Genomic DNA, 144,179 nt, shown 5'->3' with positions numbered 1-144,179 from the left:
GGGGCGTGCATGCATTAGGAGCAACATAGCAGAGGCGAGTGTGAACACCATCTTAGTTATTGGCAGCCATTTTGGAACATAGGCCCAAGCATAGCGAAAGCACCAAACGTGTTAGTATTAGGCCTGCATTATTAGCACAGGCATAACCCACACCATGAGTCAGCTTCCGGGAGTTACATGCCTTTCATTGTTTCAAAGGCTGCAGACGTTCCCGCCCCAGGAAGAATGTGCTCTGCAAGGGCACGAGAAGGGGGCAGGGCACCTCTTGTCAGTTACCATCCCACGATACAGATAGTATGGCTCTTGGCCCCAACACAGCCTCTGCATCAGAACTACAGCCCTCCTATGCTTTCATCCTAAAACCGCCACATAGTGTGGTGCCAGCCAGGCCCAGACCACTGACCATAAAGCTATAAGACCCCCCAATCGATCAAAAAGATCACAAAGCAAGGCTATCTTGCCTTAACATTTGGGCCACGTGATTTATGCTGCGAGGTGCCAGGGAGGGATGAAATTATAGCTTAAAACAAGGGCGGAGGACCTTGGAGGGTGCTGGCGCATTTGAGAGTTAGTGAAGTATGCTTGTTGGTATGACCTTGGCTCTGCCCCTGGGCCCATTGTGTCTGCCAGGTGCACCATTACAGTGATAGATTAGCATTGTTTTTAAAGTAACTGATTGCTTTTTAGTCCCTGTTTTTCTGTGGATGACGACCTCAGCAGCACCCACGTGGACGAGACGGCTGGGAACAATGGCCTAGCATCCCCTATGGAGTAGGCCGCCCATATATAGGGTCACCCCAACCAGCCTTGTGGGTTTTCACTGTATGTAATGATGAATCTGATGACGCCAGATGTCCTTTTAACTTGCTGCACATCACCAATTTGCCAGAAGTTCAGCGGCAGCAGAGTTCTTTGCTGATACATTTCTTTTGTGTATGAATGAAAACTTGTTATCTTTGCAAGCAGTGACTTGGGCCTTTTTCCCTAGTGGGTTATATTTTTTCTGGTGTGAGCGTGCCGGGAAGTGCCTTCAGTGTACACTTACTTTTTATTTTTTTTTATACAAAAGACAATGTAATTCTTCAGGTGAAAGCTATCTTTTCAGCCTAAGATTATCAGTAACTTTCACAAACCCCAGTCAATACATCTCCTGGCTATCGTTCCACTGCCTCATCGTTCCAATCCAGACGACAGGCTGCATAGGCTAGACTTTGAAAGGACTCTCAACCACTGCACAGACTGGTCGGATGAATAGTGAATGGGCAGGAAATTGTTTGTGGCACTTAGCAGGCTTCCGGGTGGAAGCTGTGTCTGTTAAGAGCATATACAGATGGATTTTTGCATGCATCAAGACCTACTATGAGAACTCCCCTCTAGGGGCTTGTGGCACATTCCAATAGGCGCTCTTTCCTGAGAGGGGTTGCCAATTTAGATCTGTGTCTTGGTAAAATCTGCATGCATTTAGAAGACATTACTGTCTTCAGGGCTGTCAAGAAACACATTTTTGTTGTGGGACTATGGGCCTCATTGTGTCGGTCAGTGGAATTAGCCCCAGTGGAATTACCACCAACATCTGGTTGAATTAGCGCTGATGCCAATTCCACTCGCGTAATTACCGCTGAGATCCAAAATGGTATTTCAAAAGGATTGTCTCCTCTCACGTATTCCTTATCTTTGATATTTCCTAATATCCAGCTTGCTGCTTTGGAATTCTTTTCCCCAGTAGAGGGCGCTGTGTGTAGATGCCTGTTGAGTCATTGTCCCTCGGAGGCCTCCACCCCGATGTCATCACAGGTATAAGCGCACGCAGTGTCCGTTGCTCAGTTCCGTTTTTCCGCACTTCACAGCTTCGGTAACGTAACGCCCTGTTCCATGTATTCATCAGTGGTGGTGGAAAAACAAGTGACGGGTGCACCCAATACAAAAGGACTACGCCTGACCATAACGCACTTACCAACACCATGCTGCCACTAGCCATTGTGAACTGTGACATTCATCTACTCCTGCTCCACATTGATCTGCAGCGGCAGGAACAGCAAAGGGTGCAGAGAGGAGGAGGAGGAGGAGGAGGAGGAGATGCCATACAAAGTGAGGGCACATTCCCTGGGTCAGGCCCTCACCCATGACATCAACTGACACCCAGCTGACTGTTCTGTACCGGCTGAACAGGGATGCCATTGTTGAGCTACTCGCCCTGATCCATGATGACATACAGAGAAAGAACAATATTGGAACTGCTTTGCCCCTGTTGCTGAAACTTGTGTCAGTCCTACACTTCTGTGCTACCAGCACTTTCTCGCACAATGGGCATGCTGCATGGCATGTTCCAGCCTACATTTTCACCTGTGCTTGCAACACTCCTGCACCAAGCCTCTCGGCACATCTTCCTGCCCACCACCGATAAATGGTACAAAGATACGTTGTTACACATCAGCGCATTTGCCCAACATAATGGCCGCTCTGGGTGGCACCCATGTAGCATTGGTGGCCCCCCAGGCATCCAAAGAGGTACACTGCAACAGGAAGCAGTATCACTCTGAATGTCCAAGTCCCCTGCAACACTTACCTCGTGATTACACACACTGCTGTGCCCGCTTCCCTGGTTCCACCCATGATGCCATTTCATTTTTCATTTTATTAAATTTATAACTTGCTTTTTTGCCAAAAACTCTGAACTAAAATTATCAAAAATTGTACAATCACATGATAATGCAACATGAGTAAAAACAGAAGAGGGGAAAGGCTAACAGAATTAAGATGAAGGTAGAAGATTAGCTTTCAGATTTAATTGAAAAATACGAAGAGATGTAGCAGAATGAAGAAAAAGAGGAAGAGTTCCAGTGTTTAGGAGCTAGAAGAGCAAAGGACCGGAAACGGGAAGAGGCAGAGGGGAGGATTTAGGAACAGCAAGAAGAAATACATTCTGTGATGTGAGAGAACGAGGCGGAACATAGAACGAGACTAACGAGGAAAGATAAGAAGGAGCCACACTATGGGTACATTTAAAGACAATTGAACGAAAATTATAAAGGAGATGTGATTCGAAAGGAAGCAACGAAATGGAGGGTAAGGAAGATGTAATAGAAGAACGAGAAGGTAAAGGAAAAAGATGAATCGAAGAGTTATAAACAGAACAAAGGGGGAGAAGATGTGAGGAGGGAGACCAAGCGGGAGAGATGAACAGTAATCAATGTGAGAAAAGTCCAGAGAGATGAGAAGAAGTTTAGTAGCATGAAAAGAATGGTAGGGTGACCACAACGGATGTTGAATAGTGTATAACGGCTGACCAATAGCAGATATGTGGAGTTAAGAAGTTTAGTAGCATGAAAAGAATGGTAGGGACGACCACAACGGATGTTGAATAGTGTATAACAGCCGACCAATAGCAGATATGTGGAGGGAGAGCATGGAGTGAAAAAGAGAGCAAAGGATCAAAAATAATGGCCAAGTTACGCGCAGATGAGGAAAAACGTAGGATGAATAGTTGATGCAGGACAAAACAGAACCTCACTCTTGGAAGGGTTAAGGTGAAGAAAGTGGGAAGACATCTAGTTTTAAACACCAGAAAGACAATTAGATACATATACAGTGGTGTGCAAAGCAGAATCAAGAGAGGAAAAGGAGAAAAAGAACAGAATCTAATCTGCATACAGATGAAAGGAAAGATTGAATGGAGAAATAAGAGGAGAGGGGCAGTATAAAGAGAAAAGAGGAGATGACGAAGTACAGAGCATTTAGGGTCAACATATAGAAGAGGAAATGAGGAAAAGGAGTGTCTGCCCCAATTTACAGAGTTGGACCTTTGAGAAAGATAGGAGCGGAGCCATTCCAGAACAGACCCCGAAATACCCAAGGTAGAAAGAGAAGATTTAAGAAGAGTGATCAACAGTATTGAATGCTGCAGAAAGATCAGGAAGAATGCGAATAGAAGAAAGCTTAGAGTGACGAGCAGGGACATGTGAGAGAGCACTCTCTGTGGAGTAAGAGGGACGAAAGCCAGATTGAAGAGGTGGGAAAAGAGATTGAAGATTTAGATAACGAGTTACCTGAACATATGCGGCCCCCTTAAGAATTTTTAGAAAAGAATGGCAGAAGCGCAATAGGCCGAAAATTGGCAGAAAAATATAGGTCAAGAGTAGATTTTTTTTCAAAATCGGAAGAGCAAGTCCATGCTTAAAAGCAGCAAGAAAACAGAGTTTGCAAAGGAAGAATTAATAAGAGAAGTAAGATAAGGAAGAAGATAAGGATAGACCTGAGGGATAAAAGAAGAAAGGGGATCCGAAGGAGAAGCAGTAGGATGCACAACAAGGAAAAAGAGTGTAAAGTTAGACTAGGAGAAAGAGGAGAAAGAGAATTAACAGACAGAGTGGAGGCTGAGCGAAGATTTGCCGCTTTAGATTTAAAATAGTAGGCAAAGTCAGAGGAAGAAAGAGACAAGAAAGCAGATGGATCAGGAGATTTGGAGGACATGATATTGTGAATAAGTTGATAAAGACATTAATGGTGATGAGAGAGGGAAAGTACGTTCCGAGAAGTATGTTTTCTTTTCGGCAAGTAAGGCAGAACCAAATGAAGAATGTAAAGCTGAAAGCACAGTACGATCAGAAGTAGATCAAGAATTTTTCCACTGCCATTCGGCTTTACGCAGGCGGCAGCAGAGGGAAATAGGGCAGGAGAAAGCCAGGGCTGAGGAGCTTTACGAGTAGGAGAAAAGGGGCATAGAGAAGAGGCAATTACAGATAGCAAAGGGGAGAGCAGTGCTGCTAACCATATCAGCAGAAAAGGAAGAGACCATAGAGATTGATGGAAGGGAAGAATGCAAAGAAGAACGAAAATATACAGAGTCAAAGGAAGAAAGATAACGAGTAAAGATAGTCGGGGAATAGGAAGAAATAAGCAGAGCCGGAGGAGAAACAGAAAAAGAAAGTAGAAAAGTATCATAAGCATAAAAGGGACAGGAAGACACAGGAAAAGAAGAAGGAAGTGAAGAGACGATCAGATCAAGGCAGGAGCCAGACTGATGGGAAGGGGGAGAAGGAAGGAAATGCAAATGGTAGGAATCAGTGAGTGAAAGGAAGAAGGGGTAAGATGAATTAGAGGAGGGGACATTAAAGTCCCAAAGAAGGAAAAGACGTGAAGAAGAAAAGAGATCAAGATGTGTAAGAAAATCAGTAGCTATACCAGGAGGATGATAAACAACAAGAAGCGAGACAAAGAAGAGATTAGAAAAGGAGGACAAATGGTATTCAAAAGAGGGAAAGGTTGGGAGACCAGAGAGAGTAGGTAAGTGTCCAGGAAGAGTTATAGGGAGCCCCAGTGCCCCCACCACACCTAGATGGGTGAGGACTGTAGGAAAAGGAAATAGAAGTAGTATGAAAGGAGCCTGGAGTTAAAGAATGATCGGGAGTAATCCAGGTTCTGGTTAAACAAATAAAGTGAGAGGTACAACGATAAAATAAATCAAGGATTCAGTGGGATTTGTTACAGACTGAGCGAGCTTTAAGAAGGCCAAAATTAAAGAGGGCAAAGGGTCAGAAGTGACTAGAGAACAGAAAAGATTGGAGTGATTGCAGGTGCGAGCAGAAGATAACTGAGGAAAGGTATGGTGGGTTATCCTAGATGGGATAGTACAAGGCATGGAAACATCAGAGAATATAAAAGGTAGATAGAAGAACAAATGGACAGCAGATCAGCGCATGATCAGGCATGAACAGGGGCAAGCCGGAGTAGTCAAAGCCCTCAGAATGCCGCCCTTTGAATGGGACGCCTAAGGTTTTAGGACGCCCCGGACTGGTGGAGATATAGAGTCCTGGGGACCCGGACGTCAGCTGGGCCAATCATGGTGATGGCAGCTGGGCCAATGGCAGGGCCAGGGAGGTCAGACAGAGTGGGAGGGAGCAGACAAAAGGACCCGGTGGGCAGTTCAAGACTGCAATGGTGGGTGGGACAATGTCTGCCCCTTCCCCAGCAACTGTGCAGTCACTGAGAGGGGAGATGGCAGGCATTGGCACAGAGTCAGCTGGCACAGAACCAGAGGATGTAGGAAAGGTTCTGGGGTCACGTGATCCTTCACATGACCCGGATGACATGGTCCTCCCTGAATAGCACATTGCCTGCATACATGGAGAGCCACAGAGGCCAACGGACATGGATACTGGGTGAGTACAAGTGTCATCACATAGTCTAATCACGCAGCACTATTAAAATGCTGTGTGAAAGGGGGCAGGGGGACATTACCACAACTGATCAGCGCATGCCCTGACAAAACCCTACACATGCAGGATGCACCCACTCAGGCTGCATGTGACAGCCACCAACCCATGGGACTAGTTAATGCAGGACAATATAGTAGTATGCCAGTGATGCATATTGCCCCAACAAGTAAGTGACTCACACACAGGACTGCATGAACCACAATTAATAGGGAACACACACATACACATTCAATGTCAACACCGCACAAGACAATTCAACATTGGCAGACAGTGATTGCATGTAATCTGGTAATCATGTATGTGAAGGGAAGCAGAAACCGCAAACATGCGCAAGAACAACTAATCACCCACCAGGGCACATGCATGATAGCAACACATAGGACCAAAACAGGCACATGCACCCTGCAATGCCAATCACGGGCCATGAAAGTGACGCCTGCAGGGCTCAAGCGGAGGATACACGCGGGTGGATGGAGTCCACCCACTCCCCCCCCCCCAGCTAAAATGAGAAACATTGATTGTCCTCTTTGAATTTATGAAATAAAGCCGACCGCAGTTGTGAGGTTTGCAGGCTAGTCACTTCACCACTGCAGTATATAACCTGATGAAAAATAACAAACAACTAAAGATAAAATGTCTCATTTCGGTACTGCAATTTCCAGCTAAAACATTTGAATTGGTTCTTGGAGTTTAAAACACGCAGACCATCTGCAAATAGGTAAAGGAAGCATGTCCCTCTCAAAGGGTCAGATAGAGGCTGACCACACTAATGAAATACTTTCTGCGTAGTGGAGCCGTCGGAGATGATCTGAGGGTGTCAGAATGGGATGAGTCCTTTCTGGAAACAAATCACAATATTGGTGACCCTCATACCATGCAGGCTGCACAACCCGTATTTATAGGGCAGTAATGTACTGTCAGTGCCCAAATCCATGCCCATGATCATACTTAAGATCTCTAACACCGTGGAAGGAGGGTAATGGGTTCTATAAACCCTGAACGACCACTGGAATGTGGATTGGAGTACACTTCAGCAATGTATAACATTAAAAAGAAAATCAAAGATTGTTTCATGAAAAGAAGGCATCAGAGTCTGAGAGATCTAGACCCAAGAGCAGTGAACAGTGGGGCAATAAAAGAATTATGCAGTGGATTCGAAACTGGTCATCCATGCGCTGGTGATCACTATATAGAATTCCAAAAATTAAATGTAAATAGGTGCAAGCAGCTATTACACTAGTCACACCAACCAATCCACCTTGGTTGGTACTAATGAAGTATACTGATGAGAAATGGGAAGGTGATGCGCTTTACACCATTACATTAGACATCACACAAGTATCAGAAGATTTTAATGAAGTCATGAACAGCTGACACATGTTTCGACACACAGGTCGTCCTCAAGGCTGAATAATCAAAACAAATCATACATTTCAGACATCAAGTCATAAAACATCAATTGTATGATATACAATACAGTAAGACCAATCAATTGTTTACATAAAAAGAAAATAAAAGTAAAAAGTAATTAGTAAATAAACATTGCATACCACGTTTCAGGTTGGGAGGGAGGGACAATGGGTGCGCAGGCGGTGGAGAAATTCAAGAAAAACAGAAATTACAAAAATTACAAAAGGAAAACAATTAACTAATTATTAACAACAATGGTTAAGGGCTAATAATTAGTTAATTGTTTGGGGCAATCCCTTCCCAAAATCTTGACATAGAATCAGACATGGATCCTAGTCATGGGGTAAGTTTACCACAAGAAGAGAATGTGTCGCCATTAACAACAAATGGACCACACAGACTCTCTTCGAGAAACTCAATTATTTAGCTACTTCCACCAATCATGACGAGACGGGGACAAGAAACCAAGAATATAGGAGAAGATCACAATTGAGGAGTTGTTTTGAAGGATTCACAAACGAGCAATGTCACTTTGTCAGTATTGAACTTTGTATTAAAGTCACTAGTGAAGGTATTTCAATTATTGAAAGGTGAAGTTCAAACCCACCCAGGAATTTTACCGGAGCTCACTAAAGAAGTGGGTCAAAGCGAATCCTCAATAGTGAGCCTAAGAAACGTAATAAATACATCAGTGACACCAAAGCCGGAAAAGCTGCTTGTGGAGATTACAAAGCAGAGTCTTAACACAAACTCGATACTTGGAGCTCTACAGGAAGCAAAGAACGAGAAAAAAGAGCTTCAGGGAATGGACATTGAATTAGTGAACCGTACCACTGGAAAGTGTGAATCGGTAAATGAAGCAGAGAGCACGCCTCTGGAAGATATGCTGGGTCTCACATTTGATGACTCTCCCCTTTCAGAATCGACCTTGGAGGAATTTTGAGCTAAACCAACAGAAATACATCTAGCCAATACAGTTGAAAACTGTTCCAGTGAAAGTAACTACTGAAAGAGACTGGATAGATGGTGCACATCAAAATCATCGCAGGAGAAGAAAAATAAAAAGAAAGGAGCCTAAAAATAGGATACTGGAGTCTACACCGCTGGTGGAAAAGAAGGAAATAAAATCAAAGAACCAAAAATTGAAAAAGTAGAAGAATGCAGGCATAGCAAGTTTCGTTAAGGCTCTAACAGACCCAGGCCTTGTAGACGCAAATAGATCTGGAAGATTGCAGTCGTCGATTGCTCAGTTAGAATTGAAAGTCGAAGAGAAAGATCTCTCGAAGACAGAGGAGCAACATCTGATTAGTCAAGAGAAACAACTAACAAAAAGACACAAGGCCGAGATGACTCGGAGTAGAGGTGATTTAGACCAAGCATAGGCATACAAATAGAAACAATGAATGATGATACAAAGATTTCTTCTATTAGCTGTCTCTGGAGTGAAAATGGTATGATCAAAGGATCCAAAAATCAACAATCTCCTGTTAATGATGAAATTGCACAGAATAACACAGTGAAAAAGTAAATGAAATGGGCACCCATTTTTCTTCAGGGAGAAAAAACAGATACCGAAGGAATTGGGTAGCCAAAAAGCTTCATCCATAACACCTAAACGCAGAGAGCTAAAATTGGCCCCAAACTTTCTGCATGGAAAGATTCAACATCATCAGGTGGCCCAGAAGGGCAGCTTAATGTCATCCCTCGGAGGCTCATCGTCAGGAACTAAGGAAAACAGAAGGACAATGGCAGAAGACAGAACTTCTCATAAGATATCAGTCATTTCAGAAAGAGAGAAAGAGACTGGTGAAAGAGAGGCGAGAGGAGGAGGTGATGGATACAAATCAGGAGACAATTCCTCAAGTTGAAGACACAGCTCCTTTCGCCATCCCAAGACTTTCGTTTAGAAGTACAACAAAGGCAATGAAATACAAATCTCTGAATTGTGGCGCCATTTTGGCCTTCCTTAAGAAAATCCCAGATGTATACCTATTCTTCACTAAGAACATTGTGTTTGTCCGATTTCCACTGGAACATAATATAGGGTAGGGAGGTAGGGCTAAAATCTAGGGTGGGTGCAAGGGCCGTCTTGGCAGTTGCCAAGGACCTCCAGAAACATGGCATAGAGGTATATATGGCCTTGTCCAACAGAGAAGCAGAGACAAATGAAGGGGGACAAACACCAGGTGTGGTCCACAAATCGACTATGAGCAATAAGAACTTAGGAATAATCAACATAGAAACTCTTAATGGAAACTCTGATCAGACGGGTAATCCGCAGACAAACATCTGGTCTATGCTCCCTTAACCCAGGTATTTCAGAAACTAGGTGTAGGAATGGAACCTCTTTAGTCGTAAGGAATGGCAATTTGTAAGTTGGAATACGCGGAGTTCCAATTCATTTAAAACTAGAACCATGAAGTAGAATATTTTGGGATTTGGGAAATAACGATTTATTTCAAGGAAACATGGCTGTTAAATTCATTCCAATTAGAGGGTTTTACAGCTTTACATCACCCAGCATTAATCCAAGGGAGGGTGAGACCATCAGGTGGCCTTACTATTGCCTCCCGAAACACAATAATAGCTGAATCAGAAGTTATACCCACTAATTCCACAGGAATTCTAGCAGCACAATTGGGATTAAAAATTAAGGGACGTTCACAAAAGCTGATTGCCATAAATGTGTACGTTTACAAAAGCCGATTGCCCCGTCTGTATCAACCTCACAGCCTTCCTAGAATCCTTGCCAGATCTTCTGACCAGAATGAATTTAGAGCATGCTGGGATACAAGTCCTACTAGCAGGGGATTTTAATACACAATGTATCACAACTCTGGCCAGAGAGGGTAGATCTACTGCCAAAAGAGTCACCGCCATGGGTAGGAGATGGGTAGCATTCCTTTTGGAGTGGAACTTGGAAATGATCAATGGTACAATAGAGTGAGATATTCCCCCGGCAGCAACATGGAGATGGGGTAGCTCGGCTTCTACCATTGATTATTTGTTCCTCTCCCCTCAGCTAGTCAAAATTTGCAAGAGCTTTCTGATCAAAGAAGGAGGTACAAGTGACCATGATCGTCTCGAAGCGACAATGTCCTGGGAGTTCTCGAAGAATGTAGAATACCAATATCAGCCATTATCCGTCAATAATGGTAAAAACAGGTTGGTAAGGTATAGAAGGGAGGGAATATATCTAAATGACAAACTGCAAAAGGCTTGCCAGTGGTTGCCTGATTTCACTTTGTCGCTCATATTCAGTCCGCTGTCTTTCCAGGACTTTTTACGGTCTACTGTCTCACTAATACAAACAATCATAGGCATAGATTATATCAACATCTGTTCGATGAGGAGACCTGGTTAAAAAAGAGAGACCTGCGTAAGGAGTTGAGGAATTTGGTTTATGAAATCCTTGAGCCATAAGTGTACAAGAAAAGAAGAAAACTATTTAAGGAGAGTGTACAAAAATTGGTCCCGGGATCGTCAGATACTCCAACTCCAAAAAGACAGACAGTTGATGCTCGGAACATTACGTAACAACAATTACCATAATTTCTGGGCACTAGTGAACCATCAAGAGGTCCCGCAAAATAGCACCTGAAGCAATATAGTAGCAGAAATAGAGTGGATTAAGTATTTGAATTTTCAGCACAGGAAGCCACCTCTGAAATACTGCTTTAAGATCCCTAACGTATCTTGAAAGCTGGCTCACTCAGAGAATGATATTTCAGAATTGATACTCAAAACATCTTCCTCTAGGGCAGCCGGACCAAATGGTTTAATTTACCAGGTCCTCAAGGGTGATGTAGCCCTATGGTGTCATGATTCCTTCCCCTCATGTCCCCAGCCCTCCAAGATGTCAGGCTGGAGCCAGGCCACGATCACCTACATGGCCCTCAAGGGCCTCTCCATCCCTCCAAAGACCCACTTGGAGTCAGACTTGGCGCTTGTGGCACCAGACTCACTCACTCCCATAGGATAACATTGGGGATTGGACTTGTAGTGCACTGATGGGGACAAGATGGATGCCCCCACATATTTTGGTTCCGAGAACTGCATGTGCAGTCTAGTCTTTTGGGTGTGATTCAGCACAGAGACACCTGGGATACCCAAAGACTATTTAAGCATCGCGCTCTCACTCACCTTCAGCGCTACTCATCTCAGCAGCAAGTCGCCATCCCCGGACGCCGGCCATCATTGAAGGAAGGAAAGGAACGAAGTTAGAGAACTGATCAAAAGATTCATTATACTCACCTGTCGGACTCTTGCCAGTGAAGTAACTAGGAAGCAACGAGCCGCATCAATCAACGCGCCCCTGCGCTGAAAGCAGGACGGAGAGCACACTTTCCAAGAAAACAAGGTGAGCTGTGGATCAAAGGGAAGGGCTTGACCCCTGGGAAGAAGGGGTTCAAGCACACAGAGACAATAGGGAGTTAAACTCTACAAATCCTGTGTTTCAGGCCCAGTCTCCAGTCGAGTAGACTCCAGGGAAGGGTTTGAGGTCATAAGAGGTCAGAACAGGCTGAGTGACGTCCCCGTGGATACCAGGTGAGCGTTACAGAACGCAAAGCCTCACATCAAAATCCACCTGAGCGTCATGGAAATGTCAGAAACCGACCAGTTAGCCCACCTGTTGGGGCAGCTACGTTCTGAAGTACATGCAGCCAGGCAGGAGACCAACACCCTGAGGAGAGAGCTGATATTAACCAAAGAACGCACTGATGATTTAAGCCGGCAACTTCTCCAATCACAAGCAGGGCATGCACCATTGCCGGGAAGCGTGCCCTCGATGCCAGCACCATCAGCCAATCCCGTTCAGAGAACCCTTCCTGGGGTAGTTCCCTTGGCCCCGCCCGAGCGATTTACGCGGGATCCCAAGAGGTTTGCAACGTTCATGAACCAGTGCCACCTGCACTTCCACTGTAGACCAGGGGCCTTTCCGAATGACCAATCACGGGTCGCTTTTGTGCTATCCTACCTGAGTGGTAGCGCCGCAGACTGGTCTGTACCCTTTGAAGCCCAAGATGATCCTTTCCTGCATGACTTCAGGGGCTTTCAGCAGGAGATGGAAAAGCTGTTCGCCCGTCGTACTCATGGGCAGGCATTAGACAATGAACTTCTGTCCCTACGCCAAGGGAATCAAGACCTATTAACATACATAGCTACGTTCAATAGACTCGTAGTTGAAGCAGAATGGCCAGTGGAGAAGAGAACCACGTTATTTCATCAGGGGTCGCGGGGGGAGCTCAAGGATGTTCTCGCACAAGTAGTGAACCCCCCGAAAGACTGCTCAGAATTCATTAACCTTGTTGTTCAACTGGATCGTACGTTGCAGGACCGAAGAGCAGATCGAACCAGACCGGACCCTCACCCTATGTATGTGCGTTCAAAGGACAATATTGCCCGCACAACGGGAGGTTCTGGAGAACCAATGCAAATCGGGGGTGTCAGATCCCGCTTGAGTAAAGCGGAAATGGATAAAAGGAGACAGCAGCAGTTATGTCTGTACTGTGGAAGGTCAGGTCATTTCCTTAAAGAGTGCCCTGTGAAGCCACCGAGGAGGACGGTAGGGGCCACGGACAAGGAAGATACCATCAAGGAATCAGAAAACTCCCCAGCCTGGCAAGTGTAGGGGTACACTTGTTGAGCGAAGAAAGTGAACTACAGACCTCCCATTTTGCACTATCTGTGGTCTTGATCAATCACCAACAACCATCTCGGATGCACACAGTAAGAGCGTACATTGACAGTGGAGCCGTTGGGAATTACATCGACCAGGATCTTGCGGCAAAGATGGGGCTTCCGTTACGCCCTAAATCAACCACCGACACTGTTACCACTGTCGACAGCACGGAAATAGCTTCTGGTCCAGTATCCCAATGCACTGCAGCTTTAACCCTTCTGTGCCAGGATGGACACCAAGAATCTATCGTTTTCGACCGCATTAAGGCACCACAGTTCCGGTTGATTTTGGGAATGCCATGGTTGGTAGCTCATAATCCTTGAATCGATTGGCGAGCAAAAGAATTGGCCTTTCCAGAGACTTGCGCCCACACATGTTATCGCCAAGAGAAACAACCAATAGACACCAGAACCTGAAAGGGGCCCTTAGGAGTCCCTCGCGATATGGAAACAAGGTAATAACCATACACGAAAGGATGCGCCAGACACGAGGTTCAAATTCCCAATGCTAGGGTTTATTGCAAGCAAAATAGTACCAATTGGCCAACTGTGGTCTCACGCCCCGCGACGTATATTCTCTAGACCTCGAGGGACGCAAGAGAGCGAATTACGTATATCAGTTACATATATACAAAATTCATATCATACAATCAGCTATGACATGTTTAACACCCCCCTTTTATTGAGTTCCTTTGAACTCGGGATGATGATGGACAGTTCCGACGAGTATGACAATTATGACACTTTCGATGTCTATTCTAGTAACAATGTGCAATTTAGAAAGTGTGGAGGCATCTTCTAGTTGTTGGAAGCAAGCTGCACACGGGGGAAGAGTCACATTCCAAGCTTTGCTATCTATGAGGTGCTATTCGTGTCCTGGGAGCCGACACGCTCTAAAGGGTTTTGTGACGGGGGGCCGTAAGAAGAGCATAATTCAAGCCTTTAGCTGCTTTATTCTAACATATTCTACCACAGTATGAGACTGGCTGGCAGCTGTGAAATGATTAAATGCCCTGCAGCTCTCCCTCAAGGCTACAGAGAGGGAGCGTGGGCATTCCTTTCTGGGCTGCTCATGAGGAGTTTCAACAAACTCCTCAGTCCCGCGGCCTTGCCCTTTCATATTCAGACAACAATGTTAACAGTTGAGCAGAGTAAGCAGAATTCGCAAGAATTGCAAGCTGCAAAGCAGTTTAGACAGAAAGCAATGAGCAATGGTTAACAAGCAAAATGGCGATTCTGGCTACGTTTAAAATGGCCGCTTGTTGGTCAAGCATAGCAGACTGTATTTCTATAATTTTGTGCATAAGACGGTTGGCCTTCGGCCATCAAGATACGTCTATCATCCAAATGAAGGGTATTCACTTTTCCAGATTGACAAACCCTCCTTTTGGTCGTATGCCAAACGTCTTATTCATTCATTGTATCCTCCTCTGATGAGGATAAGTCTGGGGTATGTATGTCTGAACCTTTCATGCTATCATAAGCATCATCTTCATCATTAATGTCTATAGCCATGAATTGTTTTACTGTTTTTGTTTCATCAGCGTCTTTGTTATTTCAGCCATGTGTTTGTTTTCCTCTCGACACCATGTGCATACATCCCTTAGTACATCCCTCATTTATCTCAGTGCAAACTATTGGTAGGCCTTGTATGCAACAGCAACATGTTATGAATATACCAAGTACCACCACTAGTATCGAAATTAGCTTCCATCCCCAGGACCGCAATAGTCCCCAAAACCAGGATCCTATCCCCCAACCCCCTTCTTCAGTAGAGAGTGTGGAACTTAGGACATGTCATTTCCAGATTGCTTTAAATATCGTAGGGGAATAATCATCTATAAACACACAGCATGTCGTTTTTACGAGTTTGCAAACTCCCCCACGATCAACTAATAGTATATCAAGAGCCATTCTGTTTTGTAGTGCCATTAGCCTAATTCCTTTATCTTCCAACGTCATGTTGTATAAGATATCCGTTGTTGTATCTATTGTATTTTTTAGTATTCTGGACAGTTTCCTTATGTTATAGGAGTTTTCTATTTGGGCCAAGAATGGTATAAACGATTTGGCTACATCCATTGCTATCATTCCATCTTCACTACTCCTTCGGGTTCTACCTTTTAATCGCCTCACTACTTCTGCAGTTTCTAAGAGGAACACTCCTGGGAATAGTAGACCTAGGTAGCATGTACCTCCCCAGTTCCTAGGTAACCATGGATATGCTTTTTCCCCACATATAAAGTAAACAGGGTCCCCTACGTACACGGGTTCTATTTCGTGCTTTAAAACCACTGTGTTCAGGCAGCTGCTAAACGTTCCTACTTTATAGGAACCTTTTTCTTTAACCATAGGGGAACAGTTTTGGGGCTGTAATCCACTGTATAGGCAGTGGGCACAGCATCTTTATTCCATTCATCCCTCATTCGAAATGTCATTACTGATGTTTCTTCTGCTGGCGGGGTCGGTCTATTCTGCCTATGTAATCTATCTAGTCTTGTTGTCTTTCGTGTGTTTTTCCCCATGGGATTTGGTGAAAACACGCGAGCTTCGTGGAATATGGAACAACCCACAGGTCTCATGATCACTTCCTCAAATTCATTCATATTGGTCTCATCTAGCTGACCCGTATTACTCTTGTTCCATTTCCCAAAGAACATTGCACTCAACGATACTTCACATGAATAAACCAATGATAACGGTTGTACATACCAGCCTATCCCTTTCCCACCGTGCTGTGGTAAATGGGCACAAACCCAGCAATCTTTTTTCTTTAAAACCGCATGGGTCATGTTCATGATGAGCAACAATGTATTGTTGCCATATCCTTCTCAATGTCTTTCTTCCATTGGGGACAAAGTACCAGTGATTACATGAACCGGGCTTTCAGTAGCTGCTTTTGGCAAAAGTGTTTCTAATGGGTACGCGTACTCCAGGAACCATAGTGTAATAGCTATTATTGTTGGTACTACCATACTTAGAGAACACAGGACCAATGTCCAAATCAGTACCTTATTCCTTTTACCATGCTTTTTCCCTAAATTTACAGTCTCTAAAACTATCATCTTTTCAGCAGGGGTGCAGGAGGAGGCTGAAACCAGTCTTGATTTGTTCTTCATCGCCCTTCTTCTTGCTGGCAAAGTTCATCACAAATGTCTCTCGTTCTTGATGCCAAAAGTTCAATGAAAATGTCACAGTTCAATTCTGCCAGCCCTTTCACAGCCTAGATCACTTATCCCCTCCGAGCAAGATTAGTTGTTCTTTCTCCCACTGCTCAGACGATTTCTGAACAGTTCTTTATTGACAGAGTACTATGTGCATCCAGCTTGTCCCGCTCTGGCTTAGGACACATGTACTCTATCAGCCTTAGTACTTATGTGCGTCCAGCTTGTCCTGCTCTGGCTCCTGACACATGTACTTTATTATAAGCGCACCGAGGAGCCGTGAGTCTTGAATTGTCCGACTTGCACAACTCTCACACTTCTCTCCCCTAAGCCCCTGGTTCCTACTCCATCCATGAGTGGAACCAAAGGCAAAAGAAAAGCACCAAAGATCTGTGGATCACTTTGCCTGTCGAGGCCGCAAATTATACCGTTTCACTCCCGGTATTGTATGATCCGTGAATAGTCCCGTTGCACTTCTAGTATCAAGCTCAGTGTCAGCCTGCGGCACAATGATGGGTAGCGATGAGCGCTGTGGCAATGATGTAGTTTCTTTCTCTGGCCTTGGTGCGTTTGCAGAAGCTGGTGGGCGCCAAAGGAGTACACGCGTTGTTTCTGCTCGTGTTTGCAATGCAGAGTTTGTGTCGCTCGGCAGTGATGTTGTTTCTGCTGAGCAACGTTGGGGCACTTTTCGCCCTTTCCCATTCCTGGCAGCCTCCTCAGGCTCTGTTTCGAGTTTCACTTCTCGCTTAGGCTTTGTTTCAACTTTCACTTCTCGCTCAGGCTGATGCTGTGGCAGTGGACTGGCAACAGTTTCTTTAGTTTCCGTGACCGTTTCCTTTCTCTGGTCGTCGGAAGTTGTCAGCAGTCCTGGGAATCTTTTGGCATGTGTCGCATGGATCCATGCCTTGCGACTGTCCGCTCGAATGGCCGTCTGTGTCGCCAAAAGTACTTGGTAGGGGCAGGGCCACCTGGGTGCTAATGACGTCTTCCGTTGAAAGTTTTTAATCAGGACCCAGCTTCCAGGCTCCAGCGCGTGCCCCGATCCGGTGTATCACACTGGTAACGCCTCCTGCACCTGCTCTGCTGATGAAGCAAACGCAACTTCTGCATTAAAAGGCCACAGTACGTGCTTAACACAGGATGCTCGACCTAACATAATCTTTTGGGCTGCAGTGCGCACCATACATTTGTCGGTCTCCCCATGATAATTTCATAGGGATTGAGCCCAGTTTTAGCCTGCACAGATGTGGGCATGCACAATAGCGCTCTAACACTCTCTAGGGTAGTAATTGCATATGCGGCAGTTGATGTGCCATCAGGTAATTTAAAACAAGAGCCATCGCAAAACAACTCTCCATCTGGCTCTTTCTGTGGGGTGTCGCTCAAATCGACTCTTCCATTTGTCTCTTCTTCAGTGATCATTAAACATTCATGGGGTGGTGATTCGTTGTCACCAATTTCTGCTATGGGTAGTGGCATTAATTCTGCAGGATTCAATGCGCTACACCTCATAATTTGGATGTGGGGTGCAAACAAGATGAGCTCATATCTTGTTAGTCTAGCAGAGGTGAGGTGTTGCGTCTGTGTTCTGTTTAATAGAACGTCTATGGCATGTGGCACCATCAGAATTAAAGTATGCCCCAATACCATTCCTTCCGTTTGTTTCACTGACGCAGCAGCCGCTGCAACAGATCGCAAACATTGTGGTAGTGCGCACGCTACAGGGTCCAGCGCGGAAGAATAATAGCCGCACGGCCTATTTCTTCCATCTTGTTCCTGTGTCAAAACCGCCAATGCACGTCCTTCATTCTCGCTCACAAATAGTCTAAATATTTTCTTGTAGTTTGGTGTGCCTAAAACTGGCGCGGAACATAATGCAACTTTCAATTGTTCAAACGCTTTCTGACATTCCTCATCCCACTGTAAAGGCATCAGTGCATCCTTTTTAGTTAATTTTATCATCGGCTTCACAATCAACGCAAAATTACTGATCCACTGCTGACAATAAGAGGCCATGCCTATTACAGCTCTCACTACTTTTTGAGTTTTTGGAATAGGCATACTAGAAATACTCTCTATGCGTTCTGGTGTTAATCTTCTCCCTTCTTTCGAAAGTAGGTAACCCAAATAAAACACCTCCTTTTGATTATACTGGAATTTCTTCAAACTTGCCTTGTGACCATGGGTCGCTAGGTGTGTCAATAGTAATATAGTACTTTCTTTGCAGATCTCTTTTGTGTCAGCATCTAGTAACAAGTCATCTATGTACTGCAAGAGTGCGCAACCTGTTGGTAGTTCTAGCATATCTAGCTGTTCCTTTAGTGCCCTGCTGTAAATGCTCGGGCTTTCTGTGTATCCTTGTGGAATGCGTGTGAATGTGAATGATCGACCTCCTAGAGTGAACGCGAACAGATATCTACTGCTTTTATCCACTGGAATGCTAAAGAACGCGTTCTTCAAATCAACTACACTTAAGTATTCTGCATTGGCTGGTATCATTGTCAGTATTGTTGTGACATCTGGGACCAAAGGGAATTGTGGGTCTACCACTTTGTTCAGTACGCGCACATCAATTATGAAACGATATGGTACTTCATTGCCTCCTTTCTTGTAAACTGGAAGAATCGGGCTGTTGCACGTGCTATCTGCAATTTCTTCAACCACCCTCAATCTCACCAGGTCAGTAACAATACTCTTTAATCCCTTCTCACCTTCAACAGAAATTTTATACTGGGGAATTCGTGGTAATGTAACACCTTTTTTCAAAGTTATTTTTGCTGGCTCTATTTTCAAGCATCCTACATCGTTATCATGCATTTCCCACAGACAGGTTGGTACTCCACTTAGCTCTTCTGGTAACGCTTTGACATAAATTCCGTCACCGGTGCATCATGAGGCCAAATCGTGAGGAACACCCCATCTGCCGTACAATGTATAACTGCCTCCAATTTTGTCAACAAGTTTAATCCTAGCAAGTTCTCCCCACAATTTTCTGTCAGAAGAAATGGACACTGTTCCGTAAATGGTCCTATTGTAATTGGGACAGCTTCGGACACGGGGTTAATTAGTGGTGTATCTGCGAACGCTACAGAAACACTCTTTTGCCCCGACAGTGGGATCTCCGGAACCAAGTGGTGGTCTATCGAACACTTTTGTGCCCCTGTATCTACAAGGAAATGGTGCTCCTTATTCCCGACTCTCATTTCTACGTAGGGTCCTCTCTGATTCACGGGAATAGACATTGGTTCCGACCCCTGCCGTGGGCTGTCCTATTGCGAAAATAACACATCGTCCGATGTGTAGTCACCGCTGCTGCTATAATACGTGTTTGGCTGTGTATCTAAAATATTCCCATTTCCCCCTCGGTGTCCTCCACTCTGATCATTTCTCTGTTGACCCTGCCCGCCCTGATTTTGGTTCGGAACACTTTGGTTCAATGCCTGGTTCTGTTGAGCTTGGTTTTGACCATGGGATTGGTTTTGATTACCTCCATTGGTATATCCCTGCTGCTGCTGCATGCTATTTCTGCTTGGGCCATTTGACCCCTGATGTCCTCTATGAGGCCTTCTCTGGCCAAATCCACCTCTATTCTGTAGGTGCGGGCATTGCGCTCGCCAATGTCCTTCCTCTTTACAGTACGCACATTGATTTAATCCCAATGACACCCCGTGCATATTATTCAAATTTCCCATGCCTTGTGCATTTCCTCTACCTCTATTGTATCCAATTACCTGCTGCAGTAACACCCTCATTTTTAAATTTACTCTATCCATCATCTCTCTTTCTTTCGCCACATTTACCCTGTTCTCGTAATATTGGGCTATGTGTAATATCTCACTCACCGGTTTTGCTGCACAGGCACTTTCCGACGCCATTAACATATCTTGAATTGGTAATATTAGTCCCCTCACATATTTATCAACAAATAGCCTTTTCCCCGACTCTGTGCTCACATCCTGCCCACTGAAGTCTGTGAATACTCCTTCAAATCTATTGAAATAATCTGTTACTGGCTCATCCTTGCCTTGTACACATGTAGTTAATTTGTCCCACTGAATCCTTCTTTCTGGAATTATTTCTCTCAATCTTCGCGTTATCCGTTCTGGTAGATCTGCCATGCGGGTTCCCGGATTTTCCCCTTCTTTTTTATTTTTGTCCTCCAATAGTAACTCCGCCCATGTGGAGCCAAAAGCCCCCACGTCATCTACCGTCCTTATCTGTTTCCATATATCTGCTGGCAAAATGACTGGGAAAATCAAATCTATATCGCTCATAGTAAGCACTGCTGATCTCAGGGTTGACTCTACTTCCTTGTAGAAACCTGCTGGATTCTTTCTTATATCGGGAATCGTCTGTTTTATAGTATTCACCTCTTGCCTGGAAAAGGGGACATGCGCATACTGGACGGTGAAATGGGCTGGTGTTACCTGCGCTTCTACTGTAACCGTCGCAGGGACCTCTACTTTTGGTACAAACGTGGGCGGAACCTCTCTCATTGGAAATGCCCCACTCACGATCCCTCCCCCTTCTCTTAGGTTCAATAGTATTCCTAAATCCAGTGATAGGCCCGTTTCTCCTGTACTTTGCTCGAATGCTCTCTTGTATACTGCTAGTATCTCGGGTGGGCTAGCCTTATTGTTTTTTATATCCTTGTCTATTAAATGTTCAGCCATTGATCGCAGTGCCTTTGTTTTCATTGGCATGGAATATTCGTCAAATATGTCATGTATGACCATTGTTGGGATACTAGGATTCGACATCCACTTTATCGCTTCCCGTATACATACTTTCAGCTTGTCGCCCCTCTGTACAGATGACATTGAATGTCTCTGCTGTATGTATGGTTCTATCGTCCCTCTCCCATCTCTTCTAATATCCCAACCCCTGTGCAGAGGTGCAGCAAACATTTCAGCATAATCATTATCCAACTCATTTTTAAGATCAAAAAGTCCATTCACATGTTCCTTTACTTCTTCATCTTTTATTCTACAACATGCTAATTGGTTCAAATCTAACAATCGTTGTGGCGGTAATTTCCCAAGTAACTTTTTCCATTCTCCCACCATAAATTTCCCCATGTATTCCAACACTACCTGTCTCTCGTTGCTTCTTCGGTATCCATATAATGAGGCCAATGCTGCCGTCCCATCATTTCCTTCTATGTACATTTCTGCCTCTTGCTGTAATTCAACCTTTCTTTGTTTGCTGATCGCGCTGCGAGTTACCCGTCCAAATCCTATTCCTTCAGCCCCGCCTCTCGCCTCCCCGGTCTCAATTTCGACTTCGGGAGGGGCGGATGGTGCTGAATCTGTCTCTGGAGCGGGAGGTGCGGATGGGACAAGTGACACAGGTGGCATCTGTGAAGGGCCTTGCTGGGTGCTGGGAAATTGGGCGTGTGCGGTCTGCGCTTGTGGGAGGGCTCGAGCTGTGGGTGGGGTGTGGGTTAATGCTTGCATAAGGGGAAGTGCTTGGGCTGCGGGAGGGGGTATGAGAGCTACTGGTTGGGCCTGCACAGTCACTACTGGCGTGTTTGGTTTCGATCCTGGTTTTGGGCCTCGACCCGTATGGGTTGACAAATGTTCCATTAATTTGTCTGCTATGTGTAGTTCCCGCTGCGGGTATATTCCTTCTATGTTCATTTGCTCATGTCTCCCTTGCCGGCTTAGACTTGCCGTCCACTCCTCCTCCTCCTCCTTTTCTTCTGCTACCTCAAGCTTCGATTTGTGCCTACGCGCATGCTTCTCTCTACTCCTAAGTCGGAGCATTGCTTCCCTCCTCCAATCTTTGATAGTCTCAAAAGCTGCGGGTCGCGCTTTTTCCCTTATCAACACCCTTTCTAGGTTATCTATCCACGCAATCTCAAAGCTACCATTAATCGGCCACTGATGGTCCTTTTGCTTTCTAGTTTGCCTATGCCAACTTTCACAAAATATTATCGCACCCACACCATATTTTGCATACATGTCATAAGCCGGCGTTCCCCCAGGCGGTGCACTTTGGCCATTTTCCAAGCACTGTCTACAGCAGCAGAAAAGCCCCGCTAAAGTGGACAGTACTCCAGGCATGTTTTTAACCTTCCCCTTGGTTAACCAACCTTACTCTGGATGTTTGAATTTGCAAAATCAACACTCTACCAATAATCAGGGTTTCGTTTGAATCAGGGAATGACTCACCTGATAAAACAAGTCGCCTGTGTCCTGACGCAACCCCTCCCAACGTCGTGTCTGCGCTTCTCTGGCTTCTGCCTCGTTTCGGGACCCTCGCCTCCTTTGCCCTCTGGCCCGGTACGTCGATCAGGGATCAAATGTGTGCAGATCTGCGAAGGAATCTCTCCTCACTTCTACAGGGCGCCCCGTACACCTCTTGATCCCGGCTTGCTTGTCCCGTCCTCGCCGTTCTTCCCCCTCTACTCCATTACAGCGTCTACGAAGGGAAAAGTGGGGGAGGGTCCCTTTTCGGGCGCCATCTTGAAAGGGGCCCTTAGGGGTCCCTCGCGATATGGAAACAAGGCAATAACCATACACGAAAGGAATGCGCCAGACACGAGGTTCAAATTCCCAATGCTAGGGTTTATTGCAAGCAAAATAGTCCCAATTGGCCAACTGTGGTCTCACGCCCCGCGACGTGTATTCTCTAGACCTTGAGGGACGCAAGAGAGCGAATTACGTATATCAGTTACATATATACAAAATGCATATCATACAATCAGCTATGACATGTTTAACACCCCCTTTTATTGAGTTCCTTTGAACTCGGGATGATGATGGACATTTCCGACGAGTATGACAATTATGACACTTTCGATGTCTATTCTAGTAACAATGTGCAATTTAGAAAGTGCGGAGGCATCTTCTAGTTGTTGAACAGAACATGGTGCTTCTGTTCTTGGAAGCAAGCTGCACACGGGGAAGAGTCACATTCCAAGCTTTGCTATCTATGAGGTGCTATTCGTGTCCTGGAAGCTGACACGCTCTAAAGGGTTTTGTGAAGGGGGGCCGTAAGAAGAGCATAATTCAAGCCTTTAGCTGCTTTATTCTAACGTATTCTACCACAGTACGAGACTGGGTGGCAGCTGTGAAATGATTAAATGCCCTGCAGCTCTCCTTCAAGGCTACAGAGAGGGAGCGTGGGCATTCCTTTCTGGGCTGCTCATGAGGAGTTTCAACAAACTCCTCACTCCCGTGGCCTTGCTCTTTCATGTTCAGACAACAATGTTAAAAGTTGAGCAGAGTAAGCAGAATTTGCAAGAATTGCAAGCGGCAAAGCAGTTTAGACAGAAAGCAATGAGCAATGGTTAACAAGCAAAATGGCGATTCTGGCTACGTTTAAAATGGCCGCTTTTTGGTCAAGCATAGCAGTTTGTATTTCTATAATTCTGTGCATAAGACGGTTGGCCTTCGGCCATCAAGATACGTCTATCATCCAAATGAAGGGTATTCACTTTTCCAGATTGACAAACCTCCACGCTTGCTACTGCGGCAATTGGCACCCTACCAAGTGAATACCAGGACTTTCAAGATGTCTTTCAGAAAGAACAGGCTAATACCCTGCCACCGCATAGACCATACGATTGCCAAATCGACCTGATACCCGGCGCACAAATCCCTTGTGGGCAAATTTACGCACTCACGGAACTAGAAAACCAGCACCTGAAGGTCTATCTTGACCAATACTTGGACAACGGGTTCATCCGTCCCTCGAAGTCTGCAGCAGCCAGTCCTCAATTCTTCACACCGAAAAAGGAGGGGGACTTGAGAACGTGCATCGACTATCGCGCACTGAACCGGATTACCGTAAAAAACCGCTACCCCCTGCCACTGATCCCTGAATTGCTTGATCAAGTCAAAGATGCCCAAATCTACACAAAACTAGACCTGAGGGGGGCATATCACCTTGGGCATATCACCTTGTTCGTGTAAAACAGGGGGACGAATGGAAAACCGCTTTTCGCACCAAATACAGCTCGTACGAATATCAAGTAATGCCCTTTGGCCTTTGCAACGCGCCTGCAGCATTTCAATACTTCATGAACGATGTCCTACGGGAATTGATTGATGTCTGTGCTCTAGTGTACATCGACGATATTCTTGTATATTCCGCATCAAAGCAGGACCACATTAAACACGTCCGATCCATATTGGAGAAACTCTGTCAACACCAGCTCTACGCCAAGCTCGAAAAGTGCTCATTCCACGTCTCCGAGGTGGAGTTCCTGGGCTTTATTCTCAGCCCAAATGGAATCCGAATGGATGTTCACAAGGTAGATGCTATCCTGAACTGGCCATCCCCAAATTTATTCAAGGGGGTTCAAAGTATGCTGGGTTTTGCAAACTTCTACCGCCGGTTCATCCCAGGATTTTCGCAAATCGTGCATCCCATCACGTCATTGCTAAGGAAAAGCAACAAAAAGTTCCAGTGGACAACAGAAGCCGAGGAAGCTTTCCAGGAACTCAAAGCAAGATTCACATCTGCCCCAATCTTACGCCACCCTCACCCTGATGTCCCATACCTGGTGGAAACGGACGCCTCAAGCATGGCTATGGGAGCTGTCCTCTCATAAAAGGACCACAAAATGGGCCAGTTACACCCTGTTGCCTTCTGGTAGCGTAAATTCACACCCCCTGAACTCAATTACCCTATCACAGACAAAGAACTCCTGGCCATTAAGTCAGCCTTCAGGGCATGGCGGCACTACCTCTAGGGCGCCAGACACACAATCACCGTAATAACTGACCACCGGAACCTCCAGTACCTAAAAACGGCAAAGGCCCAATCCTCACGACAACTACGTTGGGCTCTTTTTTTTTGCTGAATATGACTATGTGATTACATTTCGACCAGGGGTGAAAAACGGGAAGGCCGATGCCCTTTCCCGTATGGGGGTGGAAGAGCAAGGGTATCAGACACCTGACCCAATAGCAATCATCCTGAGTGACAAGCTCCTAGGAATCACAGCAACCATAATTCAGAAAGAATTACATGAAGAAATCCAAAACCTGATGAGTCCAGAGCAATTGCAAGCGTGGAGTGCACAAGGAGAACATTACATGATAAAAGATCAGTTGCCCTACTTCAGGAATCATTTATTCTTACCAAACCAAGAACTACGAGAACAAGTCATGTCCGGTCATCATGATTCCTTGATCGAGGGCCACCCCGGAATCGCTAAAACCCTAGCCAAGGTAAAACAAAATTATTGGTGGCCCACGTGGCGTAAAGACATTATCCAATTCATCCTATCTTGTGGAGTGTGTGCTCAAAACAAGTCATCCAAGCAGAAACTGGCTGGGCTATTACAACCATTGGAAATCCCACCAGCGCCCTGGCACACATTGTCCCTCGATTTAATTACTGACTTACCACCCAGTCAAGGGTTTAACACTATTCTTGTGGTCGTGGACCTATTTTAAAAAATGGCACATTTCATTCCTTTTAAGGGGCTCCCAAATGCTTCCACTCTTGCAAAGGTATTTCTTGAAGGCATCGTACGGCTCCATGGGTTTCCTTCAGTTTTTGGTCTCAGACCGAGGTACTCAATTCGTATCTAACTTCTGGAGGAAATGCTGCTCTATGGCCCAGATCGACATCTGGCTATCCACCAGTCACCATCCCCAAATGGATGGTCAAACTGAGAGGACCAATCAGACACTTGAGCAGTATCTGCGTTGCATGTTACACCAAGCTGAAGGAAGCTGGTTCGACCTATATGGATAGCTGAATATGCTTATAATAATTCCCTACACACCAGCACCGGGCAGACACCCTTTTATACCATGTATGACAGGCACCCACGTACTTCTGAGTTGGACGTTCCTACAACCCTGGAAATGTCAGCAGTCAAAATCTTGCACACAACCATTTCTCAAACCTTTAAAAGGGCAGCTGAATACCTACTTCAAGCTAAGAATCGCCAAAAGAAGTTTGCTGATCAACACTGAGCAAAGGCCCCCAACTACCAAGTGGGAGACAAAGTCTGGCTGGCGTCTCAACACGTGTCCATTAAAGGAACCCGAACTTTCCGTCCAATATACCTGGGTCCATTCACCATCACCTCTCTGATAAATCCTGTGGCGGTAAAGCTAGCTTTGCCGTCAAACATGTAGATTCATCCTGTGTTCCACGTGTCTCTCCTTAAACCTGTTCAACCTGGGACCCGGGTAGCAACGCCACCGCAGCCAATAATAGTCGCCGGGGAGCCAGAATTCGAAGTCAAGGACATCCTGGTTTCAAAGTACGTCAGATCCAAATTATACTACGTAGTAGACTGGAAGGGGTATGGTCCCCAAGACAGGACATGGGAGCCTTGTGAGTACATCCATGCATCTCGCTTGCTTAGACGATTTCATCAAAACCATCCAAACAAACCAGGACCAGACAGAAGAGCCACCTTGAGAGGGGCCTGGGGGGGGAGTGCTGTCATGATTCCTGCCCCTCATGTCCCCAGCCCTCCAAGATGTCAGGCTGGAGCCAGGCCACGATCGCCTACATGGCCCTCAAGGGCCTCTCCATCCCTCCAAAGACCCACTTGGAGTCAGACTTGGCGCTTGTGGCACCAGACTCACTCACTCCCATAGGATAACATTGGAGATTGGACTTGTAGTGCATTGATGGGGACAAGATGGATGCCCCCACATATTTCGGTTCCCAGAACTGCATGTGCAGTCTAGTCTTTTGGGTGTGGTTCAGAGAGACATCTGGGATACCCAGAGACTATTTAAGCCATGCCCAGGCTGAGGAGCATGCTTTGCGTTTTCTGCACCTGCAGCGTGACACTCACTGTGTTTGGATTGGTCTCCAGTAGGCCTGCATCTTTCTTCTGCGCTCAGCTCCTGCAAGAACAAGAACACCGCTAGGAACAGCCTTACCTTGCGGCGCTTCTGCCCATCATTCATCGCTCCTTCTGTTCTGCGGGCATCTTCGGCGGTGACATTCCCATCCCGGCACGCCGCTTCCTAAGGAAAAGGGAAAAGAACAGAAAAAGGCATTAGTAAGCATTCAGCAAATCTTCGCTTATTTTTTAAAGACTGTACGAGCTTCAAACGCTTACCTGAATCCCAGACGCTCTGGGGGAACTCGTGTCTCCGGAACTTTTCATCCATCTGCAAGAGAGAAAAGACACTCCAGGTTAGCGTGGAAACACGTAGAGGCGCGGCATACCACGCTTACTCACTGCATTTCTTCTTCATAACTGGCATCCATGCTGAAAACGTCGCTGCACCTAAAAGACACAGAAAAAGAACTCAGTTCAATACAAATACGAAAGGGTTGCATCGCGCATCGCGCAACGCGCTCACTCACCTTCAGTGCTTCTCATCTCAGCAGCACGTTGCCATCCCCCGGCCATCATCGAAGGAAGGAAAGGAACGAAGTTAGAGAACTGTTAAAAAAACTCATTATACTCACCTGTCAGACTCTTGCCAGTGAAGTAACTAAGCAGCAACGATCCGCATCAATCAACGCGCCCCTGCACTGAAAGCATTATGGAGAGCACACTATCCAAGAAAATAAGGTGAGCTGTGGATCAAAGGGAAGGGTTGGACCCCGGGGAAGAAGGGGTTCAAGCACACAGAGACAATAGGGAGTTCAACTCTACCAATCCTGTGTTTCAGGCCCAGTCTCCAGTCGAGTAGACTCCAGGGAAGGGTTTGAGGTCGTAAGATGTCAGAACAGGCTGAGTGGCGTCCCCGTGGATACCAGGTGAGCATTACATATGGTCCAGGCTGCTGACCTAACTCTTCCAAGAGAATTAGAGAGAAGATCATTCCCTGATCCTGGAAGATCACCACCATAATTCCCACTTTCAAGGGGGGTGATGGTACAGATCTGGGTAATTATCGTCCGATTGTTCTCCTTGACGTAGAAAGTAAGATATTTGTGAGTCTACTGTTGAGGGAACTAGATCCATGGGCTAGACTAAAAAACATCTTATCAAAGTTCCAAACAGAATTCTGCAAGGGCCACTCCACAGCATTGAATGGAACAATGCTGGAGATCATCTGTGAAAATCCTGTGTAAAGGGGGTGAGGGGCACCCCTTTATGGTGCTTGGATAGTCCTCTCGAAAGCTTTTCACTGAGTCAAAAGGGAACGCCTAGGGGAGAAGTTGGAAAGCTAGGGGCTACCAAAGTCTCTTTTGGCGGTACTGTTAGAACTGATATAATATTGTTTCGTCCTCATTGTATATGTTGGCCTATGCCCAGTCACTTTGCGAGGAAATCCGTATTGCAAGGTCATGAACTTAAGTGAATCAAGCCTCCATTTTAGGTTAAAGCTGCCATTTTAGTTTATCATGCAAAGTCACCCTGTGGCCTAAAATGGCTGACCTGTGTTCTCTTGTTCTTGCTTTAACCTCTGCATCCTCTGTAGGAGAGTTAATGTCCAACCTGCCTGCAGGCTACATGTTAGGGTCATGTAGACCTTGTCCTTTGTTGACCTCGGGATCAGGGGATTACTTGAATCGCCGATGTTAACCTACAAGTATACAAGAACAATAACGCTATCTAAACACGCCATGTGAAACATCTGTTTGACCTGTATTAAAGCAATGTGTAAAGAGTGTAAAGTTAAACCTAGAGAATAATAGTGTTTGTTAGTGAATGTATTAAAAGTAAACCGCATGCACGAGATATGTAAATTAGGAACGAACCTGGCGCGACCCTAGCCCAGTACATGATTAACTTGTAAGAGGCTGGACATCATTTTAACGAAACTATATAAATACGCTGATGTCCAGCTAGCAATTCCTGTTCACTGCTCACATTGAACCCTGCTGGTGCTCTTTGTGATGTATTGACGGCCAAATAGCTATTTGTGTACTTTGTTTTGTAAACTGTACAGAATTGCAATAAAGATTCTGGGAATCTTTACAAGCCCGTGTCAGTGTATTTCTCTTTGCATGGTGTAAAAGCCTTAATATTGTATTTTCCGATTCCACAGATGGCGTCCGAATAGGGACCCTCAAGAATGACTTTGTCTCGTTGAAGGTTGGTTCGGCTATCGGCCCGGGATCGGACGGAGCCAACAGAATCGGCCACTTTGGACGAGAAGTGAATTCCTCGACAAAACTGCACGATCCGATCCCTGAACGGTGAGCTGTAGCCCGAGACGACGTCTTGATGAGGGTCCATATATCGAGGTGGGTAAATTTGCCGAAATCACCAGACACGTGGGTCCTTAGAATTGTCCTTAGTAACCCGATCGGGCCTCCCAGTCCTTTGGTCAGGTGAATCGTGACCCGATTCTTAATTTAACCCTGACAATTTGAATTTGGCGCATTGTACTCGAGAGCACAATTATTTGACAAGGTATCACCAGAACTCTGATATGCCTGGGAAATTGTCTGCCTGCTTTAGGGCATTATTCCGCAGCGACAGAGAATCTTTGGAAGATAGCCGTCCTGCACCACAGGAGGGGTCGCCGGCATGTACTATGTACTGTAAGGAAGGCTTTGGTAGTATAGCATTTAATGACATTTGGCACAGACAGACCAGGCATAACTATAATCTTCGGTGGCCAACCAATGGTAGCTTTGAAATCCCTCGTATAGAATATCTAGAGTCTGTATTGGTAAAGAAAAAGGCTAGAGCTGCAGCATTTGACGCATTGCACAGTTGGAAAACAGAAGCTTTGCAGCAACAAAAGAGTAGAGAGAAACATATGCGTCAACATATGACAAGTGTCGAAAAGGTACGGTTATATGATCAAAATAAACAATTGGAGTCAGTTAGGAACACGGACAGAGCGTTTCAATTAGGCATTAAAAAAATGTACCCTTCAAAAGATTTTCATACGTCAGATGAATTGATTAATAAACTTTTGCATGAATGAAGGCCCGATGCCTCCGCGCCACCCCCGTACGTCCCTCCTTCTGGCGCTTTGCCCCTTCCCGTTGTTATTCCTCCTCCTATAGTTCCTCCAGTCCTCCCTGTGGTTCTTCCTGTTGTTCTTCCAGCCGTCGCTCCTTTGCCTGCCACCTTGCCTCCACCTGTTGATATTCAGAATGTGCCTACTCTTCCTCTTCCAAGTGATTCCGCACCGCTTGTAGTAGACCAGGGAGCGGGATCAAGGGTTGTGGATCGTAATACTGTGTCCCCAGATAAAAAGAATGAATTGATTGCTTGGGCTAAACATTGTATGGAGAAGGGTGAACAAGCTGATGTCTTTTCCACAATAAAAAATTTAAAAGGTATTCCTGAGAAAAATGTCTTTATTGAAGGATTAGGGATTCATTTGAGTATAATGGGGAATAGATTAAACGATGTAGATCTCCCACAAGGGTTACGGGATTTAAACGCCTTAGCGTTGTCCAGAGATACTGCGGAGAAAGTATATGAGCATGTCGAGAAGATTTTTGTGTATAGGAAGGAGTTGGAAGAGGTGCAGAATGAGGAAGCAGATGGTGATAGTTTAGGTATTATCTTCTTAAAGAAACAGTTTTCTCCTCGCCGTGAATTAAATGGTGAGGAAGCGCGAATTTGTACAAAGGATGCGATAAGATGGATTTCGGATATGTCGATAACTCCAGATGAAGTATATGACACATATGGTCAGTATACGTTAGAAATGCAAAAGAAAGTGATACAGGTTATGGTAGAATACCTGCAGAATGAGAGTGTAAAAAGAAAGATTTGTTGTCCCGCAGAATTGCTGAGTGTTTATAAGAGAGCCTTTTCGATTGATACTTCTTCAACTGCCTTAGCGCTTGATTTGGCTCTGTTGCTTAGTAAGCGTTCGGAGCTACCTACTTCTCAGTTGCCTATGAGAGAGGTCCCTCTGACATTTGTCCCAAAAGTTGAGATTGTGGCCGATGCTGCACGAGGAATACTCGCGGTGGACATTCCTGCACATTACGTATCACAGTTTGTTCACGTCCCGTTTTCAAGACAGGAAGTGAACCCCATAAAGCAATCTATTCCCGATATAAGAAAGAATCCGACCGGGTTCTATAAAGAAATAGAGTCGGTCTTACAATCATCAGTATTCACCTTAAGTGATATTGATTTATTATTTCCTGTACTCCTGCCAGTTGATTTGTGGAAACAGATTAGGACCGTAGAAGATGTACCTGGATTAGGAGATACATGGGATAACATGGTTAGGCTCGACAGAGAAAGACCAGCTGGCGAGCGACCACCTCAAGTGATATTAACTTTGCCTGATAGGATTATTGTAAAATTAAAAACTATAGTTCCTGAAAAAAGAGTCATTTGGGACAAGCTTACGGCCTGTGTTCAAGGAAAGTCTGAGGGTGCTACCGATTTCTTCAATCGGTTTGAACAGGTATTTTCAGATTTCAGTGGACAATACTTAGGCACAGAGTCAGGGAAAAGGCTGTTTGTCGACAAATGTGTACGTGGATTGCTGCCTGACATCCAGTTACAGATTATGTCTTCCGAAAGGAAAGCGCTTGGCAAGCGAAGTCTCAATCAGAATGACTGCACATGGCTCAGTACTATGAAAATCGTGTGAATAATGAAAAGGAAAAACTTGAAAAGAAAAAGGGTGACCTGAAAACAAAAGTCCTATTACAACAGATTGTTAGAAACCCTAGAGGGGGTAGTCAATTTAGAGGTCAGTACGGTCCACAGGGAAGTACGCCCATGGCTCCGGTAACCATTAACCAGTGTGCCTATTGTCGACAGGAAGGCCACTGGCGCACACAATGTCCGACCTTGCAGCAAAGGTCATTTGGGAACATGGGTAGACGATCCAGAGGTCGCCCAGGTGCAGGGGGCCCTGGCAGAAGTCAGTTTGCACCAGAATTACAGCAACCTCCTTCACAGGATAAGCAAGTTTCGAATGTGGATAATAGAAACATTTTTGCTCATCCTTCTGCTGCGTACCTTTCTGAAGAGCTTCCTTTTGACGATATTCTGTTTCGCTAGGATTGCCCGAAGCAGGATTTGGAACCGACACCTATTCCCGTTCATCAGAAACGCCCCTACGTTGAGATGGCGGTGGGAAATAGGAAGCATCTATTTTTAGTAGATACGGGAGCACAGAAATGTTCCATTGACCATTCACGGGTTCCAAATATTCCCCTGTCAGGGCAGTCCAACCTTTCTGTAGGGTTTTCAGGCACACCCGTAGTTTGTCCGGTCTCTTTGCCGGTACCGATAACACTGGGTCCCTTCACGAGCAGTGTCTATTTCTACTTACCACAAACTGTGGGGAAAATTTGCTGGGGTTAAATTTGTTGAAGGAATTGCATGCAGTAATACATTGTTCTCCGGACGGAGTTCAGTTAACAATTTCACCTCAGCAATCACTCGCCTCTCAGTTTTTGACTCGACCTTTACCGCCAGAATTCAGTAATATTCCAGAATGCTTATGGGCAATTGATGATAATGATGTGGGCATTCTTCAAATTGAACCTGTTAGGTTTATTCTGAAACATGGAGTTAAATTGCCTCGCATCCCTCAATATAAGATCTCAGTTGAAGGCGAACAGGCTTTGAAATGTATAGTCTCTGATATTGTACACTGTGGAGTAATTAAGGAAATTACAGGTAGTTTGTGTAACAGCCCGATTTTGCCAGTATACAAAAAAGGTGATAATGCGATTCCCTTTCAGTTTATAATTGATTTATGTGCTATTAACACAATTGTGGCTCCTCAATTTCCTATTGTACCTGATGTTACAACGATATTAACCATGATTCCGGCTTCTGCCACTCCCTTTAGCGTTGTTGACCTCAAAAACGCATTTTTCAGTATTCCCATACACAAGGACAGTAGGTATTTGTTCGCGTTTACCCTAGGTGGACGCTCGTTCACATTCACTCGTGCACCACAAGGGTACACCGAGAGTCCAAGTATTTATAGTAGGGCATTAAAAGAGCAGCTCGATACTCTCGAGTTGCCTACTACTTGCACATTACTACAGTATGTAGATGATCTCCTCTTGGCTGCTGATTCTGAGGGTGCCTGTAAAGAAGGCACCATGTTGTTGCTTTGTCATCTAGCAAAACATGGCCACAAAGCTTCACTCAAAAAATTCCAATATTGTTGTCAGGAGGTCGCCTATTTAGGCTATCTCCTGTCAAAGGAGGGAAGACGGTTGAGACCTGAACAAATAAAAACTATTTCTGGCATGTCTGTCCCAAATACGCAGAAGGAAGTTAGAACCCTGATAGGTATGGCTTCTTACTGTAGATTGTGGATCCCTAACTTTTCGTTAACGATTAAACCAAAGCTGGCTTTGTCAAAGAAGGGCATTTCTTTGCCATTGCCATGGACTTTGGAACACCAGACAGCATTTGACTTGCTCAAAACCGCGCTGTGTTTGGCACCGGTTTTGGGAACTCCAAATTATGAAAAGGCCTTTGTGTTGTATGTGCATGAACATGATGGATGTGCTTTGGCTGTGTTAACGCAGGAACATGGAGGGAGAATAGGCCGTGCGGCTATTTCTCATCCGCCCTTGATCCTGTTGCATGCGCTTCGTCGAGATTTTTGAGAGCTGTCGCTGCTGCTGCTGCGTCTGTAAAACAGAGTGAGGGAATGGTCCTGGGTCATGCGTTAACCCTAATGGTACCTCACTCTGTAGATATTTTATTGAATAGAACTCAATCGCAACACCTCACTTCCACACGATTGACAAGATACGAATTGATCTTGTTTGCTCCCCACATTCAAATTCAGAGGTGTTGTGTATTAAATACGGCTGAACTTTTACCTGTCCCGCAAGATACTGTTGATGGTGACGAAACGTCAAACGATTGCCTTTATGTGACACAACAAGAGACTAAAGGTAGAATCGATCTGAAAGACACGCCTTTGAATAGCCCACAAGGAGAGCTATTTTGTGATGGCTCTTGTTTTAATCTTCCGAATGGTACATCCACGGCTGCTTATGCCGTCACTACTTTAAGCTCGATTGTGGAAACCAAAAGAATTATGCATAATTCCGCGCAGGCCGCAGAAATTATAGCGTTAAATCGAGCTTGTGAAATTTCTGAAGGGCTTACAGTAAATATATATACCGACAGTCAGTATGCTTTTGGGGTAGTTCACAACTTTGGTAGACTTTGGAAAGAACGAGGTTTCTTGACCTCACATGGCACGAAAAAACAGCATGGCACTTTAATAGTGCAATTACTTTCAGCGCTCGCACTCCCTGTTCAGTTAGATATTATAAAATGTGCAGCACATCAAAAGGTTACAGATGATATAGGAAAAGGGAATGCTTTCGCTGATCAGATAGCTAAGCAAACTGCCACTGATTTTAGTTCAGAAATGTATGCTGTAAGAGAAACTGTAAATATTTGCACTTTTGGTGAAAGTATCGATTCTGTAAAAGACATTCAAGCAGATGCTACTATAGAGGAAACCAAGAAATGGGCCGAGGTTGCAGGAAGATTGGATGATGATGGGTGTTGGGTGGACAAGGTTGAAGGAAAATGGTTACTCCCTGACGCCTACATTACAATGATGGTTATTATAGCTCATGGTCCGACACATGTCTGCGCGCGTAAATTGACTAAAATGTTACACAGTGTATGGGCCAATGATAAAATGTTCAAAATTGCGGAGCGCTTTGTCCAAGGGTGCATGGTCTGCTTGCATCACAATATAGGAAAAGGTACCTCGACTCCTAGAGGAAGTTTCGCTCCACCTTCTGTTCCATTTGAGGTTATCCACTTTGATTTTATTGAAATGGAACGTTGCAACAATCTTAAATATGTGTTGCTTGTCATTTGTGCTTTTAGTAAGTGGGTTGAGGCCTTCCCTGTTAGAGATGCAATGGCCATAACCACGGCAAAAACTCTGTTGAAAGAGTTTTTCCCTAGGTTCGGGCTGCCGAGAGTCATCTGGTCGGATAATGGGACACACTTTATCTCCGCTGTAATCCTACAAATATGCGAAGGATTACAGATTGATAAACGGTTCCATTCGGCCAGACATGCCCAGAGTGCCGGATTAGTGGAAAGGCATAACGGCATTATAAAGAACAAGCTCGCTAAGACGTGTGCTGGCACCAAGTTAAAATGGCCCGGACGCCCTACCGATCGTGTTGCTGTCGATGAGAACAACCCCTCAAACTAAGACTGGGCTCTCTCCCTTTGAGGTGGTAATGGGGAGGCCTGCTAATATTTGGGGCATGCCAAAAAGTCGCTTGTTGCGGGATGTAGAGAATGTGCTTCTTTCAGATTACTGTAACCAGTTGACTAAAAATCTGTTTTCAATTTATCAGCAGGTGGGAGAGGCATTTCCTGTATGTTACGAGGGTCCTGGTCACAGTCTATGACCGGGGGACTGGATCCTCACGAATGTTTGAGAGGTCGTCTTGCCTTGCACCTCGGTGAAGGGGTCCCTACCAGGTCCTGCTAGTCACCCAGACTGCTGTGCGGGTAGCGGGGCGTAAGAACTGGATCCACGCGACACACACCAAACGGATCCCGCAGCCCGTGCCATACGATACAGAAGACACAGAATCCCTTTCCACTGCTGTAACCAACGTGCCTGAAACAGCAACAACCGACAAGAGAGTATCGGAGCCCGTTCCAGAATTCGCAAGACCAGACAAAACGGCCATCTTGTCTCCGCACTCTCCAACAGTGGTACTTCCGGATCACTCATTTTTTGATCCCATTTTCCGTTCACTCGCCACCTCCTGTGGGAAGTGACGACATATTGTAATCCGATCCTTCGGCACCAGAAATTGTGAAATATAATTTACGTCCGAGGAAATAGACGTACAGCACGGTTTGACTGTGCGATTGAGGAAATCATTTGAGGGCTTGCCTTTTGCCCCGACTGTACGAAAGGATTCTGTTGGCTAAGGGTTGTGGTAAAGACATTAAGAAGACGCGCGACTGGAGTCGCCAGAAAACAAACAATTGGTGTTTTTTTCGATTGAAGACTACGATGCCTGCACCCGCTACCGCTCGTACCGAACTTTTAGATACATATGCGACTAGCAGAGACAATGATCAACCATGTAATGGGACCCGAAATTGTATTGTTGCCTTTTTGTAATAATAACTGGGTTTTTAGTAACTATTGGTTTTGGGTTATGGTATCTGGAGGAAGCATATCCGCTAGAGGACTTTTTACCTGTTGAAAATGTATCTGTTTTTCCCACTCCTTCCGTGCAAATGCATACCTTATCGTCTAGAGATTCTTCGCATAGACGGAACTATCAGAATAATACTCTTTTGTTCATAATGAATGCCACTCATGCAATTTTAAATAGGACCAATTGCTGGATCTGCTCACATCTACCGCTACATGGGGATAAGGGTCTAGGTTGGTATATTCATCCTTTACCATTGACAACTGCTTGTTATGCTTCTCTTAGAGCACTATTCGTTGGCCGATGAAATGACAGCATCTCAGAGAACTATGATGGTACAAATTTGAATAGTTTTGAAAAACATGTTTTGATGCCCATGGGATGTTCGCTTTTTGCAAATAAGAGTAAGCCAAACGTTGCTTCTGTTAGGCCCTCTGATAGATTGTCTCGTCCTTTTCAGTCTTTGATTTCTTTCAAAATGGCTCCTATAGGCAATAAGGATGCCACGCCTCCATCTTATTCTGTTAACCATACCCCCGATTCAGTATCCTTCTGCATACAGAGGAATGGAACACAGTCAATGGGTAATTTTAGGAAATGCGCCAACTTTGCAAATTTGACTCGTGAGAACAGACCTCGTACGTAGGCGAACCTGTCTATTTTGTTTCCGGTAATGTGGCATTTCCATGGTTGCCCAGGGATTGGCAAGGAACCTGCTATTTAGGGATTCTATTACCTGGGGTATTTATTGCAAGTACTGCAGAAATTTAGAAGACTCGTCCACGACGAGGTGTAAAAGGGGATACTCCAGCGCAAACTCTAGGAGACATCATGAAATCCTTTGTGCCATTTTTTGGGCAAATTACGAATTCAGAAGATATCAGGGGACTAGCGAGAGTATTGGAAAGAACCATCAACCGGACCACTGACATACTCTATAATATGACATTAAAACAGAAAGTGATAAGATTAGTAGCTCTTCAGAACCGGATGGCATTAGATGTCATTCTGGCTGAGCGTGGAGGAGTATGTAAATTAGTGGGGTCCGCTTGCTGCGTTTACACACCAGACTCCTCTCCAACGATCTTTAGGGCTATCCAAAATCTACATGTTCTTAGTTCAGAAGTGCATGTTTCTGAGGGAAACAGGGAACTTAGCGCATGGTTTTGGGACCTCCTACGGTCATGGGGATGGAAGTTGTTTTCGGCCCTGCTGATTATCTTGGGTAGTTTTCTGTTCCTTTGTTGTTGTATACAGTGTCTCCCTGGTATATGTTCAGTATTAGGGGGGTGTTGCGCGCAAGCAACAAGTGTATTAGGGCATAAAATATATGCCCCAGATAAGGTTTCCAAGGAGTATGTGTTGAAAGTGTCTGATCTAATGGCAATAGATATGTCTGACAATGATTTGGGGTGTAAAGACGTTGAAATGTGGAGTTAGTCGCAAAGTGATTGAAGGTAGTTTAGCGCTTGGCATAGGCCAAAAGGAGGGTTTGTTAGAACTGATATAATATTGTTTCGTCCTCATTGTATATGTTGGCCTATGCCCAGTCGCTTTGCGAGGAAATCCGTATTGCAAGGTCGTGCCCTTAAGTGAATGAAGCCTCCATTTTAGGTTAAAGCCGCCATTTTAGTTTATCGTGCAAAGTCACCCTGTGGCCTAAAATGGCCGACCTGTGTTCTCTTGTTCTTGGTTTAACCTCTGCATCCTCTGTAGGAGAGTTAATGTCCAGCCTGCCTGCAGGCTACATGTTAGGGTCGGTGTCCGGTCAAATGATCGAAAATAAAAGATCGAATGACCATTTGATCGAATGAAAATGGTTAAAAAAAAAAAGGTCGAATTTATTTATTTATATATATATTTTTAGTTTTGGTTGGTTAAAAAATATTTTTAATAAAGAAAAAGGGGGATTGGGGGTGGAACCCCCCCATTAAATAAAATAAATTTTAAAAAAAATCGACCTTTTTTTTTCGACCATTTTACTTCGATCAAATGGTCATTCGATCATTTGGTTTTCGACTAAATGACTGGTAACCATTAGGGTCATGTTAACCTACAAGTATACAAGAACAATAACGCTATCTAAACACCACATGTGAAACATCTGTTTGACCTGTATTAAAGCAATGTGTAAAGAGTGTAATGTTAAACCTAGAGAATAATAGTGTTTGTTAGTGAATGTATTAAAAGTAAACCGCATGCACGAGATATGTAAATTAGGAACGAACCTGGTGCGACCCTAGCCCAGTTCATGATTAACTTGTAAGAGGCTGGACATCGTTATAACGAAACTGTATAAATACGCTGATGTCCAGCTAGCAATTCCCGTTCACTGCTCACATTGAACCCTGCTGGTGGTCTCTGTGATGTATTGACGGCCAAATAGCTATTTGTGTACTTTGTTTTGTAAACTGTACAGAATTGCAATAAAGATTCTGGGAATCTTTACAAGCCCGTGTCGGTGTATTTCTCTTTGCATGGTGTAAAAGCCTTAATATTGTATTTTCCGATTCCACAATACTAGGTAATCTCCATAAAGACACGACTGTGAGAGTCAGATTGGATGATATGGGCCATGTAGCCGAATATGTGAGGGTGAAGAGGGGAGTAAGACAGGGCTGTATGGCAGCCACCCTCCTCTTTAATCTCTATCTAGCAGACTTAGGAAAGAGGCTAGATGCATCAGAGTTGGCCAGCCCCAAAATGTACTCATGCCAGATCAGATGGCTGGCTTACGCTGACGATATTGTCCTCTTGGGCAATACAGCGGTAGGGCTTCAGTGCCTGTTGAATTCATTTGGGACATATGCAGAAGAGAATGATTTGTTGATCAATCCCGGGAAATGAAAAATAATCATTTTTAAGAGACCAGGCAGAAAGATAGCCAAATATAAGTGGACTCTGGGAGACCAAACTATTCCGGTAGTAAAGGAGGTGGTCTACCTGGGATTAACGTTATATGCATCTCGGAGGGCAGCCCAAATTAACATAGATTTTTGTGAAAAGATTTCACAACTGACATCGCAAATGTAGAAACTATTAGTGAAATATTGCAAATTCTCCCTAATTCCCATGATCAAATTGTATACAGCTAATGTGATCCCTGTTATTCTATACCTCTTCTACCACTATGCTTACTCTCTACTTTACACCAACACTCAAGAGAGCGCAGCTATAGCCCTCAATCAATTTTGGGCTAGTTGCTCACACATGAACAATATTCCATTAATGCCTCAACATCGTATTAGGATTTAGCTATCAGCCACAAAGAAATCAGCCTAGCTGCACACATAAAAGTCCAACACAGGCCTAATGCCACCAGAATGCAGTCTCAGAGACCAACCACCTGACTGCACACGACTGATCTCTCACTGATCTATCACTACTACTGCACCTAGTGTTAGTATGCAGCCACCATCTTGCAATAGCACTGGCTGCACACATATCAAGTGCACCCAAGCACTGTTTTCTATCCTGTTCCCTCGATGACCTGGACTGTGTTCCCCAAAGGTGTTTAACCCACAAGTGCTTTGAGATCATTCTAATGATATATAGGGTGCTATATAAATGCCAAATAACAATATACGGCCTAGAAGCCAAACCACTGGCGTCGGAAACGAATTGGCAAAGAATGGAGGGTCAAATATGGAAGAAGGTCCTTGGTCTTCTTCAGAGCTTCCCAATAACCAGCCTAAGATATGATTTAGGTCTAAGATCACTTAGATTACAAGCAGAATGGAAGCTGTTTTCCCTGTACCGACTGATAGTGGCACCACAAGGTAATTCGCTCCATGGAGATATAAACGGACACTTGGAGCATTCTTCATCAGCTTTATTGTCTAATCTAAAAGACTCGTTCTCAGAATTTTGATAGAATGGATAGTGATGTTGATACCCTATTGTGTAATCCAGTGAAGGTAAAAATGGCAATGGAGAGAATTGATTGGATTCACACAATTGATGACGTGCGTAATTGGTTTTTTCTCAAGTATCTGAGACAATTTCCTGATTGGAAGGTGCGACAGACCTTCTTAAGGGTCTGATTAAATCTGATGCATACGGGTGAGGTTCTGTCCTACTGGGGTCGGAGTGGAGAAGCAAAAGAAGTATGCCAAATCTGCAACAACTCTAGCCGGCAGTCCATTAAACATATTCTGATGGAATTTAGGAGTACCTGGGAAGTTAGGGTGTGGAATCTGTTGCGATTTGTAGAGAGTGAAGATGGATTGACATCAGACATGTTTTGGAATAGGTTAATAGCAGACTATAAGACACCTTTGACCTTAAACATCATCCAGGTACTTCGGATTTGTGGCCTGCAGTAAGGCTAACACCACTAGTGATAAAGGTATTCATCTGTAAAGAGACTGGAAAAAAATATATATAAGAGAACTGGATTAACATGTTTATTAAGATTTGATGTAATTCTGTGTTAGTAATACTGTTTTATATGTTTCTTTCTTTGTACACGTGAAAAGCCTGTATCTGGTAAAAACGCAAATACATTTTATTTATCTTTAAATTGGTTGGGTGCGGGTGCCGCTTCTTGTGTGCCGGTGCCAGCATCTGGCTCCCCTGTTACAACCACAGTGGCCGGCTGGTGGCTGGAAGATGCAGCTGCCGGGGGTGCTGCAGCTGTGTTAGCATCGCTGCCATCCAGTGCCGTGCTGGTGCTTGAAAAATGATAACTAAGACCGGGTGTATTGTGCATCAGTACAGGGGACCAGAAAAAGCAGATATGATCTCAAGAACACATAACATATGGATAGAAAAATTTCAATTCAATTCCATAATATGGCAATTATTAATCTGTCCACTTTATTAATATAAAACCTAATTACAGCAAACAAAATTAATTAAATGAGACAATCATTAAATCAATACAGTTGTGTTGTGGTGCTAAAAGGTAATTAAGACTCCTAAAATAATAGATGTAGGAAATAATCGACACCTTTTCATACACATAGTGAACAATCCAACAAGATTACACTAGACAAAAAAAGACCATCCGTTGAACAACACACAGGTTAAATTAATCAATGGACATTACAATTCTACTACATCAACAAGTGTGAGTCAAACAACAAACAACAAAATTACAAACAAAAAAACTGACAAGTGTACATTTTACAAAATCAAATCCTACGTACAAATCATTAGGAAGCCTACTACAAATAGTTCAGGCCAAATTCATCCCGACATGTTTCTTTCCCAAAACAAAAAGTTTTCACAATTGTTAGGAAATTCTTCAGGGGTTGTATTTGTTGTCAGCCTTACTGGTAACGCTTCACTACGAGATGTTAGAAATTGAATGTCTATTTCTTCTATTCACCTGCACATGAAGATGCAAAAAATGAAGTAATTATGATTAGAAGTTCATAATGTCAACGTGATAATGCTACTTCATCACGGAAAAGGAGGTAATTGGTTGTAATGGCTATTAAACCTCATAGAATAAGCTCACACTTACCCAATTGTTACATTAATAATCAATCAAGGGTATCAGAGGAATGTCAATTTCATCTTTGTGTGGATATCTGCTGAGAGACAATAGGAGAGGGAGACATGGAAGAGACAAACATTAGGGGTCTAATCCTGTAATCCAGGTATATCTTCATGACTGTGGTATAATAAGTTACTTAATAAATTCCATATCTTGGCTTTGCTCCAAGTAGTCAAAGGTCACTGATTACGGAATATATAAAGTTCAGGATAGACCAAAAAGGCAGGCAAATAGCGTAGGACAATGCAATCACCATTGTCTGTAATCTTAAAGGATTGTGTGGTCACAGATTAGAATATGTGAACTATACTGGCATTGGATCAAATTGACCGTAAGACAAATGACAGTTTATAACACAGGTGATAAATGTTACAAATAGAAAGCAAAGGAACGTAAAATGCTTACTTCAAGGTCATCATTGTGGTTAACATCCTGAGCTTAGACGTTTCCGCTGTGTTATGTATTCTAATGCCTGGACCACAATCACGTCACACTTGTGCTGTGTGGAAAAAACACTCCAATTGCTGGAAAGCATAAACCAGGTGTAAGTGTTAACAGAGACCTGGTCCGTGGATCGTATGCATATTGAATTAAACTGACATGAATAAAAGTTGGACGCCGGTGGTAACATGGAAAGTCACAGTCACTAATAATAGTCGTTACCAATTCCCAGGATTATGTGTGTGTGACATGTAGTTGGAAAACAGGCTGCTTACCTGGTGTCAGATACTCAGTTGTGCTGCACACTCAGCAGCGCTCTAGCCATCCAAAACTCCATTTCAGAACTAGGCTTCGTTCACAGGAACGCTGATCCAACACACTGCAAGGGCAGAACCCTAGACCGAGTAGCAGACTTTAATTGCAATGCTCCAATTCTCAATAATGCGCCATGCGCATGGTCAGACCACAAGGTCATCTCCTTCGAAATCAATAACTCCAAACAAATGCCACCTAAGGATATCCAAGCTCCGCCTGCTCTAACCAGGAACAACCGTCTAATCACCTTCGAAAGCATGCTCCTGTTGCTTCAACCTATCACCCACCAACAACAGCCACTTGACTCTAACCCATCCGCAATGGTTGAACTTTACGATCAAAATCTACTAGAGGCCCTCGACAAACTATCCCCACTGAAATTAAGGAAAGCCAATCCCTATCACAACGTAATAAGTGGTTCACCTCTGAACTAAGAGCCCTTTGTAAAACCAAAAGAGACGCTGAGGCGTCTTGGAAAAAAAACCTTCTAGGCAAAACAAGCACAATTTTGTCACTGCCTCATCTACTTACAAAACAGCCATCTTAGATACAAAAAGGGCAAACTATAACACTAGTCTCCAGCGCCAAATCCAACACTAAGGAGCTCTTTACCATACTCAAAGAATTGGAATCTCCCAACCCCCCTCCTTACTCCTGCAAGAAAGATGCCCTTTGGTGCACCAGCATCCAAAATGTCTTGCTCAATAAAATGTCACTACTTGAATCTAAAACTGAAGCTAAAAGAGGCAGCCTATCAACTACAGCCAAAACGTATAATACTAACTCTAATCAGCCTAATATGAGCTCCCAAAACATCACATCCACCTCTCAAATCAAACCTTTTGAATTCACCCGTCACCATACTAGAGGTTGAGTCCATGATCAGAAGCCTCGAGCCTTCCAGGTGTCAAGGTGACATATGCCCAGCTCCCATCATAAAAGAAGGAGCAAAATAATTTGCCCCCTTTATCGCTTCTTTTATAAATGCATCCTTTGCCTCTTGTACCGTGCCCAAAAATCTCAAAAATGCCTGGGTCATGCCCCTCATCAAGGAACCCAACCTAGACCCTAACATCCCTGCCAATTTTAGGCCTATTACCACTGTGCTGTTTCTCCTAAAAATCTTAGATAAGGCCGCATACATCCAGATTCAAAATCACCTCAAGACCAATAATCTCCTAGGCCTCAGACAATCTGGGTTCAGACCAAAACATGGGACAGAAACAGCCCTCTTGGATCTGAAAATCCAAATGGATGAGGTCAGGGACAACGGAAAGCTGGCTCTACTCCTGCTATTGGACCCGTCAGCAGTGTTCGATTTGGTTGACCATAATATCCTAACCAACCACCTCATCACAGCCGCCTCCTTCTCGAAAAAAGCTGCAGCCTGGGTCAATTCCTGGCGGATAGATTCAAGAGGGTTTTCTCCCCTACCACGTCAGCCATCCCTTCCCCCATCATATGAGGAGTCCCTCAGGGCTTCTGTGTATCCCCCACCCTCTACAATATTTCACCAGGCTCCTGTTTGACCACCTAGACGAGTTAGGCATATCATACACAAACTATGCAGATGATACACAAATACTTATCACTCCGTCAGGCGACTACCAATCAAATGCCACCCTCCTAAATTAAATCTACAACAAAATTTAAGCTTGGATGACCAAACATGGCCTTTGTCTCAACGATGACAAAACTGAGCTTCTTCTCATCAGATCCAAGTTAAGACTCAACAAGTTAGGCCCTAAATACGCCTCCTTCAATATTGACAGCAACCTTATCAAGGTTGACAAGGAAGCAAAAACCTTAGGTTTCTATCTCGACTCTGCCTTAACACTCCAAAGACATATTAACTCTTCCTCTTCCTCAACAGCCTACACATCAAAACGTATAAACGCCTGCAGGCCTTTCCTGACCTCTGATAGCTGTATCACCCTGGCAAGAGCTCTCATATTGTCCAAATTGGATTATTGTAACACTATCTATTTGGGCACAAGCCAGAAAAACCTCCACAAGTTACAAGTCCTGCAAAATAATGCCCTCAGATCTGCTCTTAATATCCCCCGCTCCAGCCACATCTCACAAACCCGGCGAAATACTAACTGGCTCCCTATTCAAGACAGGATCACTTTCAGAACACTCATGATCACCCATAAGTGCCTCAACAACTTAGCCCAGAAATACTTGATTAACACATTCTCTAGAAAGGAACCCACCAGACCTACTAGGACCCACCAGACCTACTAGAACCAACCATGCCCACTGCCTCAAAATCCCAAAATTTAAGCAGGTGGTTCCAGCTTTCCAGTGCTTGCAGCTAAGACTTGAACAAGCTACCCCTGACATTATGGTCCGAACCTTTGTTCCTTTCCTTCCGGAACAAAGTAAAAACCTGGTTGTTCCTGCAATCGAACTAGGACCACGGCACACAATCATGACTATTACCCAGCACCCTCACCGACCTTGCCCATAGTTGGGTATGCTTCACCTAAAGGTCACTGCCACTTATCACAACTTGCTACCTCAACTATGTCTTGAACCTGCAATTTTCTGTACATTTCCTGCTCTTCTGTATATTTATGTACATTTTTGTATTTACATTGTATTTTCTTCTTGTATTTTTTATGACTGTATATTTTTGTAACTATGTACCTAAGTAAAGCACCTAGATACCCTTGGTTTGGTGCGCTATATAAGCAAATAAAACAAACAAACAACGAATCGAGCAAAACGCAACAGGAGTTCACTGGTATATAGTTCTTTCTCTAATGTTATGTCCACGTGTTAAAAGAAGTAAATAAGGTGGCCATCTTCTACAAGCCTACACTGACACATGAAACCATGAGAAACAAGGTTATTTTAGTTCATCACATGTGTTGTTTATACTGGTGGCATTAGTTTGTGGAATGTGCTTAGGGGCGCCACATTAGGTATTCACATAACACAATAATTGGAAGTGTTCATGTGACATCATTTGTTTTTATATATCGCAAATCATGGCATTGGCAGCCTGCATCACTTCAACATATTACACCATTCAAGTTGCTCATTAAGACTTGTTGTATGACTCTTAGTTAGAAAAATTAGTCTCATTTCTTCTTTTGATAGTCCCTTTTAATCTTAATGTTGGTTATTGGTTACATTGATTTTTTTTGACCATCTCAATTCGTCACAATTGTGATTAGCTGTAATGAAAATACCAACCATGGGAGCTGTGAGAATGTTATTTCTAATGCAGCTTTTGTGCTGGTGCTGGCATGTGTGGCACTCTTGGGCCATGGTGCCTCACTCCTGACCTTCCCATTGCTGGGCTGTGCAGGGATGGAGGCTTTTGCAGTTGCACTGGAGGCCCAGCCATGGGAGGTAGATGGGCCTGCATCCTGCTCTTCCTGAGTCGCCATTCAACCTGTTGGGTGGACAATGAAATGCTGTTAGCCGTCATGCTCACTTGTAGTATGCTACATGATGGAGGGACATGTGGTCTGATGGGTATGGTCGATTGCAGGCCAATGCAAGGTGGCTGAGTGTTTGCTGAGGGTCTAATCCCCATTGGCATGTGCTCTTTTCCTGTTGGGCTGGCAATGTGGGCGGTACATGCGGTTGTGCTGGGGGTTCACGTTGGCACTTGGCCTTTCCCAGCACACATGGGTGCTGCTCATAGTTGCATGTGCTCTAATGCACATTCATACTACTTTGCATGGGTACGTGCACAGTTGCCCAGCTACCCTTGCATATGCATTGGGTAGCAATGCCTTTGGGTGCTATTGGCATGTGGTGGTCTATCCCCTGTCCATTGTGCCCATCTATGCTGCGGGACACATTCTTGGGATTGTCGTTTGGTCAGTGCATTGTCAGGGGAGGGAGAGGGCATTTACTCACCAGCTTCACCTTTGCTGCTGGCGCCAACATCAGCACTCCCAAGTCCCTTGATCGCCTACATGTGGAGGATGGAGCTGGCTTTCTCTTCCAGCGGGGTCAGGACAACGGGGTCCACAGTGCTGCCACCTTTGGCCACGTTCTCCTGCCGGTGTTTGAACAGGAGGCTGCGGACCCTGGCCTTGAGGTTGTTCATGCAGTCCCCACTGTCCTGTGGGACAGTGCCTACTGGTGTGACCTTGTCACAGATGCTTGCCCAGATTTCTGCCTTCTTCTAGCCAGATGCTTTGCGATGCTGAGAGCCATACAGCTCTTTGGAATGACCCACTACCTCATTGGTGAAGACCTGCAGCTCAGCCTCACTGGATTTCTGTTTCCTCAGGTGTAGATTGGGCACCTTCCCTTTGCCTTTCTCCTGGGACATGACTACACTCCCTTCTGGGTCCGGATGGCTACAGGAAATAGGGGATTCTGAGTGGACTGAATTTTTCAAAATAGCTACTACTGTGCTTCCCGTTCTGGCGGTGGTGCTATTTCTGCCAGCAGAATTAACACTGAATGTACAGCGGTAACAGTGATTCCACTGGAGATGCCACCAGGGGGCACAGGCAACATGGCTGCCTAAGCGTAAGGCGCTGTCTCTGCCCTGGTGATGAGCAGTGATTTATGCAGAGTTGTGCACCCAGGAACTCCAGGAGGAGGCCCGCCGAGTGTCTGAGGTGGGGCTGCAGCCACGGGCAACTAAGGAGTGGTGGGTCCCCTGGAGAGAGGGAAAACGGATGACTGTGGCCTGCGACAGTGGTGCTTTCCCGGAGCTGCCAAAGGCTGGGTGGAGGAGCCACAGTGCGGGAAAGCCCACCTATAGTGAGAGCTGAGCAGCAGGCTGATTTGGGAGCAGCTCCCCCAGTAATCCGAGGCCAGTGCCAATGGAGGGAAGGGGGCAGTGACCACAGGCCCCTACACGCTGTGCTCTACAGCAATGAAGAGTGGCCCGGGCAGCGAGAGGAAGCCCCAGAAATGGCTGCAAAGCAGAGACTGGAGCGCATCTGGAGGTCCGTCACTGAGGAGGGACAAAACCGGAGAAGCCGGCGTGCAGGCTAAGACTGCAGCAGAGGCCTCCGAGCTGCCGCATAGCACCCATACCATAACTGCAGTTGCCGCTGACTGACAGACAATGGGGCGGCCAGGAGAGTTGAGGACAGCCGCCCCGCCTGCAGGGTATCGAGAAGGCTGGTGTGACGGACAGAGTCCATCGCAGCAACCCCCAGAGCAGTGCAACGGACATCAAGGATGCCGGTGCAGTGGCACAGGGAAGGCCCCCAGCCCTGAGCAGGAGGTGAGAGGGGCCAAGGCAGAGCAGAAATACTGAGATTTGACCCCGTGGGGCAATAGGAAGGGGGAGTGCCTCGCTAGAAGAGTGCATCAGTAACAGGCTGGGCATGAAGGCTGGCAATGAGGAGCAACAAGCACTCCCAATAAACTGCCCAACAGGCGCAGCTGCTACCAGACAAGACGGAGGTCACATTGCAGTCAGTGTCCAGCAGAGGGGGGGCTGTGACCGCGGGCGGCTGTTAGACCAGAGGCAGGAAGACCTGAAGAAATCACGCCAGGTGCCTACAAGATCTGTGGGAGTACCACACCCACAGGGATACAGGAGAAGTCACAGCTGAATGAGCGGCATAAGAACCCTCGCACAGTACCACTATCAGGACAGCAAGGTGATGGCGGCAAATGCGAAGTGGGACCACAAATATGCACTGTAGAGATCAACACCATCAAATGCGATATGGAGGAGATTAGGGGAATGCGGACAGACCTCTCAGCAAGGATGGTAACACTGGAGGACAGAGTGGAAGGAGTGGAGGCTAACCAGGCCTCGAGGGGGATCGCAGAAATGCAAACAGAGACATGCTTCTTGGAATTAGAGAGACAAGAGGAGGAGCTATGTCTTAAGATAGACGACATTGAAAACCGGGAGAGACGTAATAACCTCTGATTCTTTGGCCTGCCGGAAGTGGAAGGGGAATCCCCCGGGGGCCTGGAGCGCAAAATACAGGAAATAATTGCAATGATGCTGGGGTCCAAGGAAGGTGAGAGGGTAACCATTGACTGGGTGCACCATGCCGGAGGAGCGAGCAAAAGGCCACAAACTGTCCTGGCACAAATGCACTACTATGGCGACAAGGTGAAGATACTTGAAAGGGCGCAGCGCCTTGGGAAAATTGAGTATGGGGAATCCAAGGTAGCCATCTTCCAGGACCTCTTGCCCCATATGCTGTTGAGGCGTAAGAAGTGTGGACCCCTAAGCAAATGGCTCCAGGAGAAGGGGGTGAGGTACAGATGGGGGTTCCCCTTTGTGCTGGTGTTTTAATGGGGGGAGAGGTTCCACCTGGTCACGGAGGAGAAGGTCAAGTGCGCCACAGAGGATCTGGTGGGGCAGCAGAACGGAAGCCCCCAAGAAGAGGGTGGGAGTGGGCAGGAATCTCGGCGTGAGCTCCGAGGCCCGGGATCAGGGAGGCGCAGGTTGAATGGGGCCAGGAAGTTCCTGAAGTTGAATATAACCTCCCCCCAACGAGAGGACACGTGAACATATGAAAGGGACTTGGGGTCTTACTTAGTAGTCCCTGTTTGATATGCTGTCTTTGGCCTTGGTCTGGGCCCCAAGGACCCCGCTGTCATGGTTCGACAGAGGGGGAGAGAGGAAGAGGGGGAAACCATGCTGTTGTGCTAGTGCCAGTTGTGAGTGAGAGGGGCAGTTTCCACAGTACTTTCAAACAGTTCACCAGTTGTTTACTGGGTTAGATAAGGGGAGTGGTGGGGGCAGGAGGCTCAGGCAAGCAGGCTGGGTGCTGTGGGATGTGATTCTTTAATAATTCAAGGGAAGGGCAAGGGGCACTGCAGAGGTTGGCGAGGGGTTGCAGGGGGATGAAGGGGGGAACCGGTCAGAGTTCCCAGAGCAGGGACAATGTCTCTGGTGGTTCGACAGGTGTGACCACAATGATGGCGACACACGGTCAGACACCTCAAAGAGGGAGAGGGAAGAGAGGGGAGGTGGGAAGCAGGGGGAAGGGGAGGGGGTCCATGCAGCAGGGGTTACAATGGTATAGGAGGGCTTGTCCGACAGAGGATCTGATGGGGGCATGGCGAATAGGGTCACTAGACTATGGCTGAACTGAGGATGGCCACATTAAATGTGAAGGGGCTGAACTCCCAAAACAAGGACCGATGCTCCTCTTCCTCCAGGAGACCCACTATAAGCAGGGGGCTGAGTCCGCGATAAAGGGGAAAGACATAAGTAAGGCGTGCTGGGCCTCCCACAAGGACCGAAAGAAGTAGGGGGTGGGTATCCTGATGGGAAGGCATTCAGGATGACGGAACTGCAGATTAAGAGGTGGTTTGGGGCCGGTTCCTAGGTTTTAAGGGCCTATACAAAGGTATCAATGTTACACTGGCCACGCTATACGCATCCTAGACAGGTCAGGTGGGTTTTATACACCGTCTGTTCAGGATGCTGGAAGGTTGGGCAGAGAGGGCCATGATGCTGGGGAGTGATTTCAACTTGGTGGTGGATCTGGCACTGGACTGCTGGTCGGCAAAGGTAGGAGGGAGGAGGGTGGCTGGTAAAGAGAACGTTGCCTTTACAAACCTCCTACAGGACTACTACTGGGTGGATGTTTGGCAGAAGGGCTGTCAGGGGCCGGGAGGATTCACATTCTACTCGCCCCCACACCAATCCTTCTCGAGGATAGATCTGTTACTGGTCCCGCGAGAGCAGGGGGGTGAGATGAGGGGGCCCAGAGTTGAGGTGATAACATGGTTGGACCACGAGCTGGTGGTGGCAGAGTGGAGACCAGTGAAACTGCACCGTCGGCAGACAAGCTAGAGGTGCAATGATGCCCTAGGTAGAGATCGGGAATTCTGGGAATTCCTGGGGAAGAAGACTGAGGCGTATTTTGTAACTAACGACAACATGGAGGTAGGAATGGCCACGGTCTGGGAGGCGGCAAAGGCCACAGTTAGAGTTTTGCTTATAGCGTAAGGGGCGAGGAAAAAAAGGGAGAGTCGTCTGATCGAGGTTAGACTCTGAGAGGACCTTAAAGTCCTGAGGGCCCAGTTGAGCCAGCATAACGCAGACCGAGAAAGGCTCCTGGGAAAGATGAGGTACAAGCAGCAGGAGCTTCACTTCACAGGTGGTAAAAAAATGTGTTACATGCGGCAGAGGTACTACGAGAGAGGGGACACAGTGGGCACAACCCTGGATAACAGGGTTAGGGTAGAGAGGGCAGAAAGGAGGGTGGATAAGATACGAGGGGTGAGTGGGATCCTCATAGAAGGTAGAGAGGAGATTCTAGCCCAGTTTGCCGATTACTATCAGAACCTATATACCAGGCCATTAAAGGTGACAATCGACAAGGTGCATGCTTATTTGGAGGGAATGCATCTTCCGAAACTCTCCGGGGCCGAAAAGGAGGCACTCGAAGAGGAAATCTTGCATGAGGAGGTGCTAAGGGCAGAACAAAAGTTAAAAGTAGGCAAAGCCTCAGGGGAGGACGGGTTCACCTTGGATTTTTACAAAACAGTTTAAATCTCCACTGGCAATACCTCTAGCCAAGCTGTTTAATTCAATTGGCCTTATTAGCAGTAATCCCTAAGCCGGGGAAGCACCAAGCCGATTGCACCTCATACCGACCTCTCTCTCTCTATTAAACGTGGATGCCAAGATCTTTGCCAGGCTCCTGCCGTCGCGCCTGGAACTGTGTCTCCTGCAACTGACACATGCAGACCAAACTGACTTCATCGTGCACAGGCAAGTGATGGATAACCTTTGTAAGACACTGCACATCCTTGATGCACCAGGGGTGATAAAAGGGGCCCCTGTTCCTGGCCTTTAATGCGGAGAAGGCCTTCAGTAGGGTGAGCTGGGCTTTCATGGAGGAGTTTCTCTCAGTGATTGGGATGGGCCAGAGATGGGAGGTTGCATCAAAGCACTATACTCCGAGCCGACAAACAGGGTGGTGGTGAATGGGGGTGCATAGCACGCCTTCCCCCTACAACAGGGCATGAGGCAGGGATGCCCGCTCTGCCCGTTGCTTTATGCGTTCGTGATGGAGCCATGGGCAAGGGGGCTGAGGAAGGACGAAGGAATAGGGAGAGTTTCTATAGCGGGATTAACGTCTAAGGTAAGTCTCTTTGTGGACGACGCCCTGCTCTACATTACCAACCGGGCCCAATCAGTCACCCGCATACTGGAAGGGTTGGCAAGGTACAGCAAGGTACGGAGAGTTTTCGGGCTTTAAGGTCAACCTAGGGAAATCACTGGCCTATGTTGTCGGAGACTTGCAGAGGGCGGACAAGGATTATATAGGGTGATTGCCATTTTGGATACAAGAAGACTCCTTTAGATACGTAGGGGTTCAGGTGTCCCGCCAATATGGAGAGCTCTGCCCCAGGAACATCCTACCAGTATGGGCGGCAGTGGGGAAAGACATGGAGAGGTGGGCCAGATTAAAGCTGTCATGGATGACATGATTAAATTGCATCAAAATGGTAATATTGCCCAAGTTCCTGTTCTTACTTCAAATGCTCGAGGTAAAGGTTCCCAATTCCTTCTTTGAGGAAGGAAAGGCTACCCTAATAAAATTCCTATGGGCGGGGGCCAAGCAGAGGATTGCCTATGGGATTGATATTGCTGAAGGCAGAAGGAAGAGCGATGTTCCGGGATCTCTATACCTACTACAGGGCTGCCCAGCTCTGCGTATTGGTAGATCACATAGACCCACACACTGACAAACAATGGGTGCCGCTGGACAATGCATTTCTGGCCCCAGTATCCTTGGGGGAATGGTTCTGGGTACCAAGGTCTCGCATTCCAAAGAGAGTGCTGTGTCACCCGGTGTTTGATGTCCCGTGGTACCTATGGAGGGAGGGGGGGGAACACATGACTATGCAGGTGGCCGTCCCCCTTGAGCTATATCTGGGCCCCACCCCTGAGGGATGGGATTGAGGAGCCGCTGGAGTTCCAGCTCTGGTATGAGCTGTGGTTAAGCTGGAGAGGTCAAATGTGGGAAGGGGAGGTCTTTATTGCACTGGAAAGGTTGGAGGAGTATTTGACGGTGGGGAAACTCTCTGTGTTCCGGTACCTCCAGCTGAAAGGGGTGCTGACTGAGGGGCTGTGGGGGTAGAACCTGAGAAGGGGGCTGGCAGACTTCGAGCAGCTCTTGTTGACGTGGATGGGCTCTAAGGGGCTAGTCGCACAGTTATATAGGACAATCCTACTGGCAAAACCTCGAGATCCACTCACAGTGAGAACTAGGTGGGGGCAGCACCTGGGAAAGGAAATTGACGACGCCCTATGGGCTTTGATGTGCAGAAAAGCCACTTGCGCTACGGCTTCCCTCCAGTATAGGCACCAGGCCCTAAAGTTATTGCACAGATGGCACTACCTGCCAGTGGTGCTGGGAAAGATGGGAAGGAGGCAAGACCCACAATGTTCGATGTGTAACCGGGCAAGAGGGGACTATGGTCATATATGGTGGGGTTGTCATAAGGTCCAGACCTACTGGAGAGATGTTCTGTCTTGGGTTAGAGGGGTTGACGGGATACACCGGCGGTTCTCACCATTGTTCCTCCTTTTGGGGATCCAGCTGGGGGAAGAGGAGGAAGAGACTGGATATGGGTATATGGTACAGGTGATGCTGGTAGCGGCTAGATGTTGCCTGGCCCAGGTGTGGAAAAGCAGACGCCTGCCAGTGGAAAAAAAATGGGTGGGAAAGATCTGGGCTATATACGATATGGAATTTCTGACACACTTGCTGGACGAATTCCTGTCCAACATTGAAGTCCAGTGGGTGCCCTTCTTTGAGAAGTATGGTCGGTGAACGCTGTAAAGAAGGGGAGTTGCCCCAACAGAGGGTGGACGGTGAGGTCGGTTGGGGGGATGAGCCACAACGGGGGACCAGGGAGGCCGCATGGAGGATACAATCACGGGCGTCCCCGCTGGAAAACGATTCTTGGGAATGGACGGACGTTTGAGCCTCAAGGGAGTAGGAGCTCGAGGAGCCACTAAAGGCGAATTGAATGCCATCTGCTGAATGGGGAGGGGAGTTAGGGGGGAGCAAGAGGGGCATGTGGGGAGGTGAATGGGAAGGGTGGGTTTGAGGGGAATTGGGTTGATTATTGACAATGGGCCTCATTACACGTCAGCCGGTTCGGAAACAACGGAGGTGGTAAATCCGCTGCCACTGTTGTTTCTGGACCAGCTGATTCCGAGTCCTGCAGGCGGAAGGTGTCACTCTCGCAAGGTCTGACCTGGCGGGAATAACACCACCCGCCTGCAGGCGGACATGGAAACTCTGGCTCTGTCACAGACGGAACCAGTGTTTGCATGGTCCCCATCCCCATGGAGTCCTGTCGGACTCCATGTGAATGGGGCTTAACAGAATTCCGCCTCCAGAATTACCGGGTCACTGGGGTTGTAATGCCCCGGTGATTCTGGCAATCACGGAGGCGGAATGCAATTACCGGTCCGGCGGCAGCCTGCCGGTTTTTCCAGCACGGCTACCGCCGGACTAGTAATGAGGCCATTTTGCCCATCAGAACCAATCTTAGCCGTTCATTACTCTGATGAAGTCCCCTTTCTGGTTATGGGAACTTTCCTTATCCCTGTCACATGGCAGGGGACAATCACAAGGTCAACCTTACTCCGGATACTGTCACTTTAAGGAACCAAGACTTGAAACAGAAGAAATCATGAAGTGTACGGTTCTGGCACTGTCCCTTTAGGAGACTGGGACACGGAAGGCAGAGAAAATATGGTATGTACAATGCCCCCAAACCCTGTTAGAGAGGCTCACTAAGATTCCACTTCACAACAGTCACTGGTACTATTGCCTAAAGCCCTGCAATTGAAAAAAAACCTACTCCAAAGACCCAGAGAGGTTTTCCTCGAGGTAGTGATAAAAAAAGGTCCTATCTGATATTTCTGATATTTTTGAAGGCCGCCTACCAAAAAGACGATTTATTTTAGCCTATTTTTGGAAGCCCACAAGAAGCGTAAATGCCACATTCCTTGGGGGTGGGAGGGTTCACACCCCCCAACCTTCCAGGCAACCTGTTCCCCACCCTCTCTCATGCTAGCAGAATGTATCAAAAGTCGGGGACATTCACCCCGAACCCCTCTTTCTGAGCCACCACATCCTCACCCCCTCACCCTTCCCCCATGTATTCCCCCCCATTCCACTACTAAATGAACACACACACATGCAAACACTCAGTTACATTCACCCCTCTCCCTGTCACAAACATTCCCCATCCCCTCACCAGACAGACATACGAACACACACAAACAAACACCCTACCACATATAACCACTCTCGTGGGACTCCCACGACTGCTCTTCTGGACCCCGACGTGCCTGTCAGCCCATACGCGCATTCGTGTGCGGCAGGGGCATGACAGTTTGTTTTAGAAAGACCGCTCCAAGCAGTCTTTCTAAATAGATTTTTCATTTCGGCTTACTTAAAACTATATTTCCACTCCGTATGATAACATATTGCTAATTCATTGTTTTTTTTACAGAATTTCCACTGTTGAGTGGCACAAAGGTACAATTTCATAGAAGGAATGCATTCCTTTTCCATACAGAATAATTAAACACACTTTTAAATTGTTTAATAACATTGGTCACACACTCTGATCAGGAATGGAGCTGTGTCCTTTACAGGCAATGGTCTTCAGCAATAGGGCAAGGTGAGTGATTTTCAAAATGATTGACAGGCCAAATAAAGGCTTAGTCTGGCTCTTAAAATACAGATCAGGTTCAGGTTAACCAATGAGTAGCAATGTATCACAGCTGCTCACAAAACCCAGTCGTCCTAGATGCAAACCCGCACAAAGAGTCAAGCCTAAAGGGAGAGAGAGCCCTATAAATGCACACAGGTTAACTGTGTCGGTGTGGATATCTGGAGAAGGAGATGTTAGGAGTTTCATTGTGTTTAGTGGATGAAAAGTATTTGAAGAGGCAGTGTGTGTTTGGAGGAGGGGCTGGTGATGGTGGATTTGGAGAAAGAAGATTGGATATGGGTCAGGAGTGAAGGAGTTTGAAGGCAAGAGGGAGAACCTATCCTTGAGAAGCCTGGATTATTCAAGGATGAGGTTACGGGGAATAATGAGGTGTCAGGATAATTTAAGGAAGAGGCTAGTAAATATCTGCAGGAGTTATGAGGAGACTTTGAGGAGGAAACTGGTAAGGACCAAAAAGTAATAGAAGGATGAGCCAGCAGGAGAAGGTTAAGGAATACCAGGATGGGGGATTTGGGGTTTTAGAGGGGGTGGTCAGTGATGTTATTGTGGAGCTTGGTGAATGTTAAAGGGAGATGGCATAAATTGAGAGGGATTTGAAAGAACATTAATAAGGAGGAATAGGGAGAGACTGAAAAGGAGTTGAGTGAGCATAAGAAGGTGGGAGGAAGAAAACATCAATAAGTGATTGGCAAAAGATGGAGAATTGTGAAGGAGAAAGTGAGAGGAATTTGGAGATCAGGATGGAAAGAATGAGAGATTAAAACTCAGGGTTGAAGGAGCTTCTTGAGAAACATCATAAGGAGGCGACTGACTCAAGTTTCTGAGAAAGCAATATGAGAACGCCAGATGGGGGTGGTATGGAAGACCAGGTTGTTTGACAAGTATCCAGAGGAGGTGATATAGGAAAATATTACAATGTATCATGAGGACAGTAAAGTCAGACAGACTAGAAAGGTTTGAGTGAGCCATTCTGGCCCTACCCAGGTGTCAGAGGAGGGAGGAGGAACAAACGTGTAGTGATGTCAAGGAGGGAATTTATGATAAGAGTAGAGAGCTGACACAGGGGAACAGGGCCATACAACAGGTGGCTGTAGGGCCCTTCTGGAATTTCCACTGACCCAGGGAGATGGCCAATCCAGCTGTCGCAAGCTCCCACTTGGCCAGAAGGTATCCAACTACTAGAACTGACCCAAAGAAAAATATAGCTATATTTATGAAAGGAGAGGTTTGGAAACCTTGTAAGCCTGTGATGAAAGACACAGAAGCAAGTGCAGGAACCGTTTTTATGTCTATTGGCCTTATTCCAAGTGTGGTGGTCCAGAAATAAGGGTGCGGGTCGCACCATGCCGGCCCGCTTTCCAGACCGCTACACTCCAAATCTGCCTCCCTGGGCCGTTGCGCCCGGCAGGTGTAACCTGCCGGGCGCAACGGCCCACGGTAGGCGGAGTTGTCACGGAAGCACCGGCACTGTTAGAAACAGTCCTGCTGCTTCCGTGTCCCCATGTGGGACCCCATGAGACTGGGGACTTACACTTTCTACCGCCTGAAATCCCAGCCTGCCGGGACTTGTAATGTCCCAGTGGCACTGGGATATCAGGCGGCGGGAAACGGTGTTCCAAGTTCGGCGGCAACCCTCCGGTAGCACCGGCGGGTTACCGCCAAACTCGTAATGAGACTGACAAGGAACTAAGACTTAGGGGTGGAGCTAGACGTTCACCCTCATTAGGATAATCAGAGGCTTTCTAAAAGGGCACCAATCAAAGAGGCATGAACCCAATGGACCCCGAGGTTGGGTAGAGACTTTAAATTGAGTTGCAGCCTTTCTGTTTATTATTTGGCCTATCCTGTATCACATACCCTTAATACAATGTTTGTTGATCTTTTCTGGTAGTCTGGCCTGTCTATTGATCCCTGTTAGCAATGTGGGAGTACGTAACTTGTTCTTTTATAAAATGAGAAGCTACTCCTGCAAATACTATACATTGGTCTGAATAAAGATGATCAAGACAGTGGTAAAAGACAAAAAGAAAAATGTTGGATTATCTTGCATGACCCAGACACCTGTGTCTCCCTGAGAAATATCATAGCGTACACAATGGGCCATTGTCTCATGGTTCAACCAGCTTTGTAGTGAAAAACAGATCCACATTCAAGAAGAAGCAACATGAACAATGCAAGTTAAAAAGTCAGGATTTCTTCAACAATATTCTTAAGCAAATTTTCATTAGATAGGGGTTTCCATCAGTGTAGTTTGCATAGCACATCAATGCAAATGTTTAGCTAAAAACAAGAACACACACAACTGTTTTCTAAACATTTTATTGGTTCAATTAGTTTGCTGCAGTACAAGTGATGTTGTGATTAGATTGCAATATAAATATACAGTGTATTTAAACACTAAGATCTTTGAACCATCCTTTTCCTTAAAGATGTGTTTTCCCTATAGTTCCTCTTTTCGAATTTCCGGGTTCTTATTGCCACCACTACTGGGGTGAACTGGTTTGACATGACGCACTTTCTCACTATTTCTTTTTAGAATTTCTTCTATCACAGCATCCTTAAATTCTTCCGTTTTACCCTGGAGTTGGAGCAGAAAGAATGTTTTGTATGTTATCAGAGAATACATTATGGAGACAGGTTTTACAGCAAATGCATGGCAAGCAGTTTTATGAAATCACAAAATGGAAAGGGGAATGATCAGTGAGACACCATTCCCTGTGCATGCCGATTCCTGCATGTGAGCCTAACATTTCCAATGCATGCGCTTCTTACAGGAAATCGCATGAAAGAGCATGGCTGCCTGCGGTGCCAAACATGAAGCAGAGTTTAATATGAAAGCTCGGAAAGGCATAACATGCATTCTTATTGACAATATAACACAATACACGCTGTACTTAACTAGTGCTTTTTTAGTTTCGACTCATAGAGGTGGCCCTAGACACCTGTTTGAGGAAGAACTATTGGCTTTTGAAACATTGATGTAGTCTTGGCACAGTTTTCTGGCATTTGCGGAGGGATACATAGTCTCTCCCAGACTATAATGCAATCGGCCTTGGCTTCCACCCTAGGAAACATGATCTGTTTGGGCAACCTATCTCTGGAACAAATTACCAATGCAGATCAGACTGCCCCCTTCATCCTACACTTCAGGGAGGACCTGAAGACCTTACCTTTTCAAGAAGGTCTCACCAATCACTCGTCCCTACTTCACCCGCTCCTGCTACCCTGCTTCTTATACCCAATCCAGCTATTTCCTTTTATACTTCACCTTAGCTGGAACTGCCTAGTCTCCCCCCCCCCCAATGTACATTGCTTTGTTGCTTCACAGCTAGATGTTGCAGTCTATACATCCCATACAAATGTACAGTTCTAAAGGAATGCATTGACGCTTTCTGTTTATACCAGGCAAGATAATATTTTTTAGAATGATCAAAATACAATTTGACTTGTGCAGACGTGAAGTGAATATAGTTTCTTTGTCAATGTACTTAGAATTCACAGGATAAGGATATATAAACCAGAGGAAAAAGTATAGTACTATGGTGATCTCAATGTTTGGGGGTGTACTCCTAGGTGTTTTGAGGTTCTTTTTCATTATACATCATGATTTGCCTGCAAGGAACAACTGTCTCGAGAGCCAATTAAAGTCACAACGTTGCTTGTTATCTGAATTATTGTCACATTCATTATAGCAGCCCTTTCTGCCTTCAAAGGCAGCTGTCTGAAAGGTCATTGGTTAACAGACACTATTAAGCAGCTCCAGGTAAAATATAAACGTGTTAACCAAGTGTGGCTTCAGCCACTTAATTTCTGAACAATACAGCATCCCAGGACATGGTTCTGAATTAAAGTACTTAACTTGTCCATTTGTTTTTTGCATAGAAAAGGTGTAGGGTGGTAGTAAAATGTAAGATATAAACGTTTTAATGGGGGTAACGTGTGGCAATAGGAAAGCCAAACCTGTTGGCCTTGCGGATTCTTTTTCATCTGCTTAATGCTCTATCAGTTCATGAAAAAACAAAAGGCCTCATCATGAGTTTGGCGGTAGTGCTAAAGCAGGGGGTACTTGGAAACAACGCCTGTTTTACTCCGCCGCCTGATTATGGGTCTAATCAGAACGAACACATGCAGTAATGCTCCCTACCCCCAATGGAGGCCTCTGAGACTCCATGATGGGAATGAATTAGGCGATAGGTTACTATTACTGAAAGCAGTCGGTCAGCAATTCAGTTTGGTGGTATTACTGGAGGAAATGCGTCCCCATGTTTCTTCAAGCTAACTACAGTAGGCTTTCTTTGCCTGTTCTGTTCCAATGTTGGTCCCAGTCATTGATTGAAAAATGTAAAAATATGTTTGGAGATCTTGAGTGAGTTTTTAAAATAACTTGTGCTCATTCTAATTCACGGCTTGTGGGCTAATTAGAAGGACGGAAATTGTACAGAAAAAAGTAGTATGTGATTGGAATACAATTACGTGAAAGAGATTGGCTTCTTGACAGCTGCTCTGATTTTTAGCTTGTGATGTAAAAATGTCTACAGTATTGTGCGAAGTTCCCAACTCTGCATCTTTATTAAGTTGTCAGTGAAAACTGCACAAGTTGTCAGGTTTTACCTTCAGTCAACTTCCTTGCATTGCAGCTCTTTTTAACCATGCATATAAAATACAATAAATGTAACAACAAATATCGATTATTAATAAATAGATACAACAGCATTACTGAGTAATCGCAAAAAGGCTGGTTTAGTCCTATTTTGAATGCTTTTATGTTGTACCTTGGCCCTGTCTGATGCTCACTGCTTCCCCATTCTCTAAAGCATCATTGTTGCAATTTTAGCACAATATAAAACTTGAAATAAATCAAAAATAAGTAGAATATTTATTTTATATATAGTATAAATCAGTACAATCTATTTTAAATATTAATACATATATATTAATCGCAAATATATTAATATATGAGGTAGTACATACAAATATACATTGATATAATTATATTCTTGTTTATGAAATGTTTTCATAAATTATATTGCATGAGTATATAGAGGGATGGGATAGACACAATGTACAATGACTAAAACATGCTGTGTTAAATGTAAGCCTGACTTTCAAACTGACCTTGTGGATTTGAAAATGTATATTTTCAAGTTCTGTAGGGAGTTCAGATTAATAACTGTATTTATTTTTTATTTTATTTTTCGTTTATAACGCGCTCAATACCAGCGAGTGGTTTCTAATCGTGGGATCGGGATTCGAACTTGTCGTGTCGCGTTGTCCTGCTTCCAAGACAAGTGCGTTGCCCCCTGAGTTATCCTTCCTCCCCAGGAGGTACGGTCATAAACCACATAGGCCACTGACACTGGTTCCTTTGACCATTGGACCATTGGTGAAGCAGGGTGTCTGTTACTTTGTCTCGACCTAGAAACAGATTCAAACATTAATGATGTATGCGATTGTAATTTATTTGAAAGATCTGGGGTCTGACAGGGTTTGTCTGTAAACAGTGGTCTAAGCAGGAACTCTCAATACCCTCTCCAACACCATGACTCAATTTATATCTTTGAATGCAATGCAATTAATGAATTGGAATCCCTACCATGGCATGATTATACAACTGGGACTCTATCAAAAAAGCACCAGAGGCAGCTATTGCTTTTGTGAAGAATGATTAGAGTATTGTAATCCAGCCATACGATAAAGGGGGCAACATAGTAATGTTGAGTAGAGAAGCACAGAGGCAGCTTTAGAGATGTTTGTTGTTATAAAGTAGAATGTAACCAAATTTTAGTTGACAAATTGGACATATGTTTATGGGAAATCTGATTTGCGAAGCCGACTATGATTATCTCAGACTTACATTTCAAACTGTACCTGCTACCGAAGGTTAACAAATCTATAAGACACCCACCAGGAAGACCAATCGTATCTATTAAAGAGCCCTGCTCAAGTTACAGTGACTGCTTTGTAAAGCATTTTATAACTCAACTATCTTATTTTCAGGAAACACATGGTGTACTAAGAAGATTACAGGGGATACGGTGGAAAAGTGACATTGGATGTCACAATTCAACGCAAGTATGGTTTGGAGCCAATTTGTTTCTGAGAGATAGCCCATTGAATGCGAGGAAACAGACCAACATGCTAATTTACAATTGTTTAGGCTTCAACAATGTATTATTTTGGCTAGAAAGGGGAACACCAATGTTGTTTCCAGGCATCCGGCCAGCACATGCCTCTACTGCTCTCCACAAGGCAGGGGCTCACATCGCCAGACACCAGAAGATAGGTAAGCCCTGGGGGCTTTTGTGGGATCAATATCTGCGTAGTACATGCAGCGCAGATGCACCTCCTGCAATCCTCCTAATTCTTCATTTAAAAAATGAAATACAAAAGGAAAGACTATAATTTTGGAAAAAACGTGTGCACTGTGTTTTTTGGGTGCAGGATGCTCTGCCTTTCACTTTGGGCTGCTTTCTTTGCCCTTTTCAACATGGCCTCCTGCTCCACTAGGCACTGGAGTACCTGGGTCCTGTGAAGGACTCCTACCGATTGGGCCTACTTTTTCCACATAATGACCAATCAGCATAGCCAGAAGGTGAATGAAGGCCCGCCTCCTAAGGCCTCAATCCTAAGGCTCCCTTCCGGTGCTGGCTGGGTGTTGTGGGCCCCTCTACTTTGGCCAACACCTCATTATCCCCTGGTCGATGGGGATACTATCCTGGCGCTCTTGGGTTATGTGTCCGCACCCTCAGCATTCACGTAAGTGTGGTCCATTTCTATGCTGCCTGCATCATCCTCTGGACCTCGAGCCTCTCCTGACAGTCTCTACTATCTTCAGAAGACACTTTTCTTCTCTCATTTGTTAAAAAACACCAAACCATAACACCCATGTCTACCTTTTCTTACTTTCCTCCAGAGGCTCACTGTCTCCAGAGCCTTGGTCCTCTCTAGGCTGGACTACTGCAACAGCCTCTTTCTCAACCTGCCCTCTTCTACCCTCCGTCCTCTTCAACTGATCCAGAACAGAACCGCAAGACTTAGCCTGGGCCTCTAGCCCAGGGATTGCATCTCTCCATCGCTGAAATCCCTTCACTGGCTCCCCGTAGCTGCAATGATTAAGTTCAAGACCCCTTGCATTGTCCACAAGGCTTTCTGGGGCGTGTGCCTACTCTATCTGCAACGCTCTCTTCCTAAATGCTCCTCTTCCTGAACCCCCCTCTCGTCGTCTTCCAACCCTCTGTGGGTGAGTCGCTTCTCAAAGCAGAGACTTGGGGGGAAATCTTTATCCACTGCAGGTGCCTCCCTCTGGAACAGCCTCCCTGCCTCTCTCCGTCTTGAGCCAGATCTCCTTAAGTTCTGGAAACTCCTTAAGACTTTCCTCTTCACCTCCTCCTTCTCTCTCCCCCTCCCGTGCTAACCACCTCATTCTGCTCTCTCGCTCTCCTCTACTTCTGCTCAGTTTCGCTGACTGGCTGCCTGGTGCACCTTAAGAGCCTCACAGGTTCCAAGCTTCCTCGCCAGTCTCCTACACTTGTTCCTGGGCCTTGCACTTGCCGCAGCACTACTGCACTTTGGTTACGACCCATGAGAGTGGTATCTCTCTGCACTTAACCCAGGTTCTGACAGGACTGGGTGCACTTGGTCCCTATTGCCCCACCGCCCCCTCACGCACTTCCTGTTTCTGTTCACCTGCATAATCTCAATGTACCATGCATAGTAAGATCGTTTGTCTTGTGATCCGTATCGCTTCCCCTCCCATGCATGGTTGCGCTTTGAAACACTTGTGTATAATATATAATCAATCAATCAATGGGAACCAAGTTCTGTTGATGGGCCACTGAGAGCAAACTCAGATTTGGCAATCAAGGGAATAGTAAGCAAACCTTACTATATGGCTCAAAATCATCAATGACATTTTCATTATATGTAAACGGCAATAAGAAAAGCTGGATTGATTTTGTACATTTTCTGAATAAGAATCCATATCATTTAAAGAGGACTTTAAATTATAGTCACAATTTGATTTTTTATATAGACAAATCTGTGTAATAAAGGTCTCCAAAATTAATGCTTCCTCTTTGCAAAGCCAGTCGTGTCCACCCTTCACATTTAAGAGGAATATCAACACTCTGGGTCATGCCTGGGCCACATTTCTCAAATGCTATTTTGCTCACAGTGAATTGCCTCCTGATCAAAAACCATCATTGTGCTCTGTTACCAAAAAAAAACAGTAGCTGGACCCCTCAGTCCTAGCAAGCTATCTCTCAATTAAGCAATAAGCTCCAAGCTGCGTGGAGCATTGCTGCTTAGGCTAATGCCCTGGCACCCATAGTTACAGGCCCGAGCTAAGTGAGGGCCTCAACACAGGCCCCTGGGAATTACCTGAAGCGGGAATGCTCCCCCAGCTCAGGTCTAATTGTTCTTAGTATCCTGCCCTGTAAAACCATGGTGCCAATAGTGTCTTTTTTTAGGTTGTGAGACACCTTTGGCATTCAGCAACTGAAAAACAAAAGAGATGTCTGCCATGGAATGGGGAGAAGGGACTACAGAATCTTCCCTTCTGCACATGAAGGAGGCTCTCCTGTCTATGGTGGATGAAAGCTTGCTGACTATTGCGCAGATGGCCAGAAGTGGGACTCAGACTGTCAAACCATATTCATTGTTTTGTATTATCTTGTTTTACATTAGTCTGACCTCCTGGCCAGGTTCAAAGAAAATAAAAAACAAAAATAATGAAAATTTACTCGTAGTGCTAAGTTCTCTATTCGAAAACTCAAACATTGGAGGAAAGTGGTTTCTTGTCGGGATGAATCAAGATAAAGTCCCTAGCTCAAATCCTATACTAGCCTACCACATTTATAGAAACCTCAACATAAACACATATATCTAAAGGGTTTAACAACTAAAAAGATGCTGAACTGCCTCTTCTCTTCTAGGTTTTCTCCCCTGGATATAATGTTCTTCAGCGTGCAATGGTTAAATGCTCCAAATGTAGTTCCAAATAAAATTGTACTTTAGGTATTTCTGTCTGTCTTTCTCCCGACACCTCTGGGGGCCATTCTCACTTGTTTACCCCACTCTGGAGGGTTTCTGTTCCCTTCCAGGGTTACATACACACTTTCACTCCACTCGGGGCATTCCTCCTTGTCTCTCTCTTTCATCCCTGTTCCAGGGTGTCTTCACTCTCTCCCACTCTTCTGGGGTCTCTTGTTTCTCGTTCCCCTCTCTTGGGGTATCTTCACTCTCACTCCTTCTGTTGAGATCTCTTGACTTTTATTCCCCTCTCTGAGTATCCTCACTCTCACGCCCTCTACTGGAGTATATTCACTCCCACCTCCTCTCTTGGGGGTGTCCTCACTCTTAGGCTATCCTCACTCTCTTAGTTTAACTTTACTCAGAGTAAAGGGATGAGTCCTTTGAACTGGGCTCACCCCTTCTAACCTCTTGTCCTCCAGGAGTAGTCAGGCTGCCCACAGTTTCTTCTTGACTGGGGAACTTTACATTACCTAGCCAGCCCCTTCCACAGGCTAGCCCAGGCTGCCTTTCTTCCAGCTCCTATGGGCCGCTGGATCAGAGGGGTGCAGGCCTCTTCTCCCTTCTGGGTTCAGCTGGGCTCTTTCAGGTTTCCCTCTTCAGCACAGCAAGATACCTACCAGAAACAAGGCATCCTTCCTTCCCCAGTTTCAGGCTTCTTTTTCACTATTTTCCAAAAACCAGTTAGACAGGGGACCAGTTCCCAGCTGCAACAATTTGCAACTTGTCTGGCTCTACTTTTATTCAGTCCTTTCTCCATCTAGCCGACTACTGATTGGCTGAACTGTCCGGCTTAACCATTGGTGGAAGTAATGCTTACATCATAGCCCCCAGGGTAGGTCATCCCCTATTAGTAAGTTTGAATAACAGTTGAGTCACTTAGGAGTTCCAATTAACTCTGAGAGCTCTGCTCCAGTTTCTGGTTTGCTCCTCCTGGGTAGATGGTAGGTATGGCTCTCTGTGTTCCTTTTGCTTTATAACCATCACTATTACCTGCATGTGCTCAAACAGATCATGTGTACTTAAATATGTGCCTCAAAGTGGTGCTCATTCAGGCTTACATCTTAGCCAGGCTTGTCTTCTGTAACAGTCTACATCAGAGACTCCAAAAACAGCTGACTCATATCCTCCAGGTTATCCATAATAAAGCAGACTATAAGCAGGCTTATTCAAATCTCAAAAGCAGAGACCACCTAAAACTGGTGCTAAAAACATTGCTTTGGCTCCCACTGGAAAAAAGAGTCCCCTGGCTAAAAGAAACTTGAAATCCATGTGCCTTATCCATAAGGCATTGCATGGCAAAGCCCCAAAGTACTTAATGGCGTGTCTCAAGAGATACAATCCCTCAAGAACCTTACTGTCCTCAACTGAAAAAAACTCTTTGCTGTCTTGCTGCAAGAGAAATCCTCTGCGTCAGCATTCTATCCGCGTATACTCTGGGTGACCTGGTGCACACCTAAATTACTAATGGTTCTTCTATACTTATGATAGGTAGTGGGGTGCTGGGGATAAACCAACTCTGACACAAGGTTGTACAATCAATTGAAAAACAGCAGCAATCCACACTTTTGTGGAACTTTCCCGTTCCCTGCACAACAGATTAATATTGTATAAACAATCAAATCTTGAATTTTTTGTTAAACGTATTCAATAATATCACAAGGGTAAGGTCCCATTCTGGCAGGATTGATTTTCTGGTAGGTTTTCATCATCTGAAACTATGGGGAAGTCAGTTTACAAAAGTATCAACCTATGGCAAGACCAAACGAGGGTTGCTGAAGGATTTAACGACAGCCCATTGTGTGCAGAGAGTACCTGTTGCCAATCTTAAATAAAAGCCATCTTTCAAAAAGTCTTATCTTCCAGACATCGCCAGATACAAGTGAGAGACCTCTGGGTTCACAAAGGAGGCTTGTAAGCTTCCAGGGTAGCCAGTTTCTGGGACATTTGAAGCTCTCTCGCGTCTCCCCTAGATATTCCCATTGGCAAGCGGACATTTAATTCAGTCTCCAAGCTGTCAATTGCTGTCAGCACAGCTTCCAGTGTGATAGAAACAGGAAAGTTACTGGTGAGGATTGCACCAGAACCTGAAGTGATACAGTGATACTGCTAGGCTCACGGCCGGCAGAGGGGAAAACATGTATTTCTGGTCCAATACGGGGCTATCGGTATCACCTGGGCATGCTCCCTGAGGGTCTACTTTAGGTTCTGATGCAGTAATGGGAAAGGCTGAAAGACTTATAGAAACTCCCTTAGCCATGTCTTTGAGAGAGCATCCACAAACTGAACCCTGGGACCTGGTTTGAGAGCTGCACACCAGGGAATCAGGGAATTTCCTTCTGCCGTGAACAGGTCGATCGTCAGACACCCCCACTGATCCATTAAGCAGTGAAAACCTGTGGGCAAAGACAGATGTCCACTGATGATGGAAAGGTCCTGCTTAAACTGTCAGCTGTATGATTCAGCCTCCCTGGAATATAAGCTGCCCTCAGGTCTTATAGATGAACTCCCGCCCATAAAAACATCTGGTCTGCGATGTGAAAAGTGGACTGACTCCTGGAGCCCCCTTGTATATTGAGGTATGCTTTTGCCACTTCATTGTCCATCTTTATCAAGGCTCGTCTCCCTTCCACTTGCAGTAGAAAATCGAGCAACGCCCTAAAGATCACCATTAGCTCCCTCCAGTTCGAGAATTGCCGAACTTCTCTTTGGAACCATCTGTCTTGAATTGAATGATTATTTAGGGTTGCCCCACAACCCCGTGCCTGGCACTAGGGTTGTTGATTTCGGGCCACCAGGCAAGACTGTTCCTGATTTCGGGAGCGAATGGAATTAAGGCTTGATAGTCCCCAGAGGCCAGCTGACAGTAGGCCTTCACATGGTGCAGGAAAGGCTTCACCCTAAAACACGCTGACAGAACTGTGGCTGTGCAGGCCGCCATCTCTCACTGCAATTGCAAGCAGTTTCTCACTTTTGCAAAGTTGCTGCTCTCTAAGGCAGCCAGATGATTTTGTAGAATAGTTGTTCTTGCCAGTGGTAATACCGCCTTGCCACAGTCCGTTTGGAACATTACTCCAATGAACTGGAGATCCTGTGATGTGTTCACGCAGGATTTTGTCCAATTGATGGGAAACCCATGTTGCTGAATAACACTGCCGACCTGGTTGGTGTGGAGGTATATAAACTCCCCCGAGGATGCACAGATTAGCCAATCTTCTTGGCAGGGGTAGATGGCAATTTCGTTGGAATGCAGAAGACCCACAATAGGGGCCAAGACCTTGGAGAAAACTATGGGCGCATGGCTAAACTGAATGGGAGTACTCAAAACAAGTACATCTTGCCATCAACCATAAACCGTAGATACTTCTGGTGGGCAGCACGGATTGGAAAATGGAGATATGGATCTGGAAGATCCAAGGATGTTAAACAATCCCCGGAAGGAGTGCTGCAATGACCTACTGAGGGGTTGCCACACAAAAGGGGCAATAAGAGATAAAGTGGTTGAGCTAGAATTAATTTCCCGGAAAGTTTCCTGGCCAAAAAGAGCAGGAAGAGAAATCCTGACCTGTGTGCTTCCATGGGAACTTCCACAAATGCCTTCTTCTGGAGTAAGAGGCTTATCCCTGAAGTCAATGACCATCTCTTCAAGGGATTCTTTGGTATTGGGTTTACACCTTGCTGCCCTCAGGTGGTAGTTGAGTGAATTCCAAAGTGTATCCCTCTTGACCAATCTCCCGCACCCAGGCATCCTGCACATCTATCAAGTCTTGGAGAATGTAAGCAGGTGAGCTCCGACCGGACGATCCTTTGCATAGTTATGCCTTTGTGGGTACTGGGAATGTTGACACAGTCCCGGGTGGGCATACCCTGGAGGCTGAAGATCCTCTGTCTCTTCCTTGAATGGAGAGTCTTGTTGCCTATGCTGGAGGAGGGGCTGATGTGATCTGGCTGCCGGTTGTGTTGTAAAGGAGAATTCCCCCGCCTATATAAGATAAAGCATGCTTTCGGTCATGGAACGACTTTTCCAGGAAGGAATTCAGCTGAGCTTTGTTAATGCCATCTACCGGGTGGCTTCTGCTTTCCAGTTCTGCAAACACAAGTGTCTCCTCGCTGAAATGCTCTCTGATGCCACACCTCTCATGACATAATTGATATATGTAATGCACAGGACATGACGCTCCATCATTCCAAGAAAGGGGTATGTCTGACCCCCCCATAGGTGGCATACAACTCCTAGAAATCAAGTAAGAGATTGAGCTGCATACCCACAGTAGGCCCCGGCTCTTATTATTAGATTCATGGCCAAATAGGTTCTCCTGAAAGCAGAGTCAATCTTCTTGTCAAGGGGGTCAACTGGATCAACTCCATCCGTGGTGAAGTTATGTTGCCCAATAAGGTCCCCCAAATCGTTGTCCAATTTCACATATCCTGGATATTTGGCACCAAATTTTGCCAATGGATAAAACTTGAAAAGGTATCTTGGGAAAGACAGGAGTTCGGTATCTTTCCAGTCCTTTTTAGTACCTTCTCCATATCCTCATGAAAAGGAAACGCCAATGAGGGGAGATCTTTAAATTGCCTGAACAGCATAGTTTCTGGTGGGGGAGGAGCTGCAGGATATTCTAGGTTCTGTCGGATGTGCTCCAGAATCCTCTCTATTGATATAGTTACCAGCAAAAACCTCACTCTTATCTTCTTTGGTGCCTTCAGGGTCCATGAAATCTTCCTCCTTGTCCTTGGTCCCCTAGTCTTTATCTTCTTTAGATGGGTCAGCAACCACAACTGATTGCAAAGGTATGGCTGAGACAGGAGTAGGAGTACGAGGCCTGAGTTAAGGAGGCAAGGAGGGAGTCATGCTAGTCATACTGGCTATTAATTGCACAATCTCTGCTTCTGAAATCATTTTGGGAGAGATAGAATGCCTTCTACAGGCATGTTGTCAATGGCAGTATCTTTGCCTGGGGGAGTAATGCTCCTGTGGTCCATGCTGAATCTTCAGTGGCACTGCTGCAGCTGTGCTGGCCACCTTTATACTAGAAGCTGTATTGCTTTCCATTGGTGGCCCCTTGACCTGAAAGCCTTGCTCCTCTCCAGAGGGGAGATTTAGCTATTTATTTTTCAGTTTATGTGCACTCAAGCAGGTTTTCATTTTTTCTTTATTTACTTGGCCCGACATTGCGTTGCACGCTTAGCCCCTCCAGTTGTGCTTACGCCATCTTCCAGTACAGGGGGAGGGCTCAGAGACGTATGTGGCACGGTGAGGTTGAGCTGAGGTCGCCCACTGCCTGCCTGCATTTGCGTGGCCTGGAGGCTAAACTGGTACTCAAAGAGGTTGCAGGCTCTGCCCGCTAAGCAGAGACTGGCGAGCACCTGCACTGGCAACTGCGCTGCAGCCTGAAGAATAACAACTGTGCACGTTTGCACACCGTGGCACAGGGAGCATCCTGCCTATGAGCCTGGAGCCCTCAAAAGCGTGGCCTCGATGGTTGTCAGACAATTCCATACCTGGTGCCGGCAACAGCGCAGCCCCATGCGGCATGGGAGGTTTTTTTATTAACTCACTTTAACAAGACTTTAACATACTTTAAAAAATAGAAGAATTTTAGAGGCATATTGTTGCATTGGATAGCCCATCATTCTGGATCCCAAGCCCATGTCATTGAGGGTTTGGTGTGAATTGGAATGCACAAGTTCCTAAAACCTGTTTCAGCAGACTGCATTTATAATGGCAAAGAGGGACATTGGGTCCCGGAGGAGTGCGCCACAATCCAGGGGGTGGAGGGTGGGTTGGAGAGTGGGCTTGGACTATTGTTTTCTTTTCAAGAGAGTAGTTTGCAAAAACTGTGCTTGTCCTAGTGAATTTGACAAAATATTGGCTGATCAGCTCTAGGTCAATGGGAAGGGACAGAGAGCGCTGACGTGCGATGGGAGCAGCTGCAGCCGTGGCAAGTGGATTGCTATGGGGCTCTGCGATTTTGCTCCCAACAACAATGCAAGGACTCGGCTACAAAGACACCAACGGGTTCTATCTGAGGACCTGTCAAAATCTCAACTTGGAGCTCTTGGAAGTCTTGAGAAGGGAGAGGAGTGTAGAGTGGGGTGGTGGGCGGTTACGCTCTGTGATTGCTACTTTTGTTCCCTTCATGAAAACGGCAGAACAAAGATGTTATAAAGACAATTATCATATGACTAGAACATTATTTTTAAGCCACATTTTCCATGTGATGCAATGTTGACTACTTAGGCAGGATGATGGGATATCGGAATCCTACTTCTCACATCAAAGGATTAGACAATTGCTGCAGCAGACATGGCTGGATCTTTGCTAGTGAACAGAATATTGTACATGTCAATCGAATAGTAACCGCACAGAATTGCACCTTCTGATAGGGTTGTATGTAAGAATTGTAAAATTACATGCTGATCATGTGTGGACAGAATGCACATTAGACCTTCTTGCAAATGCTGGTTGATATTATCTATCGCCTGCCTTCATATTAACAAATTGTCCATTTAGTGGATCAAATCAATACTTTAGTCTTGAATTGGGTGAGTGTATTGATTAAGATAATAGGTGCAGTGAGTAAAAGTGCCAAGAGGCCACCATAATGGCAGAAGTTGCACTGGATATGACCACTTTACATTATATATTTTAATCATATCTAATGTGCAGCACCTCCCAGATACCTCAGCATGTTGCATGGACAGGCGAGACTATGTTGGCAATGGTGTAGTCAGTTACTGGAAATTTAGAAAAGCGTATCTTAAGCACATCAATCACGAAATTTGGGAAACCATTTTTTCTGGCACAGATGGTACTTATGCAGTCAAATGACATGTGCAACTTTAATGCATGGATGTTACGGGGTGAACATATAGTGAATATGGGAAATTGCAGGACGTATTGGTTGTCTTGGGGAGAGATGGATAAGCAAATTGCTCTACCAACAACTGTTTTATCAGATGACTCCATGCGCCCAGAGACATCATACCCCAGTTCTCTGCTTTGTTCTTACGTTAGGTTTACTTCAGCTCATTTTATTCAATTAAAGTGACCCCACGTTACAACTCCCAGGAGGCAATTGATGTAGAAATGTTAGCCAAATACTGGAAAATGGTGTCCATGGTAACACAGCATCATCTGATAACCCTACCAATGAACTCTGTACCACCTCCTGACAAGCAAACCTCACTGTGCCTCTCTACCCCTACAACCTGACAACCAGCAATGGAGAGGTGGATGTTGGGTTGCTAGGTGTGTGGTCTAGGGACCTGGGTGGAGAATATCAACAATCCAATATCAACCGTTCTCTGCTTTTGAGAGACTAACCAAACCACTGCAGGCACATGCCAGAGATGTGGTGGGGAAGATGCACACTTTTTTCATGTTTTGGGTGTGCCCATAGATAACGATGGCTTAGTTCCCTAATCCAGCCCTCCTGAAGTGATTTCAGAGAGTAGAGGATGATCGGCCATTTGATCCATTGCGCTGGTTGTTGGGGGATGGGGCTTTTATAATTTGCCTTAAACGTTCATAAATTGGATTCCATTGGTTTTTTGCTCGAAACAAATAGGTGTTCTCCTTACTTGGAAGAGCAAATCTTCACTATGGACTGAAAAAGTGTTCGAATGCGTTCTCTTGCAATGATAATGAGGAAACATATTGTACCCTTTTAAAAAAAAAGCACAGACATGTTTGGCTTTCACGACTCTTTATCATACACAAATGAACACAACATGGGTCCCTGCAGAGAATGTTGCATTACAGCTTTCCTCGTGAGACGTTCTCGGTGTTGGGTAAATGCAGATTTTGGCTATGGGCACCCTTGTATTGAATCTTATTGTGACTGGTCAACACAATAGACTGTAATGTTAAGTGCACTCTCGCTCATCCTCCCTGTTGCAATCTCAATAATTGGTTGTATTGTATACTGTGGGTTGCTGTATTGGCATATCCTTAAGTCATTAGTCTGTTAAGGGTGGCAAGCCAGGTTGGTGTGGTTTCCTGAGCTAAGCTCTCACCTGTCACATTAGGACAACCTTTTTCAGACGATTAATAGTGATTGTTTTGATTGTGACATATTTCCATATGGGTTAACCAGAGGGAGCAACGCATATGAGTCTCCCCCAGGGGTGTTTGGAAATTAGTGCAGTCTGAATATCTCAGACAGGATTGATCGGGGGCAGGGGGGCTAGAAGGGGATTAGGTGGTCAGTCAAGTGTGAAAGCTTCGGGAGAGGCGCTATTCGTTGTGGGATGCGAGTATTACCCAGTCTCCCAGCCCATTTCCTTTACTGCCTTTGAAGCTGCTCAGTTTGAAGTTATTTGCATAAGGGGGACTGAGCATTGCACCATATGTACAGCAGGTCCTGGCATTAGGGGTGGAGAATGTTCGTCTATAATGGTTTGTAGCTGGTGTGATGGGTCAACCAGAGTGTCACCATTAGCCAGGTTTTTAGGGTTTGGGGACTGTAGTTTATTGTTTTTATTGGTTTGAGAAGAGGGTTGGAAAATGAAGGAGGGAGGGTTAGTCCTTTCTGGCCCTTCCTATCCACAGATAACAACCTAACCATCGTACATGCAGTCATAGGGGCTAGGCTGGACTACTATAATGCCCTGTTCACTGGCACCTCTTCCAGAAACATCCAAAAGATGCAGGTTATACAAAACAATGCGCTCCAAGCAGCCCTGAACATCTCAAAAAGGGAACACATGCCAGCAGCTAGGAAAGCTGCTCACTGGCTACCCATCCGTGAATGTATCATTTTTGAAACCCTAACCATTACCCAGAAATGCCTCTCGAACACACCCCCCCTTACCTAACTCAGAGACTTTTGAGAGCCTAGTTGACCAGACGAACCGGGACCCCTTACCTACACCGCCTCATCCAGCCCAAAGCCAGACGAGCTAAAGCAGGAGGCTCCAGCTACCCCTACATCGCAGCCAAGCAACTCCTTGCCTCCCACCTTGAGAACGGGATCATCTTATTGGGTTTTTAGGAAATCCATTAAAACCTTGCCTGTTGGCAAAGCTGTGTTTGTCTAACTAACAAACTGCATCATTGAAAAGGTGTGCTTGGTGTTTCTTTCTCTTGTTCTATAGCTGTGTTTGTCTACAGGTCAGGTCTTGTAACCGACTTGCTGCTAATTCAACTATCTTTGTTCCTGCCTTGCATATGTAACTGGTACCCGTAAAAGCGCCTCGATGCCTGTGGGTTGTTTGTACGCTTATACAGGTGTGGTAGTCCTGGAAATACTTTGGGGTAGGGAGACTTTAGATAGACGGGGAGTAAAAGGACTGGCAGCAGTGAATGGGTTTGCACCTTGCTTGTAACCTCTTGGATGTGTCCATTTTGTATAGAGATCCTTTGCTTATCAGCTACACAGACAAAAAGGAAAAGGGGAGGTTGGGATAAGGGTTATTATTATTTAATTAGCTTATAAAGCGCTGCAGGTCCATAGGCATCAGTGTGCAACATAAAACGTGCAGTTCAAAGACCAACCAGAAAGAAAACAAAAAAACAATCATAAGCAGAGCATCCAATAGAAATGCAGCTAGCAGGAATAAAATGACAGGCAACAATTAACAAATCCAACAGGTGCACAGGTGTATCAATTCATATTCTTCATATTAGTGTAAGATGACATATTGTCCAGCTTCTTACATAGACTAAGGAACAATGGGAAATTGCTTTACTTCGGGTCTTTAGGGGAGGAAACAGGTTGCTAAAAGCATTACTATATTCACAGGGGATTAGTCTGTTAAGGGCGGCAAGCCAGGATAACGTTCTTGTGTGAGCTCGTACCTACTACATTAAAGCAACCATTATTGGTGACCGTATTAATTGCACCATATTGGTAAAATTGAGTCTTTTTTTTTTGCGAAGCTCGGTGGACTGTGCTATTATTCAGCAAATCATCGATGGGGGATGCACTGTTGCTTCCCGAAAGCTACAGAGACTGTACACCTGACCTGCGTTCTCTCCCCTGACACGAATGGCATTTGCCATTTGATGCTTTAAAGCTCTGTGAAGAGTGTTAAGAACGCCAGAAGAGCAGTGCAGCTTTGAATTCCCTTTAAAGGTGCATGTCCTGACGTCACACTTCCTTTGGCTACTGAGAATACACGTTCCCTGTGAAATAATAAATAGTCTCCCGGGTTATTACATTCAATGCTACGCTGCTGACGGTGTTGGTTATTTTTTGTTGGGAGAGAATGGCGAGCACCTGGGGAGGGGAAGTGCATGGCACAACCCTTTCCTCGTATTCCAGAGGCGTCTTAACCTTGATAGCGAGTGGGGTTCCCTTCCAGACTACAAAAGTCATGCATGATGAAGAGGGGAGGACTCTCGTTCTCTTGAGGGCGACCGAGGTGAGGGATATATGCCTCGTAAATTTGTACGCCCCCAACATTTTTTAAAAATATTTATTAAGCATATGGTTATAAAACAAACCTTTGGCCAATATAATACAGTAGATACATTTATCATACAAAGTAATATTATAAGAAGCAAAAAATAAAAACACAACAGCATAAAACAATTCCAATCTAAGAGACTTTTGTCAAAAAATTTAAAATGGCCTTATATTTCGTTAAGAATCAACAAATTATCTAATCGTTCAATACTGAAATTTGGTATATGGCTACTTTCCACTCATAGTAGGCTGCAGCCGTTATGACCGTGCTCTCCACACTAAAGAATGTATTCCAAAATTGATACCCCCGAATAGGACAGATATTATGTACTAGGCAGCTGTACTTAGCAATATAGTAAGGTGAAAGAGCCTGACAACTGGGTAAGAAGATGACACACAGTCTCAATATAGACTTTACACAGTCTACAACTTCTTTCATTTAATGCTAATTTGATCCATCTCCCTGTATGCTCCCTAGTCGGGGGTATGTTGAATCGCAGGTATATAATAAACCTGCGCATATTCATACACAGTAATTTAATTAAATATGTTGTGAGATGGCCCCGTCAGAAGCTTTGTATCCTATATACTCAAGGAACTGCCATGGGGGCCACTCTGGCTCTGAGTGTAGCCAATCTTTACATGGAAGCATTTGAGATCACGAAAATCATGAATGTAACCAATCCTTTTGTGACCAACATCAAAACGTGGAGACGTTATATTGATGACAGTTTTGTCATCTGGAAAGGGATACTGAATGAACTGGAGAACTTTTTTCTATGGATCAACTTGCAAGATAGATTCTTGCAATGTACCTCCAATGACAGTGTGACATCATTGGATTTCTTGGACATTACCATCACGGTTGCACCAGAGAATAAAAAAATTATATGTGAAGCCTTTCAACAAACCGACGGATAAGAATTCGGTACTTCACTACACAAGTTTTCATCCACGCCATGTGCGTGGTAATATGTTGTGACTTGATGGTCGTGTAGATGATGAAACCTCCGTCCCCAAGTACTGCACGGGCAAATATAGTGATATTACTGCCCGTGCAATCTTTGAGGCCACAGGTGTAGAGTACCGTCAGCCTGGAACCAGGAACGCCGGAAGGACCCCCCTGACCACTGCAAGGCAAGCAACAAGGTTAGGCAAGGAAAGCAATCCCAATGAGAGCAATACAAGGTAAGACAAGAAGGCTTACCCAAATGCAGGCGGCAGGGTACCTGGGGTGTGGTATATGGGCAGGGGTCTGCAATAGTCGACGGCAGTAGGCGACAGTTGATACACAGGATGGCACTCTAGGTGAATGGTTGTAATACCTGATGCAGCAGAAAAAACATGAGCCAGGTACGAAGGCAAGAAGATCCGTATTCAGTCCAGTAAACAATCTGGGGTCAGAAAACCAAGAGGTAACATCAGTTGCAAGGGATGATCCAAAAACAAATCCAATGGAAAGCCAAGGTCGAAAGTTCCAAGTAAGCCAAGAATTGCAGAAGTACCAAGGGGAGACGTGGAGAGGTCCGTGGAAGCAGTCCGTGATCGAGGTAACCAAAAAAGACGCAATATCCATGAAACGCCAAATAGTACTACTGAAAGCAGCTGTAAAGCGTTGATTGAGAGTCTGTTAGTTCCTTTTGAATGGGAAAAGGTGATCACATGATGTGGTCACGTGACACACGTTCCGTGTCCCGTTTTCAGTTCATGGGGATCTCTTCCTGGTTACGTGACGCTTCCTGGTCATGTGACGCGTGCTCCGCATCTCACAGCTTCCAACCAGGTCACTTCCTGGTCACGTGGTGATTCACGTGACGAGCCCTCAAGCAGTGCCGGTACCTCGGGCACATTGTGGAAAGACGCCACGGCATTTGCCAATGAAGAAAAGGAGACCGTACTGGGTGCAGGGCCCTATGAGTGTGCCAGGGGCTGTCACCTACCCGCCGTCGTCAGGAATGCATAGGTAAGTGGGACGGGGGTTGTTTGTTAGCCTGAAGTGTCTGATGTGTCGCCACTGGGGACGTGACATAATATCCCACTGGACCAATTTCTTAGGCTCAAAAGAAACAGTACCAAGAGATCTGACTACAAAATGGAAGCAAGCAAAATGCAAGAACGCTTGAACAAAAGAGGTTATCCGAATAAAGTCACAACCAATGCGCTGAAAAGAGCAGACAACAACATAGATGCTTTCCTTGAATATAAGGAACAGCGGGAGCAAAAAAAAAAAGCTGAACAGATTGTGTTTGTCAACACCGTTAGCCACCTGTCCAACGTAATAAAAAAAAATCATTGGGAAAAATTGGAATATTCGGGAAAAAAGTCAGCCTATACCTAGACCAATCATTGCTTTCAAAAGGAGTCGGAACATTAAAGATCACATCACACGCAATGACGTTAGTCTTAGACTAACAAAACCAAGAACACTACCTCAACAATGGGGATTACCCAAGGTGTGTGGTCACTATCCTTGTGGACACTGCACATGATATCCTTTCACATGTAAAAGTACATCGATAGATATTGGTTATGACCTCCATGGCAACAAAAGACTCACACTAATTGCAACTCATGTATGGTCATCTATGTCATTTGGTGCCCGTGCAGAAAGATTTACATTGGAAAAACAGACAGAAAAGCAAAATTGTGAATAAGTGAGCATAGAAGTTGCATTAAAAAAAATCGCACTCCAAATGCCCCTTTGGTGGACCATTGGATCGAGCATATACAAAGTGTAGAGGATCTTAAATGGTCTATCCTGTACAAGCAGAAACGTGGAACAGACAGCAACAAAGACAAAAGGTTGCTGCTGAAAAAACAACAGCAATTTAGTTTTTTTTTACCAATAGTATGCGTAGAGGACTGGATGAGAAAATCGACTGGATGATCTAGCTGTGGCAATATATGTAATCAACTATGTGACTTGTGTTGTAAAATCAAAGACCCGGCAGTCCAGTTTAAACGCATACTAGTAGTTATCGAAATCTGACATAATATCCGACAGCTGTGATACTGTAATAATGATGAATGATACAACAAAATACATGACCTAATGATCGAGTACTGTTAAATGACTTCAATTGAGCAATCCCACTAAGTCAGTGCCTCGTCTGGGACGCCCAAGGGAAGCCCTTATTTATATATCTTTATGACAAGTTATACTCTGGATGATAAACCCTTATATAACGCCCCTCTTTTTGAAACCCCTGACCTCACTGAGCCAAGAAGTAGGTTTGTTTTGCAATTTAAAAGATTTATTGGAAAAATTAAACAATATATATATTACACTTTTATAATAAATTAATATTTGATATCACACTTAAGAATATGACAGTGATCAACACTGGGTAATGTTACACTAGCACACTGATTTAATTACTTAAGAGTTAGTATACGGAGGAAAAGGAAACTGAGAATGCTTTTATGGTTTCAAGGAAAAACAATGATGGAAAGAATGCAGTACAGAAATAACAGGTAGGGTTTCACAAGAGATAATATGTTCACTTTTCCCCTGGTGGCAATTCACTCCCCCCTATGCAATAGAAGATGGAAGGGAGAGCACACAGTTCTCAGGAATACAATCAAATGTAGTTCAGTTCCCCCCTAGCAAGCTTAGATCACAGGGATGATTTTAAAACACAGGCAAAATACTTTTAAATGTGGTGGCAATGAAGTAAAATATGCTAAAAATGGTTTTTAATTCCCTATAAGAGATTCAGGGTGGGTGATAGCTACTTTAAATTAGTTCAGGATCACTTTATCAATGCTCTATGAATGATTGTCAGGTTGCAAACGAATTTCAGCAAAGGAAAGCAAGAAGCTGCTATTTTGACAAGTGAAGAAATTTGAGCCAAATCGCAAATTGCGTCACTTTTTCCGAGTACTTCGAGCACGATTACGGGAAGAGTATAATGAATATAAAGTCGGTTCTGAGTTCGTTGGAAAGCCTAGAATCTTAGCTTTAAAATGGAAGTTAAATCTCGCTTCTAACACAAACGGTTCAAGAGATACGGACGATTTAGTGAAGGAAGATTTTCAGAAATGAAATAATGATTCAAAATGGCAAAATTACACTTTTACAGGTTTAAAATCGGAGAAGGGACACACGATTCCTAGGATGCAGTTCTGGACAGGTTCAAATGTTTTGAATCAGATTATTTTAAGCTAAGAGATTGGTTTTGCACAGTTCTAGCTGGGTACTCACACTATGAATTTGAAATAGGCCGTCAGGGTCTGGTCAGGTTGGGACTGGACTCCAGGCGGTTGGTTCTAAAGTCACAGCTATCTGGGTCAGCTCTGCTCTGCTGGTCTTGTCTGGATCTCTGGTTCTCGTCTCTCTGGTTCTGATATGGTCTGTAGTTCTGCTGTCGGCCCTTCTTTCTGGGTCTGCTACCGGTTCTGGTAAAAGTTTTTGGCAAAGAATTCAACAGCTCGCCCGGCTGTAGAATAGTTTGGTTGGATTGCTGGATTCTGAAGGCCTGCTGAAAAAGGATTTAGCTGGTGGTCCAGGCCTCTCAGCTTTAAGTACTGGAGTGAAGTTCTGGAGTTCTCCGTCAGCGTGCTGCGCAGGAATTCAGTTGAAGGTTGGAAAATGAATGTCCCTGTCTGGCTTCCAGTGCCTCTTTTTATGTCTTTTGAAAATGGGTGTGGATGCTAACTTTCTTTGCCCACCCCACTCATGATTTGATAGGTCAAGGATTTCTCTTTGACCTGATTTGAGAAGGGAGCAGTGAGTCATCAGGTGTCATCTTTATGTCATACAGAAATAACACTCCCCTTTGCTTTTACCTTAGAAAATCATTTTCATAACTAAACACATTTCCCAGATACACAAGTGGTTGACATTACATATACACATCATATATCACATAAGGTAGTTTCTGTTCCAACTCTGATGTTTCTAAGAGCTTGGTTTAAGAAATGACAACATTTTGTGCTTTTTGGTTGGTTTACCAATATTGGATTTTTACCAAAAATGACACAGGTGTACACCGCCTCTCTACACATATTCTAGTAAAATTTCATTTTTCTAGCGTGAACCCCGTGTCTGCAATCTCCATCATTCATGGGGTTTTGCCTCAGAACATGGTACAGAGTTCTAACACCTCTTAAAATGTGCACAGAAAAATCACAAGAATAATGATATTAATTATATAATTTTGACAAGTCCGCACTATGAATTATGCATCTTTTTTAAAATTATACTCTGGCCCAGAGGGGTGTGGTTTCCCAAAGCACATGGTGGAATTTCTGGTTTATCCACTTCCTCCAACTCAAGTTGCTCACAGAGGCACTGCCCCTCCCCGTTTCTCTCAAGAGGAAGCCATTTACGACCCCCCTAATTTAACATTTGCCTGAGCCAAGGATGGCCCATGTTCAGTTTCCTACAGTCCCCAGCTGCTCCTCCCCTAATCCAATCAGGGAGGTGTCATCTCCTTTTGGTGGGGGCAGCAGAATGCAGCCAGGCCTGGGAAGAGTGGCCGAGCAAGTTTCAACTCCTGTCGGGGGTAGTTGCCAGGCAGAATTCAATCTCTTTAAGCCAGGCTTCAGCTAAATGTCACTTTTGTTTCCAGTTTTTCTTCATCCAAATCAAACTTACAATTTTTACACATGCAGCTAGAACGCTGATTCTAAGTTCAAAACTATGACATTTAAAAGTTGCAAACTATGTGACACTCAACAGTAGGTCACTCATTTATTTTAAACATTTAGATTCTAGTGTCTTTCAGTCCAATTTCACTTCAGCTGCTGACATCCACGGCTCAGCCAGTTTCATTATGAACATTATTTTGGGCTCTTTCTCTTTCCAGATTTTGTGTGCACACAAGAATACATTCTGCCAAATGTCTGCTGGTGTTCAGTGAGATTTTTGAATATCTTGCAATGTTTAAAATAGGCATTTTTAGCTTGCATTTCAGAGAAACAAAGGTGATTTCAAAGCGCTTTTTGAGCCAACCGCCACTGCTGTTTTTCCTTTTGCACACATTTCACCCATGGCACTCCTGGCCCATCACGCCTGCACTGGTGGGTGGTAGGTCAGGCGCCCATTTTGGTGTGCGCAAAAAATTTGCGGTTTTCCTGGATCCTGGTGCAAATGTGGGGTTTTCTGCCATCTTGGATTTCCTAAGCCCAGAGCACCAAATGTTGCAGCATAATAACTCGAACATGGGTCAAAACCCCTGACAGTACGGCATTCTTGGACTGGTAGTTTTTCTGGAACATAACGAAATGGACATATACCACAGAAGACGCACTCACAAAAGATAGAAAGAGGACGAACAGTTATTTGGCCTGAAGTGAGTAAAAAGCCCAATATGTTCCAATGGGAATTGAGCTTACTGAGAGATGACAGGTTAAAACAAGCAACCAATGGTGCCTGACATGCTGATCTCGTGAGGAGACGACTGTTCTGTCGGACGAGAGTGAAACTTGTCAACAGCATAGCTCACGGTAAAACCTTTGCTTCACGGCCGCCCCAATCCAATTCCCTCTAATGGTAGAATAGCATGCCATAGTACACCTTTCCTTTTGATTTGCAGTGAGAGCAACTCGTTCTCAGGGTGGTGTGTTTAGCAGAAGGGCAGGTTGTGAAGTCTGTAGAAATCCGAGACACTCTATCCTGCCGAGTGCAGGCCGCTGCTTACCCAAGGGAGAATGCAGCCATGATTTAATCTGCCCACGGCTGCGGACCTGGGTAAGCTGCCAGTTAAAAGTGCTAGATACATCTCCAGGATAATTGAGAAGGCCAATGTACCTGCCCACTTAGTGTAAATAATGGGCACGTCAAGACCTAATACGTGAGCAAGAACGCTTTCATGGGTACTTGATGACTTTCATTTCTTTCATTTTTTTTGTTGGTAGTCCTTGGGATAACGGGTACCAGAGGTGGCGACCAAACGAGGAGTAATACTACTACACCATCAACCATATTACTATTAAGGAAACACTAATAACGTATGACGTATGACGTGAGACATCAACAGCCCGACCAGGAGGCGCAAACTGCTATTAGCTGGTAAAACGATAAAGTCAGAATTGAGCCCTCGGGCAAAATGAGGCTACGCGTATCAATGGACGGGTGCAGTAAGGTCAATGCTCAGATTCTCCTTTTTGGACCTCTAGCACCGAAGACTAAAGGACACAGAGGAGAGTCGAGAGAGCAATGACCTGACGGTGGATGCAGGGACCCTAGTTTGATAGTTGAACCTGGGGAGAAATACAAGCATAGTAATCTACATGCTGATGTGTTGTTCTTTTGCTTCTTTGAGTTGTCCACATTAAAGGTGGGAGACGTATTCAAGAAGGAAAGTTCCCTTTTTTGATCGGGGGATAGAATGAGCAAGACGGGAAATATAGATTGTATCCCTTCTTTTGACAAAATTGAGGTATTTCCTGCTGATGTGGAGGTTAATGAGAGGAGGCAGTGATGAAGTTTTGGGATGACCAGTGCGATTTAATGTCACAACAACTATATTGACGTTTTGCAAATAGTTGTCTGACTGATAGTAACATTTGTGAACATATGGACATTGAATTTCCTATGTCTGCTGTTTTGTTGTAGCGGAAGACATCCGCAGTTGCTTAAGTTGGAGTTTGACTCAAGGACTGAAGACTTGAGATATGAATTCCAAATTACATTAGGAGTATTGAATCTTAATTGATGGTGGGATGGCTCATCTAATTGTAATATGTGTTCTGTACAAAATCTTTTAGCCCCTGAAAAAATGTTCTATTATTTAACACACTTTAACCCTAAGGAAAGAAACATGTTGGGCATATTGGTTGTATATGTTTTTTATGCATTGATTATGTATTTGGGATGATGAGAACGGTATGAATGGAATTCAAGTGGAGCAGTGCTTTTTGAATGAGGTATGTCCAGTGTAATGTTGCACAGCACGAGTCACTTTTAGTAGTAAGTTACTGAATTGGATTGCTTCAGATATCAATGTGTTTTGTACAGACCACTCTGGTTATATTGTGATTACTTGCCTAATTCATTATTGGCTGTAGTACCATGTGTTTTTTTTTTTTTAAATTGTGGACTATAAGTATTAAACTATGTATTTTTTACAACTTTCGTTGACGTATGCATCGTTGGTGCCTAAAGTAAGAAAGGACTAGTGAATGTCTTGCCTTTACAATGAACAGCCTAAACCATAAACTCTTTGTTTGGGCAGTTTAAAGGGTATCCCCTTTGTGCTGAGGGATCGCTTGATGGTTTGGATTTCCCTCTACCTCTCAAATGTTGTTGTCTGCTATATACACAATAAATGGTCTTATTACTGAGATGCAAGAAATTTGCTATAAAATCAAAATGATTCTTCTTTTTTAATAAACTAATGGTATTAAGTAAATCCCTCAGATCATGCACATAAATGGCCATATTATGTAGATGCTACATTGCTGTCTCCCTAAACTGGACAAGAAATGTATTAGAGGTGCCCCCTTGCAGAGTCTAACCATATAGTTAAATACATTCTCTGCCTCAACAAGGTAATAAAAGATCACCAGGAATAACTTGCACCGATGTAATAACCAAAGGGAATGGATAGATTGAACCTCAAGTTCTCAGCGGAGGGCTTCCACTGGAACGGAGGAAGGAACACTCAATATGGATCTGAACAATTTGGCCTCTAATCAATCCAATCATTTCACCATCAGGTCTGGATGGATTGCGGAGCCATATAGAATCATAGGGAGTATACTTTTACGATAAATTGCAACCAATCCCTCTACATTATTACAGACAAATCTCCTGAGTACCAGCCATTTCTTCATAGTTTTTGTTTGAACATGATCGTCAATCATATGAAGAGTCGGGCTGTTACAAATTGGAACTCCTTAATATAAGTATCTGTCTACTACTTCCAAAGGCGTACCTTTATAGCGCCAATATAAATTATGTCTCTCCTTCTTTTTCTTGCTAAACATATGTATCTTAGCTTTAACACTGTTAGCGCAGAGATGATTTGTATCTGCATACTTAGCCAGTGCATCTAAGGATCGCTGCAGGCCAATGGGAGTTCTATCTAGTAGTATCATATTGTCGGCATAGCCTATCCATGATACTGGTACTTTACCAACACAAGGTGGAAAATTGTGTGCTGCTTCAATAGAAAGGCCCACATTTGCCACGTATAGATTGTATAGAAATGGGGCCAAGCCACAGCCCTTTTTCAAACCAGTATTAGTTGGACTATCCTCAGTGACCTCTCCATTCTGATTAACATGGAGCAACACTGTGGTGTCAGTATACAAGGCAATGAGGAAGTACAAAGTGTGTGATCAATACCCCAATTAGCCAGCTTAGTCCACAATTGAGTATGGGACACTGTGTCGAATGCTTTGGTGAAATACATAAAGCACACATACAGGTTTCCGTAAGGATCATCCTGACAATGGTTAATAAGAGTATGCAAAATACTAAGGTTATGTAATGTGCCAAGTGATTTGCGAAACCCCGTTTCAAACGGGGAAAGCATTTTTTTGTTATGTTATGTTATGTTATATATATTTGTAAAGCGCACGGTCGCCCAAAGGCATCATGGCGCTGGTAGAGAGGCTGCGAGCTCAGTAAGGACAGAGACATTAGAACAGGGTGGTCTTCAGAGCTTTCCTGAAAGCCAGATGGTTGGCCGAGGATTTAAGTGGTAGTGGCAGAGTGTTCCAGAGCTTGGCTGCGGTAATAGAGAAGGCTCTGCCGCCATATCTTTCCCGCTTGAACCTGGGGACCTTAAGGAGGTTGGTTGTAGAGGAGCGAAGGTCCCGATCCGGGATATATCGGGAAACTTTAGCTTGAAGGAATTCCGCTCCTAAGTTGTGAACTGCCCGGTGGACAATGCACAATGACTTAAACTTAACACGCTGTGCAACCGGGAGCCAGTGGAGACGGCGAAGTACCGGTGAGATGTGGACGCCATAGGGGGACCCAGTGGCCAGTCTGGCTGCCAGATTTTGCATACGTTGGAGGCGTTGTAGCAGACCCGTCGGTTGGGATAAGTACAAGGAGTTACAATAGTCCAGCCGTGAGAGAACCAGTGCCGCCACCACCGGGGGACGCATGGTTTCTGGGATCATAGGTAGCACCTTCTTTAGAACCCTGATCTGGTGGTGTGCGGACTGACAGAGAGCAGAGACCTGATTTGACATAGAAAGGGAGGCAGAGAGGATAACCCCCAGATTCTTTACCTTGTTTACGAGGCACGGTAGCGGGCCCAATGATGTGGGCCAGAAAGCAGTGGTCCATAATGACGGGTTCGGAGGGGAGCCCAGCTAGATAGTTTTTTGGGGAGAATGATTGCAAAAACTGGTCAGCTAATATTGAGCATAGCCATTAACCTATAATCTTGCGTATTGGTACAGTCACCCTTTTTGACTACAGGAATGAGAATTGATCTACGCCAACTGGATGGTATTTGGTCAAATTAAAACATTTGCGAGTATAAGTTCGCCAATACCATAGCCCAAAATTCCGGGTCGGCTTTAAATATTACATTTGACATCATATCAGGGCCCGGAGCTCTAGAGCCATTTAAGGCTTTGATGACAATCACAATATCATCCCACTCAAATCCCTTACAAAACTTGGTGTTTACAATATAGGGTATTGAGATATGGTTGACCTCAGGTTTGTTATACTCTGGAAAAAAGGCTTCGATCCAACATGCCATATAAATGGGATTAATCTCCATACCACTGATGCAGTTGGTAAAAGATCTGATCAAAGCCCAGAACTTCTTATCACCATTACAACGAAGTATCTGGAAAAGACCCTTCCAATCAGCACTACTTCTAGAATATTTGTGATTCTGACACCAACTCGTCTACCTACTCGATACGTAGGCCAACAAACTCTTTTTCTCTGTGACGCTATACCAGCTCAAATTTCTTAATGATATTGTATTGCTTCCGATATATTTATTTTGTGTGGTGTACAACAACATCAAAGTTGTTACAATGTATAGTAGGAGAAACAATCACCTTCTGGGTCACGTGCAATTGTTTATTTAGAAACTGCATAACCTTGGATGCATCCCACCCATTATCAGAAAGCCACTACATAAATATAGGATGATTACCTTTTAGGAAGTTGCTGACAGCCACAACATTATTACTATTCAGTACGATTCAATTGCCCTTGGAATTTACCAAAACCGAGGCCTGCATACGTTGTGGGTGCCAGATATCTATAAGTCCAACCCAGGGTTGCATGATCACTAACGGTGTTAAACGTGGTAATAAGAGCCCCACAATGTTCAGCATTTAGTCTATTCACAAACACATAATCCAGACTAGTGTAACTGGAGCCGTTAGACCAGGTACCTTTAGGACTCCCAGCATTAATGTTTGTTGTATTCAGCCAGATTCAACCATGGAGCATCAGTGTGAGATCGGCGATCAAATCTCCCACATAACTACCATCATGCCTGTAATAGACTCGGGATAACTCCTGCAGCAAGCTAGGCGCATTCAAGTCTCCAGCAATAATAATCCCTCCCCTGGAACAGGCCTCTTGCCAGGACAGCAATGTTTTTTCGATATTATCTTCAATACCGCTTGTCTCCACCCCTCCAGGGGGATGATATACATTAATAATAAGAATTTGGTGCCCAGTAGTTGTGGCCCCCACATGGGCTACCCTTTTCACCACGTTTGGCCGCCATATCTAGAATAGTATAGCCATCTACAAAGAAAGCCTCCATAGACCTGTCTCCTGTAATACAAATATATCACTGGTTCGAATATATGCAATACCAAGAGGATGGTCAATAAAGGAACGGAAACCGTTTGTGTTCCAACTTAGCCAGTTCATTATACCATCATGCAGCTGCAGTCCAATAGGGATCTTGGAGCTAGGATGTCTTTCTTTGTGACTCACTGCATAATTGTTGGCATGTTGAGAACACGTACATATTGGCACACTATTTATCAACCTTTTGTCTAATCATACAAGCTGATCTCTCAAATACATGTTCATAATGGGAGCATGCGGGTGTAAATGATATTTTTTCCCATATGTTTTCGTCCTCTAGCATACACCTTTTGTTGCATAAATCCATAGCAAAGAAGCTGCCACTGAGGAGCGAAATTCAATGAGGACCCAATTGCAGGAACTATCCCATTTGGGCAGTTCAATTCGCACAATATCATAATTAGTAATACTGGCCAACCACAGAATTGATTTCAATATTGTAAGAAGGTCAGTGTGATTCAGGAAAGGACTCTCTCTTTCCGGATTAATTTAATCTAGTGAAACCATATGCCCCACTCAGGCAAAATAAATAGCATCAGCTTGTGAATGGAGGTCCTGTAAATGAGCAGAGTCTGGCAGATCTTCTAAGAGAGGGAAAGTCTGTGCCCGCCTACTCCAGCCAAAATCCCTTGTGTTTAATTTGACATTTTCAGGCCCTTTTCTTGGCGTTGTCAAAGTCATGTCTTTAGTAGTAGCAGCCTTAGTGGTAGTAGGGCATACCCATTTGTCCATAGGACCATGCGGAATGACCTGGAGGCTAGCACCATCTCCCTGGGCTTTAGTTATCATCCGAGCGCCAACCGGAAGAGATGTCAGTATATCAGAGTCAAGTTGTTCAACTGGGCAGTTTAGGGATGAGTTCAGAAAGGTTACTATTTTCTTATTTCTCTCGCCCTTGTTAGTATTGATGTGTTTACCTTGGCTCTCAGCCACATATATCTCAGGGCTGACAATCATGGATAGTTCGTTACAGAGAGCATCCATAGCATCACGCTCTGATGCTGCCACAATGCTAAGGGTATCAGAATGGATAGTCGCTTTGTTTATAGCGCAATTCAGCAAGTTGGGCACCTTTTCTCGGGAACCAACTATACCTCCTATCGATTGGAGTATGATGGTAGGCCTATCATTTGCCATCGGCACAACCATGGGGCCTTCCTTTACAAGTGGCCTCCCCACTTTGTACAATAAGAGTTTAAGTTCTCTTTGTTCTGCCGCAATACTTGCACACAAGACCAGCACAGCTTCCATTTTAGCTTCCAATACCTTATTAGAAAAGTGTAGGAACTTCCTCCTGTTAAAAGAAATGTGTTCAATAGCAATGGACATTTCTTCATCCTTGAGGCAATTATAAGCCGCTTCCGGTGGAGAGACCAGCGCTTCCAGGCCAGGAGTAGCATACATGTTTTAATCACCTTCATAATTATATGTGGTGCCACTGGGTGCAGCCGGTACACTTTTAAGGTTGCGACACAGTTTAAGTAGAGAGCCATTGTTATCCATGGCCGCTGAACAGTGAGAAAGACTGTTCCTGCCCTCTACCAAACAAAACTCTGTCGAGTGAAAAAGGTCAGATGACTGGGCGGTCTGTGTCAATTATGCATCTGGATTGGGGGGTTGTGTGATTGCCACCACAGACCCCCCAATCAGTAATGTGCGGTCCCATAGACCCATGATCTTTTGTTGCGTGGAACCAATAACACCAGGCGTGCTGTCTAATTTGCTCTTTTTCACCCGTGGTTCTTGGCTCAGAATACATAAGCGTACGTGTTGGACTGCGTATACATTTTCCAGGCTTCAAGGCTTCACTACGGAGGGTATTTTTCCTCTTCAAAGACATGAAAGAGGAAGCGCTGATACCAAAAGTCAGAATCAGAATGTCTTTATATCAACAGAAATGGTGAGGGTGTGAAAAAGGAAAGAACTCCTTACCAGGAAAGTCTTTGACAGCCTCGAGCACCAAGCCGGGCTCAAGCGCAGGGAGCGCAAGGGAGGGGGTGGGCCCACTGGGAGAGGGCAAGAAAGCAGTTACTGCCCCCACGCAAGCCCGCACACCCAAACACCGCAACATTCCTCCCACTCTGCTGTGAATGGAGTAGGCAGAGGCATCTTGTTTGAGCATAGTGGTCATAGCAAAACAAAATGTGGGATGGCTGGAAGGTTTAGAATTAATCTTAACCTCTGGCATTTCCCTGGCAAAGAAATATAAATGGGGCTATAGCTTGACAATTGTTTAGAGGGGGTTATGCCCAAGCAATATTCTGTAACACAAAAAAGGTAGGACAGTCAGACCCAAAGAATAGGCTTACTCAATGAAAGTAGTGCTCGTAAGCCGTCATGTGTTTTAATAATATATGATATGGTAAGTAATTTAAAGGCGCAACAAGACAAGGGAAGGAGGACAAGACAGATAATCTTACTAGGCCTTGTGTCATTCAGATCATGCAAGTGCGACAACGGCAAGTGCAGGGGCAAAGGAAGGGGGAAGTGCATGGGAGAGGGAAGGGGAAGTGCAATCAGGGCAGCATTGCTCTGAGTAAGTGCTGCCAGGGCAGCAAGCTCTGGGTAAGTGCAAGAAGGCAGGGGACTGTAAGGTTACAGTTACAGCCCCTAAGTGCGCAGTGGGCCCAGAGGCAGTGCAGGGGAGACTGATAGTGGAGGAGCCTGGTACCCAGTGAGAATCTGAGGGTAGCCAAGCAACCAGTTGGCACAGCAGACAGGTAGGCCAGTAGGGGAGAGCAAGAGAGAGAGAGAGAGAGAAAGCAGAGGAGAAAAGGAAGGTCTTCAGCTGATTCCAGAACGTCAGGTGGTCTGGCTCAAGTTTGAGAGGGGCAGGTAGGCCATTCCAGAGGGAGGTGCCTGCAGAGGAGAGAGATCTATCCCGAACTCTGCCTGGAGAAGCGTCTGACCCTCAGAGAGTTAGAGGTAGATGAACGAAGGGCTTGAGATGGAAGGTATTTTGGAAGAGAAAGTTGGATGTAGTGGGGGGACCCAGCCCCAGAAAGCCTTGTGGGTGATGCAGAAGGTCTTGAACTTGATTCTTGAAGGCACCACGATCCAGTGGAGAGATACGTTACCTGGGCTTGAGGCCAAGGACAAATCTTGCAGTCCTGTTCTGGATTAATTGCAGAGGGCGGAGAGTAGAGGAAAGCAGATTGAGAAAGAGGCTGTTACAATAGTCCAGGCTAAACAGAACCAGGGCTCTGGAGACAGTGAGCTTCTGGGGGCATGTGAGAAAATGAAGAATGAAGAATACCTCAGCTCATAGTGAGCCTTCTTGGCAAGGACCAGGAAGTGAGGAGAGAAGGAGAGAGTGGAGTCGAAAGTGGACACCTAGGCTTTTTGCCTCACAGGAGGGCGAAGGAAGAGAGCCCAAGGAGGGTGGCCAGAGTGAGAGAGAGGGAAAGCGGGAGCTGGGGTCCCAATGAGAAGGATTTCAGTCTTATTGGCATTAAGGCAGAGATCATTGGAGGCGCACCAATCCTGAATCGCGGATAGACAGTCTGGAATGAGCGAGAGAGGAGGGGGGCTGAGGGGAGCCTAAAGGAGAGCTGAACGTCATCCGCATAACACTGAAAGTTAGAAAAGAAGATTTCGATCAGGTGAGCAAAAGGGGCCAGGTAGACATTGAAGAGCCAGGGTGAGAGGTTAGAGCCATGGGGAACACCACATGTGAAGAGAGAGGTGGTGGAAAGAAAGGGCCCAAGTTGGACCTGGGAGGGTCGGTCCAGGAGGAAGTAAACCAATCCAGGGCCTGATCCATGATGCCCAGGTTCTCACAGAGTCGATTGATCAGGATGGCATGATTGACTGTGTCAAAATCAGAGGAAAGGTCAGGGAGGATGAGGACAGAAGGAAGGCTTGAATCAAGATTAGTGAGCAGTTATTCACAGGTGTTCAGGAGAGCAGTGTCTGTGCCTATGGCTGCTTGGAAGCCACACTGATGGCTCAAGATGTCTCAAGAGGTAAAATGTCTGGTCCCATCCTGTTATGGATATAGGGAAAGGATTACCTAATGGATCATCAAAGGATTTTTGTTTTTACTTGGGCATGTCCTGACAATTAAGACAGAAGGACAGAGAAAGTTCTATCAATCCCTGCATGTCATTAGCGGTATCCCTAGTATGTGCTGGTGTGCCGCCTGTATATCAGAGGATAGAATAAGAATGGTAAAGATTTTTTTTTTATTTATATCGTTTTTGGCATTTTGTGGTACTTTCTTATCAGACGGTTCTGGTAATATTATTAATAGTACATTTCTTGTAGAGTGCAACACGCCCGTAGTCCTCAGTGCGCACAAAGAACAAATAAAAGACACATAGACAATGCAGGCAGGTCAGGACGGAGGGAGGAATGCAGTAAAGCAGGGAGGAGCACCTATTAATCCTTGGAATTAAAAAGATGCATTTTGACTGCCTTTTTAAAATTAGAGAGACACAGTTATTTGCTAATGCTTTGAGGAATGGAATTCCAAAGTAAGGGGCACACGCCTTGAAGCTTGTGCACACCAAAGCTTTTTAACTTATGTCTAGGAATAGTGAGCTTGTTAGTACTGCTTGAGCAAAGGTTCCTTGGTTCAGGTGCCCTGTGCATGCGTCTTTTTAGGCATTCAGGGGCCTTTCTGGAAATAAACTAATGAGCAAGAGTGAGGATTTTGTGTTTGATGCAGTGATAAACCGGTAGCCAGTGCAAGGATCCTCGCGCTTCGATTATATGGCCTCTACTGTTTCTTCCGAAGATAGCTCTTACTGCCCCAACTTGGAGTGTTCTAATGTTGCCTTTAGATGTACTGATTAAGAGTCTGTTGCATTAGTCGATGCAGGTGTTCACAAAGGCAGAGGTAACAAATACAAGGTTGGAGGTAGTGAGATATGGTCTAATTTGACGTAACAGTTTGCTAACATAGCCATATGAGGCCTTCACCTGGAGTACGTGTTTCTGCATGCTGAGCCCAGAATCGAAGAGATCCCCAAGTGTCTTGACTTGAGAACAGATTTGTATAGTACAATTGGCGATTCTTAGATGGCTATATATCATGTCCATTTCTTTTTAGCCGATTGGCTGAGCCAACCAGCATCAGCTTGGTTTTTTCATTGTTGACCATCCAATTTTGGATGCGGTCATAGACTCTGCTTACCTTTGCAGTGTCAAGATCGGAGTTGCCAGAGAGCTCGAACACAATCTGAGTATCATCAGCATAGTCTGTGTACTTTACATCTATTCCGTCAAACATATCAAACAGGGGAAGTGTATAGATGTTGAAGAGAGTAAGCGAGAGGCATGCTCCTTGTTGAACTCCACTGACATCCATTGTATGGACTGCTTGGAACAGTTGGTAAGACTGTCCAACCTCTCTAGGAGCAGGGAGTGATCCACCAGATTGAAAGCCACCGAAAGGTCAAGCAACATCAATAAGGTGACTTTGCCCCTTTCGGTGGTATCAACCAAGTTGTCGCTAAGGTTTAACATTGCAGCCTGACGGATGTTCACCCAGTTAGTTGTTGTTGTTAATGTGCTTTTGCAATTGAAGATACACAGCCCTCTCAAGGAACATTAGTAAGAAGGGCACAGTCTTAATAGGGCGGTAATTCCCTATGGCCTTGGGGTCAAGTGTAGTCTTCTTAAGAATAGGAGTAATCCAGACCTCCTTGAGACATTGAGAAACTACAGCATGTGAAAAAGAGGAATTAATAATGTTCAAGACTAAAGGGGCGAGGCACTGAATGCTGTCCTTAATTATATTGCCTGGACAGATGTTGCAAAGCCAGGTAGTGGATTTCAGCCCCGAGATGGTTTTAAGGAGAACTGCATTAGTAATGGTGCTCAGTGAAGGCAGGAACAGAGGCAGGGACCTTGAACAGATCAGTAGAAGACAGGTCATGATCAATAGAGGTAGGTGCATCATTGTTGGCAAGATCTGAACGCTGAACATTGATAGTGTCTCAGAGGGTTTTTCACTCTAGTTCTTTCAGAATGTTAGGCGATCCTCTGCACACCAGTCCACTCCACATCAGAACACTGCGCACATTCCCCCAACATCTCCTCCCAAGGTTCGTGGCTCGGGTGATTCGCTGAACCCTAAGGACCGAAAACACCGTACCAGCTTTGGTGTACGGGCTCGATTGCAACCCTTTCTGCATTGGCAATTGCCTTGGAGAACGTATAGCAGAAGGGGCGGCGTTACGTCTTCACGTCGGTCACGTGATCCAGTATGGCGTTCCTCACGTGACCTTGGTGGACGTCACATGATCCAGAGACACACAGTATAAAGGTCTGAGAGACAGAATGCTCATTGCTTCTCAGCTGTCCTCAGACCCTGTTTGGCGTTACGAATTGCTCCTTGTTACATTGATCATGGAACTCTACCTCAGACTCCTTCGGACACCCCTTTGTACCTTTGCTTGGGACTGTTTACCTGTTGCCGGATTTTTGGACTTCAACTCGACTTGTCTTTGGATCATCCCTTGATACCTTGCTGAACTTCTACGCCATTTCCCTTCTTGGGATTCAAGTCAAGCCCTCTCTCCTACAGGTGGCTAACCCTACATCCACACTCACCTGCGGTTCTACTATTCCAGGGACCGCCGCATCATCTGAGTCTCGAACCTCTCTACTAGGTTACCTGGGTTTCCCCAACACCAGATAGGTAAGACTCTTTAGATCCTATTGTTTACCTGATTGTATTGTAATTGCCTGGTACTTAACCTCGTTCCCTTTTGACAGCAGCATCGGTGTTCCAGAGGTTCCGTGGATCTGGGAAGACATCTCTCACCTGTGGCCTCAAAGGTCGCACAGCGGGTTTCTATTAGTTCCCCTGTGCGTCACTTGGGGACGGAGGTCTCATCGGTCTACACGACTCTCAAGTCAGAACAGACTGAGAAGCCGTATTAGTCGTGTTTGACGATGCAGGGATCCACGGAAGAACCCATAGCTGCCTTAGTCCAGGCAATTACAATATTAAGGGCAGATATGGCCGCCGCGAACACGGTGATCCACCAAAGGTTAGATTCCATACAGAGTGTTCAGCATTCTCTTCCCGCAGACCCTGAGTTTGGAGATGCTAGCCCCTCAACTACACCCCCTCCCTTGGCTACTACTACAGTCCCAACTCCGGTGGTCCTCCCAGCCCCTTCCCCCCTGGCTGCTCCTGAACGCTATCAAGGGGACCCCAAGAAATTCAGAACCTTTGTTAATCCATGCAAGTTACATTTCTTATGCAGACCTTTGGCCTTTCCTACTTCCACTGCTAAAGCCGCTTTCGCCCTTTCCCATTTAGCCGGGACAGCTGCCGCTTGGGCTAATCCCCTGCTGGAGAATAATAGCCCAGTCCTTTATGACTTTGACCTATTGGTTCTGGAAATGTCTCGAGTATTCGATACTCGACACAAGGCACAGTCTCGGGATTTGGAGTTGTTAGAATTAACTCAGGGTAAAAGGACTCTGATAGACTACATCACCCGGTTCAATCAACTAGTTGCTGAAACAGCATGGCCAGAAAACAAGCGGGCGGTGGTCTTTTATAGGGGGTTGAGTAACACCATGAAAGATGCTTTAGCAGTGATCCCTTCTGTGCCCACTCAGTATCAGGAATTGGTTGATCTCGCCCTGCAGATAGATGCACGGCGATCGGAGCGTAGAGCCGAATTGGGGGTCTCTTACCATCCTACTCTTGCTAGTACTCCTGCTCCCAGTACAGAAGAACCTATGCAAGTGGGAGGTTTACGTAGTCCTATTACAACATCTGAGAGGGAATGTAGGAGGGTGGATAATGCATGCTTTTATTGTGGCACCACTGGACATTTTGTGAAAGAGTGTCCTCGACGTCCCAAGAAGAGCCAGGATTTTCGGACAGCTCGACCTTAGATCCGGAGAACAGGTTGAGTGTTCCGTCATCTGCTCCGGGTACCCCTCTTGCCTTTGCTCGTGTTCAACCCATCTCTGTAAAGGCTACTCTATGTCCCTCTACAGGCCTTCTTCATGCAGTCAATATCATCATTGATTCAGGTGCTACTGGTAATTACATAGACATCGATTTGGCCCATTCCCTCAACCTACCTCTAGTGGTAAAAACATGACCTGAACATGTCCAAGCCGTAGACGGCTCTGCGTTAGTTTCTGGTCCTGTTAGACACCAAACTGCACCTCTCTTGTTGAACATACAAGAAATTCACACAGAGACCTTAAGTTTTGATTTGATTACCACACCTCAAATCGGTATCATTTTAGGGTTTCCATGGTTACGTGAACACAATCCACTGATCAATTGGCAGTCAGGCACTGTGCTCTTTGAGTCCGAGGTCTGTCAGAATTATTGTCTCCCGGTCCATCAAACCGCTGACACCCCCTCTCGGGCCTTGGGAGCCTTAACTCAACTCACGCTGACTGTTGACGATCCAGAGATTGTGCATTCTCATACTGTTGGGGGCTTAGTGTCTGGGATTCCACCTGAGTACAAAGCATGCGAATCAGTTTTCGATCGTGGCTCTTCCGAGGTACTTCCTCCACATAGACCATATGACTGCCCGATCGAAATACTCCCTGATTCCACTATTCCTTCAGGCAGGATCTATTCCTTGTCCCCTTCGGAGGAACAAGCATTGAAAGAGTATGTACAGAACGCCCTTCGTTTAGGACATATCCGCCCATCTACTTCACCAGCGGCAAGCCCAATATTCTTTGTACCCAAGAAGGAGGGGGATTTACGTCCTTCTGTGGATTATCGGCGTCTTAACGCTATCACAAAAAAGGACAGATATCCAATCCCGTTAATCACACCACTCCTAGATCACTTATCACATGCTTCTATTTTCACCAAGCTTGACCTACGCGGCGCATACAATTTAGTGCGCGTTCGCGAGGGAGACAAGTGGAAAACTGCTTTCTGTACTCGTTACGGCTTATATGAATATCTAGTCGTGCCCTTCGGCCTATGTAATGCCCCGGCCACATTCCAACGATTCATGAATGACATATTCAGGGATATTCTGGATGTATACATGGTTGTGTACTTGGACGACATCTTAATCTTTTCTCGTAGTCTTGATGACCATGTAAAGCATGTCCGGGAAGTACTATCCCGTCTGAGAGTTCATTCCTTGTTCGCCAAACCTGAGAAATGTCAGTTCCATAAAACGTCTGTTGAGTTTCTGGGTTTCCACATTACCCCTGGGGCGTTATCCATGAATGAATCTAAGGTCAAAGCAGTATTAGATTGGCCAGTACCTCAATCACTCAAGTCCTTGCAGGCCTTTTTGGGATTCGCCAACTTTTATAGACGTTTCATTTCTTCCTTTTCCACAATTGTTGCCCCGCTCACGGCTCTGGCCAGTCCTCAGGTACCCTATCCGTGGCAGAGAGAACATCAGGAGGCTTTTGAGGCTTTGAAAACCGCCTTTACTACCGCACCGGTACTCCAGCACCCCAATCCTGATCTTCCGTTCATAGTTGAGGCGGATGCCTCTTCTTTTGCTCTCGGTGCGGTACTGTCTCAAACGTGTCCTACAACAGGCAAGTTACACCCAGTGGCATACCATTCCCATAAGTTTTCCAGTACTGAGACTCATTACACCGTTACGGAGAAGGAACTCTTGGCGGTCATGGATGCCTTTCGTGTTTGGCGCCATCATCTTCTGGGGGCCAAACATCCCATCACTGTATATTCAGATCATCGGAATTTACAGGATCTGGCTTCATTGAAGTCCATTAATAGCAGACAGGTCCGATGGCATCTTTTCTTTTCCTCTTTTGATTTTCATATTATGCATCGTCCTGGCACTTCCCATGGAAAAGCAGATGCCTTGTCACGTTCCCCGGGGGGGGGGTCGAGTTGCCAACCTTCCCTGACACTGTTCTCGGAAAGAGTCATGTGATTTGTCTTTGTACACCCTCATTGTCATTATTAGACTCGGTCCGATCCTGGACTAGCAATCATTCCGATCAGTTGCGAGAATGGGACCCAGTGTATTCTGATGGATTACCTTTCGTACATGAACGCCTTTTCCTTCCCACACCTGACACTCGTAATCTGGCCCTTGAGTGGTCTCATGATGCTCCCTTTAATGCCCATCCCGGTCAAGAGCGCACTTTAGATCTTCTCAAGCGTTGGTGTTGGTGGCCCTCTATGAAGCGCGATGTAGATTGTTATGTCAATTCGTGCGCAGTATGTGCTCAGGCTAAACATCGAAGGGGTCGACCGGTTGGGTTGTTACTTCCGCTTCCGGTACCTCCCAGGCCCTGGCATACGTTGACTATGGATTTCGTTACCGATCTCCCCAAGTCGAAAGGCTTTGATTCCATCTGGGTAGTGGTGGACACGTTCACAAAAATGGCTTGTTTTGTTCCTTGTAAAGGCATTCCTTCGGCTCCGGTCTTGGCGGACTTGTTTTTTGAACATGTGTTCATGTTATTCGGCCTTCCTTCGGTCATTATATCCGATCGAGGATCACAGTTCACCTCTCGGTTCTGGAGGTCGTTGACGAAACTACTGGGCATTGATACCAGGTATTCTTCGGCCTATCATCCTGAGACCGATGGGCAGACCGAAAGGACGAATCAATCTATGGAGCAGTACCTTCGCTGCCTTATATTGCAACATCAGACCTCCTGGTTGGCCGTTTTACGGCTTGCTGAGTTCGCGTACAACAATGCAGCTCATTCAGCTACTGGTTATTCTCCCTTTTACGCCCTCTACGGCCAACATCCCAAGGTCTTGCCGGTCCCTGATGCTTCTGGTTCTTCGAATCCTGCGGCCACGACATGTCTTAGGGATCTGTCTGCGGTACATGCTAGTACTGTGGTTCATCTCACTGAAGCAAAGGCTTCTATGAAGGCCCGTGTAGATGGCAAACGTCGAGCTGCTCCCCCTCTGGTGGTGGGTTCTAGGGTCTGGTTGTCTTCACGTCATCTTCGCCTAGTGGTTTGCCGGAAATTGCTACCTCGTTTTGTCGGCCCGTATGTGATCTCTCATGTTGTGAATCCGGTGGCTTTTCGTCTAGTGCTTCCTAGTTCTTGGCGTATCCATCCTCATCCTATGTTCCAGGTCTCCCTCCTCAAACCTTGTTCTGATTCCGTCCGTCTTCGAGACCCTGTTGCGCCGGTGTCCCTGACCTCTCCTGATGTCTTTGAGGGTCCAGATGGTTTAGGGGTAGGCTCCAATATCTGGTGGATTGGAAGGGTTACGGCCCGGAGGAGCGTTCATGGGTTTCCTCCTTGGATCTGAACGCCCCTCGGTTGGTGGCCCGCTTCCATAGGGATCATCCGTCCTGCCCACGGGGTCGTGGGCCGTTGGGGGGGGCTATGTTAGGCGATCCTCTGCACACCAGTCCACTCCACATCAGAACACTGCGCACATTCCCCCAACATCTCCTCCCAAGGTTCGAGGCTTGGGTGATTCGCTGAACCCTAAGGACCGAAAACACCATACCAGCTTTGGTGTACGGGCTCGATTGCAACCCTTTCTGCATTGGCAATTGCCTTGGAGAACGTATAGCAGAAGGGGCGGCGTTACGTCTTCACGTCGGTCACGTGATCCAGTATGGCGTTCCTCACGTGACCTTGGTGGACGTCACATGACCCAGAGACACACAGTATAAAGGTCTGAGAGACAGAATGCTCATTGCTTCTCAGCTGTCCTCAGACCCTGTTTGGCGTTACGAATTGCTCCTTGTTACATTGATCATGGAACTCTACCTCAGACTCCTTCGGACACCCCTTTGTACCTTTGCTTGGGACTGTTTACCTGTTGCCGGATTTTTGGACTTCAACTCGACTTGTCTTTGGATCATCCCTTGATACCTTGCTGAACTTCTACGCCATTTCCCTTCTTGGGATTCAAGTCAAGCCCTCTCTCCTACAGGTTGCTAACCCTACATCCACACTCACCTGCGGTTCTACTATTCCAGGGACCGCCGCATCATCTGAGTCTCGAACCTCTCTACTAGGTTACCTGGGTTTCCCCAACACCAGATAGGTAAGACTCTTTAGATCCTATTGTTTACCTGATTGTATTGTAATTGCCTGGTACTTAACCTCGTTCCCTTTTGACAGCAGCATCGGTGTTCCAGAGGTTCCGTGGATCTGGGAAGACATCTCTCACCTGTGGCCTCAAAGGTCGCACAGCAGGTTTCTATTAGTTCCCCTGTGCGTCACTTGGGGACGGAGGTCTCATCGGTCTACACGACTCTCAAGTCAGAACACAGAATTAAAAAAATGTCTTTCTTGTCAGATTTTGCATCTGATATTCTAGAATTAAAACTCTCCTTTTTAGCTGACAAGATGGCCTGTTTATAGTAAGGCAGAGGCTTTACATTTGACATGAGTGGAGGGGCAAGGATTATTTCCTCCAAGTCCTGTCCTGCATCCTCTTGTTTTTTGTACATCTAACGAGAAACAGGATGTGTTCTGGGCTTTGGTTTTGAGTGCCAACTACCACAGGGGCAGGTTTCTCAATGGCTGTGGCAGTAATATGCATAGGATTGTGGGTAAGAATATTTAAGTCATTAGTTTGGGTAAGAATGGTTAGCATGAGGGTAACAAATTGTTCAAAAGCCTCAAGTGTTCAAAAGCCTCAGGTGTTACTCTACATAGGTTTATCTGATTTTCTTTGTCTTAAGTTACTATTTACCTTTTGGTAAGGATTAGGGAGTAGTAATTCAAACATTATTAGGCAGTGGTCTGACCATGGACATAACGTAAATTTGGGCGTGGAAGTTTCCAAATTTTGAATCAGTATCCAATCTAGTATACGGCATGCATCGTGAGTGGGCTCAGTAATGATTTGATTAAATCCAACAGCTTGAAGGGAGTAGTGCAGAGAGGCTTCTATATGGTCCTTGCTGTTGTTGTTGTCCCAAATGTTAAAATCACCCAAGGCAACAACTGGGGATGATGGCTTAGCAAGGTCTGTAATCAAAGCAAGTAGCTGTTCCTCAAACGTGGGTGTGGCAGATGGAGGGTGATAAAGAGTTAAGATATTAATAGAAGTATGATGGTCAATCTGAAGCTTTATAGATAACTATTCACAATCGTCTTTCTTTAAGGGAGTGCATGTTGAAACAACGTTTGAGTATAATTGCCACACCACCTCCCCGACCTTCCTTCTGGTCAATATGAATAATATTATAACCAGGGGTGGTAGCTCGTTGGGCCGCATGATTGGTGAAACTAGAAAACCATGTTTCTGTCCAGCAACATATATCCAGATTGAGTAGGAGGATTAAATCAGCAACTTCGGTAGCATGTCTGATGGCTGGGCATGTATTAAGAAGCACAACCTTTAAGATGTCACTATTGTCACGTTTGGGGGGATCCTCCAGTATGTTAGATAGTAGACTGCCGTGAGAAACGGTTTTTAGATTCTCTAGTGTGGTAGTAGAGTGGTCACATGATAGAAGACTGGCTATGGGTATTTGATCAAAAGTGGGGGAAGTGGAGACAGGCACGTTAGTATCCTGTATTATGACTGGCTCTAACGTAACATTGGGAGTTGTAGAAAAACGACTCAGGAGTCTGGTGTAATGGTCGTGGGCTTTCAGTGTGGGCTGCAGAGTGGGCTGCAGTGTGGGCTGCAGAGTGAGCTGCAGAGTGGGCTGCGTCAGATGTTTTTTCCTAGCATTATTAATGGCATGTAATGGAAGCATAATATAAAACACTAGAAGAAATGCACAATAGATGTGAAAAAAGACTTACAGGACAACAATCAGGCAAGCCCCAGCGTTCCCAGATGTCACACAGACTGGCACAGACCGGGCTTGGCGACACGGTTCGGCTGGCAAACAAATAGAGCACGCAAACTGAACTACTCAAGGGTATTGTAGTTCAAAGCATGTAGAGACCTGAAATGGCAGTTTAAGAAGCAGCAACGCACAAACACACTTTCAGGGTAAGTAAATGGGTAAAATAAGATTAGAAGGCAGTGGTTTTCCTAACAATAAGAAGTCCTCTAAATTAAAAAAAAAACAGCAAAAATCACAATAATGTTGGTACTACAATTAAAGTCTAAAAAAAACACAGCGTAGCACTTCCAGCGCACAATACAATTCACACAGTGGATCGTGGTAAGGACAGGATGACCAGCTCATGAAGTCCGACTTCATTGAAATATAAAAATGGGGCATCGAAGTGCACAATCGATATACTGGTAAAAACAACTTTATTAGCCCATGCAAAAGGGCTCTGAACCCCATTTAAAATATAAGACAAAAAAGGAATTTGAGGTACTATGAAGACTGAACCCGGGGGTGGGGGGGAGACGTAATGGTTAATAAGTCTCCCTTTGTTTCTGGCCTGGTGTGTGGCAGGAAGCCTCCTACCATCCCCACGTGTGCGTCAACCAGTTTCGGTGGTCTATAGAATTATTGCCACCTTCTTCAGGACTGTCTTCTTTATACCCTCCCGCACTGCCTACGGGCCACCCCTTGCACTGGGGTCTGTATCTGTACCCATACAGCCCCCCCTTTTTCTTCCTGCACTTATCAGACCTACCCTGCCTGCCGCCTTAAACCTAGCACTTGCAAATTGCTGGCTGCATTACCACTGTTTGTTGCCTTTATTATTTATTTATTGTTATTTATCTGTTTCTCCTCTGCTTCGCACTTTCCACCTCTCCCCCCTTCCATGCACTATTCCCCTTCCCACATCTCCCATGCACTTACGCGTTCTCAATGTCACTGGGCCTAGTAAGATCGCTGTTTTGTTCTCCCCTGTTCCCCTCCCTTGCCACGCTCTGAAACACTTGTGTACGAGCGCGATAGAAATAAAATATCAATCAATCAATCAATTATATGGTGCAAGGCTTATCTGCATACAGTGAGTGGCTTATGTTCAATTGGTCACTACTATTATGTTTCCAATCAAGAATGTGTTTTAGAACGGTCTCACTTCCAATTACTTTAGAGAGACGTTAATTCGGACGCTGAAAGGAAATCAAAGTGAACAAAATCACTACTCGAAGGATAACACACGGTATGTTTTTATCTATTTGGTATTGGCAACACATTTGGGTACATATACATATATAAAAATAGTGCTCACAGGTCACGGAGATGCCTGGGGCCCAATAGGTCAATGTGAGTAACCATGTAGATGAATGAGGGTGGTCGCAATGTTATTGCAGGGGTGTGGACAGCCGTAAAGAAGACAACATCCAGCCGCCAGTATCAGTGTATATAGGAGTCCCCCCGCCCCCCATTTTGAGTTATGGCATCATTCCGAAACAGGACTGAGGATTGCTGCCTCTATGTAGAGCATGCCGGTTGCACCTGGATAGTGGCGTGTTGTGTGTAGAGAACTCTTTACTTAGTTGGCCCATAGTGCCATTACTTCCCATGTAAAGGCGCCTATGCTGCTTGTTTTCTATAATGCCACACAGACTAGTCTGTAATTACTATATGGGCCGTGACGGCTGGTAGGTATTATGCCAGGCAACAGTAAACACTGTCCACTTAGGTTTTTTGGGGTTGGATTAGGTCCAATTAAAAGGTGGTTTCCCATGGCTCATTGTGCGGCATTCCTTGTGAGGTTATGTCTGCACTGGCCGCAGGTGTTACAGAAACATACGTGCGTTCCTCCATGTGCCTACTAGTGGTGTGTGCCGATGCAGCAAAATTGTTTGCTTGCTGCAAGTTTTATCTTTACCCGTGTGGGTGTGTACCTCACTCATATTAGCGGGCGCACCCGAGAGTATGGTGATATTCCCCCAATACGAAATGTGCAGCCACTCTGTGTTATTGTTCCTGCCTTCGCCCATTGGAGCGCTTGCAGGTTTAGGCGGCCACTTACTCATGCAATAACTTGCCCGTGTGTGTGTATGGCAGTTTAGCTCCTTGCCCTGCAACGTGTCTGGAAAAGTTCCGAAAATCCACCGCGTCTGGGGCTGGATCGTTCTTTATGTTTGTACTAATTGCCTAGTCACGTGTCATCCATTCTGACAGGTGGTCTGCGCCCCTGGGAGTGAGCTGATGTGTGTGCATCTTGGAAAGGAGTGTGGAAACGGTGCCTTTTCTGTGGGATCTGCTCTGATGCCATGTAAGGCCCTATGAAGAAGAAATAGTAGACTAGTTATAAACAAAATTGTCTCGCCAAAGTGTTTAGTGAGAGTCAGCAATTAACTATAATCTTAGGTACTGATGATCATCCATGGATACTGTTTATAATGAACGTTAATGGTGGTAGGCAGCTGCTGGCGGCTAGAGGTGGATTCCTCTTAGTATGGGCAACAGAAATTCCGACGATGCAGTGTTATTCACAGGTTACAGGTGCCTGCTGCTACCTCTTAGTGCACGTCAATATATGTTTGGTACATGTAGAGCCACATTGTTATCTGTGTGCTGACTACAAAGTAGTTCATGTTTGCCAGTTTATCAGCTTGTTCACTGCCTTTTGGTCTGTCTTACGGCAGAAATCCCCCTGTGTTGCCTTTTGAGAAGGATGTAGTGCATGTCTCCACCCCTGTGTGTACACATCACCTTTTCAACAGCCCAAGTGAGGGCACTCTCCTTGTGGCTTTTTTTCATGAAATGTTCCACCAATGGTGCATTCACTCTTTTCGTCAGTATGCAGGATTGGTGTACTTGGGTTCTTTTTTTGATCGGCCGACCCGTCATCCTGATGCATTTCAAGTCACACAGGCATGTGATGAGGTAGATTACATTAGTGGTGTTGCAATCGTGAAAGACAATTGTCTCCACAAGGTTTTGAGACCCAGATCTAGTGTAGTGGACCTGAAGGTCTGGGGGCATACTGAACATTGGCCACATGGGGCATGGCCAACCGGTCGTGTCGTTTGCCATGAAGTTGGCTCTGCAGTTGGTCCAGGTCCTGGGTAATAAGATCTGACTAGTGAGTCTTACATGTTTCTCCTGTGTTTTATGGCAAAACATGGTGGCAGCAGTTGTGTGGTGCCCACATTCAGAATAGGCCACAACTTCACTATTTCTTTTCTGATTCTACTCAGTTGTGAGGAGTGGCTGAGGAGTGCTGCAATTCGATGCTCGTGTACTGGTCTAGAATTGTGCTCTAGAGTGATCTCTTGCGGAATGTTGTGTGCATGTTTCTTAGCTTGTCTCAGTAGTTTTCTCGGGTATCATCTGGCTTTCAATCTGTTAGTGAGGGCTGTTGCTTGTCCATCATATTCAGCAATATCTGAACAATTTCACCAAAATCTGAGGTATTGCCCAAAAGGAAAATTTTCCTTGACTGTTTTTGGGATGAAACTGTTGAACTGTAGTAACGAGTTTCTATCCGTGGTTTTTCTGAAAACAGTGGTCCACAGTCTTCCATTTGCTGTTTTCAAGTCCAAAAAGTGCTCTTCTTCCTTACTACTGGATAAGGTGTACTTTTAAGTATCTGTTTCTGCTATTCAGTCAGGTGATAAAGGTCCCCAAGAGTGCCTTATCCCCTGTGTAGATGAACAGTGCATCATCAATGTATCTGCGCCTTAGGGCAATCTGACCATGGAACTGATTGTTAGTGTAAATGTGGGTCTTCTCAAAGTTAGCCACGTACAGGCTTGCCAGTGAGAGGGCAAATGTTGCCCCTATTGTGGTCCCTGACAGTTGTTCTAAAATCTTTCTTTATACATGAAGAAATTCTTAGTCACAGCAATTTTCACGAATTGAAGCAGGAGCAGACGTGGGATCTCTAAGAGCGGTGTTTGTTCTTCCAGAATCTTATCAATCACCAGTAGCGTCTCCATCTGGGGGATTGAAGTGCATAAGGACTCAATGTCCAAGGTCACCAGTATCTGTGTTGCAGGGTCAAACTTCATATCTTTTACCAGGTTTAACACTGCAGTAGTGTCTTTAATATTAAAGACACTACTGCAGTGTTAAACCACATATATGACTCCATCCATGGTATTTCTGGCTGTAGGAAGAAATCAAAAAATTGTATTAGAGGTTCGAGAATGGAATTGATAGCTGCAACAATCGGACGGCAGGGGGGATGGAGGGTGACAACCCCTTGTGCATCTTGGGAAAAGCAAAGAATGCTGGTATGCATGGGAAAAAGCAGCATAGAAATGTGTCTCTCATTTGCTGATGTGGCCCTCGCTTGTGGTTTCTTCTACCAGCGTGGAGATGGTGATTCTCAGACTTTCAGTTGGATCTCGGGGCAGGTGTTGGTAGTTTAAGATATTTTTAAGTAGGGTAGTTACCATTTCCTCATATGCTGCACTGTTCTTTACTAAAATGCCCCCCCTCCCCCGCCCGCCTTGGCTGCTGGTTTAATAGCAATATTAGTGTTGTTGCTCAGGTTGTCTAATGCTGTTCTTTCTTGTCTGGGCAAATTCTGAAAGTCGCAATGGTTTTCCCACTCAATTTCTTCCAATTTTTGTTAAGGCCTTTTCATAGGTGATTGCCTCAGGTGTGATGTTAGTAGGGTAGATTTTGGACTTGGGATGTAGTCCTGTGGTGTCACCAGTGTCTGCAATGTCATTGACAAGATCAGTAACTAGTGATTATGTTGCACAAAACAATAGTACGACAATAATTTAAGGAGTTAAAATAATTAATTACATCAATAAAGAGTGTACAAAATAAGACAGGATGAAGAAATAACAAAATATGGGGAATTCAGGTTTGAAAAATATTAGCAAAAAAAGGGTACAGTTAAAAAAAGAAAATATATGCAGTATTGAGCAGCTTCAGGGGGTAATGAGGGAAGGGGGCATGGGGACCCCCTGAGTATGGGAGGAACCCTCACCCACCCCCATTACAAGGTACTCTTCGGGTAAAGTGTCGAAGAATTTCCATGACAGGAAAGGAAGGAAAATAACACTGTAGAAAAATTTGAAGAAAAGGAACAGTATTGAAGAAAAATCCACTAGAGGACACTGAGACCATAGAAGGTAGATGTATGTCTATATGCATGTAGAAAATAGGCAATGGAAAAGGTCTGTCGGTATTTATTTAACAACTATTAAGGTGTCGTTATAGATGTATTTAGATATAATGTGAGCAGTAAAATCACATATAACCGACAAGCTCAGAATCGGCAAAGTATTGTCTAAGTCTGATCTTTCTCAGTAATTGGGCAATCTCAATGTGGGTGTTGAAAGAGTCGTAATTTGCAGTGGGTACAAAGCTGAGGCCTTTCTGTAGTACCTCAGTTTCGTGATGTGTGAGGACATGATCAGATAGATTTATAACATCTAATTCTCAGTGGAGAATCTCCCTTTCGTCTGCTCCTGGTGATTCTTGGGGAGTGGTGGTCTTGTCCTCTGCTGCAGCCCCGTCCTCTGCTTCGGTCTAAAAAAGGCCGGTTTACTCTACCCTGGAACCTTTGGTCCGAGTTATGTTGAAAATGGACCACTGTTTCCCTTCTTTCCTCCCTGTCTCTGGATTACTCTCTGTTGTTCAGACCAGAGGTGCTAATCTGTGCTTCCTCTTCTGAACTGGCACTCGAGAAGCTCCAGTGGGTCGGAGTTTTTTCGTGTAGAACCGCCTTGGTTGGTGCCATTGCCAACCTGTGTTGGCATGGATATCTGAGGTGGCGTTGTCATCATAATAGGTATTGGCTGTATAAGGATATAGCCGTTCATGCGTGAACACTGCTATATCCATTTTCAATTTCAGAAATGTTTTGTTACGATTCAACTTGTTGAATTCTTTAATAGTGGCAATTAGTTTGTCTAGTTTCTTCTTGTATACCTCAAGGACTATTTCTGATTTGAATACATCTCGTTTTTGTCCATTCTATATCATAATTTTTATGGCCACGGTCTTCGCTTTGTTAATTTGTCACTGGTGCACCTGTTGGCTATGTAGCTCCAGTCCTTGCGGAATCTATGGAGGCTGTCTCAACCAATGTAATATTGTTGATGGTAGAGTGTGTGGATAGGATCCCTTCTAGCAGTTCCTCTGCAAGTGACACACACGTGAGGATGGTAGGAGGCTTACTGCCACACACCACGCCAGAACCAAAGGGAGACTTAGTAACCATAACGTCTACCCCCCTGGATCGATTAGTCTTCATAGTACCTCAAACTACTTTTTAGTCATATTTTTTAATTGGGGTTTAGAGCCCTTCTCTATAGGCTAATAAAGTTGTTTTTGCCAATACACTGATTGGGCACTTATATCCCCATTTTTATATTTCAATGAAGTGGGGCTTCATGAGCTGGTCATCCTGTCCTTACCATGATCCGCTGCGAGAATTGTATTACCTCCGGGGATGTCTGATAAAAAAAGTACCACAAAATGCCAAAAACAATGTGAATAAAAACGATATCTTTACCATTATTATTCTATCCACTGATATACAGGCGGCACACCAGCACATACTAGGGATACGGCCGATGACAGGAAGGGACTGATAGAACATTCTCTGTCCTTCTGTCTTCTTTGTCAGGACATGCCCTGGTAAAAGAAAAGATCCTTTGATGATCCATTAGGTAATTCGTGCCCTAGATCTATAACAGGATGGAAGCAGCGTTTTTACCTCTTGAGACATCTTATAACACATGACGGCTTATGAGCGCCACTATCGCTCAAGTAAGCCTATTGTTTGGGTCTGACTGCCATTGCTCTGGGCAACCCTTCAGAGCATCATTCTTCGCCTGCCGAACCATTACAAAAGGGGAAAGACCATATGCAAATCAGACTTAGTCCCACCCCTAAAGGCGCAGTCCAGCCCGAAATGCTTGGTCACATCCCTTCTGCACTAGACCAAAAGCATCTTGTTGGACCTCATCAGTGAGGAGTAGCTTGGGTCTCTAGGCCTAGCAGGCATAGGACCCACATCTGGGTATACCCGTCCCACTCGGGGTGACTATACCAAAACAAAAGGTGTGATGGCTGGAAGGTTTAGAAATAATCTTAACCTCTGGCATTGCTCTGGGCAACCCTCCAGACAACGTTCTTTGCCTGAGCAGAGTGGTCAGGCAAGCTTGGAAGAGGGCGCGGGCCAAATTACAGGTAAGGGAGGGATAACGCCCTGATATGCCTCTGAGGACAGATGCTGAAATGGCAGAGATTATTAGAGACATGGGCGACTCTAAGTGTGCAGGAGGGGGGTGCCGGACGTTGGGAGACCTTGTTGCCTTTCAGCACTTGGGAGGAGCCATATCAGTTACCAAAAGGGCAGTTCCTGAATTATGCCAGACTAACCAGTGCCCTGGCGGCCAAGTGGGAGGTGATACTGGAGGAGCCCCTGACCACCCCCATTCTCCATGCAATCCTTACCATGAGGAGTGAAGACCATGCTATATCTATATTGTATTCTGCATTACAAGATAGTAGAACCCTACACCGCCTTAAGGTGAAGGATAAATGGGAGCGGGACATGGGAGCGACTTTTGAGGAGTCCGAATGATACAAAATGCATAGGACTGTTGGTAAAGCCTCCAGGAATGTTAGGTTCAAGTTGATCCAATTTAACATCTTGCACTAGGTTTACATGACTCCCCAAAAATGTTACATGATGCACCCAGATCACTTGCACCAGTGCCCGGGATGTGGGCAACATGCGGCAGACTTCTGGCACATGGTGTGGGCGTGTCCAGTGATAACAGAATATTGGCCAGGGGTAATGTTGAGGTTTAACGCATTGTTGGGGAGCCAATTTGAATGCTCGCCCAAGGTCTTTTTTTTTGGGGTGGTACCCGAAGTGGGCCGAGGGAACCAAAGGAAGAGAATGCCAGCTTTTCTGTTGCTGCTAGCAAAGCACAGGTTGGCAATTTTGTCTCGGGAGTCCTGTACTGGCGCAGTGGCCGGCAGACGCACCGAGATGGGTGGCAGCAGAACATTGGATTGTGCAGTCACTGGGGAGGAAGGAGGGCACTGAGAATAAGGGTCTGTCTAGGAACATTCTTCTACATGATTTATGGGGAATAGGACGAAATGTCCGAAAAAGAAATGACTGACCCCACCAAAAGACCTAAAACACACACCACGAAAAGTTCTAACTACCAAAAGTTCAAACTTTTCGTGGTATGTGTTTAGGCGTTTTGGTAGGGTCGGTATGAACAATATTTTTTTTAAAAAAGTCTGCGGGGGGTGTGTCCCCAGCAAACCCCCGCAACCCCCGCTCACTCACTCGGGACACACCCGAGCTCTGCCAACAGAACAGAAAAAAAAACGGGATGCGGGGGAGACCGCCGCAACATCCGGCTCACTATACTACATAGTATAGTGAGCAGGAGTTGCGGGGGAAATCCCTGCATGTTCGCATGGGAAATGTACGAACATTTTGTGTTGCTGCATTTCCCATGCAAACATTTCCGTCGCGGGAAATGCAGGCCGCGGTCACTTCACGCAGATCCGATTTACAGTCCTCCTCCTTCAGCAATGATAATGCTTCAGCATGAGTGGACTCTGGAATCATATGGGGGGCGGCATACTGCGGGGGCGGCAGGCCCGCTGAGCTGGTGGGGAGGCAGGGGGGACTAACGACTCAGAGACTGGGCTGGGACTGGAGGTGGAGAAGGTGGGGTCCTGTTGTTGGTTTTGTTACATGCTTTGAAACCTTAATAAACAGATTTACAAAAAAGAAATAAAGTTTATAGACACATTAGCACCTCGCTGTGAGAGTGGGCCGAGGTCTGCTGTGATTTTGGCAGCAGGGAGCAGGGCTCTGTATATTGTGCACAGACTGCTGTTGAAGGCATATTAACTCCTTGAGCTATCTTACTGGCATTGGAAGTTGTGACCTGCAGGGTTTAAGCTTAACACTTTGAGCTACCTTACAGGGATTGAAAGCTCCATTGGCCAATTTAAATTTGATTTTTTTTATTTGAATGTTTTCATTTTAGTGCATGTTTTACTGCTGATCTTTAACATTTTAAATAGATGTTTCTTCTGTTCATGCAAAACACAAAAAATGTTCCTTTGTCTTGCCAGCTACACTTCCTTTAAAGGTTAATTTGTTGCTTGTGATAGGTAGGACGTGTCATACACGTCTTAGACCACGCTCTTAAATATTGTTTTTTAATCGTCAGGAGCACCCCCTCAATTTCTTATCCCCCTTAAAGCACTGACAAAGGGTCAGGAAGGAGGCCAGGTCTGCTAAAACCCTTCCCCTCCTGCTGAACCCAGGGCTGAGATGTATTTTACTCAGAGCAGAGGAATTCTGCAGAGGGCCAGGGGGGCGTAAACATGCGTGAGACAGCAAATAATCTGGGTATGGGAGAAGGCGGCTATTTCAACAAAACAAAACTTGTATTCCAGCAACGTAGGAACCACTGCGCAGCAGCCTTTAGGCGAAACTCCAGGACTGGAATAGTGGCGTCTCTGATAGGACACCATCTGGTCACCTCTTGATTTATACACAACGTGCCCGGCCTTCGCGCATTTATTTCTGAAACAGAATACTGACTGGATATTAATAATTCCATTGAAAAGCGGTTGGGCATTTCTACCGCCACTGTGATCGCATGCGCAAAGCTTATTCTTAGTGACTGAATAAATGTGTGCGCGCCTATGATAAGTTCAAGGGTCATCAGAAGGTATTGTTGTGCGGTGGTCTGTACAGAGCTCCCAAATCCAGCGGAATGTATACTACAGCAAGACAATAAGCAATTTGTTGAGACACAGCACCTCAGTGCATACAATTGGAGAAGTAAACTCTGTAAAAGATTACTTTCAGAGGGAAAGAAAACCGGAAAACCGGTCATAAGGGTAGTTAGTTGTCAGAAGTATTCTTGCTAGCTGAGCATGCATACTCTGCACATGTCAGTAACGAATCGCGTGAAGGATTCTTTGTGGTTCTGTGGCTAGGTGTGCACTTGTAGATGTCCATGTCTCCATAACATAAAACGCACATTGTATTAATACGAACAATGTGACACCAGGTTTTGAAGGTAAACAGGCCGCATTTTATTACAGATAAAATTCCACACAATGATTCTGATGGGGTCCCACGTTCTTTGACATCGTGCATCATCGATTACCATGACCTTGACCCTAGCAGCCCTGCCGACCCGCCAGCTGCCTGTTTGGCCTTCTGGCTGTCTGAGCTGTCCCTGGGTTAATTGCAGAAAATCCAATGTCCAGCCGTAGAGCCTACACGCCCACACCTGGGCTTAGAATCCACCCAATGGACAACCTGAGAGACCACCCCCAGCGTCCTCATCTGCTTGGCCTATTGGATGCAAGTGGACCCCTCAACCCACGATCAGGGTAGCAAATTCATAGTTCCTGTTAGTTCAACATTTTGGTCATGGTCCGAACGTTATATATAATCCGTTTAGGTCCCTGTCAACAACGCCACAGGGCTGATTGGGCTACTGTCCAACAGCCCTCCCCCAAACACTAGGGTATAGGCACTCGTAAATGTTGCAGGGTTAATAGCAAAAACAAAATGTCACTGTCAAGCCGGACAGTCCAAAGCCCAAACCCGGGCTATCATTCAACCCAATGGGCAAACTGAGGGGTCCACAGTCCCCGCCGGCTTGGTCTATTTACAAGAGTAGAACCCACAACCCGGGTAGCAAAAATTATCACTATCCACAAACCATCTGCCATAGCCCTTAGAAATTCTCGATGTGCAGTCACAACCCACATAGCGTGCCCATGTACATGTAGGAAACGTTAAAGGCAGAAGAACAAATGCCAACAAATTAGGTCGACCCGAGCCAGCAGGATTTATGAAGACTACAAAAACAGGCAGGGCTCAAAATTGCATCACCTAGAAAACCCTGATACCTCGGACAGGGGGCAAAAGCCGAACTTCCGATCAATGAGACTGTGAAATGATGCCCCAGATATGAGCCATTTTCACTTCTGCCAATATTCCCGTAACCTCAAGGATTACTATATAAACCCTACACCGGGTGGGAATGCGTCAGGATACCACTCCACAGTAGACAAACTGGCATTGCTCAGCCTGCGCAGGCCACTCTGATACTACTAAAAAGAGGCCCAAACAAATTCCGTCCCACTTGCATGAGTGGTAGGTAACCTGTGTAAAACACCAATTAAGATCAATGTCTTGATTACTGTATATCTCACTTTAGTGGGTGGGCTGGTTCAGGAGCCCATCCCTAAAGGACATACTCAAAATTTTGAGTCGCACCTTATTATGATAATACCACAGGATGTGCAAATACATTCCATCTCATTAAACGCCTGCTGGGCAACACATGCATGGGTCATAATACCATCCGCCAAAATCAGACTCCACTCAAGTAACAGTACCCGTATTGGAATCGCCATGAGGTGCCGGGCGTTCGCAAAAATTCCTTCATTGAACAAAAGAAAATTAAGAAGGACTGGGAACATCCCTCCTTAAGTCTGGTTATGCAAAACAATCACATTGCGAACCACCTCAAAAACTCAATGATACACACCTCTCGTCTGGCTGGGTTGTTTAATTTGATGTACTGCTTCGTTTGTCTGGTAGGGTCAGGGGTAAAGCTCTACCTGCACTGAAAACATGTGCACCCCCGTCCTGAGAACAAGGTCCTGATGGCACCATTCGTCATCTCTATATTCTAGGGAAGTGCCTAAAATCGGATGAAATACACTTTTTAAGCAGCTGTCAACCGATCAACTGCTGTACCATTAACTCCTTGTCTCCAAACTCAACACATCCCCTGAGCCATCTTCTTACCCACTCAACCATATTTCATCACTCTATAATGAGACAATACCAACCTCATTATGGGTTGTAATCCGATGCCCAATTCCGGCCCACCCTCGCCCGGTGTCCTCAGCCCCATGTATCAGTAGAGGTTAACGCTGAGGCATGAAATATGTACCTTGCGAAGCGATCTATAGCATGGCTGGCTCGACCCCCCAGGAAGCAGGAAAATTGGTATACAGATTGCCTGAACCTCCCCGAAGGTGTGATACAGACGAAATAATCGCACTGGCCCATTCCTGGGCTACGCAGCTACAATAAAGTCAATATGAGACCCGTGCTGGCATAACTTTTCGGTGACATAAAAGCTTACAAAGTTTGCCATGATCCTCCATGTTGTACACATTCCGCACTGCAATCCTTGGGACAACAAATTCATCACAGTTTAGCCACAGGATTAAAAGCCATCGTGCCTGTCAAGCACATTACTCCTTCGCTATCCGGTGAAGTGGGAAAATGGGGAAACAGCCTCCCCCCCTACGCATCAAAACAATGGCCCAGGACATCAAGACCCAAGCACCTCCCTGCGAGAGGAGTTTGACCCCTTCACTTCATCACCAGACGGACAGGTCCCCTGTGTCCGCGGCCCACATGCCCGGGGAGCCTGCCCACTCCCACGTCCGGGAACCGCCAATGTCAGCCTCATGGACCAACTCGACTAGACAGCAGCCACAAGCGCCATCATCGTTAGAGATGCTATGACGACATAGCCTACAGACAAGAACACACGTGCCACCATGCACTCTGGTCACTCACGCACCATCCCACACGAAGAACATACTCAGTGCTATGACATAGAGGACCGACACACCCACAGAGACGCATCGTTGTTATTTTTCACACAGGCCTTCTCCAGCACCGCAGAAACGCAAGACGCCTGAAGAGCTTGTATATATATACATATGCTTGCAGATGCTTCCTCGCTACCTGTTCCTGTGAAGACGGCACCCTATATATCTACTGCTGCTTGTGACGCTCGATCACCCATAACGACTTCCATACTATGGATCATGTGCAGCCACCCAGAAACTAGGCCAAGGTAGGCCTCACAACAAGAGTCTCCAGACAAGAGCCGCTCAGCCGAAAATCCTCTCAGACAAAAGCAAAGCACTGATCACACAGAACAAGCCCCACCAAGAGCCCACTGCCAAGGCCGCAATGTAGCCATTCACATGCCGCGCTCCCCACGCCAGGGTTACACCTGCCAACGTGGAATGCTCTTCGGAGCCGAAATACAAATCAAATGCTCATAATTCTGCTCCAGCCATGGTCTCTCCACACGTGACCAAGCCGAGCTGACAAGATGCCAAGCCAGCGAGAGAGAGATTCGCCGGAGCCCCACGTCTGGGACGCAGGTTGCAACAACGAAATGACAAGTTGGACACCTACAGCGGTGGGAAAGACATGCACATAAGCCACAAGCCAGACCTGTCCATTGTCCACCACTAACACATAGCTACACATTGTTGCCAGCACCAGGTACACCGCAAGCTGGGAACAGATGTGGTCCCAGGCTTGGGGGCTCGTGGATGAACCAATCAAAGTACAGGGGGCTCACCACTGACGCCATTCTGGGTAGCCAATCACCAAGTGTCCCCTTGTAACCAATTTCATGTAACAAACTGTAAGGGACGACTCAAGTGCACCACCTGACCTGTCCTCATCCAATAACTCACCCTTCTATAGGCTCCTATACTAACCCTACCACTCGGGGAACCAACCCGAAGTGGCGTTAGGTTTTTGGGACAGTTTTCCCAGGTGACTCAAGTAGCGCATCATACTACAGTAAAAAGGGCCTGCGAGCCCCACGAAAACTGAGAGAGTCTCCCCGGATGCATATAATAATTACTATAATAAACAGCAGTAATTACATTGCTCTTGTGTGTGCCTCCTACTCCTTTTGGGACGTGGGAGGAGTTGGAGCCTCCCCAGCCCCGAGGTCCATGGACGGCTCTGCCAGCTCCCGGGAGATCACACCGACAAGTTGGAGGCACTGCTGAGATCTGTTTAAGGTCTACCTAACCTAACGACAGCCACCACAAGACCTCTTGCGACGAGACAACCCGGCAGCGCGGCCCCCTCTGCCGTTGCCCCCTTTTGAGGACTACAGGACCATCGCGGAACTGCGAGAGGACCAGACAGTGCAATCCGGACATTGGCCATCGGGAGCCAATTTGAGAAGTATCCCGCCCGCGTTTGGCGAGTGTCCAGACGTGGTCCAGACAAGGGGAGGTGACGAGCCGCTTTGGAGGGGCACCCGCAGTCAATCGGCCCCGGCTCACGAGGACTTGATGTGAGTATGGCACACCCAATCAGCAATGTAATGTTGTACAGGAGGGGGGAGGAATTGTAACAAGGGTGGCGGGTGGTTGCTACAGTGTGTGGAAACTGATTTGGGCTAATAAGAGATAGTAGATGTGCGAGGTGTAGCAAGACAGGCCCGAGGGCCGTCCGCTACAGCGTCGCGAAGTGGATTTGGTTGGGCTTCAAGCGTCCACGTGTGACGGCAGATTGCGCGGATTGGTTTAGATCGCAGACACTTGTATGAGGGAGATATTGCTTTCCTATGAATTGACGTTGTAGATCAATGAGTAGATGAGGTTCCCTGCTAATTGAGCGTTTCTGTTCAGTGAGTGGATGATGTTTTCCCGCAGGAGGTAGCTAGATTGTTTCCGAGTGCGGAAGATAATTGGCTGGTTAAGCTCCCCTAGAGAGGGGGCGTATCACACGCGAGGCAACGCAGCGTGCGCAGTCCGATTATAAAAGTTAATTGTTGATTACCTCACTCCAGACGTAGTGGGAAGACAGCTGTAGAGTTAACGGGGATTGAAAGTGTTAAGAATAGCACGCGTCCATCAGTAATGAAGTTGTACGTACTTGCAATGTCTTGTAGAGGTTGGTGACGTCACCCTTAGGGCTTGAATAGGACACAACGACCATCTCTGTTCATCCAAAGGTGGTTGGGGGTAGGAAGTACGATAAAGGGGGGCGAAAGGGCGACAGGCAGCCGTGCACAGAGAGCACCGGCCGAGCTCGACAGAGGGAGGGGACAGAGCGGGCAGTGAAGGAGAGGAGGAGGAGCTGAGTCGGAGGTGTGCAAGATACAGGCGGCACAGGAAGGTGGGGCAGCTCAGAGGCACACCACACAGGGCACGTGGCCGCAGGGGGCTTCGTGCACCACGGCCGAAGGGGGCCGTAGTTATAAAATAGGAAAAGGAGGGAAGCCTGAGCAAGCACTTTAAAAGTTGAAATTGCCTTTCTTTTCCGCAGACTGTAGGAAGTCCCCAGTTTTACGGGGCCAGGTAAAAGGTTGACGTTGAAAAAGGGGAAAGTATAACATGGCAACGTACTACGGGTCGGGGCCAGGAGCAGGGTTGGGGCTCAGAGCAAGCGCTTGAACTACACCACTCCAACACATCTGCGCGACATTGTCACCACATAGAGAAAATATTATAAAGTATAGCATTGAATGGACTCAAGGAATTGACAACAAAATAAGGGTACCGTGGCCGCCCAATGGCAGCTTTGACACCCAACACTACCTACTGACATACCTGCATAATACTTACAAAGGGAAAAAATTAGCAAACCATTCAGCGGTTTTCGATCTTTGGAAGATGTTCCAGGGAGGTACACCGGGGGCCCCAGGAGTGTACGCAGTACAGGAGGTAAAAGAGAGAAGGTGAAAGGAAGGGGTGGGGGTATGACATGCAAAACATCACCCAGTACCGAGGAGAGTGAGGAGGAGGCTGAAGGGTCATTTGTGGTAGCAGAAGCAAAGGTGAAAAAGGAAGGGACAGGGGATGTGCCCGTGGCTAAGGTAGTAAAGAAAGAGGAGTGGGGATTGTATCCAGTAACAGAACTAAGAGAAGCCGCCCAACATCAATTAACGGCCGCTGAGGGGTACTCAAACCCTGCATACAGCCCTCCACCATACGCACCGACAGATAGCTGCCAAAAGGCGGAGGTAACATCGAGCATGGCAGATGCAAGAAAAACACAGATAAGTGCGGGGGACGGGAGTGGGATCCCGAGAGAATTTGCAAGCATAGGACCAGATGAATGGATAGCAGCACAGGTAAGCAAAGAGAGAGAAGGGCAACTGTTGCAAGAAGAGGAAGAGATGCTGGAGAAAAAGTTGGCGGAATTGAGGGAAATATGAAGCGCACTGATTAGGTAGTTCGAAAAGGAAACGCGGATAGAAAGGAAGAGAGGAAAGCAAATAAGGAAGAGAAGGAGAGGATGAGAGAAGAAGCAGAAGAAAGGAAGAAGGAAGAAGCGCGCATAAGGGCAATAGCCGTACGAATGGCACGCATGGAGCAGCGGGAGATGAGGAGAAGGGAGGAGGAGCGGAAAGAAAATGAGAGAGAGATGAGACTGTGGAAAAAGAAGATAATATCAGAAAGTGTGTGAAAATATGAAGAAGGGAATGTAATAGAGAGCATACTGAAAAGGGAAAGGGGGAAATGGGGGAGAAAGGAAGAGGAGGAGAGAATACTGGCAAAGGTAAGCAAAGAGGTAATGGAAGAACCTTGCAGGAAACGAGCGGAGATAGGTGGCGAGGTAGTAAAAAGAGAAATGAAGAAGAGGGAGAGAAGAGAGCGGAGCATGGAACGGAAAGGTACCCCCGCCAGGATAGAGAGGTGGCGACAAAATCAACACAGGGGGCTACGGCCAGAGGAGGTGAGTACACAGACATAGACCTAATAGATTTAAGGACAGTGACAGTAGGGGGAAAACACACAGAGTGGGGTTCAACATTCCAGGATGGATTCTGCAGTGAGGAAGAAGAAGGATTGTGCGAAGATAGGAAAGACAGAAGTAGGGAAAGTTTAGATAAACTATATATAACGTGTATTAACCGCGAGTCTCCATGGGCATGTGAAAGGAGGGGGGACAGCACACAGAAGAACTGAGGAGGAGCGAAGAAAATAGGAAAGTACCACCGCCATCAACACCAACACCTGTACACACCCCATATGTCAACAGACTTAGGGACCTCCCAGGACTCAGGCAAGAAGAGCGAATAGACACATTCATGATGGGACAAGAAGGTAACAGGAAGGGAAGGAAGTACATGGGAAGCGATAACGCGACATATTGTCATGTCAACAACATAGAGGAGTTACACAGCACAGAAGATGATGACTACACCATTGTATCCCCACATAGGCGAATGCCCGGGGAAGTAAAGGAGCACAACTTGATGCCACTACTGGAGAGGGGGGTCAAGGCCACAATATGTTCCATGGAAACATGTAGATAAAGAAAATATTAAATGCAGGCTTCCATCTCTGAGTGGAGGAGTGGGGAAATGGATATATGAGATGGAGCAACACACCGCGGGTCAAAAGTCAGCAGTGGGCGTTGTAAAAGGACTATTAATTTCAATACTGGGGGATGCTGCAGACGACATATGGAGGAGGGCGGGGTTCCCAGGAGTAACAATAAATAACACGTCACAAGGTGGAGCGCCATTTGCTAACTGCAGGCACGCTCTATGGCAGACCTTGAGGGTCCAGTACTCAGACACCTCAGACATAGGAGCAATAACATCTCGCAAGATGCGTGAGAATAAGGACCCTGTTTATTACATCCAGGAGATACAGGAGAGGTGGCGCCTAGAAACACGGGAACCGTGGGACAAGACACTAGCAATATTTTACCACATATTAATACAAGGGTTTCCAGAAGTACAAAGGCAGCTGAAAAAACTAGTGGGGATGGAGGCAAAGGCGTGGCCAGAAATACAGCTAACAATAGTGCACTACTGCAGGAGGTGGCAGGAAAAAATGAAACGAAAGGAGGAAGATAGGAAGGCTGAGGAAGCGAAGTTGATCCAAAAGAAGTGATCTAAATATGCCATGGGAGGGGCACTGATAACAGCACCCACACCCACACAGGCCACTGTAAAACAAGATACAGCTCAAGAACAGATGGCACCATTGCAGCATGCACAGCTCATGGCACAACAGATGCCTCTGCCCCCACCATACACGACACACGCGGGAGGAGGTTATATGCAAATGGGGAGTGGATACGCAAACAACTACAGAGGGAGGGGAGGACAAATGAGAGGGAGAGGATTTGGTGGAAACGCACAACAGCAAGGGGGAGGGTTCCGGGGTTACAGCCAATTTGGACAGCGGGGGTACTCAGATAACCCAGGGGGATACCCATGGCAAGCACGGGAACCACCAATATGCTGTATATGTGGGGTAGTGGGACACATGTCACGCACATGCAGACTAGGGCCGGGACAAGCAGGTTGTGGAGAGCAAGGACAGCAATGGCCTATTGGTGAACAGCAATTCTACCAACAACAGCAAGAAATACAGCAACCACAAGCACCACTGCAGACATAGCCGCAACTTCAAGGGTACACACAACAACCCCAGGCACAACATCAACCACAACCATACACGCAGCAAACACAACAGCACCCGCAGCAACAAATACAAACACACACACCACCGCCACAACACACACAACACCAACCACCACAGCAAGCGATTACAACACAACAGCAACAAGTCCAAACAGCACAACAGTTCACACAAATACAGGACACTGCAACATCATCGGTTGACAAACCTGTAAACCACACACAGCTGGGGAAGGTGACAATATTGGGTCACAACCCTTACACTGGGAGTGGCCAGTCATTATACCCACAATAGGACAGCCCACAGATGTCCTTGATGTGTCCCATCCTATCGGTAACACCTAATCCTGTGGAGGAACCATGCATACAGGTGGCGATAGGTGACAAGAAATACTCCTTCCTAGTTGACACCGGTGCAACCAGGTCTTGCATAAGGGAGGCAAAATGTAACTTGTCAGGCGAGGCTATGAACACTCAAGGGTTGGTTCTCTTCACTGATAACGTCTCCTTATCTATAGGGGATCACAACATGTCACTCCAGTTGCTGTATTCAAGGCAATCACCAGTGAACCTACCAGGGAGAGACATAATGAGCCGGTTGAATATGACCATCTCCTTTACTGAGAAGGGGATAATATGCGCCATACCTGGCATTAACATGCTCACAGCACGACACATATTGCAGGCTTATTGTGGCAAAACAGTGGCCAGGGCAGAACCAGTAGATGGAGACATCTTCCAGTATGGAACAGATATGGCAATAGCATGGCTACCAGGAATTGAAGGAAGAATATGGAGAAGGCCAACAGCTTATCTTTTCAGACCCGAAACATCAGCCAGTGAAAAGGAAGGGGCCATGATGCAAGTAAGCATCGAGAGTATTGTGGCTACAGCAGACTACCTTGCAGTGCATGCACATGACAGAGAAGGGAGAGCATGGAGAGCAGTAATAGCACTGGCTGAGGGGTACCGTCTCACACAGGTATCCGATGAGGAACTGTTCTCCGACGATAATGGAGAAGGGGAGATGGTGTTTGAGATGAGCGTTAACATCTGGTTGAGAGTGACATACAAATAAGTAGCACAAAAGATGGCAATGGCACTTGAGGCGCCTGCCACTACAGCAGTGCCATTTTACGAGGATGACTTAGTGCAGTACCAGCGTCTCTGTGGACCACCAGTCCATACGACGTAGGATGTATCAAAAACATTGGAGGAGAAAAAATAAAATTGAAAAAAGAAGCAATGCTGCCAAGAGTAAAGCAATACCCACTATCAAAGGAAGTAGATGAGGGGATATATGAAACAATAACAGCACTGATAGAAAGAGGGATACTAGTACCATCAGAGTCCCCATTCAACACTGCAGTATACCCTGTGCGCAAGGCCAAAGGTGGGTCTTGGCGTTTCATCCAGGATTTAAGACCCCTCAACAATATTGTAGAGGCAGAGCACCCCATAGCAGCTAACCCAGCCACTATATTATGTGGGATACCAGCAGAAGCATCACGGTTCATCGTGATTGACCTCAAAAACGCATTTTTCTCAATACCCCTACACCCTGATTCACAAGACCTGACCAGCTTCACATACCGCAACACAAAATGGAAACACACCAGACTACCGCAGGGGTACTGTGAATCACCATCCATCTTTAACAGAGTGATACAAATGGATTTGAGTAACATACAAATGGAAAGCACGGTCCTGCAATATATAGATTACATCATCATATGCAGCACCACGGAGGAAACGTGCAGAAGAGACTCTGTAAAGATGCTCACAGTACTTACGGAGAAAGGGTACAAGGTTGACAAGCAGAAATTGCAATACGGCCAAGAACAAGTACTGTACATAGGCCAATTAATTTCACAGAAAGGGAGGAACATTACACCACAAAGAGCACAGGCTATAACGAACACACTACAGCCACAGACAGTGAGAGAATTGCAGCAGTTTCTGGGTCTATGTAACTATTTCAGGACATGGGTTTTCGACTACAACACATACATAGGACCACTGCCCTCAGAGAAGCGCAGAGGGGGGAGAAGAAGATCGGATGGACAAAGTAAATGACAGAGGCTTTCAATGAACTAAACCATGCCATCTCCACTGCACCAGTACTAGCAACCCCAAACTATGAAGAGCCATTCTACATATTTTCACATTGCAACTCAGCAGTAATGAAGGCGGTACTGACGCAAAAGACTAGCATGGGACACAAACCAGTATCATTGTACAGTGGCCATCTAGATCCTGTAATGATGGGCCACTTCCCCTGCGAACGAAGCCTAGCTGCAGCAGCATTTGCAGTAGAAAAATCATCCTCAATAACGATGGGGTGCCCCATCACACTGTACGTGGAACATGCTCTTTTTGCAGTATTAAATAAACCCAAATCCACATCGACCACTCAGAGAGCAACAGGTTATGAAATTATTTTATCCAGACCAGAATTTAAAATTGTGAGGTGTAGCAATGTAAATCCAGCAAGATTTATAGCAGAGGTAGTAGAAGATGGCAACTACGCCCATGACTGCACACAAGCCATTGATATTTTACTCAAGCACACGGAAAGTTGAGGAAAATGCCCTAGAGGGGGGAGAGGTAATGTACATTGATGGATCATCAACAATCGATCAGAGTGATGGGGTGAGAAGAACAGGAGCAGCAGTGGTACGACTGAGGGACGATTGGACATACGTTCCAGTAAAATGCGTACAGTTACCACAACATTATTCGGCCCAAGCCGCAGAGCTAGTGGCACTGATTTTGGCGCTACAGGAAAGCTATGATAAAAGAGTAACAATATATTCTGACAGTGCATACGTAACATCAACAGTGCACTCAGGGTTAATTAAGTGGCAGAGGAGAGGATTCAGAAGAGCAGACGGCACCCCGGTGCAGCATGCTCTACTACTTGCTGAACTGATTGAAGTAATTGAAGACCCTAAAGAAATAGCCCTGGTAAAATGTCAGGCCCATACAAATGGGGATGATCCAATTTCAAAAGGCAACAAAACAGCAGATGCACATGCTAAATATGCTGCGTACTTTGGCAAGATTTGGACCCTCCCAGAAAAACAAAAAGATAAGGAGAGGGTAGAGGCAAGACAGATGCTGATGAAGGAGGGGTATACACACATCCCTAAAACACAAATAATGGAGTTACAGGCAGCAGCACCTATGGCAGAAAAAGAACTATGGGTCGAAAGAGAGTGCACTAGGTCTCCCAAAGACGCATTATGGCGACAGAATAATACAGGAAAAATAGTGATGCCCCTAGCCTTATTGAAAACAGCTTTGGCACAACTACACCACCCCGCGCACACAGGGAAAGAGGTGATTGCAGCATGAATAAAAGAGGAGTGGTTCTGTCCCGAGTTAAAATTCACACATTGCAAACTTTATTAGTAATTGTCTCACACGTCAACAATTTACAGCCGGTCACACGCTGCAAGTGATCAAAAGTACTATACCCCGGCCAGAAGGGCCCTTTCTGCACCTACATATTGACTACGTTGACATGATCAACATATGTCAAGGATACAGATACACGATTGTAGTGGTATGCCCCTTTTCAAGGTGGATCGAGGCCGGCCCATGCTCTCATGCAGATGCTTTCAGAGCAGCAAAGTTCCTGGTGAGGGAGGTGTTCCCGAGGTGGGAGGTATGCGAAGTGTTGAGCTCTGACAATGGCCCGCATTTTGCTAATGAAATGTTCCAACATGTAACTGCCCTCCTTGGGATACAGCATAAGTTTGCATGCTCGTACCACCCACAGGCAAATTGTGCCTAAAAGAAGCAAAGATTCAGCAAACGACCAAAAAGAGTTGGCTTTACTGCCTTCCCTTGGCTCTGTTTGAATTAAGAAATAGGCCAGGGTCAGATCACCACCTCACACCCCATGAGGTGGTGACTGGATGCCAAATGCGCTTGCCACTCACACCACCATCGGGAGCTATAACAGATTGTCATGCCTCGCAACAAGTTTTTGGTGATGAAATGTATGAGTATGTCTCTTCCCTGGTTACTAGTGTCGCCTTTATCTCTCAACAGATTGAACGAACGCAGGGAGGGTCGAAGAATACCCAACAACAAGAAGAAGCAAGCGAAGGACAGGAACAAGCAGCACAGTTGACAGTGAAAGAGGGGGACAGTAGTGTTCTCCAAAATTTTAATCGCCGGTGGAATAGCCCACGCTTTACTGGGCCCCACCAAGTGGAAACAACAGCTCCTAGAGCAGTGAAATTGAGGGACAAGAACGTTTGGACCCACCTGCATGACATCAAGCCCTACCAAGCACTGACCCCCCCTTGCGTCAATGGAAGGGCCAAAGCACAAGCAACGACAACCGATGACGACAGCGACACAGCCTCAACACCAAAGCCCCCTAAAGACATAAGTGAACAATCACTCATACCTCATCCCATGGTCACGAGGTCCCAGACTAAAGCAAACACCACCCTGGCCCTGGCCAATCCCTGACAAAGAAATTGTAAAACAACACAGAGATTCGCACCACACTGTGTAGACACGTGCATGTTCTCTTCTCTTTTTGTCTCGCACATGCAGGTACCGCGTCATATTGTGTGTAAATATATATAGAAAATAGTGAATTAAAATAATAACGCATACGTCATTGCCGAGAGGTAAATACTGCCCACGGATGAAAACACTCCAGAAGCGTTGTCACACCAATTTGTGTACGTAATAAAAAGACCAAAATACTTAAAGAAAAGAAAGATACGTTTGTACTACAACACGTTCATTTTGATAATAGAGCAATCATTCCCACAACTCCATGAGCACTTGCCGGCTCTAAAGGATAAAACGCTAAGGAAAGCGTGGGAACAGCTGTTTGCCTGGGCTTTGAATGACTATATGATAGGGAGGGCTTGGAAAACACTTACAAAATAACGAATACTTTCAGAAATTTCCAGGCGGGCATCTATATCACCTAAAGTAAAGAAGCTGAAGGACCGCAACAAAGGTAAGAGAAATATGCCAGTGATAGTAGCAATTGTAATAAAAATGTTAGCAATATTATTAATCACTGGTCTGTTTGCTGCCGCTGTCTGGCAAGCACACTATGCTTCCTATGTTCTGGCATCACCATCTACTGACAAACCCCCCACCACGGCTGAAACAGGTACGGTGTCAGGTGGTACAAGCACACCAAGAGGGAACGGTAAGAGGGATAAACGTAGTGTTTCTATTGATTAAAACGGGGTAGACACATACCTTACAGAGTCCGCACACGTCTCAAATAACATGTGCTACCAGTACATATCCCAAATTGGTAAGGGGACAACTAAGGACAACTGCTATGTGTGGTCATTGATCCCATACGCCATGAGTGCGTCCAGAACATTTGTGGCAACTGAGGTACCTGCAACATCTTTGGAGTGCCTGCTCTACCTGGCCCTGTTCCAAACAAGAGGACGATTTAAAGGGAGACTAGCCACACGGAAATGGAAAACAAGGGACACATACCCGTATGAAAACAACTTCATCAAAACACTACCCATGTACGACAACTACTGGCAGCATACACACGGGCTACACTATATATTGGATGGACCTGAGAAAGGAGAAACAAAAGAAGTAACATTGAACTACCTACCATGTGAATGGCGAGCAAGAGAAGTTCCTGGGATACCAGGGTGCTGGGAAAGACCCCTGATATTGATATAGGGAAAAGTATACACGATAGTAACAGTAACCGAAGAAAACAACAAATGTTACAACGGATGGACAAGAAGCGCAGCACTAGTAACATGGCTAGAGAAGGATGAGGAACCAATAACAATACTTCCACTAACTGCAACCACATTATGCTATCAACACGATGGGACTGTCGATGTTGGAAGAAACAGCAACTGCAAGAGAACAATAATGATAGCTGAGGGGGTTGCCGGCACAGCAGTACTAACGGACCACTATTGGGCTTGCGGAGAAAAAGCATACCTTAGCTTGCCACCATCATGGAACGGAATATGCACTATGGTACACATCAACGTACCATCCCTAGTGGTACCACAGAAACAGGTTAACATGGAGAACTTCCCTAAAATGGACGAAGGAAACAAAAGGAAGAAAAGATCAGTGAAGATAGGAGAAGGAAGGGAAGGAGACAACACGGCACGCCTGCAGATGGTAAAGAGACAAGGAGAACCACTGACAGGGATCTACCTGTGGGAAAGATCAGAAACAGCTCTTAGTGACATCCCACCAGAACATAGACTATTCAGCAGAGCGGCAATGTTCTTCTCCTCCATTATACATCCAGGAATGCAGGCTTATGCAAATGCGAAGTGGCTCCAAATTACTAGATGTGAGCTAATAATGACAATAAACTCCACCATCAATGGATTTAACGCAATAAAGGAAGAACTGAGGGCAGTACGGATGGTGGCACTACAGAACAGATATGTGTTGGATCTCCTAACAGCAATGGAAGGAGGAGTTTGTGCAAAAATCGGGAGCTCGTGTTGCACATTCACCCCAGCCAACGATGCAGATAATGGCACGCTTTCCGAGGCTGTATCACAACTCGCCAAGATGCATGCCAAGATGGAAGAAGAAGCAAAGGGTGTAAAGAGAGATGGTAGCTGGTTTTCCTACTTGTGGTCATGGATGCCATCATGGTTGTCCGACGGTCTTAAAATAATAGCAGGATGCATGATACTGGGAATGGCCGCCTTGTTGGGAATAAGGTTTTGGAAAGCAAGGTCAGCACCTTGACGGAATGATGGAAATGATCGGCATGCACGCCTTAATGCCAGCTGAAGATGACAACGACACAGACGTTAATAATAAAGGAAAGAGAACGGTTATGCCAACAAATAATGGAAGCAGACTTATATACACCATCAGTGAAAGTAGAGAACCCGAGGAACCCGAAGAATTATGCTGGAAAATGGGTCTATTGCAAGCCTGGTGGTGGATGTGTGTACATGTACTGGTCATTTGAAGATCACATGAACCAGTATGGACACTTGGCAGGAATAACGAAGGTATGGAGAGTATGCGGAGACAAAAGAGCGAATAATTTTGTGGTCGACAAGTCGACCAGAGGGGGGGCTGAAGTGGGAAAATGGGGAAACACCCTCCCCCATACGCATCAAAACAATGGCCCAGGACATCAAGCACCCCCCCCGCGAGAGGAGTTCGACCCCTTCACTTCATCACCAGATGGACAGGTCCCCTGTGTCTGCGGGCCACACGCCCAGGTAGCCTGCCCACTCCCACGTCCGGGAACCGCCAATGTCAGCCTCATGGACCAACTCGACTAGACAACAGCCACAAGCACCATCATCGTTAGAGATGCCATGATGACATAGCCTACAGACAAGAACATACATGCCACCATGCACCCTGGTCACACACACACCATCCCACATGAAAAACATACTCAGTGCTATGACATAGAGGACCGACACACCCACAGACACGCATCGTTGTTATTTTTCACATAGGCCTCCTCCAGCGCCGCAGAAACGCAAGACGCCTGAAGAGCTTGTATATATATATATATATATACCTATATACATATGCTTGCAGATGCTTCCTCGCTACCTGTTCCTGTGAAGACGTCACCCTATATATCTACTGCTGCGTGTGACGCTCGATCACCCATAATGACTTCCATACTATGGATCATGTGCAGCCACCCAGAAACTAGGCCAAGGTAGGCCTCAAAACAAGAGTCTCCAGGCAGGAGCCGCTCAGCCGAAAATCCTCTCAGACAAAAGCAAAGCACTGATCACACAGAACAAGCCCCACGAGAGCCCACTGACAAGGCCGTAATGTAGCCATTCACATGCCGCGCTCCCCGCGCCAAGGTTACACCTTCTAACGTCGAATGCTCTTCAGAGCCGAAATACAAATCAAATGCTCATAATTCTGCTCCAGCCATGGTCTCTCCACACGTGACCAAGCCGAGCTGACAAGATGCCAAGCCAGCGAGAGAGAGATTCGCCGGAGTCCCACGTCTGGGACGCAGGTTGCAACAACGAAGTGACAAGTTGGACACCTACAGCGGTGGGGAAGACATGCACATAAGCCACTAGCCAGACCTGTCCATTGTCCACCACTAACACATAGCTACACATTGTTGCCAGCACCAGGTACACCGCAAAGCTCGGAACAGCGATGATCCCAGGCTTGGGGGCTTGCGGATGAACTAATCAAAGTACAGGGGGCTCACCACTGACGCCATTCTGGGTAGCCAATCACCAAGTGCCCCCTTGTAACCAATTTCATGTAACAAACTGTAAGGGACAACCCAAGTGCACCACCTGACCTGTCCTCATCCAATAACCCACCCTTCTATAGGCTCCTATACTAACCCTACCACTCGGGGAGCCAACCCGAAGTGGCGTTAAGTTTTTGGGACAGTTTTCCCAGGTGACGCAAGTAGCACGTCATACTACAGTAAAAAGGGCCTGCGAGCCCCACGAAAACTGAGAGAGTCCCCCGGATGCATACGGGTTGAGAACAATCCCTGTTGTTACTATAATAAAGAGCAGTAATTACATTGCTCTTGTGTGTGCCTCCTACTCCTTTTGGGACGCGGGAGGAGTTGGGGCCTCCCCAGCCCCGGAGGTCCGCGTATGGCTCTGCCGGCCCCCGAGAGATCACCCCGACACCGGGTATAGCAAGTTAGTACACACTTTATGCTATTAAACCTTCCTTCGCATAAGACATAAATGAGAAATGGTAATTGTATCCCAAATGAAAACTGTGGAAAGACCATGGCGATACCACTTGTAGACCCCTAAGAGCTGCACTGAATGAAAATATTCAGCATTCCGCCACACATCTCCTGAAACAAGTCATTGATCCACCCAAGCACCACCGTAAGAACAGGGATCAACATCACCAGAATCTGGGAGCTAGGTAGCACCTGGTTATTATAGTCAAGGCAAGCTTAGTTTAGATAAGTCTGAGATTAAATCACAGGGACAGTTAAAGCATAATACTCACTAGATAAATATAGACAGTTTGAAACTTGAGCCCCTGCTACTCTTTTTTGTGTGCCATTGACCGACTCCTGTTTCCCCCAGGGTATCTCCCCCTCTCATAAGCGATGCTCAATACCCAGGATATGCTTTTCCTGCTTGCTAGCAAAAATCTACTTGTGATCGCTGGCAAAGGGTGCTACCTTTCATATGATGAAAACAAGATGTCAAAGGCAACATTTCCAAAAAAGAGGGGCTTCCCAACCACCTCCAAGGAGAATTCTGGCAAAGCATAACTTCCCAATAATTGTGGATCTCCGAGCCAGGTACCTTATCTGAAGAGGCACCGTCGACCATAACCTCTGGCATAAGTTAAGAGCAAGAACTTATTAATTCTCCTCCCCGTCTAATAGGAGCATAGTGGTTTATAGCCAGTGCAGGTGACCCAATCTAATAGGATACATGTGCCTCATCAATCTCCTCTATAAAACTCATGCAACTGGGTCAGCTTAACCGCATGCTATCAAGCACTCTGGATGGAGGAGAGGCTCCCAAAGCCCTTCCCCTTTGGCCAGTCCACAGCCCTATTACCAGAGGCGTTGCTAGGGGGGGCTAAGGGAGCTGTAGCCCCTGGTCTTTTGGTTGTAGCCCCAGATAGAATCTCAGGAGCTACAACCAAAAGGCTAGCTAGCCCCCAGTCCCAACAGTTCCGACATTAGCGTAGCCCCGGGTCTTTTCCAGATCTAGCAACACCCCTGCCTATTACTCCGTTCTTCCTCCAAACTCAGGACTGGACAGTCATATACATTTTTGGAAAACCAGTCACCAGTTCTAATTGTCAGGCAATTTCCTTCTTATCCCCTCAATCGAGGGCTAATTACTGATTGTAAACTTCAACTCACCCATGAACACAGTAGCCTCTGCCTACTGATCATAAACGTAAAACGCAAACGCCAGACACATCCCCAAACTGAACGTCCTACAATTACTTATAGCAGTAACACAGCAGTGCCCTTCAATAGCGATGGACCATAATTCATCATAAAATATAAAATATAAAATATTTGAAATGCTAGGAATGAATCCTGCCTGATAAAAATGTACTTGCCAAACATTGACCTGATACTCTAGGCTCGCCGAGTTATAGGTACTTTTAGTATTAACCCACATTGTAAACATTATGTGGTACTAATTCATAATCATAGGGGTTGTAACACAACTAGCACTCATTGCCAGGCATCTTTACTATCATCATGAAGCACGTAAAGCCCCATAAATTGACACTGACATGCTTCCATCCTCTGCATCAGCTCTTCTTCCTTGACCAGTATCGTGAACCAAAACATCTTTGAAAATTAAATCACCTGCCAGGTTGTACCGAAAGGTTGAGCTTTGTTGACCCATCCCAGGCAGACAATTGCAAAGGACAGCCTAAATTACAGAAGCACTGCCTGCAAAAATACTCTCAGAAAAAGACAGTGCTAGGCCTGCCTATTTAAGCAAAATAATGTAAATAACTGATGGTCTTTCCCTTCCTTACTGAGTTAGGGATGTGGAGGGTGTGAATATCACTTGTAAAAAAAAAGTCACTCTATAAATAATGAATTTGAAATTATACCATAATCTGGAGGGCCTAATTAATTTAGCAAGAGCTCTCCTTCCGCTACCATTATGTCTCGAAAAAATTGAGTTTGTTGCCATTACCGAAGGGTAATCAGTACCTTCAATGTCAGCCAGTGCCCCACAAGCACTACATGAAATCCCCACATTGTGACGCCTTTTCCTGTCAAGGTTCGGGGATACCAATTCAGCAGGCTAAATTAATTTTTCAGGAGTTATGCTTACCCTAACATGATCCCCCAAAATGTGAGGTTTTGTTGCCATCGTAATACCGAACACTGTTCGATGTCAGTCAGTGCCCCACAAGCAATACATGAAATTCCCCACATTACGCAGCATTTTCACTGCCAAAGTGGGGAGATACCAAATTCAGGAGGATCAGTTGGCTGCTGGGCATGAAAACCCATTTGCATGTGTGCCCCCCTGACCACGTATACAAGAAAAACAGACCGTGACACTACATGGCCAGAGCGCAATTAGCCAGAGTCACTCAAGAAGATAGTATGTATTTCCTTTTACACAATATCCATGTTTTTGCATATGGCTCACAATTCTAAGTTCCCAGAAAGAAGGATCATATGGGCAGCATGCCAAACTGGTTGTAAAATCTTATTGCACATGAAGTGAGCGTCTAAAAATAATAGAACCTGCAGATGGCCCCACTCCGTAGGTATCCCCCATTGTGGCGGTGCCGAAAAGAGGGTCACTGGACAAGATACGCATATGCATGGATATGCGCCAAGCCAACAAGGCCATTGGACGCAAAAGAAACCCAGGGATGCATCTGGATGATATGATCAGCCTACTCAACGGAGCGAGAGTCTTCTCAAAACTCCATCTGAATAAAATAGACAAACAGTCTAGATATATCACCACTTTCGCCACGCCAATTGGACTCTTTTGATATAAGAGACTTAGCTTTGGCATCTGCTCAGTGGGAGAAATATTCCAGGAGAGCATGAAAAGGGTAATCCACCATGTGAATAACTTCTTCAACTACAGCTATGTCATTCTGGTCTTCGGGGCGACCACGGGACAACATGATCAAGCTCTCCAATAGGTATGCACAGCAGTACTAGAGGCTGGTCCGACTTTGAATAGCGAGAAATGCGTATTTCACAAGTCTCGCCTCAAGTTTTACGGTCATATTTTCTCACCTGGGGGCATGAGCCCTGACCCGAGCAAGGTTGCTGCCATCTGGAAAATCTTAGCTCCCAAAGACGTCAGCGAATTCAGATTGTTCTTTGGAATGGCTAGTTACTGTGACTGGTATCTCCGTGATTTTGCTACCACCAGCGCTCCCCTCAGAGAACTCACCAAGCAAGGCAGAGTGTTTCAATGGTTGCAACAATGTGAAGAAGCATTCACGCAGATAAAATCAAACATTGCCTCAGCAAAACGCATGGCATACTTTGAGCCGGATATGTGCACAGAAGTAATGGTGGATGCCAGCCCTCTCGGCCTAGGGGCAATTCTAGCAGAGAACCACCCAGACGAGAATCCTCCAAGACTGTGATAGCGGACACCAGCAAGAGCCTGTCTGAGGTAGGTGCAATCAAGATATTGGCAGCCCGAGAAGGAAGGGCTCGCCGTCGTATGAGCCTGCAAACACTTTCAGATGTTCCTTCTAGGGAAACCATTTACAATTGTAACAGACCATCAGGCCCTGGTGACCATTTATAGGAGTTCCCACTGCAAGATGCCGCCTAGAATAGAGCAATGGGGCCTGCGCCTACAGGACTTCAACTTTACTATTGTTCACAAGCCTGGAAAGGAGTATAACCCTGCAGATTTCATGTCGCAACACCCCTTGCCAGACCCATCCTCCAATGAACCCAGAGTGGAGGAGTACATCCCTTTTCTCACCCATCAGGGCCCCCCAAAGGCAATCACGTCAGAGATTAACTTGGAGCACACCATGCACGAAAACATGCTAACAAGAGTGCAAGAACTTATCAAATCCAGAAGATGGAGAGACACTGATCTCACAAGCACTCGAGGGGAAGGCTGCTACACAGCTGAGCTGCAAGCATTTAAGAACATTCAAGAGGAATTGGCAGTATCGGCAGAAGGACTCGTCATGTGAGGACATTGAATAGTGATCCCCTTTGACCTGCGACAACAAGTTGTAGATCTAGCCCACGAAGGTCATCGAGGGGCGGTATCCACAAAGAGACATGTAAAGGACACCATGTGGTTCCCAGGAATAAACCAGATGGTAGAGCACACAGTCAACGCATGTCACCTGTGTCAGAGCACTTCCAGACCCAGCAATCCGGAACCCGTAATAATATCTGAAATGCCAGAGCACCCGTGGACCCACCTCGCAATCGACTTCTTTGGCCCTTTCAGCAACAACAAATACTGGCTCGTCATCATGGACGAAAATTCTCATTTGCCCTTGGTGCACATGCTCTCGTCCACTGCAGCCAGCACTGTGATACCAGTGCTAGACAGCATATTCTCAGCATGGGGAATCCCAGAGGTCCTAAAGTTGGAAAACAGTCCACCCTTCAGCAGCCTGGAGTTCGCAAGTTTCATGCAGTACATGGGCATCCACCACAGAAAAGTTACTCCACTATGGCCCCAGGGCAATGGCATGGTGGAGAAATGTATGAGCAACCTCAAAGGGTTCTCCAACAAAATGAGCTGCGGCCAATGTCTCTCAACCAGGCAGTGGGCAACATGCTGAGGGACTGCAAAAACTCGCTGAACGGAACGACCGTAAGATGTCCTTCTGAACTACTGTTTGGCCAGTGGAGAAGGACCAGACTCCCTCACCTAGCGAGTAACTTGAGTGAGGACAGAGAACGGATTAGAGACTCTGATGCCTGCAGGAAGCAGGGCATAAATGATTACGCCGATAATAGGAGGCAAGCCAAGTGGTCTGACTTGCAAGTGGGGGACAAGGTACCTGTGTGCAGAAGACAAGACAAGAAGGCAAAATCAAAGTTTGATCCTGAACACTTGACAATCTCCCATGTCAATGAGACAATGGTGACTGCTCGCTCTCCCAGAAGAGTGGTCACGCGAATAGTCCCTCACTTTAAGCTGTACAGAGAAGAAGACCAGGAAGAAAGTGAAGAAACTGATGCTGCTGTGATTACTAGTGAGCCCCCAAAAGAAGAGACGGAGGGAGAGCAGGAGGAGCAAGAGGTTCGGCTGACTCGATGCATCAGGAGACCAATATGCCTAATCGAGGAGATGTAAAGAGACAGAACCGTGAGTGACTTTGTTCTTTGGTCTGAAGAGGGAGATGTAGTGTCCCACAGAGGACACAGTTAATGGAGCCAGGAAGTTCTGCCAACTAATGGGATGCGGGGAAGTGCACGCATGCACACTAAAGACCCTGCGCAGCAGGCTGTTCACTGCGGCCTGGAATAAAGTAGGTTGTCCCTCCATATTGGCTCCTGTGTTTCTTGCCACTGCATGGCACATGGGCATATATGCTACTTACCCTGTTAACCAGTGCTCCCACGCGTGAAGCTCCTGAGTAGCAGACAGGAGGGTGTAAACAAAATTATGTATAAAGTCGTATTCCGTGCACGGTAATCAGAACCCCTGGCACCTATTTCATTCCCTTCCTGAACTCCTGAAAGCCGCCTTGTCTGAACACTCAAACTTCTTAATGCAACACATTACGCATACAGCATGTTTACAAGGGGGTAAATACACAGAGTCGTTTCGTATGATGGCAATCAGATCCCCTTGCCTGAAAAATCAGAGTTCTCCCACGAGTCTGACCAGTGCTTTGATTTTTGGTTCCAGAGAAAGTGAATTGTCCAAAATAATCCAGAGGAATTTGAAAGCTCAGTTGGGCTGTGTGCAGGTTCCCATCACACCCAGCCATGGGGCAGTGGAGTGATGTAGGATTTTGTTTGGAAGATCAATATTTCCATTTTGTATAGGTTGAGGTTTAATCTGTTCTTGATCATCCAAGGGTCAATCAAGGTTAAAGTCCTGGCCAGATTAGGTTGTTGCTGTATTAAGTCTGTTTTAGGTTTGCATGCTATATGCATGTCAGATGCATAACTATAGCAGTTAATATCTTTTTTATTAATTATATCAAAAGGGGGGCATGAAGATATTGAAGGAGAGGGGGAAAGCTGTATCCCAGTGGGGTGTCGCATGGAATGATCTGCAGGGTTCATTTGAAAGGAGTCGGGTGTGCACAATGAGGACATCCATCTTAATAGTGTATGTTCTAGCTCGGATGTTGAACAGGATTCTGTGGCTGATGTGTTGATGGTGGTTGAGCTGTTCAGAAAGATGACAGTGCTAGGGGTCTAAGAGTTTATATTGTTTTTCAAAGGTTGCCCCCAGGTAGTTGTTAGGGTAGGCTTTGTTCCTCTCAGGGATTGAATCCTAGCTGAGATAGGTTTAGGATACTGTGAGACCCTAAATGGTGGAGTGGGTTTTGAAAGATGTGTTTTTGAAGAGGTCTTGCAAGGTGGGGAAGGGCAGAGATTGGCGGGGAGGGCCACTGGGGTTAACTGCATCTTTTTTAAAGAACATTGTTAGGAGCAGTTAATTTGAAGGGCTCGCTGGACAACTCCTTAATCAATCAGACTGTCAAGTAGAGTCCTGAAGTGATGGGTGAACTCTGTGGTTGTTTCAGGTTGGTTTTGTAGAGGGCTGGTGGGCATGAGTCTTCTGTAGAGCCAGCTGGATTTCTGCTGTCAATTAATATCTAGAAGTCCTGCTCTGTACGTGGGTGAATTTTCATCAGTCTGTGTGGTTGTGGTGCGGACCGTATGGAGAATGGGGTATTCTCATGGTACGGTGTGATCCAGGTAATAATGTATTTGTGATACTTTTCTTGGAGACGCGGAAATGAGGTAGTAAAGAACATTGCAGTATTAACTGAACTGGGTTGTCAACTGTCTACAGAGGCCTTCATGACGTGATTTGCACATTTCTCTTTTAGAATGACCAAATTTGATGAAGAAGGGAAGCTTGAAAATAAGTCTTTCTCGCAGAACCTTAGGAGCCCTTCTGACTATGGTGGTAACGGTAACAACATAAAGGGCCTCCTTATGAGTATAGTGGCAACTGTAAAATCAGATGGTATTTGAAATGCCTCCTATTTTAGTACGGACTGCACGGGAGACTTACGGCGTTGCATGCATTGTAAGTAGTGCATGAAGAAAAAAACTCCCCATGCAGTTCAGTTCTTTCTGTGCCCCACTTGGAGTACATTTGTTATGCAATGCTACCTCATCATTATGTAATATTTGAAAAACAAATGTTTTTTTTGTTACGTTTGAAAAAGCCAATTCAAACTTTCAAAACATGATTTAAATGAAAACATTGTCTACATTTCGTATAAAAAGACAAATAACATTGACACTAATACCGCAGTCAGTTGCATGAAAAGACAGAGACCGTTCATTTTGTTAAATATCAACAGTAAAATTCATAGAAAGGAAAATATTTCCCTAATCTGTTTTCGGGGATGCAATTTCTAAAGATAATAAAAAACGTTATCACTGCTAAAATCACAGAAATACTATAACCAGTAAAAATCTTTTCCCAGAAAATGTCAGCAGATAAGCATCTATAATCCTTAAAACAATGTTCGGGACACAACACCACAATATGAGGCAAGGTTCCGATCTCATTTTGATTCTGGGAAAATCAACACCCTCTCTTACGCTCAGCTGGTATCCACGGGGACGCCACCCAGCCCTGGTTGGATGATTTGCACTCTCGAACCCTCTCCCGGTCCCTTGGTAAGGCCTCTGGTTAAAGATGGGTTTGCAATATAGGAGAGCTGGATTCAATACCAGATTGTTTTTATGTTTTCCCACTCCCTTGGCCTCAACTCCTTCCTCCCCCTCAGGCCTTCTCCTCACCTTAATATTGTAAAAGGTGGATTCTCCGTCCTGCTCCTTGTGGCAGAGGCGCATAGATGTGGGGGGCGAGCAGCGACCAAGTAACTTCACTGGTGCAAGCCCCGTGTGGTAATCCAGGCCTGCTGCGACTCCGTAGGTTTGCTGCTTTACAGTCTTTATATGCAGTTCTTATGTTCCTCTTAGTTCGAATAATAATGTCTTGCTTCTTTCCTTTTAGGTATGGAAAGGTACTTTGGTGTTGTCATGCAGTTTGAAGATGAGCATGGGCCGGTAGACGAAAGCGCGGTGTGTGCGATGCTGTCCGATGAGTAATGCGCGATGAGCGGCGCTGTTTCGCCTTTTATATTGCTAACCTGTGTCTTTTCTCTCCTTGCAGGTCGCGATGTTCCTCGCCGAGCGCCGTAATGTTCCAGCGATGATACTGACCAGGAGATGACTACCCATGTAAGAATTGTGTGGCTTTCTTCTTTCGGGAGGAAACGTGAGTAAACGCTTACTAATGCTGTCTTTCTTTCACCTCTTTCCAGGTTATGGTATTCCAGGATGCATGCGGTGCCGGATGATGGAGTCCATACCTTCAGGTGAGTGGAACTGAAGTCGGCGATGGATTGAAGACAGGATACTATTCCAGGTAAGTTTTGTGGTGTTCTTTCTCACTCTGCAGTCCTTGGTTTCAGGTAAGCTGGCATCAAAGAACTGGACACTGTGAGCGTTACGCTGCCCACAGCAGAATAACGCAAAGCATGTTCTGCTGTTTGGGTGTGGTTTAAATAGTCTCAGGTAAAGTAGTCCAGGTAAAATAGCCCCAGATCTGCCACACCCAAAGTAGTCCAGGTAAAGTAGTCCCAGGCCTGCCACACCCAAAAGATTAGACCGCACAGCTCAGTTCCTTGTAACTGAGCTATGTGTGTGCCTCCATGTTGGCTGAACCCCCCCAAGTTAAATAGTCCCAAGTAAATAGCCACATTCTAATGTTGGTCTTCATGATGGCTATGAGCCTGGCGCCAAAGGCACCAGGACTGACTCCAAGAGAGTCTTGGATGAGGTTTTAAGGCCTCTGACCTGGCCCTAACTGGAAGGCTAACTTGCCAATGAGGGCCAGGGGTAAGAGTCATGACACCCTCGCTGTTATTAGCCACTTTAACCTAGAGCCTACAACTTCCCTGGTCGGCCATAGATTAAAACAAAGTCTTAAAAACAGTACCATTTACTTCATACATGGGAACTTCAGTAAATAAAAAAAGAATTTGATACAGAGGTTTCATTTTAAAATGGCCGGTCTTAAAAATCTTGTATTCAGTGCGTTGTTCCCATGTTAACCTCCAGTCATAATACCATAATGTAATCTTAGCACGATCAGGATTAGTTAGGAGTAGATCTAGAGTAATGGCAGCTTCTGACATGGTATCCAGACAGGCTTTCTTCCACGTCTGCAAAGTACAATCAGATTGGGCTTCCAGTAACGTAGCTATTGACGGGATTATTGAGGTTGTTTTGTTCTGATTTGAGATACTTTGAGATATTTCCTGATCACAGTCAGGGCCCGCCATTTGCACATCATACTTAATGATAATAGCGCTAACTCATGTCATATCAGTTGAATCGGCAGACTTAAAGGAAGAGACAACACTTTCTTCCAGTAAAAGCCCTTAATTTTGTTCCAGACCGGTATGCACTCAACCATTTTAGTCTCTGCACCATAGATGAACATCGGTACCAACTTTTGTTTATAAAATGTAATAAGGGCACAACACAAACATTTCCCATATTTCCTATGAATAATTTGAGCCTGTGCTACCGCTGTCTGCACCTTACGTCTAATGGCGGTTCTTTATGGGGCCTCTTGAATACTTTTATTGGTGTTTATACCGAGATATCGATATCCGTCCAGTATAATCACAGGCTTCTTATATAAAAACCATTTCAATGAGTGTCTCTTATGGAGCTTCTTTGAGGTTAACATAACAATATTTGATTTGTCAACATTGATGATTAAATGATTTTTGTTTGCATAATATTCTATGTCCAGTAATGATCTTTGAAGGCCCATCACTGTCTTGTCTAAGGTTCCAAGATCGTCTCCGTAAAGGAGCCATGGTATAGGGGTGCTTTCTAATTTCGGTGGGTAAGAGACCACCTACTTCCCAAATATTGTCCGGGTCTCCTATAAATAGGTTAAAAAGCACAGGTGCTAGGATGCACCCCTGTTTTAAACCTCTTTGTTTTGGTATTGATTGAGACAGAAGTCCTTGCTGGTTTAACCTGACTTGTATCGATGTATCTGAGTAGAACTGGAAGAGTAATGATTGAATGTATGCCGGATATGCAGCCTGTTTCATTTTTAAAAATACAAAATCTCTTGGGACTGAATCGAATGCCAGTTTAAAATCAATGAAGGCCATATAGACCGGCTGTTCTGACTGGATTACTCTTTTTTTAACCAGGGTTAGAGCCAGAAGATATATTGAGGTACCTAGCCCGAGATAAATAGTGATGGCTGCTTATCACAAAGAGAAACACACTCAATCCAGCGAGTAATAGGCAAGCAACATTTTTTCCTGGGGCATCTAAAAGGGCTATAGGTCGATAGTTCACAATCTCGCTTCTTAAATATTGGAATGATGACAGATTTGTTCCAAGATTGAGGGATATTTTTTTACTGTAAAACCTGAGTAGAAATGGTGAAGAGAATCCTAGACCATACCTCAGGATGGACTTTTAGCATAAAATGTGTAAGCCCAACTGGGCCTGGGGCTCTAGATGTACTCAATTCTTTTATTTGGAGTAGAATATCGTTGAGGTCAAAGTCTAGTGAATTGTCTGTATTCCAATAATGGTTCACCTTGCAATCAATCAGGGTCCGAGAGGAATATAATTTGAGGAAATACTGGGTCCATGCTTGCTCCTGAATTGGATTAGTCTGCAGCGGGAGCTGTGATTCACTGTTCCTCATTTGCAATAGGGACCCTATCTGAGCGATATTTTTTAATGCTATCACTCGGAGCATGTTCTCCCTATCCTGTTGATACATTGAGGCTTGATGATATTTCAACCAATTCTTAGACGTCAATTTAAGTTTTTGGCCCTCATTAGGACTCCGGCGGAAAACCATGGTGCTATTAGCACCATGGTCGATGCCGGAGTCCGCCATGGCGGAATGGGGAATTACCACCCCATTCCAAGGTTGGCGGGGCGTTAATTCCCCATGCCACCATGGCCCTTCCCCATTCCCATTTTTGCCCCATAGGGCATAATGGGAATGGGGAAGGTGGTAAGTACGGTACCGCAAATTGCGGTATCGTACTTACCTTGAGAATCCCTTTGCAGGCCCCTACTTTAACGGCTGGTCTAGACCAGCCGTTAAGGTCGGGTCCCGCAAAGGGACCTCGTAGTAAGGCGTTAAGGGTTTAACAGCGCCAACACCTTTTATGGCGCTGTTAACCCCTTAACGCCTCGGTCCTAATGAGGCCCTTTGTCTCTTTAGTAATCTTCGGGGTAGGTCTAGATGGCCAGCAGCGCTAAGGTTTTTCGTTAGTTGTCTTTTCTTATCCCTTATCTCAATATCACAATTATGTTTATGCTTGAATGCCAGTCTAAAGCCTTTTATGTTTCATTCTATAAATAGACTAAGAGCAGCCACATGGTGGCCCTCTAAACTTAAAATATCTGAGTTACGAATTGACACGTCATTCTTTTTTTTTTAACACATTGTATTTATTCAGATACAATCATATTCAGATACTGTAGTGGCACGAGGCCTAAATAACACATACTGTTTGCAGTAGCCACATACCATTATTCAGTCTTACAGTTATTGATTGTGAATTTTTACGAACTTTTGGCTAGCTTTAACTGCAACAGTTCAACAACCTTTCCCCAGTCCCCCTCGCCCTCCCGGTTCCCCTATTGCATAGACCAATCCTTCTGCCCTTCGATGAAATCATTGCTTTTCGTTAAATTAAATTGTGCACAGAATCAAGGTTCCTGTTCTTTGTTTGTTGGCTCTCAGTTTTGAATAGCTCTCAACAAGTTCGGCCTAAAAAAGTGGGCTTCTCTGTCTCTGACAAAGTCTAGGAAGGGGTCTCAAATTGCTTGGAATTTCAGATACTTGTAGTTCCTCAGGGCCCCCACCTTTTCCATGGCCATTACATTCCAAATGTTTACCCACCAGCATGCTGTTATAGGGCCATCTGGGTTTTTCCAGCCTTGGGCAATGGTCATCTTTGCTGCCATTTACAGGTGGGTAATAAGTGCTGCATTGTTGCCAGTTGCCGCATAAATGTCTTCAACCACTGTTCCCAAAAGTATAACTTTAGGCATCGCTGGCAGTTCCTTCCCTGTAATTTCTTTTATATGCCCCAGGACTTCCTTCCAATACAGAACCGCCTTAGGACAGGACCACCACATGTGGTATAGGTCTCCCTTGCCGCCACAGTTCCTCCAGCACGAGGGCTGGTAGTTAAAGTTCATTTTGTGCAGCCTAAGGGGGGTCAAGTACCACCTGAAGCAAATCTTGTATGCCGTCTCTCTAATGGCTGTGCATTTGGAGGATTTCTGTCCTCTTCTCCAAATTTGGGGCCACTCCTTCTCAGTGATGGGGGCTCCCACATCCCTTGCCCAGTTGTCAATATATGAGAGGATGTTGCTCTCTTGTACTTCGTCCAGAAACCTGTACAGTTTAGATACAGCCCTTGCCTCATCCCCTTCATATAGCATCAGTTCCAGGCCCACCGAGATCTTGGTGGCTGCTTTCTTAACTTCCTTATGTGTTATCCAATGTCGGATCTGAATGTACGTGTATCTATCTCTGTCCCCTATGCCAAATGTCTGCTTGGATTCTTCAAACAATAATGGGTTTCCCCCCTGGAAGAAGTCCTTTAAGCATAATGGTTGCCCTTGTCCCCAGTTTTCCCAGAACCGAGACTGCTTGTCTGGTGTAAAGTCTTGGTTACGCGCCACCGGGGTAAAGTAAAGGGGCACAGCCCTGGGGTAATGTTCCGCCTTTTCAAGGCCCAGTCCCATCCTTTCAGTGAGGTCTTGGTTGCCTTCAACAAATGTCCTTCCGCTTCCCTGGCCCCCACCTGTGTATTGTTTTCAGAGGGATTGTGGTCATGCGTTGCTCGATTCCCACCCATCCCTTTGTCATGTCCTCCCTCTTCCAGTTCATCATTGATGCTATTTGTGCAGCCAGGACATACCGCTCCACCTCAGGAACCCCCAGGCCTCCCAAGATTGGCGGCCTAGTTAGAATTCTTTTTTGTATTCTGGGTTTCCCCTTGTGCCATATGAAGGAAGTCAAGTCTCCCCGTAGTGCTTTGCATATCTTGGGGGGAACCTCTATTAGAAGTGAGCTAACCACGTATAACAGACGGGGCAGCAGGGTCATTTTGAGTGCTGCGATGCACGCGAACCAGGATAGCTCCTGGGTGTCCCATCTATGTAGGTCCTCCCTCAGTTGTTACACCAGGGGTGTTATGTTCGCGCCTTACAGACTTTTAATAATAATAATAATAATAATAATAATAATAATAATAATAATAATAATAATAATAATAATAATAATTTGGCATTTATATAGCGCTACGAACCCTCAGGTATCTGAGCGCTGCTTATTATTACCCACGGTGTGTGGTGCTCATTTATCGACCTCGGAAGGATGAAAGGCTGAGTTTGGCCCTGCCGGGATTCGAACCTGCGTTAGCAGGCTCTGCACGGATGTCAAAGCGAGCGCTCTACTCGCTGTGCCACTTGTCCTTTGTTAATTGGATTCCCAGATATTCTATTGATTCTCCTTCCCAGGTTAGTGGGTATAGTGACCCCAGAACCTCAATCTACTCCTCCCTTTCTGTAATATTCAGAGTCTTAGATTTAGTGAAGTTTATGGCAAACAATGACATCCTAGCGAAGTCCTGTAGACTATCGAGTGCTTTTGGTAGAGTGTTCTTAGATTCCCCTATAAACAGCATAATATCATCCGCGTACAGTGCTATTTTATGTATAACCCCTCCACATGTGACCCCCCGTATTTCTGGATCCTGCCTTATTATTTCATCTATAGGTTCCATTGCGAAAATTAAGGGCGAGAGAGGGCAGCCCTGTCTTGTCCCTCTGTGTATTTAAATTTTTGCCGTAGGTTTCCCATTAACCATAAAGGATTTGCTCGAGAGACGAAAGTTCGCCAGGACCATTCTGATGAAGATGGGGTTGCATCCAAATTTCTTTGACCAGTTTCAGATACGTCCAGTCTAGACTGTGGAACGCTCCCCTTGCATCTAAAGCGGCTATGAGAGCGTTTGTCCCGTTCTAGTTCCCAGATCTAATATATACACTGCTCGCCTGATGTTATTTTGGGTGTGTCTCCCCTTTATAAACTCCGCTTGATCAGTATGGATTATTTTGGGCAAAACCCCTGCAAGCCTAGTTGCAAGAACTTTAGCATAAAGCTTGGCGTCAGTATTAAGCAGGGAAATCGGCTGTAAGCTAGTGCAGCCTGTGGGATCTTTACCCGGCTTGAGTATTAGAATTGTGGTGGGATTTCCCATATCCGGTGTGACCGTGCCACTATCCCTTATATGGTTGAATAGTTTTGTTAATGGACCCAGCAGTTGTTTACGGAACGTTTTATAGTATCTGCTTCCTAGTCCGTTCGGCCCCGGGGTTTTGTTAGGGGGTAATGCTGTTATGGCATCACTAATTTCCTGTGCCGATATGAGGGCTTGTAAAGCGTTGTTGTCTTCCCTTATGACCTGAGGGAGGGAGAGAGATCCTTGACATATAATCTATTTGTGCCTGAGGGAGTAGATGCTCACATTTCAACAGTCCCTGGTGGAATCTTCCCATTATTTCCAGGTTTCCCCTCCTCTATAGCACATAGCTCCCCTTTTTCGTTTTTAAGTTGAACAATATAGTTACCGGATTTTTCTTTGCGGAGTTTGCCCGCTAAGAATGTATTCGCTTTGCCACCCAGGACATAGTAAGTCTGTTTGGTTTTAAGTAGTGATTGTGCTGTGCGGTCTGCTACATGTGATTCTAGCTGGGCTCTTGCTTTCCTGACCAGTCTGAGTGATTTTTGGGATTGCCTAGTTTTTTGTTGTGTTTCAGCTTCACTTAATGCTGTTGTGAGTTTCTTTTTTATGAGCCCTCTTTCCCGCATATATGTCGTTGTTTGTGACATCAATTCCTCCCGGAACACTGCTTTCCCCACATCCCAGATTACTCCCCAGTTTGTTTCCCCATCATTGTTTTCTTGCAAGTAATTATGCATTGCCTCCTCCATGTGCACCCTAAGAGCCAAATCCTGCAAAATCATTTCATTCAGCCTCCAGGGTTTATGGCCCTTATGGACGCTTTGGCCCATCTCCATCTGTACCAAGACTGGGGCATGGTCCGCCACATATTGGGTCCCTATTTCAACCTTACTAATGCGAGGGAGCCGGGTGACCGAGACCAGCACCATGTCAATTTTCGAGTACCCTTTGTGGACGGGTGAACGCCTTCTGTTGCTCGTGGAAAAACCTCCATGTTTCAATCACCCCCAGGTCTCTGAGAAGTTTGCCCAGTGCCTGCCAGTTTCTCACGTCTGCTGCTGCGGGTGGTAGTGTTTTATCCAAGGTGGGATCCATGACACAATTAAAGTCGGCAGCAATCACTATCTGATCTTCACACCATCCCCCCAGAGTTTTTAGTATGTCCCTCAGGAATAGGTCTTGCCGCTCATTCAGGGCATAAATTGCGATTAGCGTGTATATTTGATCCTGTAGTATGTTAAATGTTAAATGTTAAAAGGTATTTGTACCGCGCACCGTCACCAACGGAATTGGTCCCCAGGTGCTCTGGCGGATCTGTAAATGATAAAGGGGGGGATTGGTTAGTAGGCTGAAGAGGTAGTAGGATAGTGAGAGGATGGTGTTCTGTTGGCAGCTTCAACTCGGTGTACACCGGGTGCTGAGCTTTGGTGCGGGTATTGGATCGGTCTCAGTCCGCGTGTGCTCTTGCTCCGGCTTATGTGTTGTTGCAGTGTTGTGAAGTGCGTGCGGCTTGTTGTGCGAGAGATGGTTGTGTGAGTCTTTTGAGTGAGATAAGTATGCAAAGTTTGAGCTTATATTGGTTAGTGGTTTACATGACCTTTAGCATGCTAACATTCACAGTTTTGTCTAAGTGTGGCACTTGTTGGCCTTCACATGTGGGCATGCCTATATTTGCAGTCTTTTCTCGGTGCCGCGCAGGCTAGTATTTAGAAATCTGTCTAGGTGTGGGCATGCTAACATTCCTAACTTAATGTGGATGCGGCGCAGGCTGGTGTTCTTGATTCTAAGTGTGGCACCTGCTATCATTCAAGTTTCATCTACGCGCGGGCATGTTATCCTTCAATCAATCCTATCTAGATGTGACGCAGGCCAATTGTCCACAATTCTAAGTGTGGCCTTTGCTAGTGTTCACGTTTAGCGTAGGTGTGGGCATGCTGATATTCAGAGTCCTATCTAGATGCGACGCAAGCTAATATTCACAAATCTAAGTGTGGGCATGTTGACATTCAAGTTTCACCTAAGTGCGGGCATGCTAACATTCAAGGTCCTATCTAGATGCGACACAGGCCGGTATTCACAATTCTATCCAGGTGCGGGCATGCCAACATTCAAAGTTTCATCCACATGCGAGGCAGGCCAATATCCACAACTCCATCTAAGTGTGGCCATGCTAATATTCACAATTCTATCTAAATGCGTCTGCCGGTCTGGATATGGTCCGTCCGGTACGTATCCCCTTAAGTATTAGGTATCGCCCCCCCCCAGTCCCTGTATATTGCCCGTTTTCTAAATATCAATTTAGCTCCGATTAGTATGGCTACCCCTTTGGTCTTCCTTCTGCTCGAGGCAAGGTATTGTCAGGGGAACGCTCTATGACTCAATCTTCCTTCATCCTCAAGGAGAAGGTGTATTTCCTGCAAGAAGGCAATTGAGGTCTGCAGGTCTATTTGCCTCATCAGAATAGACTGGCGTTTGACTGGTGAGTCTAGGCCCTGTACATTGAGTGAAACGAAGTTCAGTTTAGCCATCTGGTTTGTGTTTGTTTTCCTTTGCATTCTAATGTGTTTTCTCCGATCACTTTTCCTTCTCGTCATCGCCTCCACTGATCCATGCCATACCCCAAACCT

The sequence above is a fragment of the Ambystoma mexicanum genome, chromosome 2q (assembly GCF_040938575.1).
Source record: "Ambystoma mexicanum isolate Mex_15411 chromosome 2q, UKY_AmexF1_1, whole genome shotgun sequence".
Lineage (NCBI taxonomy): Eukaryota > Metazoa > Chordata > Amphibia > Caudata > Ambystomatidae > Ambystoma > Ambystoma mexicanum.
This window is presented reverse-complemented; position numbering follows the sequence as displayed.